The sequence below is a fragment of the Dama dama genome, chromosome 7 (genome assembly GCF_033118175.1).
Source record: "Dama dama isolate Ldn47 chromosome 7, ASM3311817v1, whole genome shotgun sequence".
In the NCBI taxonomy this organism is placed as follows: domain Eukaryota; kingdom Metazoa; phylum Chordata; class Mammalia; order Artiodactyla; family Cervidae; genus Dama; species Dama dama.
In genome coordinates, this window is record NC_083687.1 from 48255721 (window position 1) to 48399899 (window position 144179).

Genomic DNA, 144179 nt, shown 5'->3' on the forward strand with positions numbered 1-144179 from the left:
CTCAGATATATGCTTAAAATGAACATTGATCATGCGGACTACTGATTTGGAACTGGTTAGTCACAGAGTAAAATCCACAGAGGGTGAAATGTAGAATTTTAAACTGTTTCTGAGTGCAGGATACCAATATGGCCAAGTGACAGTTTAAAAATCCCACTAAAAACTGTATTTACATTGTATGTGTTCAAAGCAGAACTTTCATTTGGTTTGGTTGGTTTATTTTGGTTTTGTTAAATTCTGTTAGCAAAATTGACTAGTAAGTCGGCATAGTTTTACATAAACAGATGCCCATTCCTACCCACTAACTCTAGGGTTTCTGCCCTTAGGAACCAAAATGCAGAAGTCTTGATCTTTGTACCTCTGAAGAGTGGCACCTTCTCTGCCCCTGGCTTAATGTTGCTCCTTAGGCCAGTGTGGTTGTTACGGTGGGGGAGAGAGGAATCAGCCAGCCTGGCTCCTGACCAGGCTCTCTATGCTGGACACATCTTTCAGAGATGAGCTCAGATTATACCCTCCCCTGCCATCGACATAAAATTAGAACCTACCAAATATTGCTAAATGTACAGGCTTCCCTGGGGGCTCAGTGGTAAAGAATCCACCTGCCAAAGCAAGAGACGCGGGTTTGATATCAAGGTCAGGAAGATCCCCTGGAGAAGGGAATGGCAACGCACTCCAGTCTTCTTGCCTGGAGAATCCCACAAGCAGAGGAAGCTGACAGGCTATAAGTCCATGGGACCACGAAGAGCTGGACTCAACTTACCGGTCAGACAGTAAACAACCAAATTACAATTTAAGGGATTTCCAGAAAGCCTTTACGCTTCTAAATGCCTCTCCCACATTGCCTGAGATCCACGGCTTCATCCACTTTCTGAAATCCTTCATGGATTAGTTACCAGACATGCAAGCGATGTAGTCTGAACTGTGGAAAGGAGAGGCAGCCTAAGAAGCCCAAATCCTGGTACTAGGAAAGAAGAAGAAAAGTCTGATAAACAAAGTTCTGCCTCTGGGCTTCAGAGCAGATGGACAGCTGAGGGATCTAACTGAGTTCCTAGGTTGAGAGAAGTAGGGAAGAAAAAGTAATTTTTCTCTAACCCTTCTGAGTTCTTAGCTGGGACCATTGTAAAAAGACAGATTAACAACAGGAAAACCAACAGGAGCTTATTAATATGAGTACCTCATTTATACCTGGAAAATTATACTCATTTCAACCCAGGGAAAAATGAGTAACTCCCTGAGGTGGTTTAGAATTCAGGCTTAAATGCCAACTTAATTCGGGATGTCATCCTCTTGGTAGAGAGGGAATGATTTTAGGAAAGGTGAATGGGCTCTTAGGAGAGTAGGTGGGAGGGTGACCATTTGTGACAAAGTGTCTGAGTGTGGTGTGGATGTCTAGTCTTCTCTCCTGTGACAGAAGTCATTCTTCCCTGGTTGATGAAATTCCTGCGGGAGGGATCTACAACAGCTGAAAGTTTTTGCAGGACGCTTTCTCTTTTGCCAGAGAAGAGGAGTTCAGAGAAAGCCTCTCCCTGCATCTGCTGGTTTTTCAAGTGCCTACAGCTCAAAATATACCATAGCAGTATATTTTGGGGTGTCATACACTATTGTCCCATAAGGGAGGACCTGCGGATTCCTTTTTGTAGATATATTGATTTGTTTTCTTTTCTTAATTTTGATTTATATTTTGGTTAATTGGAATACATATTCAGATTATACTTTCTGATAAAAGACTTCCTTATATTTGTACGGTGTTGGTGAAGGTTCCCTTATATTTGTACAGTGTTGGTGATGTATGAATGAGGTTTACAGAGACAATGCATAAATAGATGCAACAGTTATTATACAGGCCCATCTGCAACAGATCTGAAATTTTAGAGTCCAGAAACCTCTGAAAATTCAAAGTACTCTCTCTTATTATTCATTTGATGGTAAAACTTGACCTAACCTGACATACACTATGTATGTGCCCTTTTTGAATCCCACTGAATATTCATACATTTCGCTGCAGGAATATTAATGTGTGTGGGTTTTAAAAAACACTTATATTCTGGTGGAGAGGGAGGTGGGAGGGGGCATCGGGATGGGGAATACATGTAACTCCATGGCTGATTCATGTCAATGTATGACAAAACCCACTGCAATGTTGTGAAGTAATTAGCCTCCAACTAATAAAAATAAATGAAAAAAAAAAAACACTTATATTGTCAGTTTAGCTTTTAGCTCAGACATAGCAACTATTTCATCATGTAAATATGCACACATATTAAGGAGTTTCTGTATACAACAAAGAGGGCATCTTTTCTGTGACCCCCCAACTTAATGTGTTTTAGTATAGGGTATAACCTCAGGCTCTGAGTCTTAGTAAAATATACACTGTAGCCATCTAGGATCATCCTGCTGAATATTTTCAGAGTCATCCACCTCTGGTCTGCAATAGCGCTAGCTTCCTAGTAGGTCTTCCTGTTTCTCCCGCTATTTCCCAAGCACACGTCTTTTTTCCAGCCAGCGGTCATCTCCTATTTTTTAAAACCAAACAAAGCTCTTCACTTTCCTACTCTCAACTCGACACTATCAAGGCGTCTAAAGGTCTGTGGACCACAGGCCCCGGGTGAGCTGCGCTGGTCTCCCCTCTCTCTCCTCTCTTTGCAGCTCTGCGGGTCATGGTCCAGTGGTCTCACTGCCTTTCCCGCCGCTTCTCACACCATCCCAGACGGATCCACTCCTCAGGACATCTTCACTCGCTGTGCCTTGGCACGGGAAGTTCTTCCCCTGGATATTTAGGTGGCTTTCTCACTCTCTGTTTGGATCACTGCTGAAATTTCCTTTCTTTAGTGAGTCTTCCGCAGTCCACCTGAACTAGCCCAGCCTACCTCCCCTTGGAGGCTCCGTCCCCTGCACACTGCCTTCTTTATCATTTGTCACCACCCGCCATCATATACCTGCTTTTGTTTTAGGGTTTCACTTCTTTAAATAGGACATTAACTTCATGAGGGCAGAAGTGTCTCTGTTCAACTCTGTACTCTTAGAGCCTATAGTTGTGCCTGGAAAACAGTTCAGTTCAGTCGCTCAGCCGTATCCTGTCCTTTGCCACCCCACGGACTGCAGCCCGCCAGGCCTCCCTGTCCATCACCAACTCCCGGAGCTTGCTCACACTCATATCCATTGAGTCAGTGATGCCATCCAACCATCTCATCCTCTGTCGTCCCCTTCTCCTCCTGCCTTCAGTCTTTCCCAGCATCAGGGTCTTTTCAAATGAGTCAGTTCTTTGCATCAGGTGGCCAAAGTATTGGAGTTTCAGCTTCAGCACCAGTCCTTCCAATGAATATTCAGGACTGATTTCCTTTAGGATGGAATGGTTGGATTTCCTTGCACTCCAAGGGACTCTCAAGAGTTTTCTCCAACACCACAGTTCAAAAACTTCAATTCTTTGGCACTCAGCTTCCTTTATGGTCCAACTCAAATAGTAGGTATTACATAAATGAATGAATGAAACTAATTTGTACTATTTTGTTTTACTTTATTTATTTCTATGTGTTTAATATTCATTATTTTATTTATCAACACTGGTTATTGACTTATTTGAACAGTACAGAGTTTTTCCTAAGTCAAAATTATTTGCCTCCTCAAACTCTATAATCAACCCTGTCGCATTATCAAAACTATCACAAAATTTAGGGAAATCAAAGTTATGCAATGCTATATTGTATTATTTTATTTCATTAATTGTAACATTGTATTGGAAAGGATCTAGGAGACAAAGCAAGAACAGAAGCTCTTATTCAAAGATATTTTCTGCAAACAGGGTTACCAGTGTTAGCTTTGTTCTTTGAGATTATTGTATTAAATTTTGTATTAATACTCCTAAAACATTATGCAGTCACTGTACCTTAATTATTTTTAGCAAGCTATCTTCTACCATGAATTTTGTTGTTGTAATTTAGTCGCTAAGCTGTCTGACTCTTTGCTACACCATGACCTGCAGCACTCCAGGTGTTCCTGTCCTTCACTATCTCCCGGAGCTTAAACTCATGTCCATTGAGTCGGCGATGCCATTCAACCACCTCATCCTCTATCTCCCACTTCTCCTCTTGCCCTCAATCTTTCCCAGCATCAGGGTCTTTTCTAATGAGTCGGTTCTTGACATCTGGTGGCCAAAATATTGGAGCTTCAGCTTCAATCGTGAATCTACAAATCTGTAATAAATTTTTGTCTTCCTTATAAGTGGCCTTTGCCAATAGCTCTCAATTGACCTTAACACTGATGAACAAACAGCCTAAAATCTCCAATTTAGATGCATCCAGTTTTGAAAAGACCCTGATGCTGGGAAAGATTGAGGGCAGGAGGAGAAGGGGACGACAGAGGATGAGGTGGTTGGATGGCATCACCGACTCAACGGACATGGGTTTGGGTGGACTCCGGGAGTTGGTGATGGACAGGGAGGCCTGGCATGCTGCAGTCCATGGGGTCGCAGAGAGTTGGACACGACTGAGCGACTGAACTGAACTGAATCTCACAGAAGTTTCTGTCTTACACCTCAGGATAAAATTCCAGGCAAACAAAAAACAACAAAGCAATAACAGGTGCTGTGTGCTTAAGAAAAAGGATAAACACTTTGTAATAGATAAAACTTCTAGCTATGCCACTTAAGACATTTTGCTTTTTTGTTTTTTCCATTATATACTAAGCCAGATGGGGAAGCAAGGCTGGAGAAACAAGTTATATATGTGTGACACTTGCAGACACAGGTGGCTCACCTTTATCACAATTGAGTATAAACTCATTGCAAGTCAAGGTTTGGCTTGTGTGTGCACGTCAATAAAAACATCAAGTGCCGTTTCTCTGCTCCTTTGTTCTGAGACGCTCAGAGCTCTTTGCCAAAAAGAGGGAGGGGAGTTTTCGTGATTCCCTTTAAGAATACATAAAACTGGAAGTAAAGCACAGATGACATGACTTGGCTAGGAGTCTACACAGATGAGAGAAGAGATAAAATTAAACTGCTACTTTGCTTGTGAAATTAATCACTGTCAAAATTCTATAGGGATAGTTCAAAATATTATTCTTTGCATTAATTCTCCATTGAGTTTCCTAGCGTGGGTAAAAACTCTTGTCTCATCCTAAATTCCAAATTGGGTCCGAAAGCAGTTGAACACTGCAGGTGTGTGTGTGTCTGCGTGCTCAGTCGTGTCTGACTCTTTTCGACCCCACAGACTGTAGCCTATCAGACTCCTTTCCATGGTATTCTCCAGGCAAGAGTACTGGAGTGGGTTGCCATTTCCTCCTCTGGGGGATCTTCCTGACCCAGGGATCAAACCTGTGGCTCTTGCATCTCCTGCATTAGCAGGAGAATTCTTTACCACTTAGCCACCTGGGAAGCCCCACGCTGGCGTATAAAGGAAGGCAGTTAATGGTAGAGAAAGTCTTGGGATTAAGCCTTGAGTTATAAGACAAAACAAAATACAGCAAAGCAAACCTACAAATAAACCAGAGCGATTCCCCAAACAGTTCAAATGCAGAAATCACTTCTTTGCTTCAGTGTTATAACGAGTGTATGGGGCATGTTGTGAAAATGTTAGAATTAGATCTATTAAGATTAAAGGGAGTGTGTAAAAGGAAGAAAGAAGAATCTGGGGAAAAGCTTAAAAGGACTTACCATGGGGTCATTCACCTGCCCTAAGAGCTTTGCAGATACGTCTTCTGTCCTAGCAGCTACATCTGGGATATTTTATCATCATTTGGTTCACAGGGGACCAGAAAAGAGGGTATCAGCAACAAAGATGTCACAAAAGTCCATCAGGATTTCTTCTGTATCTCAGAGAGCATGTTTGGATTGCCTTAAAAGAATCAAAAGAAAGCATGCCATACAGTTTCAGGAGGAGGAAACTACAATGCTTTATTTTTGCCCTTGCCTAAATTCTGAATCTCCTAGCAAAATATAATTTTCATAGTTGAATGAAGTTTTAACCCAGTGATATCTAAATACAAACAATAAAAGTACAATTAAAATATAACATGGCAAAACAGGGTGATATTCAACAATCTCTATTATTCACCACTCACAGAAATTATGATTAATTTGTTGTTTCTACAAGGTAGAATGGAGAGATAATTAAGTACATGGGGCATCAGATAGTGTTCTCTATGCATTTTCCCTTTAGTATTAGAACCGAATCTGTCCTGGACTAAAGGTTGCCCTGGACCACACTAAAATATCTTAACAAAAAAAAAAAATCTCAGAAAAATCCAACTGATTCCAAGTAATTTAACTATTTGAAAGAACAAATTTCAACAATATTTTTAAAAAATGCAACAAAATCAAGCTTGAAACCATGTAGTATTCATAACGTCTGACATCTATCAAAAGCTCACCAACATTCAAAGGAGCAGGAAAGTATGATTCCATAGCAGGAGAAAAAGCAATTATATAGAAATATACTTAGAAATGGCAGATTTTGGAATGAGAAAAGACAATAACACAATTATAAATATGTTCCATAAAGTCAACACGGTCTGACATGAAGAGTATATAGAAGAGTAATGAAGAGTACATAGAAGATATTTTTTAAAATCCTACATGAAAGTTCAAGATATTGAAAGATACTATCTGAAATAAAAGATACTCTATAGAGACTAACAGCAGATTATACACTGCAGAAGAAAACATCAATGTAGTTAAATATACTGTAATAGAAAAACTATCAAAAATTATGAGAATTCCATGATGGTCCAGTGATTAGGACTCCTCACTTCCATTTTGGAGTCTGATACCTGGTCAGAGAACTCAGATCCTATGAGTTGCATGGTGTGGCAAAAAATATAAATAAATTTAAAAAATAAAATTGTGTCACTGAAGTCCTATTAGGAAGAAATGGAAAAGGAAGGGGACAAAAAATAACTAAAAAAATTGAATAAAATTTTCCAAATTTTATAAAACTTTTAAACCAATATATTAAAGAAGCTGAAAGAACTCCAAAAGGAAGGACCTTTAAAAAGCCATTTGAAACAATATTATAACCAAATTCTGAAAACAAATGATAAAGAGAAAGAGGCCCATTATATACAGGAATACAGATTAGAATGATATCAGATTTCTCATCAGATATTTTGCAAAGATACAATATTAGAATGACATCTTTAAAACACCAAAAGTGGAGAAAATGCAAATGGGTAACCTAAAACACCTACCTGTCTGCCCAGAAGTTTATACCTAGAGAAAATGACAGTCAAAAATAAAGGTGAAAAAAAGAATTATTGACACACACAAAACTGAGAAAATTAATCAGGAGTACACCCATACTGTGATAAATGCAGAAGAAATTTCTTCCAAGAGAAAGAAAATGATCTAGTGGAAATTTTGATCTAAAAAAGAAAGAAAGAATGCAGAAAATGATAAATATGTGAATAAATATAAATTATGTATTTCTCAATGTTTACTTTCTAGGATAACTTACCATTTAAAGACTGATTAAAGTATATAACATGTGGATTTCATTTTGATAAGCACAAAGGACAAAAGGCAGGAGGAGTGGAGTATACTATTGTCCGTTCTTGCACTGTGTAAAGTGGTGTAATGTTATTTGAAGATGGGTTGTGATAAGTTGAAGATGCATATTGAAATATTCAAAGCAAGCACACAGTCATAAGAAGCAGTGATATTTATTCAGTATTGGAGATGAATCATAAAACAATACTCAATTATTTGAAAATAAAACAGTAAAAACCTAAAGGAGGAATGAAGGACAGGTAGAACAACTCCAAAACAAAATATCAAATGTTAGATTTAAACCCAATCATACTGATGATTGAATTAAACATAAATGGCTTAAACATCCTTTTCAAAAGGCAAAGATTGTCAGAACTAATAAAAATGCCTATCCCAACTCTTACAAAGCTACTTAACTAAAGGCAACACACTTACATAAAGACAGATTGATTTAAAATGAAAGTATCGGAAAAATGTGTATACTAAAAAACACTAGCCAAAAGAAACCACATGGCTGTATTCAGATCCAACAGAGTAGTTTTAATCTGACTTTTTAAAAGCTAGCCAAGAAAAACTTTTTAGAATGAAACCTTTCCACCAATCAGAAAATATTTTCTCATGTGTTTTAGAGAAATCTGCCAGGACATTTCCCTTCCATAGTAGAAACATTCCATTTGAGATTCCATACATTTGGATTGATGCTTTCCATGGCTTCCATCAGATCTCTTGATCTGTAATTTAAGCATTTAGACTCTAATAAGGGTACCTTTCACTCAGCATGTTAGGGCACCACTGTTGGTTGGTTGCCCTAAACTAGTGATCTGAAATTGAGACTTATGACCAGGAAGTGATGAAGTCACTGGGGGTAATCTAGCTCTAGTTTCTATTAACACAACACTTGGTCACAGAAATACACATACACACATGCGTTAATATTTATATAGTAAAAGACTGTTGCTTCAAGGTCATTATCGAAGATAATCATGTGGAGATACACACAGTTTTTAAAAATAATGTCTAAGAGATTCTGAAGTTGTTCAAACAAAGCCCTTTGGGGGAAACAAAAAGGCAAGGTTTAAAACCTCCTTTTAACTTCAAAAAAACTGAAGCAAAATGAAAAGGAAAAGGGGAATTAGAAGCCCCGTCCTGCAGAGAGACAGATGCAGAAATGAGGTTATTATCTCAAGTACTGGGCGGTTCTTAGCCAAGAACAGAAGCATTAGTACGGGATCTTACTGAACAGGCACACATGTCATCACCGTTAAGTAAAGTAATTACAGATTTGGCACCAGCAAAGGCTTTTTATTTGCCAAAATGTGGTGGTTCAAGTAGCAAATGATTACTACCACTTTGAGCAGGTCTGATCATCCATCAGTTATTAATTCCCTTGGCACACCATTGCATAACATGGCTGTTTCTGGGCAAATGAGCCAGCATGGCTCCAGTTAAATGAAACTCACTTCTGCAATCTGATCTTTCCTCAAAATTGCAATTTGACTGTGAGATACAATGATTTATATGATCATTTTCATGACTGTCATACTCAAATATGTTTCTGGGGAGAGCATTTCTGACTACCTTCAGCAACTGAAAGGGTTGGAATTATTTTCAGAAGTCATGATATAGATAAAAGGAAAATAATTTCCCACGCCATTATAATTTCTTCTTTATTGGTGCTTGCTCTGTGATGATTTCAATGTTCAGACATATAGAATTCCTTAGCTTATTCAAAACTTTCATGTTAAATGTATTATACTAAATTCTTAAAATACTTAATCACTAAGATTTTGTCTTAGATGATGTTCTTTAGGCACTTCTTTGACTAAAATCAAACCTATAAAACATTCATCATTGCATAAATTGTATGTTACATTAATTTGTTTCTTTGCATGTTTTTATTTGCTCTTTTATTTCTTTGTCTTCTCTTCTGGATTGTAAACTCCATAAGGATAGGGGCTTTATCTGTTTGTTCATTAGTGTATTACCAGTCCTGAGAATAGTGTATAGATTATAGTAACATTCAATAAATATATATCTAATGAATGAAGTTTTCCAGATGTTTCCAGAAAACATGTAACAGTTGATGATTTTATTATTTTTTTCTGAAGATAAAGAATAGCAGTTTATGAAGCTACTGACTTTTTTTAAAAAGTTCCTTTCCTCATTTATGATGATGCACAAATAAATCTATCAATTAAAAAGTATACTGTTTATTTTTCAAAATTGCTTTGCTGACTCCATAACTAATCCAGGCAGGTACTAACAAGTCTATAATGATTTAAACTCTCAGGACTCGTTTGCAAAATTAAAGCAAATTTTTACATATTTATTTAATGATATATATTCTTTAATGAGATCACATCTTATTACTATGATGTAAATAAATTGGAAGCCATCAATTACCTTTTAAGTCTATGGTTATATACAACTCAAATATTACTTAGTGAAATGTCTCCATGTCAGAGAAAATAATGAATTCAAAATATTTTTCCTTGTTTCCTTACAGGGAAGTGTCAGTGTCAAAAAAAAACACCTAATTCTCAGTAAGTTGTAGAAATGGACAGAAGCAGCAATCTGTCTATTATTTTAGAGTAAATGTCTCAGGCTGACATCACAGTCTAGGTATGTTTGTTGTCGTTATGCACAATATTCTACACATGCTTAATCTTGGCTCTCAGTGAGAGTATGGCCGACAGCTAAGCAACGGGAGCAACATGCTCTTCCAGCACAAGCTTGTCAGTTTGGATGCAAATAATTTGAGAGTGCAAAAATCTAATCTCCTAATAGATTGTTTATGACATAATCAGTTTTCAAACTAGCCTAAACAAATCTGTTTTCACCCAAGGGTTTTCCCTAAAATTTCACTTAAAATTTTATAAGGTCTTAGGGTTTGGGCAAAGAAAATAGAAGGAAAATTGATTCATTGCTCATATTTTTAAAGGATAGATTCAAGGGTCCTATATGGAATAGATGCCAAAATCTGTAGTGCTTTTTTTCACTCTTTTTCCTCTTTTAAAATTTACTCTCTGCCTTCACTATCTCTTCCTACTCTTATAAAACATCAATTTAGGGAAGTTCATGTCAAAGTTGAATTATGTGCAAAAGAATTATATGCAAAAGAAGAAGGACTTGTTAATCTCACTTCAGTCATGAGTGGCAACAATAATTACCATCAGAAAACAATCTAGACACACAGAATTTTCTCGATAAAAAGCATATGTATTAGAATATCTATGGTGCAGAAGGCTACAAAGAACTAGTAAAAGTTTAAATTTGAAATCAACCAGGTAATGGCACTCTGTAGGAAAACTTTTACAGCCTCCAGGTGGAATTAACTTTTCTTGTAGAAAACAGTGTGAGAGCAGGTCATTAGGATCCATTAGGAATTGAGCTGAGCTGAGACAGGCTTTATGGATCTTTGAGGGCTGGCCCATTTGTGGTTTGCCTTTACTCTTAAAGGGGAGTCCTTCAGTATTCCCAACTAAAAATGTAAGGTGGTCACTAAGTTTTTCCCTGGTAAACCCTGAATTTCATTTCTTAATCTCTCAGTAGCTGCTTTATTCATGGAATTTGAGATACAAGGAATTAGGAATCACCTAATGCCTTGAGGACACTTGGCAGAGAATTCGGGGCTCATTTAATCACATTTTCGTTTGCTCTAAGGCTTGACCTCTAGATTCTGTCTGCCTTCTTCACTTTTGGTTGCCTGAAAACTGCCAGCTTTTAAGTTGTTTTCTGTGGGATATTTGATCTAATACAAGCTACTCCATTGAGGCCAGAGGATAGTCTCCATTTGTTTTCTCATTAGGTCTTGTTAGAACAGTATTATTTTGGTGCCATTTTTTATTACATATAACCATTTTGTATAGGGTGATAATACTTTATGTCACTGACTTTACCATTATTTTTTTCTTAACTTATCTAGCTTTGATTGATGACTCTACCTGTATCTTTTCACTACTTCGTTCCTCAAAAATAATCTTTCTTTGACATTCTCTTCCCTTTCATTGCCTCTCTATTCTTTTAAGGAAACTCTCTATCCCTAAAAATCTTGTTCAGGAAAAATTACTGCCAAGAGTAGTTTGAGGTAGAATAAAACAAGGGCAGAAGTTATTAGATTTTTAAATTGCTTACAGGTATAAATGCTTAGACATAAATGGAAATGCACTGTAAGTGAAAAAGACCAGTTCTCACCAATATGGAGGTCAAATTATATTAGATGTTTCTCTCAAGCATCGTTACATGAGATAATACTTAGATGTAAGTTATAGTTGGAAGATTTGGGCCATAATGTTGATCATAAAGAAACTATATTGTTATAGAAAACTCAGTTAAAACAAGCTGATTATGTACATGAGACATTAATTTCTCACTTCTTATTTATAGGTGAGATCAACTCTTATATATTTTCAGTTTATATTCAAGCTTTGCCTTTCAGATGTTTACTCATTGAAAGTCCTATATCCTATGTTTCTCCTCCTTAGAAAGTTATTTTCTTACTCCTACTTCCCTGAAAGTAACATAAATCACCAACTTGTTTGAATAATAAACAAATAAAATGGTATATAATTTTTCATTCCCTTCCTGCAAACTTGAATCTTATTACTCCGAATGCAGAGATATAATCTAATATTATCAAAACATACTGAGCAACCTCAGTTTTTTCAATCTGTTTGCATTTGTAATGTAATATTTCTTCAGAATTATTCCTTGAAACAGTCAAACTTCTCTCTGTCTGCATACAGTGATGTGTAGCTCTCTATTTTAAAGATAATGAAATGTTGGATGAGTCTCTGCTAACATTCCTCAGCTCAGTAATGCATTTATTTCTTCTACCTCTTTAAAAGACTATGGCATGTAGCAAACTAGTTTCTGTATTATTGTATTGCTGTAAGTGATAGGAATTAAGTAAAGATAACATTTGAAAAATACCAGATGACCACCAAGCATAAACATTTTCAATCAACACGTTTCTACAAACCAAGATCAAAAAAGGAATTCTTAATAACATAAAAAAGATGATGCAATGTATCCTAGTTTGAATATAATAATAATAGAATTACAGTCAACTATTTCCACTTCTTCTGTTATTTCACTTAGTATTATGATTACTATGATTAGCTTATAAATGAGGTTTCAGAATCCTTAAGTTCAAATGTTCTGAATTCATGTGTGAGAAAAGGTGGTTATATAATATTATACAGCTATATTATTATTATGATTGCAGCTATATCATACAGATATAATATTATATCTAATATTATATATATATATATATACAATATATATATTGGAAAAATTGGCTTTTTGAAAGGAAAGGTGTGTTCCTGGCAGCTGACAGAGTGGAAAACCTAGGGCAAAAGAGAGCTCACTTGGATTTAGCAGATTCTTTAACAGGTCAGGGTCATATTCAAAAATCCGTCACCAAGATCAATGTCGAAAATATTTTTTCCTATGTTTTCTTTTAAGAGTTTTATAATTTAAAGTATTATATTGTCTTTACTAGAGAAGGAAACAGCAACCCACTCTAGAATTCTTGTCTGGAAAATTCCATGGACAGAGGAGCCTGTCAGACTACAATTCATGGGGTTGCAAAGCATTGCAAAGACTGAGCATGCATGTCATGCCACATTAAATCTTTACTCTTTTCCAATTTATTTTTTGTATGTGTGCATGTTGTAAGATAAGTGTCCAATGTAGTTCTTTTGCATATGGATGTCCTGTTTTCTACCACCGTTTATTAAAGAGACTGTTCTTTTCCCATTGCTTATTCTTGGTGACCTTATCAAGAATAGGGTGACTGAATACACATGAGTTTATTTCTGGGTTCTCTGTTCTGTCCCATTGGTCTATATGTCTGTTTTTATGCCAGTGCCCTATTATTTTGATTACTATAGCTTTGTATATAGTTTGAAATCAGAAGGTGTGATGCCTTCAGATTTGTTCTTTCTCGAGATTACCTTGGTTATCTGGGACCTATCTAAAGGTTCAGTACTAATTTTGGTTTTTGTTTTTTTTCTTCTGTTGTGAAAAGTATAAATGAAACTATTATTAGAATTGTACTTTGTGTCGTATGGACATTTTAATATTAATTTTTTCAACCCATATACATGGGACATCTTTCTATTTATTTGTGTCTTCTTTAATACCCTCGGTTAGTATCTTATAGTTTTGACTAGTATCTTATAGTTTTCAGTGTACAGATCTGAAAGGACTTTCGAATTATTTGATTTTTATGTTTTAGTTATATCCTTTCATTCAATATGGTTTTTAATAAATATCTTTATTCTCTTTTTGTTAAGTTTTATTAACTAATTGCATTTATATATTGATTTTAAATGCTTATCTTTCTGACCTAACTTTCAATTGTGGTAAGGAAAAAAAAGATAAAGGCACACCTATGAATATTGTTTATTTCTTTTGTAAAGGATACAGAAGTGTTTCATCTCTGCCATTTATGATGTCTATTTCAGGTCTACCCACACCAATGTCAGCTACAGAATTGTGATGTTAGTGATGAACCAAAAGTTTGTTCCTGTTTGCGGCTGCCATGAAATGAGGCAGAAATCTTTTAACAACTGAGGCTTTTCTGTTCCAAAAACCCTAACCCCTTTAGAAAATAACTTGAGATGAAAAATTCCTGGCTTTCTCGCCAAAAGTTCCTAATGTAGACCAAGCTGTGCTAACAAATGAAAGAAATAGGACAGAGGCACCATTGAGAGAAGAGTCCTTTGTGTGATCACATAGATGTAGGTTTAGTAAGCAGAGAAACATTTCTGAATTTTGTACTACAACAATTTTTTAGAAAAAAGGTCCAAGAGTTTTTTTAATTTTTTTTTTTTTTTTTATCTTTATGTATTAGCTCATTTCTTGTCTGTGAAAACTGTGTCACAAACCCAGAGAAGGGATCTCTTGTACTGCCCCACCTCTGAAAACTCGGTGGAATTAGTATTGTAGTCAGGCATATTAGGTTAAGGTGTATATTTTTGCTGGCTTCTCTGTAAATATAAAACAAAAAAGCTCATTTTAATCAGCAAGAGTTTGACTTAGATTTCCTCAGGAAACGACAGACTCTTACTCTTCATGACAGTGATGTTGTTGTTGATATTTCGTTGCTAGACTGTGTCTGACTCTTTGCCACCCCATGGACTGCAGCACACCAGGCTTCCCTGTCCTACTCTATCTCTTGGAATTTACTCAAACTCGTTTCCATTGAATTAATGATGCCACCTAACTATCTCATCCTCTGCCACTCTCTTTTGCCTTCAATCTTTCCCAGCCGCAAGGCCTTTTCCAATGAGTTGGCTCTTCACATCAGGTGGCCAGAGTATTGGAGTTTCAGCTTCAATCTTTCGAATGAATTTTAAGGGTTGGTTTCTTTAGGATTGACTGGTTTGATCTCCTTGTAGTCCAAGGGCCTCTCAAGAGTCTTCTCCAGCACCATGATTTGAATGCATCAAAAACAAGAGCTTTGACTATACAATGATACCTACTGTCAATTTCGTGGTATGTGGCTATCATCTGCAGGTGCTGCAGTCCATGGGGTTGCAAAGAGTCGGACACGACTGAGCAACTGAACTGAACTGACTTCCCATAGAATCCCTCTGCCACTCACACATGGCTGAGATGACAAAACAAGCTTGAGATGTTGAGTGGACGGCTGATGACTGTCTACTAAACCACATTGCCACTCCTCAGCTAGACGTTTCAGATAAGGTTTGTTGTTGTGCTGTTATATTTTATCATTATTTTATTGGCATAAAGCTCAGGAGACCTAATTCACGTTCTAGATTTTAAAGGGCTTCCCTGGTAGCTCAGGTGGTAAAGAATCCACCTGCAATGCAGGAGACCCTGGTTCGATCCCTGGGTCGGGAAGATCCCCTGGAGAAGGGAGAGGCTACCCACGCCAGTGAAATAAACCACCATTTTTTTGTTGTCTGTGACATATGGGTCATAAAGCAGATAATGCAACAATGAAACAAAGGAAGAAGTAGATTTAAAATATCCCTTTCAGCTCTAAGCTTCTGTTATGGATGATGTGTTCACATCCCTTTCATCAACGAATAGCAAACATGTTGGGTGTCTCTTATGAGCAAGAAAATATCTGATATGCAAAGAGGCCCCTGCCCTTTGAAGACTCACAGACAATTCTGGAAAACAAAACATTTCATAGGCAAGGCTGAACCTTTTCATATCAGTGTATGTTTTGAACATTGGTTAAAAAAAGAAAAAATCTCTGGCTTGAGATATGAAATATAAATGACCAGTCATTTTGCAGAAGCAAGCAAATGACAAGTTTTGGTTAACTCAAAATTGCACATCAATTGCAGCTGGAAAGTGGAGGGTCTTTCAAGCCTTCTTCCCATTTCTGTTGGTGCTTCCTAGAGTAATACGATGACTGGGTCTCAGAATGTGGGTTTGCTGCAGGCAGCATCATGCATCAGACGTTTTATGGTCCACCTATTTCCTGATCAAAGGAGAAGTTCCAAACCCATTTTCATCAACATTTGCAGATGCTCTCCCCCTCCAAATGTCTTTTTAAGTATCCAGACACAGCAGTCTGGCTCTTCCTCCTCTGGGTTAGCAAGCTCCTCTTCTGGCTACACAAATAGTGATGGGCTCCAATAGACAAGATCTTCCAAAAACTTTCCATTCTGAAATCAAAACATCATTGTCTCTTTGGAGATACGCGGCTTCGAAACAAAGATGGTCATTAATGAGAGGTGCGATGAAGCATCTTCCCCACCCCGCCACCCCCGCCAGTTTTGTTCACAGAGACCAAACGATGGAAGGGAGGGAGCCTTGGATGAGGTTTCTGGGATGGTTTCAGGAGAGGAGGGCCATTGACAACTGGAGGAAATATCTCTGTCTCAGTCATTATGCCGCCAGGAGCACTTGAAACTCAGCTGCACACAGTGGGAGATCGGCGCTCTCAGAAGAGGCAGATGGAACAGCACGAGGTAGCGGGGAAGCAGAAGCTTCGAGTTGACTGAAGGGTCCTCTCCCTCCTTTGTCACACGGCCCATGAGACTCCAAGCCTGCCTTTTCTTTCCTGCCATTGAAAGGATAGAGTGATTGCCAAGAGAGGAGCCCCAAACCTTCCCCCAGGCCCCCCCTCATCTCTCAAGCTCCACAAGAGCAGACTCAGGGGCAAGTGGCAGCATAGTTTTTGAACTCAGCGTCCAGCCAGCTTGCTGAGGGACCTTCAACTTTGTTAAAAAAACAAACAAAAATGTCTTCTTTCTCCTGTGTATTTTCTGCTGGTTTAGAATCACACACGCACATTCACACACCATTGCCAAGAATGGGGGGTGGGGGGGGTATATTTCCCACCATTTCTAATCTTCTTGAGTGGAACCAATTTATTTTGTGTTGAATGGGGGTGCTCATAAGCCAAAAGGTAGCCCTGGGACTGGATTGAGATATGAAGGGAAATTGAAGCACAATAAAGCTCCATGCACAATGGTTCGCACCAGATCCATAATCACCACATAAGATGTTCCTGTGTAGACAGGTGCAGGTAATTAAGCAACACATTGACAATTTTTCAGCCCCTTAGTCATTTCCAGGGGAGCTGGGATAATGCCGGGCTCACCAGACAAACCTTCTGAGATAGGATCAGGAATGAAGAACTTCTCCACTGTCCAGCCTCACAAGAAACAATCTAAATTTCATTTTTTTCCTTCTAGCTGAGAGCCAAATGAATCTATTGAATCTAATAAAGCTGGTTACCTTCTGAAATATTATTCACTGTAACAGGTAATGTATCAAATTAAAATTAGAGTTATATAAATCACTAGGTATTCAAATTTTGAAACTCTTTGGGACATGGGATTTGCTAATGAAAGTCTGGTACACTAATAAATTAACAAAATTAGATGTGAAAAGGATACTGGAAATAATGTGCACCTTAATTTTACTTAAGCCATCTAGCAATTGTGGATGTAGACACCGTCTCTGTTCAATAGATGAGGAAGTTTAGAGAGACTGAGGAATTTCCTAATGCCCCAAAGCTAGAAGGGGTAATATTTGGGCCTAAGCATATATCAACGTTAGATCTTCCTTGGTGGTTCAAGAGTAAAAAACTCACATGTCAGTAGAAGATGCTGGTTTGATCCCTGGGTTGGGAAGGTCCCCAGGAAAAGAAAATAGCAACCCACTTCAGTATTTTTGCCTGGAGAATCCCATGGACAAAGGGCCTGGCAGGCTACAGTCTATGGGGTTGCAAAGAGTCAGACACAATTTAGTGACTAAACAACAACAAGAACAACAAATATCTCAAGACTAGTTTTGGTTCTTAGGAAGAGCGAAATTGCACATCAGTTGGGAAGCTTTTGTCTTTAGAAAACAGTTGGGAAGTCACAGTGAATTAATGATTGGATCTGAAGCTACAGTGCAATTTTTCCAATTTTTCATTAGTAGTATTAGTCTGATCTTGAAGTTATAAAAGGATACTGTTACAAGCATAATGATTAACTAAGGCCCTCATAATGTTTCTTCAGTAAGAATAATAATATGTTATCTTAGAATCTTGGTTCCTTCTGCAGACTTCCTGTAGGAATTGCCTGAAGGGTATTGGTTGTGGGCTGATTTGTATCCTCAGAATTATGCCGAAGTCTTAACCTCCACCCCCTTGGAATAGGATGGTGTCTGGAGATATGGTATTTAAAGAGGTTATTAACTTAAAATAAGGCCATTGAGGTGGACTACAATCTCATCTGACTGTGTACTTAGAAGAGAAGAGTAGGTCAGAAACAGACGCAAAGGAAAGATCTTGTGAGCGAGCAATCTGCAAACCAGAGAGAATGAGCCAACTGCTGTCAACACCTTGACCTTGAACTTCTAGCCTCCAGAACTGTGAGAGAATCAATTTCTGTGCTTTAAGCTGCCCACTCTCTGGTTCTTTGCTATAGCAGCCCTTTCAAGCTCATTCACTATTTTATGTCCTTATTTACAAAATTCAAAAACATGAATTCTTACTGACAAGCTGGCAGGGATATAATGCAATTTAGAGATGATAAATAAAACAGATTCTTTTTTTTAAAGGATTTTAAATGTAAAAATGACTGTAATTAATACATCATCAAGTATTTATTACCCACTTATGAGCATGAGAGCAAGTTCAGCTTTTGCCAGTTCCAATATAGATGGAACAACCAAGGACAATAGATAATTGTTTTGGACACATGTGGTGGTGAGGTCTTCGTTCATTATTCTATCTTGTTCGGGTCTCCAACACTGCGTAGTATAAAATAATAGCACACAAAACAGGAACTTAATTGGAAAACCAAGCTTATTCCTCTGCCAGTATCTTGTTAAATGTCATCTCAGAGATCCAGTTTACCTCTTTGGGCCTCGTTTCTTAAGAAAAATATAATATACCTTATTCTAGTCTCATTCTAGAGAAAAATAAATGAAATTGCTAAAATAAATGAAATTACTCTTCAAAAATGAAGAGTAAAAATGGGTTTTAATAAGGAAAACAAAATCATACAGAGAAGGAAGAAAATAAGTTTGAAAATCTTTAAATACTGAAATAGACAACAAAGCAACACAAAATGACTTTCTTCCTTGGATATCTTTTAAAGTAAGTAATTAATTTGTCATTTTACTAACACATCAAGTACTTACTCTATGTCAGGCAGTGTGTTAGCTGCTAGATATACATTCGTGAGCAAAAATAGAAACAAACGCCTGCCATGGTGGTTCTATAAAAGAGAAAATGGTAATCAAATTAACATAAATGCAAAGAAAGATTACTTGAAGAAAATGTATCTGGGGCTCTGAGAGCTTGGGATAGGAAGTCTGGGAAGGCTTACCTGAGGAAGTGGCCTTTAATCTATTTGAGCTGTTACCCGAAAGAAGCACAAAGACACCATTAGTCTCATTACTCCGTATAAGCTTCACTTTTTTCTTTTCAAAAGAATCCTGATATTTTTTTCCTTTTACTGGCCACCAGTGTGCTCAGCTGAATAACTAACTTCTAGCCTCTGTTGCACTAGGGGTACCTGTGTGGCACAACTTCTTATACATGAGAAACAATCAGAATGCTGCTGATTTCTCTGAAAACTTTACGTTTGTAATATAAGCGCTGCACTTTTATCTTTGTCACATTTTTTTCCTTCTACCTGGAAGACAGATGCAATATTGGGAGGTCCAACAGCCATCTTGTGACCATGAAGAGCAAAGTCAGAGACAGACTGTCTAATAGGTCAGGTCTGCAAAGACACTTAGCCGCTTCCACTGGCCGATTCACTGAAACTACCCACACCTTCTGCAATATTTACAGCTGGGCGTTTTCAGCTGGATCTCTCTACAGTACAGATGTACATGTCTGCTCCCACAGGTGTGGTTATTCATTGATCAAGTGTCATTTGTGTTTTCTGTTAAGCCAGTTGTCAGATGTACTTGGTTTTGTAGTCATTTAATTGTGTACTACATAAAGCAATAAAACAAGAGTGTCAAAAGAAGTTTTAGTTTCTCTTGTATGAAAAGTAAATGTTTTTAAAATATGTGATTGAAAGTTGCTAAAAATATCTCACAATGTGTTTGGGCAGAGCATTATTGTAAAATTAGGAAAAAACATCAGAAATTCCAAGAATGGCTTTGCGCTCAAATTGCTATACAAATGCTATACAAGTATCTTCATGCTCTCCATTGCTCCAATTAGGACAAAAACTGGGATTTATGAAGGATACAACATAAGATGGTTTTTGGTCAAAAAGCCACTGGAAAAGATGAGAAAATTTAATTAGCTGACTGATAGAGAACGGTCCTAATTAAAGATGAGTGAAAACAAAATGTGTATTTATATGCTTTATATTTAGCCATGAAGGTTAACTATGAAGGTTAATGTATGTATGTTTTCACTTTCCATGATTTCTTCCTTAAGTGACTTTTAAAATTTCATTTATTTCACTTTATTTCATTCCACAATACTAATTGCAAATCTAATACCACTGTTGGTTTACACATACGTGCATATATGTGTGTGCATACATGCATGGTGTGTTTAAATCACTTGAACATATATATTCATTTATTGATAAATTACTCTATGCTAGCTAGACATTGCATTAAGTGCTATTCTATATGGCATCCACTTTAATCATTACAAACATATGAGAAAATTATAGCTCACAATAGCTAAATATTTGGCAAATATTGGATTTTGAACTTAGATCAAATTTTAAGACTAAGGTTTAATATCCATGCTATACTAAATAGCTGATCACACAAAATTTGCTTTATAAATAAATATTCCTAAAAAAGAAAATATTCACTCACAAGAAATAATGGTCATGTCTATGGAGGGGTAAGAAGAAGGAAGTTGCATTTAAATTATCTTTAGTAATGCTGTGATTGAGAAACTTCACAACACTGAATAAGAGAGGAGGTTTGGCCAGTTTTATCTCTAATGTCAACATAGGAGATCGTGTTTCCCAGAAACTCTGATGATGACAATTCAGGCTAGGTGGGAAATTTTCATGAGGGTTCTAAGTTTTCTTTTTCCATCTGACTCTCAAAATCTCAGAGCTTAAGGGTTGTTTGGGAGTTTCTCAGCATCTCAGTAAAGAAATTATTTATAAAAGGCAGAGAATACATAAGAATTTTCTGCAAAATATTTTCTACTCTAGAAAATAAGATACACATGAAGGTGTATAAATCAGGTTGTGTGTGTGTGTGTGTGTGTGTGAGTCACTCAGTTGTGTCCAGCTCTTTCATGACCTCATACACTGTAGCCCTCCATGCTCCTTTGTCCATGGGATTTCCCACGCAAGAATGCTGGAGTGGGTTGCCATGTCCTTCTCCAGAGGATTTTCAAATAAACAGACAATAGCAGAGCAGGAAGAATTGGTCATCCTTAATACGATGGCAATGTGGAGACATAGGTACCCCAATCCTTTGTGACTCTTAAACTACCTTTACTCTCTTTTTAAAATGTATTTATTTATTTTAAATTGGAGAATGAGGACGTCTGGCATGCTGCAGTTCATGGGGTCCCAAGAAGTCAGACACAACCCAGTTACTGAACAACAACAGTTGCTTTATAATATTTTGTTGGTTTCTGTCATATAGCAACATGAACCAGCCATAAGAACTTCTTAAACAGAATGCATTTTGTTCAGAAGCACCCATCAAGGGGAAATGCCAGGTTAGAAAGCCCCCATCTTGGGATGAAGCTGTGGAATGGCTCCCCACAGTGAGTGGATTTACGGGCCATAGTGACAGACATTGACACTAGATTATACACTCTTCCCACCACCACATACATCATGTCTACAGAGAATTACAAGTTCCTTGTAACAAAAGAAAGAGCTCATACTCTTTTAATCACATTAATATTGGGCCTTTATTCATGTTAGCCTATGCCTCCCAGGAGAAGCTTTTGTATCTATCAGATTTTAAATTACCACCAGATGAGGAAAGAAGATTGAAAGTCAGAATCAGTGGATCCCATTAAGAATATCAGTAAATATCCAAAGCAAATGAGTGCAAATTAGGCAGAAGGACTAATTCCAAGGGTTCATGTGCACCAAAGTCCCAAGAAAATATTGCCTCTCAAATTTTGGGAAGAATGTTTTAACAGATCACTGTATTTCTGACTCTGGGTTCATATGTATGATCATTATTGTTTTCTTTAAGCTGAACTCTTAATCCAAAAATGTGCATTCATCAGGGCAAAAATCAAATGTCTTCAAAATTACTTTAACTTATGAGCAGGCTCTTATGGGAAATTTTAAATTTTAACTAATTTAACCAAAATTAGTTTTCCTCCTACTAAAGATACAGCTCTCTTTTTAGATCCTTGGGCTGTTGTGTGGCCCATTAGAAGAATGTGTTGATACATAAAAAGTTTTTAGGGGACAATGCTATAATTAGAAGAGTGTACATTCACATGGAAATTATTTCCTGGATTAAAATTTTTAAAAGCTGGAAGACTGGCAAATCAAAATTTTATGTCTTGGTTTCTTACAAAAGCTCCTTTATTTTCAAATCCACAGCCAACACTAGTAAAATAAATCTATTTATTGCCTGGATGGCACATCAAAATAACAATGTACTCTTTTTTTCCCAGTTGCAAGTGGAAAAACAATTGATATTGTGTAAAAAATTAAAATAATGAAAACAAGCTTTAAATAGAGAAAATATGTGTTAAACTTAAGAAAGGATCCATGCCTAAAATGAGATTGATGGCAATTCTGAGTTAGTGCATTTTATCCTGAAGTTGTATTGAATTCATAATAGACTTTTATTTAAATCCTTTGAATTCTTACAGGTCATTATCTTTAATTGTGTAACATTAACACATCTAAACCATAATAATGGCATTGATTTTTAATTGTATTAGAAACAAACACATTAGTCCGTTCGTTCTCCTCAAGTGTCCTTTGATATACACAGGTTATAATAAAATTTTCAAATTAAGGAAACAGAACCAGAAATGAAAAAGAATTTCCCAATGAAGCAAATATAAAGTGTCATAGCTAGATGGGAACTGAGGTATCCTGACGCTGAAGTCCAGTGTCCTTCTCATTAAACCATATTGCAAAACTATTAATATCTAATATTGCCTATTCAGTATCCTAAATGAAACTGTTATCCCATACTAAAAGCCCATTATCAGTTACTGGTTATTGTCTTTATCAGTAGCTATTATAGGTTATCAATTATCTGCTTTAGTTAACAGTTGTCCAGTTATCTAATAAGAAAACATGAGAATAGAGTTACTGAGAAAATGCATTAAGTATAAAAATACTCAGTTGTTTCAATATATTCAATCAAAATTAGCCTGTTAATTTAAAAAGTCTTCCAAAGGCAGCGTACGAAGAACTATTTGGAAGGTAGTAACAATGCAAATTTACCCTTTATTCTTCAACTCAGATTATTCTCTGATAAAGTAAAATATAACTCAGTGACCAAAAGGGGATGAGCAGTAAGACAGCACCAGAGCACGAGTTCAGAATTACACATGGATTTAATCCTCAGACTTGAAGAATGAAGATCTGAAAATGCATAAGAATGTCTGTAATTTGCAACTGCCGTTCACTTCAGTGGGCTTCCCTCGTGGGCTCAGTAGTAAAGAATCTGCCTGCAATGCAGGAGGCCTGGGTTCCATCACTGGGTCAGGAAGATCCTCTGGAGGCGGGCATGGCAACTCACTCTAGCACTCTTGCCTAGAGAATCCCATGGACAGAGGACACTGGCAGGCTGCAGCCCACAGGGTCGCACAGAGTTGGACACGATATGGCAAATAGGTGGGGAAACAGTGGAAACAGTGACAGACTTTATCTTCTTGGACTCTAAGTTCACTGCAGATGGTGACTGCAGCCATGAAATTAAAAGACACTTGCTCCTTGAAAGAAAAGCTATGACAAACCTAGACAGCGTATTAAAAAGCAGAGACATTACCTTACCAACAAAGGTCTGTATAGTCGAAGCTATGGTTTTTCCAGTAGTCATCTATGGACATGAGAGTTGGACTATAAAGAAAGCCGGGCACTGACGAACTGATGCTTCTGAACTGTGGTGCTGGAGAAGACTCTTGAGAGTCCCTTGGACTGCAAGGAGATCCAACCAGCCCATCCTAAAGGAAATCAGTCCTAAATATTCATAAGAAGGCCTGATGCTGAAGCTGAAGCTCCAATACTTTGGCTATCTGATGTGATGAGCTGACTCATTAGAAAAGACCCTGATTCTGGGAAAGATTGAAGGCAGGAGATGAAGGGGACGACAAAAGATGAGATAGTTGGATGGCATCACCGACTCGATGGACATGAGCTTGAGCAAGCTCCGAGAGTTGGTGATGGACAGGGAAGCCTGGCGTGCTGCAGTCCATGGGGTTGCAAAGAGTCGGAGACGACTGAGCAACTGAACTGAACTGATTCACTTAATTCTGTCAAGAAGAAATTCTCATTAACACAATCTCTTTATTATAGAGCATTTGAAGTAACTTCATAAGACTAAGACTGCGTAAGTAGATGGAAGAAAGGATATGCATAATTAGAGGTTGGTATGAAAGATAGCTTATAGAAAATGATGGAATCCAAAGAAAATAAACAAGCATCAAAAACAAGAATCCACCACCTCCCACCTGATAAAACACCATTGTTTTGAGTGTAGCATCATGCCAAGTTTTTGTATCATATTTAATATTCCCATAGAAACTCAGCACATTGAAGAATAAAAGACCTTTGAACAAAGAGATAAACAAGATTCTAAAATACTCACAGTGGCCAGAATAAAGTCATATCCTGATGGCTTACAAGTCCGACTCAGTACTATGTATTGAAGTGATATGGCATTCTTAAACTAGTTTAGTTGATAGGCTGTTTGGAGAATTACTTATTTCTATTTTCTCAAATATCTCCTCAACTTCTCATAAAATTTTCAGAATTTTCATAGCTTCACAATTGACAATAAGTTGAAAACATTTAATTTTGTTTTTGCTTATGACAGTTCCACTCCCACTCAGGAGAAGATTATCACTTAGAATTCTAAACCCTTTGAAAATATCTTGCAAAAAAAAAAAAAGTCTATACTTCTTTGGACAAACCAAACCGAAAGAGTTAATTATCATCAGTCCTATAATACAAGAAAGATTAAAATATGTTGTTTAGATAGAAGAAAAGTAATATTAAATACAAAGTTGGATCTGAAAAAAGGAATGGAGATATCTAGAAATTGTAAAATTATGGCTAAATATAAAAGTAGTTTTTAAAAAAATATTATTGTCTAAAAAGTATAGTAGCAAAGTACAGTAGTATAGTAGCAAAGTACAAATATATCAAAGTAAAGTATATAATCATAACAAATATGATACTAGAGGAAAATGGGAGGACACTTGTAAGGTTTTTAAACTATAAAAGCTTTTGTTCTTATTATTATTTAATGGTAGCTTCTGATAAGTTAAACACCAGAGTAATTGTGAGAAAATAAAGCAAAATAAAGAACTAAAGCAAGTAGACTACAGTGGAGGTAAAAGTAGAACCATAAAGATATTCTAATATTCCAAAAGACGAAAAGAAGGAAACAGTACCAAAAAAAAAAGGTAAGATGGTAAAATTAAACCATGCATATCAAAATTATGTTAAATATATATGATCTAGGCATTCTAATGAAAAGTAAAAAGTGTCAGATTGTACTAAAGCAAGAGTCAACCATAACATGTTATTTTAAACACATATTCTAAATTCATAGATATGATTTTTTAAAAGATTGTAAAGTAGAATTTATTAAGGATTTTCATAGGTCTTCTCATTTATCCACTGGCAAAATTAAAATGGTTCTATTATTCATGTTTTTCAGTTAGTACTCTGTGATGCTTTTGAAATGATTGAGTAAGTGAACAAGATTTAAGATTTAATCAAGTTATAGTTTTAAAAATCAAGTAAGATTTGTCAAACATCTGTTACTTATATCAGCAATAGAAATATTCTTTCTCTTCATACTTTTAAGTACGAGAACCCAAATAAGATTTAATTAGTTTACACACATTCATAAATAAAATGAGTCCTTGAAATCCCAAAGACTTTGGAATGTAAAAAGGTCGACTGCACCCTAAGATAATATGCACACGCGCACAGAGGTCTTCATGCTACTTGTATAGTCGCTAAGTCGTGGCCGACTGTTTGCAACCCCGTGGACTGTAGCCCACCAGGCTCCTCTGTCCATGGAATTCTCCAGGCAAGAATTCTGGAGTATGTAGCTATTCCCTTCTCTAGGGACTCGTCCCGACCCAGGAGACCAAAACCAGGTCTCCTGCCTTGCAGGCGAATTCTTTATACCACTGAGCCACCACGGAAGCCCTTTCATACTATAAGAAGCCATTATTTTCCTAATGTACAGAAAAATAGCAAGAACAGTCATGGAGAGTACCTTATGTTTATCTGTATCTGATATTATCCTGCTGTTTAGTGTCTTTCATCAGGGCTATTGATGCATCATTAATTAAGCTAAGCATTTAAGCTTCACATAGGGAATCCTTGGGAGTATTCTTGGCAAGAATCTCTGGGTTGTATGCCTAGCCATGACCTGAAGGATTGTTGCGTAAGTGTCACAGTAGTTTAAAACTGCTAAGAAGGATGACGTATAAACAAAGCCCAAGTCCCACTCATTGTTATTGATTATAGCTGTCATCATATCAGACTCCATGTGAGCAAAACCTAACTCATTTTTCCTAGAACCCCTTCCTCTTCTATGCTAATGACAGCACTCTTTACCCTGCTGCCCACACTAGCAAACAACCCAGTTCCTTTTCTTTCGGGTCCCTCATCTAACCTCTCATCAGGTTCTATGGACCTGATTTTGTATTTATGATGTCATTGGTATCATCCTCTCTGTGGCTACTACTCTTTACCTCAGTTACTTGTCACCAAAGTTATTGCAACATTTCTCTAATAGGTTCTTTTTGTTGCTGATGTTGACTCTGCCCTCTCCACAGCTGCTTGAATAGATGGCATTCGATCACTCTTTTGCCTCAAGTCTTTCACAGGTTCCCCACGATCTATAGGAGAAAGCTAACCAGTTACCTTGGTCCATGAGGCCCCACGTAATGTAGCCCCTGTCTTTCTCTTCAGCCTCATCTCCAGCCACTCCCTGCCCCAAACATGTTTCAGAAACAGACACTGTTTGTGTGCACCCACACACAGTCACTTTACTGTTTTTTGCCTTTGTAACTTTGCATTCCAGCTCTGCTCCCTGAAATAAACAATCCATCAACACTCATTGTTTAAAACTCAGCTCAAAGTTACTGCTTCCAGGATGTAGGAGCCAAGCCATCTTCTCTCCCTGTCCCCTCCCCGCGCCATCGCAGTGCAGGTATTACTCATTGTAATTATCATCTTATATCTTTCTTTCTTATTAGAAGGCAAGCACTTTCAGGGTTAAAACTGTATCTTCATCTGTTTTACCCACAGCACTTATCTTGGGGCCTGAGACATAGTAAACACTCAATAACTGTTTGCTAAATATTTGAATTTACAGGAAATAAGATTTTCGTTACTTAGGCAAATGCAAGAGATAGCAGCCACGTTGTTTTCATTATGTCGGTTTAAAAACACATCTGCAAATTCTTTGAAATTCCTTACAGAGAAACGTGGTCTCTGTTTCCTCTTCTTGACATTGGGCAGCGTTTTGTCACTGTTTCAACCAACAGGATACAGCCAAAGTGATGCTCTGAGGCTTGCAATGCTGAGGAACCAAGGCACAACTTCCTCCGTGCTTCCTGGCATGCTGGCTCTTAGAGTGTTTATTGGCCAAGTGAGCAGGTTGACAGCCCCAAGGCTACCATGCTATTGGGAAGCCAAATATAGCCCATGTGGAGACCATATGGGTGGGTTCTGAGACTATGTAAAGAGACAGAAAGATGCTCAGAGAGTCCCCAGCCATCTCAATCCCACCTCCATCACCTCTGTTCCAGATTCAGCTGCCTTCTCTCTGATCAAAGTACAGACCTGGAGCCACAGCTGCCGGGCTGGTCCCCAGTCCCTTCTGAAACTTCTCACCTATAGAGAACCTGAGAGTGAAGAGAGATTGCTACTCTTTTAGGCCCGTCACTACATTTTTAGATGATTGGCTATACAGCAATAGAAAACTGGAACATTCTTTTTAAAGAGTAATTAAAAATAAGGCATTATAAAATTTAGAATTAATTATTCTTTTTAAATGAAATATTTAATAATTAAAGTAAAATACAGGCATAGCTTGGAGATATTGTCAGTTTGATTCCAGACAGCTGCAATAAAGTGAAGATCACAATAAAGTGAGTCACAAATTTTTTTGATTTCTCAGTGAATATAAGAGATATATTTATACTATACTGTAGTCCATCAGGTTTGCAACACCATTATCTCTTAAAAAACAATGTTATTGTTCAGCCACTAAGTTGTGTCTTACTCTGAGACCCCATGGACTGCAGCACATCAGGCTTCCCTGTTCTTCACTGTCTCCTGGAATTTGCTCAAACTCATGTTCATTGAGTCAGTGATGCCAGCCAACCATCTCATCCTCTGTCGCCCCCTCAATTAAGGAATACTTGATTGCTAAAAATGCTAACCATTTTATGAGCCTTCAGAGAATCATAGCAGTAACATTAAAGATCACTGATCACAGATACCAAAATAAGTATTAACATAATTAAAAAGTTTGAAATATTGCACAAATTACCAAAATGTGGCCCAGAGACACAAGATGAGCAAATGCTGTTGGAAAACTGATGCCGATAGACTGGCTCAGGGCAGGGTTGCCACAAACCTTCAGTCTGAAAAACACAATACCTGCAAAGCTCAATAAAGCAAAGAGCCATAAAGCTAGGTCTGCCTGTTATTCCACAAACTTTAGAAAGAATTGGAAAAACTATTTGGAAAAATTGTTGAGCCCAATGAAGATCAGACATTGAGTGTTTAACAAGGTTAAAAAAAAGAATATATGTGTGTATATATATATATAGTAGACATATATATACATATATATAGTATACATATATATAGTAGAATTTACAGACATCTGGGGAAGTTAGGATTTAGTTTGAAAAAAGGTTATTAACAAAACATGAGCAGTTATCAACACTAGTTTCGAAGGAATAAAGAAACTGAATTTTCGTCCATGTTTTTCTCATTATAGGTCACTAGAATAGTCTACTTTTTAAGTCACTGGCCTCACAGTCTTGTGACTTAATTTATTATTCTGTCAAGTAGAGTTCTGTGATTCTCAAAAGCACCATAGAAATCACTTGAGGTTTTAAAATTCATAAAAATAAATACATTAAGGACTCAGGATTAGATGAAGTTCCTTTTGTACTTGGTTTTCTATGTGATGATACCACCAGAAAAGCTATACAATTAAATAATTATTTGCATCTGTGTGGCCTCTGTGCTGCACAAAGTCCTTTTATGTAGCTTCGCTTTGTGTTTCTTGTCTAGCTTGCAAAAGTGGGAATTGTAGAGCAAATGAGATAACTAAAGCTAAATGAGTAATTACCCCACGCCTCTTCCCCCTACTTGTAGTTGAATTTAATGTGCTTTAAATCAGCAAATATTGTTATATTTATTACATATAAAACAGTGAATGGAGAACTGAAGTATAGGTAAAGATGAATAAAACCCACTTCCTGGTTTCATGGAATTTGTACTCTAAATGGGTGAAATGAATTGGCAAAAAAACAAAAACTGTATTATCACAGACTCTCAGGATTTTAGAGTTAAGAAAAGTCTCATTTGTTTGAAAAACTCCTAAAAATCTCTATTTAAATTAGTCTTTAAAATAGACTATATTAATTCCCTTAATAATAATAAAACAGAAAAGTAGGAAGGATAATACAATGTGCTTGTCCAAGTATAAAATTTTGTCTCCTGAGGAGACTCAAGGAAGCGAACAAGTATGTTAGTAATTTGGGGGTCAGAGACAAACACTGGCTGTGTGAACGTCCTTGACTCCGACTCTTGGTTTTTGTTCCAAGGAGCAGCAAAAGGGACAAGTCAGGCAGGCAGAGAACCAGGAAGGTGTCTGGTTGCAGCTGGAAATCTTGCTGTTTATTAGCCTGTCATCTTGTCATTATCTCCCCCAGTTTGGTCAGTTGTACATATGCCTTGGGAACCAGTGCAAATATCCTAGGTTCTAGTCCAAATTGGTTCAACAACACACGGACAGATCTCTGGTAACATTCAGGAATATTTGATCTTTTACCAGCAACATGATTCCTGCATTAGGTAGATGCCTAAAGAAAATGTATCACACACCCACACTTAAACATAGAATCCTAAAGTTTAATTGATAATCTTTCTTTTGACTTTTAGTCTTCTTTGAAATATTGTGTTTTTCAGCTTCAGAAGACAAAGAAACTCTCAAACTTGACCTGCCTGCTATATCTTCAGCTCCTGAAAATTGATCAATATGGAATCCAGGTGAGTTTCTTCCTTTGAATAAGTCACTCTCTTTCCCATATTTTATGACCACAACTGTCAGTGATCTCCAGTCCAGCTAGCTAGAAATGAGGCTTTCAAAGCCAAAGCCACAGGTTCGCTCCTGTCCAGGGCCACTTACCTCTATCCTGCCTCGTCCCTGTGGTCCGAACACACAATTGTTCCGGTCATTCCCCAGCCTCAGAGGGGAACTCAACACAACAGTGTGAATGGACACGTCCATTACACCTGTGGACAGGTGATGCTAAGCTAGCAGGCGTACCCACGTGACTCGGTAATGATGCCTCAATCCCAGATGCAGGGTAACAGAGCAGGGTCTGAGGCTCACAATTAATTGATTATGTAACCTTGGATGAATCTGTTAAACTCCCTGGAACTTCAGAAGTAAGGCATGTTAACTGATTTCTGATCATCTGCACAGACACCTCAATCTCACATTTACAAAACCACAGTTATTTCCTTCCCAGAACCTCCAATCTAATCCCACTCTCACACTTCCTAAATCAGTGTCCAGGACCTCTCTCGATCCTGTTACCCAAATCAGGAATCTAAGAGTTTTCCTAGTTTCTTCCCCTTGTCTTTTTATTTAATGAATAAAAAGATGGTCTCCTACAAATAGTCAATGTATCCTCCCAGCTCCTTTCTATTCCCTCTTCCTTAGTTCCATCCTATTTCTGACTTGAATCCCTTGAATAAACCCCTCATTGTGCCCCTTCCTCATCAGCCTCATCACCCCTCTTTCTAACCCTGCCCACAAGGTCCACGCATAGGCCCAGCAGAGCGATGCCTCTGAGATGCATGTGATCACGTCCCCTTCAGACTCAGTATTTGCCATTGCCTTGCCAGCAGCCTCACATTCCACATGAAAGGTGCCTCCTGGTGTTCTTGCCCCAGTCTTCACACTCGTTCGTTCTTGGCCATTGTGTCTGCTCTTGCCTCTCTGTGGAAAGCCCTCCTCCCTCTGGTCCACCTGCTGTTCATCCCAAGTCCCACTTTACACATTTCCCCATGGGCAAGGCTTTCTACAGATCACTGGGTGAACTAGGGGGGTTTGGCTTGCTTGTTTTCCCCAAGAAAACAAACCTCAAGAAAATTATCTATCACTCTGTAGTTGTTTCTTCTACTTCTTCCCATCACACTCTAAAATCATTACAAAGACAGAAGATACCTCTTGATTACCACCAGTTTCAGTTCAGTTCAGTTGCTCAGTTGTGTCTGAATCTTTGCGACCCCATGAATCACAACACGCCAGGCCTCCCTGTCCATCACCAACTCCTGGAGTCCACCCAAACCCATGTCCATTGAGTCGGTGATGCCTTCCAACCATCTCATCCTCTGTCGTCCCCTGCTCCTCCTGCCCTGAATCTTTCCCAGCATCACGGTCTTTTCAAATGAATCAGCTCTTCCCATCAGGTGACCAAAATACTGGAGTTTCAGCTTCAGCATCAGTCCTTCCATCACCCAGGACTGATCTCCTTTAGGATGGACTGGTTGGATCTCCTTGCAGTCCAAAGGACTCTCAAGAGTCTTCTCCAACACAACAGTTCAAAAGCATCAATTCTTCGGCGCTCAGCGTTCTGTATAGTCCAACTCTCACATCGATACATGACCACTGGAAAAACCATAGCCTTGACTAGATAGATCTTTGTTGGCAAAGTGTCTCTGCTTTTTAATATGCTGTCTAAGTTGGTCATAACTTTCCTTCCAAGGAGTAAGCGTCTTTTAATTTCATGGCTGCAATCACCATCTGCAGTGATTTTGGAGCCCAGAAAAATAAAGTCAGCCACTGTTTCCACTGTTTCCCCATCTATTTGCTGTGAAGTGATGGGATTGGATGCCATGATCTTAGTTTTCTGAATGTTGAGCTTTAAGCTAACTTTTTCCCTCTCCTCTTTCACTTTCATCAAGAGGCTCTTTAGTTCTTCAGTTTTTGCCATAAGGGTGGTGTCATCTGCATATCTGAGGTTATTGATATTTCTCCTGGCAATCTTGATTCCAGCTTGTGCTTCATCCAGCCCAGCGTTTCTTCTGATGTACTCTGCATATAAGTTAAATAAGCAGGGTGACAATATCCAGCCTTGATGGGCTCCCCTTCCTATCTGGAACCAGTCTGTTGGTCTATGTCCAGTTCTAACTGTTGCTTCCTGACCTGCATACAGGTTTCTCAAGAGGCAGGTCAGGTGGTCTGGTATGCCCATCTCTTTCAGAATTTTCCACAGTTTATTGTGATCCACACAGTCAAAGGCTTTGGCATAGTCAATAAAGCAGAAAAAGATGTTTTTCTGGAACTCTCTTGATTAATTACTATATCCCACCATATTTAGAATTGTGTCTGGCTCAGAATGGCCACGTGGTGTATCTAACCAACATGTGAAAGTATGGATGCTAAAAGGTAAGACCTTTAGTCTAATGGGTGCCTGATGGTTTGGCTGTACCTTTGGGTTACAAGAACCGTAGAGGTAGACGTTCGGCAAGGACCATCTGAAGCGAAGAGAAATGGAAAGTGGAGATAAGCTAGAAAGTCATGGGGCACCGCGTGCTGAGAGGGAGAAGGGCCAAATGGGAGCTCCCAGAGTCAGGAGGGGGGGAGACTCAGAAGAAACGCCCTGAGGTTGTTTCCTATGAAGTTCTGTTCCATATGATCATCTGCTACTAGTCCCCCCAAAACAGGAATGGGTGGGCACTGGGGTGTGTGTGTATGTGTGTGTGTGTTTGTATGTACGAGAGAAAGAAAGGAGACAGGGAAATATAGAGATAGTGAGAGTGAGAAAGTTTGTTTTCCCTTTGAACATAAGCAGGGCTTGGTTTCATGTTGTGCAGATGAGCTACAGCATCCAGACCATCATTTCACACTTACATATCCAAGCAGCAGAGGAAACCGAGTGAATTGCTTAAGAAGCCTTGGACATAGGCTTTAGAGTTAAGAGTTTGGATTATGGATCAGACGGTAAAGAATCCACCTACAATGCAGGAGACCCAGGTTAGATCACTGGGTTGGGAAGATCCCCTGGACAAGGAAATGGCAACCCACTCCAGTATTCTTGGCTGGAGAACCCCATGGACAGAGGAGCCTGGTGGGCTACAGTCCATGGGGTCACAAAGAGTCAGACATGACTGAGTGACCAGCAACTTAGTGTGGAAGAGTAAGGCTGCTTCTCATTTAATCTCAGTGACAGGAAGGATGGAAACGTCACACTTAACATCAATTTTGTGTTCTAATAAGCACAACCTCCAACCTTGCTTCAACTTTTAACCTCCAAAGTCTGAACCACTCCTGAGTTATAAGTTAGAGAGGTTCATCCACCCTCTCTGTTTCCGGGCAGCTGAACAATGTTCTGTGGATCTGAATATCTGAACGTTTCTACCTGAACCAATGAGGCAATCATAAATAGCATATCCCTTGATGGATTAAGCCACTTCCTGGTATATTCATGCAGTGTAAGTACTTCAGTAGTCTTGTCTCTCCTTGACTCTCCAACTCAGTCCTGTGTCCTTACATCCTTGGGAATCACTGGCTCGGAGAACACGCATCACAGAGTGTAACTCCCCATCATCTTAGAGACCTGCATTCGAGAACTCTTTTCATGAAGTCGCCGGATTTTCATTAGCTCGCATGACCTGTTGCACTGTATTTGTACCAAGACTCTTGGGGAGCTTTATTATCCATTATATTGCTTCACTGCATGGGCCAGGTACCTCTGTCATTAGGCTGAAAGAAACAATAAGCTTGCCTGCCTGGGCACAGCTTGGGCAATGCCATCAGATCAGAAAGGTGTTGCAATCTGGGAGACGGCTTAACGGCCTGCGAAGTGCAGTGGCTCTGCAACCTTCACTGAGTCTCAGCTCTCCCTCCCCTTTAGAGAGCCAAGAAAACAAAAAGTGCAAGCCTGCATCATTTAGACATTCATTTCAGATGGGTTTGCTCTAATTATCTATTCCCCGACCTCTGTGTTCATTCATACCTCCCCAGCTAGGAAAGGAATAAGGTGTTTCAGTTGCTTTGATATTTTTAAAGAAATTTTATAAACATTATTGCAAAATCATTTTGTTCTGTTCTCCCTTAACTTTTCAAAACTTCACAAGCTCGATTTACTGCTTTCTAGTGACATTACCTCTTGATTCTGCCCTGCCTTTCTCCCTCCATTCAAAGGCAGTAACTCACCAGATACATTATATAGTTAGTGCGTGGTTATAAATCAGGTTTTCTTTCGCTAATAAGAGCTAAACTTTCTGGTGGTTGTATTCCTTGGTTTGTGGCTGCATCACTCCCATCTCTGCCTCCTAGTTCACAGGGTCAAGAAGTAAAATACCCCTCCTTCTCCTTAGAAGAATGCTTGTGATAACTTTTAGGATCCACAGGGATAGCATAGGATACTTTTCCCATCTCAAGATCATCAGTCTAATCACAGGTGTAAAGAGCACTTTTTAATGTAAGGCAATGTTGACAGGCTCTAGGGATTAGAATGTGGCTATCTTTGAAGTGGGCGTCACTGGTCACTCCTGCCTGCAATGCAAGAGACCTAGGTTTGATCCTTGGGTCGGGAAGATCCCCTGGAGAAGGAAGTGGCAACCCACTCTAGTATGCTTGCCTGGAGAATTCCATGGACTGAGGAGCCTGGAGTGCCACAGTTCATGGAATTGCAAAGAGGAGGACATGACTGACTGACTAACACATTAGATGTTTGAAGTAGGACATTTTTTGTCCTACCACAGGCTCACTCACACACCGCCAGTGGAAATGCAGATGCGGAGGAACTCAGGAAAATAAGCTGGGACAGATTGTGATGTGTCCGAAATGACCACACTCTCTAGTTTCAATACAAATATAATAAAAATTCATTGATGGAAAATTAAGCTTCTTACAAATGTATTAAAACTTATTTTTTAAAATGGACAGTCTTTAACAGTGGGTCAAAGTATCTGTAAATAAATAAGGTTTAAAATTGTGATGTGAAAAAATATAATCATGCACAATTCATGACAAAACATTAAAGAAAAAACAGCTAAATATATATTTCCGTCTCAATAAATGTATTGTATACAGTTACGGCTATATTTATTTTAACATTATTAATATGCTTATGTACATGAAAATAGGGATTGTCCTAAAAGTCTTAAAGCTTTTTTGCCCTAAAAGTTTTAAGCTTGCATAACTTCAGAAGTAGGAGTGCTGCAAGTTTTTAAAATTTCAATAAGTAGTTATTAAAATTAATAGTCTTTTCACTTTGTATTTTTTCAGAAATTTGCCCATTGCACCTAAATTGGGATTTTTTATAAAGTTTTCATAGTAACCTAATATTTTTTGACAAATGTTTAATTTTAGAATATTTTTAGATACACAGAAAAGTTATAAAGATAGTGCAGAGAATTACCATATATTCTAGACTCAGATATGATGGAAACTCATAGTTCCCTCTGTGGGAATTGGTTCCAGCTGAACCTAGAATAACGATGATGACTTCTTGACATACAAGTTTTAAAGATACTGTCTGAGTATGAGATAGAAAATATTTTAAAAGAGAACTTGAACAATATTTCTTCTTATCCTCCCCAGATTAGGAAAAAGGCTCTTGTGGAGGGGTGAAGGCAATCGAATCTTTTTAAAAAGGAAACAGGAAAGTCTAAAGAAAATATGGGCTTTTTAGAGACTGTTTCTTGCAAACTGAGTCCAAGAAGACACCCGATGAATGCCTACTCTGTGCTAGGCTCTGTAGTTGTCACGTGAGAGCAAAAGTAAACCCACCCTTTATCCACAGTTTCAAAAAAGTTTCCATTAGAAATGGAAACACTGTGGGCACATGCAGAAGTGGAGGAAGGAACATCTTCCAAAACACAAGGGGTGAGAGTAAGACCAGGAACCCACAGGGACCCTTCTATTCAGAGACAGAAAGGGATTGGAAGAAACTATTTAGAACTTATGGAGAAGGCATGTAATCGTGGTTTCTGTCTCAAGGCTTTTGTCTTCTCAGTGATACAGGAGGAGATGGTGTCTGGAAAGAATAAAGAAGGAGCTTTAGTAACCAGAGTGTACTTTATAGAGCTACCCAAGGAAATATTCAAGAGGAGCAAATATATGTGTCTAACAGGATAGCAAAAAAAAAAAAAAAAAAAAAAGCCTGGTGGTGCACCTAAACTCAGGGAGCTTGGAACAGTGGGCAAACCAATGTGCTGGGTAATGGGTTTTCTTTTTCATTGGATATTGGTCTGAACCTAATACTTTAACCACCCACCTTCTACCACTCCAAAGGCCAGCAACCAAAAAAATATGATTCTGGTAGCTTCTGCCTGGCCCCAGCCTCAACTGTGAATCCATCCATCTCATCCCTCTTTGTACCCAACTTCCACATTGGTCCTCAACATTTTAATCTCCTTCTAAAGTTCTCAGCTGCTGTTGATAGCTGGCATTTTCCCTTTCTGGGCAAATTTAAAGGGAGCAAGGAGAAAGAGTGAATGCTGAGATAATTATAGTTAATAGGGAATATAAATTATCCAGATTAAGTGGGGGAAAATAGTTATTTTGAAAGAGGACCTACATATGATGGCAACAGAGTAATGGGGAGAGTTGTAAGAATGACTGAGAAACACGTCAGCAAGTGTGAGGAGGTGAAAAATGAAGTCAGATTAAGTTTGTGGTCACAGATGAGAATTTCAGACTTGAAGAGAGTGAAAATACATTCACACTATGACAAAATCACCGATGTGATGGACATGAGTTTGAGCAAGCTCTGAGAGCAAGTGATGGACAGGGAAGCCTGGCATGCTACAGTCCATGGGGTCACAAAGAGTCGGACACAACTGAGTGACTGAACTGATGACAAAATCCAAGGCATGGTCATTAGTTGGAGTCAAGTGTAGGTCAAGCCTGTTAAAATTTTGTTTTCGAAGGACTTTAAAACTGGAGTAATGGATAATCAATGATTCATATAATTTTGTTAGTATTCCAGCACTATCAAATCATTTTCATAGACACTTTGTAATAGAAATTTTTTGAAAACCAAACTCATTTCATATATATCCTACAGACAAGAGAGGGTAGGGAGGATGGGGAGAGACAGACAAAAAGAAGAGACACAGAGAGAAGGAGAATGAATTAATATGGTGCAAAGAGCAATCCGTATCACACTTTTGGTAAATTTATTACTTCACTGTATCCGTCATTCCTTCCAACTCTCCTGATGACTCCATTAGCAACATTTGGAGGTCCTCCTCTGTCTATCGTCATAGTATTTTCCATACGCCACAGTTTATGTAAAAATTTTCCAGAAATCTTTGGAAAACTGTAAATTTATGTGATCCATTCATCTAGTGAGGAAAATAACCATAAAATGACAAACTAACAACTCCAGGGAAGACCAGTGAAAGGGTTTGCTTGTTTGTTCAAAACAGGTGAAACATTTATAAATGTAATAGATTTTTTAGAGGCAATCCTAGACTTAATGTGTGCTCAGTTGCTCAGTCATGCCTGACTCTTTGCGGCCTCATGGACTGTATGTAGCCCGCCAGGTTCCTCTGTCCGAGGAATTTTGCAGGCAAGAATACTGGAGCGGGTTGCCATGTCCTACTTCTGAGAATCTTATCAACCCAGGGACCAGACCTGCATCTCTTACTTCTCCGTCTTGGCCAGCAGGTTCTTTACCACTAGCGTCACCTAGGAAGCCTCCCTAGACTTGATAGATGATAAATATTTTAGCTCTTCTTCTCAGAGCAAAAAAGGCACAGAAAAGTAAATGACTTTTCTCAACTGAGAATGGGAACCCAAGAATCTCTCTCATCTTCCATCAGGAGAATAGATTCCATCTTTGGAATTCTGGAACTAGTCTTTATTACAGTTTTATAGTGAAAACCTATTCCTCTCTCTCCCCACCCCTTTCTGATTCCCACAATCACCAAGACTGAGGCCAAATGCTGGAAACATCTATTGTCAAAAAGGGTGGAATTGTAGGAGGTGATGATGTTGTGATGATGTTTCTTCTCACTTCCTTCCATCTTTTTTCTTCCTTTTAAATCACTTTTTCGTTAGTGGTTGGCATCTCTAAATTTTCTGCCTGTAAACAGTTGGATCCCGGTACTTGTGCAGCATAAATGTATGACTGTGTTTAAAGAGGGACCATTTGTTAGTTTATTTGCTACCTATACAACTGGAGGAAGGACTCTGAACAATCTCATGGGTGTACACAGAAACTCCATTGTTTCATTTACGAATGCCTGAAACATGCCCAAGCGAGCTAGATTGTGGAACTGGAACCTCCAAGGATCTCCCAGGTACCATAGCAACAAATCACAAGGGTTTCTGAACTATATATATATATATATATCATGTCAGTGAGGCTATGACTGCGAGGCTCCTTTATGTGTAGGTGGTTGATAAGATCAACTCCAGCTATCCTGACCATTTGAGTATTAAGGAGTCTCATGTCAACACAGCTGCCTTATCAACTTTAATGCTTTTATGACTCTGATGTGGTTAAAATGCAATTACTTTGATAGTTATGACTTGCAGTACTTAGAAACATGTGGATTAAGCAAGACTGAAAGTACACCTGAATCCAACTTTTGAAACACTAAGTCTTTGTTGCAATTCCTTCTCTCTCCCTTGAAGTAACACTGATTATTAATAGCTGATTATTAAACTAATTAAAAACTTTTAGAGAAATGGAAAAAATCAAATAGCCCAAAGAGAAAATTAAAATTCACCCTTAATTTTACCATAAAAATATAATCATAAAATAGAGCCAATCTTAAGCAGTTCATCTTATACATTTTTTTTATTTAACATTTTATGCTGAGCACTTACTACTATCCTATTTAACATATAATGTTCCATGTTCTACTGTTCAGCCATTAAGACTAAGTATTTCTTATTTCTATATATTATAATTAAGGTATTACTGGAGAGTTTTTCTGTGCTTTAACATGTATTCAACAAAAGTAGTCTAGACCTGAAACTACTGGATCAAATAGTGTACATTCTTCTAAACTTTTGATATAAATTTCTTCCATTAAAATAAGCGTAAAATAATTTGAATTTACTTTCACTTCCACAGCACTAGGTGCCACTATAGTTTACAAGCCTTTATGGCTATCTTAATTACACTAATCTACAACTATATATTATACTACTAGTGTTTACTTTTCAGATTTATTGTCAATTTGCTCATTTTATTGATGAATTGTGTGTGTTTTTACTCACTGGATTAGATTTAAAGTAATCATTATTTTGCACAAATACTTTGCTTTTCTTCTGACTTGAAAACACTTTCTTCACTTTTTGGTTTGCTTCACAATTTTATTTATGTATCATTGCATTTGGAAGTCTGTTACTTACTCATAACCAAATACATTGAAAATTTTATTTGGAATTCTCCACTTACTGTTATGATCCCTATGCCAGATTAGATAAATATTTCCAAATTTTTCTTCTAGATGCTTTATTATTTATAATTTCTTATTTAATTGTACTACCTATCTGGAAAATACCCTAATGCTTTTTATTATTATATATTATTCACATAGCCTCAGTGGGAATGGATTTGTACCTTGTACAGTGAGACAAATGTAAGTATAATACATTTTCTCAACAGTAAAAAAATAATTTTTAAATATTCTAATTCAACTATTGACAAAAATATGCTTCAAAAGTACTAAAGACATACTTGAAGAAAGGTAGTAGAAGAATTAATTAAAAGTACAATAAGATAATGCTGTTAATTGAAAACATTTACATTGGAGTAATATCTACATCTTTTTTCCTTTAATAATAATAGTATCTGGGTGTTGTCTGTAACTTATCAGTCTCTCATTGTCTAGTTTTTATTGCTATTTCAGGGTACAAGTCCATTCACATTAAGAATATGTGCTTCCCACATAAGGAAAATGGGACAACCTGTCTTTCATCTATTTCCCAATTTACTGTGAGAAAGTTACATTTTCTGGGCCTACTGACTTTGAAACCCCTTCCAAAGGGAATGTTGAGTGTACGCTTCAGGTCTGGAGCTTTAGTCTATGTGTTTTCTCAAACTTCCTGTGGTGAAAAAACTGAAAGCAATTATAAAATATTGTTTAGGTCTAGAAAAATAGTGAGCAAGACTGAGTCCTGTTTGGCTGAGATTTAAATGAATGATTGGGTGAACCAGCTTATATAATGGTCAAGCTCTGTAGCGTGTTAGTCACTTAGTCGTGTCTGACTCTTTGTGACCTCACCAGGTTCCTCTGTCCATGGAATTATCCAGGCAAGAATATTGGAGTGGATAGCCATTCTCTTCTCCAGAAGACCTTCCTGACCCAGGGATCAAACCCCAGTCTTCTGCACTGCAGGCAGACTCTTTGCCATCTGAGCCCCATACCAAACTTAGCAGTGGTGGGTACATACTCAGTGGTCCACAGCAGGAAGTCCTCTTGCGTTGTTTCACCCAGTATAACAGCCATGAAGTATACACAACACCACTGCAAAAACAATAAACATAAATGAAGAGGATTATCCATTTCTATACTCTCCACAGAGCTTAGCATATTGTGTTTTGAAAGTAGAACATTTTCTGTGTGATTTGGGGAGGATAAATAACTAGTCACTGAACTGTGACTGCATTACTATATTGCATTAGGAAAAAAACAATAATTTGTTTTAGCTATATAAGACAGATTTTGTATATTATTTTCTTGCTTAACATGTTATTATGAGTATTTTCCCTGCTGGGGTTTCCCAGGTGGCTCAGTGGTAAAGAATCTGCCTGCCAATGTAGGAAACAGGGGTTCGATCCCTGGGTCAGGAAGATCCCTGGGGAAGGAAATGGCAACCCACTCCAGTATTCTTGCCTGGAAAATTCTATGGACAGAGAAGCCTGGTGGACTACAGTCCATGGGATTCCAAAAAAGTCAGACATGACTTAGCAACTAAATGACAACATTTTCCCTAATACCTCATTTAGTAAACTATATCTTATTTAATCATCTTGTATTACGGAGCATTTAGTTTGTTCTAAATTCTGTATATTATAAATAGAAGTATATTTATTTTTCCTTATCCAAAAATGCACTATAAACTTTGTAGGGAAAGACTAGAAATATGCAATTCTTGTTTTCCATTTTTAATACCTCTGATATCTACAAAGAAATGTTTCTCAAATTGAATATGTTATCATCTAAAATAGCTGTGGAGGATACATGATGTATGTTCTTTTCTTACATTTACTTGAATAATTCAGAGTCACATGTTAGATTTACATAAATCATAGTATTTCTTTATCAGTTTACTATATTATGTGAAAAAGTGAAAGTGTTAGTCACTTAGTTGTGTCCAACTCTTTGTGACCCCATGGACTGTAGCCCTCCAGGCTCCTCTGTCCATGGGATTTCCCAGGCAAGAATACTGCAGTGGGTTGTCATTTCCTTCTCCAAGGGATCTTCCCAACCCAAGGATCTGAACTTGAGTCTCCTACATTGCAGGAAGATTCTTTAAAAATCTGAGCCACCAATATATCATTTAAAATCAGTTTTGAAGAATGAGCTTTAACGATTTTCCATATTATGCCAATTTTTACTTTATTTTTGGAAGTTTCAAGTGCTTTCAAATTTTGAAATATTCATGCACATCAATATTTTGGCTTTGTTTAATTTGAATTTGCTAGTGGATTTTATCCAAGGTCAACAATCATCTAGACATAGAGATAAAAAAAAAGCAATCGCTATTAAGAAATTTTAAGCACCACAATTTACTTGCTTTTGTTGTAAATTGGGTTCAATTATTGTCAAGCTACGTGCTTCAGATTAATCAATATTAATTATTTCTTCAAGGGAAGATGTAAATCAATATTAGGACTTTCTAGGATATTTCACAGACCTCAATCAAGAAGCTATGTGCACATGTGTGCATTGTAGCAAGAATAAGATGGGAAGTAATGCATCATTTGCTTGGAAGTGTGAGCAAACAATATCCCTTCAAGAACATCTGTAGAATATTGTTTTTGCAGACAAAGCAAAGCGCCAAGAAGCCTCTTGTCAAAATATTGGAAAATGTTAGAAAAAGGCAGTAAAAGCATGTATAACCAATTTTCCGTGCAGAAATGAATTCTCAACTTTGCAGCATATTCCAGAAATATCTTAACTCCTTTTTGACATATTTATCTTCCATTAATTATTTTTGCATATAAGCTCTAAACCCCACCTAGAATAAGAAGGGGCTAAAAGCTGGGAGAGCCCTGGAGCTGGACCAGATGTTTCTCCCACTTTCCCTCATTACCTCAACCTTTCCCTCTCATCTTTCTGTAGTTGGTCTGTTTGACTGGGCCCCTCATTTGGTCAGGGCATTGTGGAACTTTTCCTGTCTCTGTCCCATTTGCCTGGTATGGCGTCTAGTCACAGTACATTCTCCACAGTTCCTTGTATGTCAGTGGGATAAACAAAAGGAAGGAAGGATAGGTGGAAAGAAGGAAGGAAAGACAATGCTGAAAAAAACCTCTTAATTTCCTGCACCTACTTCATTAAAAGTAAACGTTCTCTTCATCACACAAGGAGCAAGAGACAGAATGAAGAAACTAGCATATTCACCAGTTCTCAAATTCAGTCTTCAGACTGTGGGTCTATTATTTGATTTAGAACATGGGTTTCCCCAGTGATTCAGTGATAAAGAATCCATCTGCCAATGCAGGAGATGTGGTTTCGATCCTTGGGTCAGGAAGATCTGCTGGAGTAGGAAATGGCAACTCACTCCAAGATTCTTACCTGGGAAATTCCACGTTCCTGGGGATCAGACAGAATGATATTCAAATGAAAGATTTCAAACTGCATTGCAGGGCATTTCAAGAATTCATGTTTCATCCATAACCCTGTAAAAGCAAAAATGATGCAATTTTACAATAGAATTTGTACTAGCTCATCAATTATAGAGTATGTTCTTTGTTAGTTATTAATACTCTGACCAAAAACATTAAATAGATATCTAAACCACAACTCTGAAATAAGACATTGTTCGATGCCAAGGGAATGATCCTGTGCCTATAAGCATTTGATACCTATGGAGAAGGCAATGGCACCCCACTCCAGGACTCTTGCCTGGAAAATCCCATGGACGGAGGAGCCTGGTAGGCTGCAGTCCATGGGGTTGCTCAGAGTCGGACACGACTGAGTGACTTCACTTTCACTTTTCACTGTCATGCATTGGAGAAGGAAATGGCAACCCACTCCAGTGTTCTTGCCTGGAGAATCCCAGGGACGGGGGAGCCTGGTGGGCTGCCGTCTATGGGGTCGAACAGAGTCAGACACGACTGAAGGGATTTAGCAGCAGCAGCAGCAGCAGCAGCATGAGGTCATCTGTAAATTGAGAAGCTTTTGCCACATATGAGAAAACTGACCTGAAAGAACCTGAGCCATCAAATGTGTTAGACTGAGACTGGCTAGAAATACATTTCACTTCAGAAAATGTAACTAGTGCACATGGGGCAATAAGAGGTTCACATTTTAGAAGAAATATCTCTTAAGTTCTTTCCCCTCTCCCCCGCCTCCAATTCCTTTCAACAACAACTCTTCAGAAAAAGATAATCTCTTTATGTTTATGTCCAACTAGATCAAATTGTTAAAAGAAGTAATATAGATAGATATAGATAAATAATTTGACTTCCAAGAAAAAGATGAACATACTCATCAAAGCACTAAGACCAAAAATAAAAAAAAAATAGTACAGGCTTTGAAATTTGACACCACATGCCAATTCAGAGAAATTAATGGTCTTCCTGTGTGGAGCCAGTGGTAAAGAATCTGCCTGCCAATACAGGAGACACAAGAGACAAGGCTTCACTCCCTGGATTGGGAAGATCACCTGGAGAAGGAAAAGCAACCCACTCCAGTATTCTTGCCTGGACAGAGGAGCCTGGCGGGCTACAGTCCACGGGATTGCAAAGAGTTGGACATGACTGAGCATGCATGCGCAACTAATGATCAATAAATAGGCAAGTTAGACTCTCTTTTCACTCATAACCAGTTGGAAAAATTTCCAGGGAAGAACATTTATTTTTAGCATATGGGTTTTCAGACAACAATAAGCACAAACTAGACCATTAATGCCCTCGGGAGAGGCAGTCTTCACCCCCAGGGGATATTGTCTAGACATTTTTAATTGTTGCCCGGTGTGAGGGGATGCTACTGGCATCCCGGGGATAGAGGGCAGGCATCCTGGTAACGTCCTGCAGTTCACAGAAAAGTCTTGCACACCAAAGAGTGTTCTGGCCCCAAATGTCAATGGGTCAAGACTGAGATATCTGGCACCAAATAAAGCACTTGGAATCAGAAGCACTTAAAGGGGAGGGCAGTAAACAGAAAGACTCAGAAGCTGCGTGATCGCTAAGACATTAAGGGCCTGAGAGTGACAACAGTTGGCGACAGACACGGAAAGGCCAAGGATACAGCTACACGTGTGCGTCGTCCCGGCCTGACACCAGCTCCCCAGGAAGCTCACGTCGTGAAATGCTGCACTTGCTGGACACGGCGGCCAAATGGCCTTCCTCGCCTCCCACTCATTCTGCACCGTGGACATGGCGTACTCTTTAGGTTTCACTCTTATCACACGGCTGACAACCAGAAGCTAATAGAGAATATACACCAGCTCGAAAGTCCCTCTGCCAGCAGAGCCCTGGGACTTCCTCAGTGGCTCGGTGGTAAAGAATCTGCCTGCAATGCAGGAAACACAGGAAACACGGGTTCGATCCCTGGGTTGGGAAGATCCCCTGGAGAAGAGAATGGCAATGCACTGCAGTGCTCTTGCCTGGGAAATCCAAAGGACAGAGGAGCCTGGTAGGGGCTGCAGTCCATGTGGTTGCAAAGAGTCGGACATGACTGAGTGGCTGAGCAGAGTGGAGCCCTAATCTTAGGAATGCTCATTCCCACTTTCTAGGCTTTCTTTTCTTGTCTTTCATACTCCTTCCTAACAGAGCATCCTCTCTTCTCTCCCTTAATCTTCACTAAAGGAATCACTTCCATATCTGATATCTGACTCTTTGCGATCCCATGGACTGTAGCCCACCAGGCTCCTCAGTTCATGGGATTCTCCAGGCAAGAATACTGGAGTGGGTTGCCATTCCCTTTTCCCAGGAGATCTTCCCCACCAGGGATCAAACCTGGGTCTCCCACATTGCAGGCAGATTCTTTACCATCTGAGCCAGCAAGCAAGCCCTTGCTGAACTCACTTAAGTACAGAAAGAAAGCATTTGTACTTGATGTTCTTTGTGATTTACTCTTTTTGACCCAACCAATAACTCCTTTTAATGTGCTCATGAACTTAAGAGAAAGCAGGACAATTAATTATTACATTGGTCTCGATTATCCAATATTAGCATATTAAAAAGCAGAGACATTATTTTGTCAACAAAGGTCCATATAGTCAAAGCTATAGTTTTTCCAGTAGTCATATGTGTATGTAAGAGTTGGACCATACAGAAGACCGAGCGCCGAAGAACTGATGCTTTTGAACTGTGGTGTTGGAAAGACTCTTGAGAGTCCCTTGGACTGCAAGGAGATCAAACCAGTCAATCCGAAAGGAAATCAATCCTGAATATTCATTGAAAGGACTGATGCTGAAGCTGAAACTCCAGTACTTTGGCCACCTCATGCAAAGAGTTGATTCGTTGGAAAAGACCCTGATGCGTGGAAAGATTGAAGGCAGGAGTAGAAGGGGATGGCAGAGGACAAGATGGTTGGATGGCATCACCAACTCAATGGGTATGAGTTTGAGCAAGGTCAGGAGATGGTGGACAGGGAAGCCTAGTATGCTGTAGTCCATGGGGTCTCAAAGAGTCGGATACGACTGAGCGGCTGAACAACAACCATTATCCAATTTTAGGACACTTACTGTTTTACCCAATGGCAATCATCATCTACATTCTACTACTCACATTTTTTCCAGGTGTTCTGGCTTACCTGGATTTAGTCATTTTGCACTGTTGGACACACACACCAGTTCAGTTCTGTTCTCTTTGAACTTGCCTTCTCCATGCCTTAATCCAATGAACACTTGCCAAACTCTGTTTTAACAGCCTTCAAAGCCGTCAAAAGGGTTCTGCAAACCCAGAGGTTACCTAGAACTGCTCAGGTGTATAATTCTTCAGGAAGTCTACAATTTCTTTGGTTTCCGATTTAGAAAAACAGCCATTTGTCATGTTTCCCATTTCTAAATCAATAGGCTTAATCCATGTGGTTTGTGTCTGAGCTACCCTGTAAAAAGGAAGTAAAATGTCAAGTTGTTTATTTCTACCTGATTTTCTTATCTCATAGTAACACCAAGCTCACTTCATCAGACCTGTGTTCAATAACATCAGTGGAATTTATTTGCCAGACACCACTCTTGTTCCACAAATGACAAGTTCTGGGAGAGGAAGAGTTAAACATTTTGACAATGGTGTCAAAGCAAAATAAAAGGCAAATTTAACTGGAACAGCCACTCTCTATTCATGGGAAAGAAAGACTCTATTCTGATTTCATCTCACATGCCATCTTCTTTTAAATGCTGTTTCATTATAGATGAAAAGTGAGATAGGAACCTCCAAAAAAGACACCCAGAAAAAAAAAAATCCTCCTTCCTGATCAGAAGTTTCCATTTAGTGACAAGAAGGAGCCCTGTCTGCTGATGTCAGCAGAGCAGCATTGGCCTCTGTGCACTTCCTGATGTGAGTCTGTAGAAAAGTAAGTGGAACAGCTAAATGATTGTGTTTTGCTTTACCTTACACACCTTCAGCTTGATTTCAAAGTCTGCAAGTTGTATTTCCCAGATCTTTGGAAACTGGTGTGTCTGTGTGTGTTTAAATTGCCTATCAGAGTGTATTACTTTGCCAACAAAAGTCCGTCAAGTCAAAGCTATGGTTTCTTCAGTAGTCATGCATGGATGTGAGAGCTGGACCGTAAAGAAAGCTGAGTGCTGAAGAATTGTACCTTTGAACTGTCGTGCTGGGGAAGACTCTTGAGAGTCCCTCAGATAGCAAGGAGATCAAACCAGTCCATCCTAAAAGAAATCAAACCTGAAGATTCATTGAAAGGACTGATGCGAAAGGTGAAGCTCCACTATTTTGGCCGCCTGATACAAAAAGCCAACTCATTGGAAAAGACCCTGATGCTGAGAAAGACTGAAGGCAGGAGGAGAAGGGGACAACAGAGGATGAGATGGTTGGATGGGAGCAGGCTCCGGGAGTTGGTGAAGGACAGGGAAGCCTGGCGTGCTGCAGTCCATGGGGTCCTTAAGAGCCGGATGTGACTAAGCAACTGAACAACAACAGCAATCAGAATGCATCCACGTGTGCTAAGTCAGTTCAGTCGTGTCTGACTCCGTGAGGCCTTGGACTACAGCCCACCAGCCTCCTCTGTCCATGAGATTCTCTAAGCAAGAATACTGGAGTGGGTTGCCATGCCCTCCTCCAGAAGACCTTCCCTACCCAGGAATTGAACCCATGTCTCTTATGTCTCCTACATTGGCAGGTGGGTTCTTTACCAATAGTGCCAACTGGGAAGCCTATCAGAAGAAAGCAAAATATATCATCAATGTTTATTAGGTGTCCAAAAAACACTCATTGCAGCCACTCATTTTGCTCTTGTGCACAGATGACATAGCATAGCCCACGTGATTTCTCTGCTTTAAAAAGTGTCTTGGACACATGTTTATAACATCCACTTGGCAATTCATCATCTACTCCCTTAGGACATCTTTGCAATGGCTACCTTAGACCATTATTTAAATTTTCTCTTCTTTGCTATCATCTTCAAGCTTCAAGATTTGTAACTTGATTCTTGAAATAAAGTGCAACATCGTTTATGCATTTTTTTTACACGTTTATTTTACAACCCATGGACTAAGAGCCCTATGAGGGAGTCGAGCTTTGTTGACACTCCCAGGGTGCCTAGAAGAGGGTCTGATGGGTAGTAGATGCATAATATTCAGTATATATTTGTTGAATACCTTACAAATCCTCTCACTGTCCCTCAATCAGAGCCTAACCCATAATGCAAAGTCCATGTGAAAGATAAGTCACTGTTGATTCCACATGTTGACTCCAAAATATAGTTTCACGCATTGTTACTTGAGATTTGCTCTAAAACAAACCTACAGAAGAAAGCTTATTCCCCAACTTTTCAGGTGAGGAAATCTGATACAGAGCAGTGCAAGTACAGAGCCTGAATTCAAACACCAGTCAGCCTCATCCCAGAGCTCAGGGAAGCCCCACAAATTCTGCATTTTAAATAATGCTACACTGATGAGTATTGCAGTATCTTTTTATGAGTTAAACTTTTCTTAATATTAAAGTATTTAATTCTCAGTTACAGCCGTTCGCATTGTCAAAATGCTTTAAAAATCAAAACTAGTTATATTCTTGCATTATCCCTACCATGTAAGTATTCTGATTTTCATTTAGTGGAAAATGATACCAAAACAAAAAGAGAGCAAACACTTTCTTCAAAGACAATAGAGAGTAATTTTGAAATTACTATTCCTTATTCTCACAGTGGCTGACAGATGTCTCATAATGCATTAAAATTATTAAAATTCACAATGTCACTAGTCTGCAGTAAAGTCAGGGATCCCATGCTGGAATTCTGACAATAACAAAACATCAAGTAACAAAAATAGTTATAATTGTCCTTTGGGTGTTTGCAAGGTGGCAAGTAGCATCTCACCTGTTTCACACAAGACTTTATTTAATCTTTGTGCTAACTACATGAGACAGACTTTTAAAATATCATAAATGAAGATCTGAGTTAGAAAAGTAAAGGTCACAGAACTTGTTTTTGATAGAGACTGGTCTGATTTTTGAATATGGGTGTGATTACCAAGCGTGCGACCCCTCCTTCCTAGAGAGCTCACTTTGCACTACAAATCTCAAGCCACGATGCAGCTACTTAAATGTAGAAGGGAGCAGAGTGGGCTAGCACATCACCTTTAATCTTAGTGTTTATTAAGCAGAACAAGGATATACAATCCTGTATGAAAGAATACTGGCTGATCAATCTACCAATGAATATAAAGGAATAAACAGATATGTTGTTCCAGGCCATATGCATGAAAAGATTTCAGGAAAAGTAAGGGCCTCTGTGACCCAGAATAATCAGAGACAACATCACAGACCAAGTGGCCTTTGGATTCACCGTAAAGAAGCCTGAGCGCTGAAGAATTGATGCTCTCGAACTGTGGTGCTGGAGAAGACTCTTGAGAATCCCTTGGACTGCAAGGAGATCAAAACAGTCAATCCTAAAGGAAATCAACCCTAAATATTCATTGGATGGACTGATACTGAAGCTCTAATACTTTGGCCACCTGATGCGAAGAGCCAGTCGATTCATTGGAAAAGAACTTAATGCTGGGAAAGACTGAAGGCAAAAGGAGAATGCAGGTGGCAGAAGATGAGGTGATTAGATAGCACCATTGACTCAATGGACACAATTGAGCAAACTCTGGGAGAGAGTAAAGGACAGAGGAGCCTGGCATGCAGCTGTCCAAGGGGTGCAAAGACTCAGACACAACTGAACAACAACAGGCTCTAAAGTTACTGAGTCCCTACCACATTCCAGGCTCTACTGCAACCAGGAATACAAGAGCAGATAAATCAGAGTGGGCACTTAAAAGAGGGGTCAGATATGGCCAGCAGAGAGGGAAGAGAACCCCAGATGTGGGGAAAAGGAGATGAGTCATTGAGTTAAGAAGGGCATGCCATATTCTGGGATTGAGAGGAACTGGGCTCTTATTGGGAAGGAGTAGAGAATCAGATTGGATAAATAAGACTAGATTACCATCTTGAAAATCAGGCAGAGGAGTTTGACAGGATTAGCAACTAATGGCTCTTAAGACGAATTTTTTAGGAGGAATTTCCAAGTGACATTAAACAACACGGACACCAGGAACAGAGCTCCGTTAGTTATGAAGTATAACCTAATGTGAGGTGATGCGTCAGGGACAGGAGCAACTGAAAGGAAGGGAGAGATGCCAGAGATGTTAAATAGGAAAAAATAAGATGTCAAGTTGTGTTTAAGACCAAAGGGAAAATCTACCTAGGTACCTGAAATAATGAAGCAGCCCAAGTGTCTAATTTATTCTGGAAATGAGGACAGGATCAGCAATATTTCTAAGCCAACAACAGGCTGACCTTAAAGTCTGCTGTAGAGCAGAGTAACAAGCCCATATCAGGAAAGAACACTGGCCTCGACCCAGCAGCAAAAGAGTCTAACCTAAGACAGAACCACAAAGAGATACCGATATTGGCTATGGTGATCTTATTTTCAGACTTAAAAAACGATTTTGTCTCCTTGTTTTTAATGCACTTACACAAAGACTTATAAAAAGGTGAAAACTTAAATCATATTCAGTGAAATGTTTCTCAAGGGTTTGTGTTACTCTTATTACATTTTAATTTGGTTTGTTGTAAAAATTACATGATATCTGAAAAAATGTGTCTTTTATGTCTTTCTAAGCTTTTAGACAAATCTTTTGTTCCCTACTTTTGAAAACTATACCACTCCTTCAAAAACATTGGTACTTGTCACATATTTATATGTCATTACATGATTTCAAAGAGGCAACTCAAAATATTGATGTCTGCTTTAACAACAGTGATGATTATTTATAGCTATTGGAGCTAATTCTATTTTTTCCCCTTTCTTCATTTTTAAACAATTTTTTAATTAGTGGAAAATTGATTTACATTTTTTTGTGTTTGTTTCTGCCATACAACAATGTGAATCAGTCATAACTGAAGCAGATTCTTAATTGCATGTATTTCAAAAGTCAAGAGAGATAATTTTAAAAGGATGGTGTGTAAAGATTTTGTTGCAAATATAAGATTGATTGCTAAAGTTTAAAACAGAATGGTGACTTTAAAAAGTGCACTGTATACACAAAAATCAACTAAAATGGATTAAACTCTTAAAAATAGACCTGCAACTGTAAAACTCTTGGAAGAAAACATAAGGGAAAAGCTTCATGACACTGGCTTTGACAATGATTTTTTAAAATATGACATCGAAAACAAGACAATAAAAGCAACTATAAACAAGTAAGATTACATCAAACCAGAAACTGCACAGTAAACAAAATAATCAATGGAGTGAAAAGGAAAAAATATTTGCTATTTGCAACAAATATCTCTAGAGTTATTGTCCAAAATAAAGAAGGAACTTCTAAAATTCAATAGCAAAAAAGAAAACAAAGTTGCATAATTAAACATGCACAAAGGGTTTGAACAGAAATTTCTCCAAAGGAGATATAAAAATGGCCAACAGATATATGAAAAAGTACATAAAAAGATGCTCACAATCATTAATCATGAGAAAAAAAACAAAATCATAATGACATATCACTTCACATCTATTAGGATGGTCATTATAAAAATAACAAGAAGTAAGCAAACAAACAAAAAAATGTTGGTGAGGTTGTGGAAAAACTGAAATCCTTGCACACTGTTGGTGGAAATGTAAAATGGCGCAGCCGCTATGGAGAACAGTACAGAAGTTTCTCAAAAAATGAAAAAATTGAGCTACTCTATGATCTAACAATTCCACTTCAGGGTTTTTATCCCAAAGAACTGAAATCAGGATTTTAAACACATATTTCCACTCTCACGTTCATTGCATCATTATTTACAATAGCCAAGAAGTAGAAAAAACCTAAACATCTATCAACAGATTAATGGGTGAAGAAAATCTGGTGTACATATATTGAGTTGGCCATAAAGTTCTACTGGGTTTTTCTGTAACACCTTATGGAAAAACCTGAATAAACATTTTGGCCAACACAAGACAATATTAGCCTTATAAAGGAAATCCTGCAATATGTGACAATATGAATGAACCTTGAAGACACTATGCTAAGTGAAAGAAGCCAGTCACAGAAGAACAAATATTGCACAATTCCACTTGTTTGAGTTATCTTAAATAGTCAGATTCACAGAAGCAGAAGGTAGAATGATGGTTGTCGGGGCTGGGGCCAAGATGAGTGTGAAGTTGCTGTTCAAAGGGTATAAAGTTTCAGTTAAGCAAGAGGAAGCGTTCTAGAGAGCTGCTCAACGGCATGTCCCTACAAATACTGCGCTGTACACTAGACACTTTGTTAAGAGGGAACATCTTATATGTCCTTACCACAATAATTTAAAAATGCATTGAGGAGTGTTATATTTTAGACTAGCATTTCATTGTTTTCTATAATTTCCTCAAGCAGTATTTAAAGCATCAAAAGTATTCATCATAAACCAAAAAAATAAAAAGCAATTACTGGTGAGGTTTTCATCACCACCTTATCACTGTTATTGCATATTATTGAATTATGTTGCCAATGCTACAGGAGCCTGCAATGCTCTCACTACACTTGGCCGCTAAATGAATCCTGTCCAGCTTAATACACACGATGGGCAGCATCTGGACTGGCCTATATGCATTGACTGGTCATCACAGCTTCACTTGCCTCCTGAAGCTGCACAATCACGGATATAATGAGGGGTGGACTTCCCAGGTGGCTCAGTGGTAAAGGATCCACCTGCCAATGCAGGAGACACAAGAGATGTGGGTTCGATCCCTGGGTCAGGAAGATCCCTTGGAGAAAGGAATGGCAACCCACGCCAGCACTCTTGCCTGGAAATTCCAGGGACAGAGGAGCCAATGGGCTACAGCCCATGGGGTCGCCAAGAATAGGACACAGCTTAGGGACCAAACAACAGTCAGGTGTGAGGGGTGGTAAGCAAGCGGGATCTGCCTTTAGACCCAGTTTTTTTCTGAAGCCTCTCCTGGATCCTTACTCAAGCAAATGTTTAGCACTGTATTTACACAAACAATTGTATTCACCACCACTTACCACCACTAAATAAAACAGTTATTTTCACATTTTACCCAAGTGGCAACTGAAGACCGGACAATTGAGAAGTCCAACTGAGTCAGAATTATTACTAGATCCAGTACTGAGGCATAAGTCTCATTGGTTATTAGGTCAATTAATCCAATTATTCTTCATGGAAATCAAAATGGCAATGATATTAAACATTTCAAATGTTTGAATTTAAAATAAAAATTGTACTTCGAGCCTGGTGAAACCTTTACAGATTAGTTGTGCTGTTACAGATCAGATATTTTATTAGAGACTATCACTTACAAGATCACTTTTATTTTCTTCCTGGAAATCTTTATCTTCAAAATATGAAAAGTCTGTGCTGTGCTCAAAATGGAAATTAGCTAGTTACTAGTGCATTGTGACCATAAACCAAACGCACTTTTAAAAAATCATCAGCTTTTTGGAACACATAAAGGAAGTTGCAGTCCAAATTAGGAGTAAAAAAAAAAAAAAAAAAAAAAAGTGCACCTTACCCTAGGGCAGTGGAAAACCTGAATAGGAACATTGACTCAATGCCCAAGTATATCTCACTGATGGATTTAGATGATTGTTCCCTGTCATTTTTGAATTTATTTAAGAGATGTATTTAAGAATACTAACTAAAAGCACTTAAAGCAGCATCAATATTCTAGATTTAACCACGAGTACTCTTTTTATGTTTACCTTAAATGATATCTAAAATTGAGAATTTCAGTGAATTTTAAGTGAAAGATAACCTTTTACTTAAACATACCTACTGTGAGACTATTTATCTTTGATTATTGAATTTGTGAATTCTGAGATTGGGGTTTGGCTCTGCATTTCGGCAAGGTACTTAACATCTGCGGCTCTCAGCTTTCATATCTAAACGATGAGGAGTAAAAGCAATAGTACACACTTACCTTTTAGAGTTGTTGTAAGGGATTCAGTGAGGTTATGCTCACAAAGTGCCTAGCAATGCACGTCTTGTCTATTTTTGAATTAGATGCATGTTAGAACTATGAACTACCTCTGTCTGGCGTGATTTGGAAACCTAGGTTGGGGGATGGCTCAGTTGTGAAGAATCTGCCTGCGATGAGGGAGACCCTGGTTCAATCCCTGGATCGGGAAGATCCCTGAAGAAGGAAATGGCTGACCACTCCAGTATTCTTGCCTAGAAAATCCAGTGGATGTAGGAGCCTGGCAGGCTACAGTCCATGGGGTTGTAAAGAGTCGGATACGACTAAGCAAATAACACTTTCTGTTATCTTTTATTTTGTTTATTGTGTTCCTAAAGTTTATAATACCATGTGGTGTGGGTTTTACACAATGATCTGCTTCCATTGTGGCTCAGATGGTAAAGCGTCTGCCTGCAATGTGGGGGACCCAGGTTCAATCCCTGGGTCAGGAAGATCCCCTGGAGAAGGAAATGGCAACCCACTCCAGTATTCTTGCCTGAAAAATTCCATGGGCAGAGGAGCCTGGTGGGCTACAGTTCATGGGGGTCACAAAGAGTCGGACACGACTGAGCGACTTCACACTCACCCACACTGCATACACGGTAGATCATATTTTAATTTCTAAATGCTTCGTCTGAATTTAGAAAGCAAAAGTCACTGTCTTCCAGCTTTAGTGTTCACTATTCCCTGGGGGCTCAGATGGTAAAGAATCTGCCTGCGATGCGGGAGACCTGGGTTCCATCCCTGGGTTGAGAAGATCCCCTGGAGGAGGGCATGGCCGCCCACCCCAGTATTCTTGCCTGGAGAGTCCCCAAGGACAGAGGAGCCTGGCGGGCTACAGTCCACGGGGTCACCAAGAGTCAGACACGACTGAGCGACCAAGGACATCCACTCATACGAGCAAGAAACTCTGTAGGGAGAACGTAAACCTACTGTGCAAGAGTTTAGCAGATACTCTAAACCAGATAATGCAAACAGGCTGGGTTTTTAACACCCGTCCACATCAATCTGAGGTAATTGTTTTAAACGCTGTAAATATTCATTTGATACCTCTACCATAGGATAAACAATTTCTCATCTACTTCGGAGATTTCCAGAATACCATAAGGATTTATTTACTTCCTGTAAAACAACAGGGGTCCTTAATCCTGTCAACAGATTATGGAGCCGTTTTCTCTTCGGGAGGGAAGAGCGGAAGGGCCCCAGGCTGGCGCGGGCGTTGTTTGGGGAATGCTGCCATCTATGGGACCGCAGCGGGCATTGCACGGGCCCGGCGCAGCCCACGCCGCGGGGCCGACCGCTCCGCGACGCGGCCAGCTCGGGAAGTGAAGCAGTTCGCGGTCAATACGCAGGAATACAAATTATAGCCCTGGCTAGAAAATAAATTTTAGAAACTCAAGCTGGCAGTGCTCGCTACCACAGCTAATCCTTGGAGAGAAAAAAATATGAGTTCTTCTGCAGTCACTCTGCTGTAGCTGGGATCTAAATCTGTTTCTCCATTTTTCATTCCCCAAACACACCTGTACTTTCATCTAAAGGGTTGCAATGTTTTCAGAACAATACCACCTCCCATACACTTGGAAACAGCTCTGCTAATGCGTTAATGAAACGTTTTTAAAAGCTGCCCCTTCAGAATAATGACATAAGCCAAGTTTGCCACCTACTTCTATTAAAGAATCTGCCTGCAATGCAGGAGACAGGGGTTCGATCCCTGGGTTGGGAAGATCCCCCGAGAAGGGAATGGCAACTCACTCCGGTATTCTTGCCTGGGAAATCCCATGGACAGAGGAGCCTGGTGGGTTACAGTCCATGGGGTCACAAAGAGTCAGACACAACTGAGGGCCTAACATAAGTACTTCCTGACTTTCTTGGATATAATTTTTTTCTCTTTAGACTTTTCATTATTTTTTGTTCAGTTTTGAAATCACACATGCTCAAAGAAAAAAATTCAGAGTACAACTAAGTGTTAAGAAGGAAAAAGAAGTCAGGAGAAATCCCTTTCTCCAGAATTAACTCAGCTAGGCCTATGAGACAATGCCACATATGTCTGTTCAGAGCACTGCAAAGAAATATTGATTTGACAGTTTTTCCCCCTCCTCATTCATCTGAAGTCCATACAATAATACCATAAAGACCCTTTTACTGTTTGAAAGACTCTTGTGTGTTTGTTTAAAACATTTGGTCAAGCTCTTTCAACAATAATGTCATTTCATGCCCACTTCAACTGCAGGAAGTAGATGCTGTTATTGTTGTCTCTATTTCCTAGAAGAATAAATAGAATAAAAGTTTGAGTCACACTGCTGAGATTTTAAAGGTAAGTAAGCAGTGGATGCAGGATTCAAACACAGTTCCTTTCATCACTGTAGGCATCCACTCCCTTGTGCCTTCCTTATGGTCAAGAAATAGGGACTTAATCCTTGTTCTTCTTTGTGATTTGTTTTCTTTTATGTAGCCTTGGGGCCCACTCCAGTACTCTTGCCTGGAAAATCCCGTGGACGGAGGAGCCTGGTAGGCTGCAGTCCATGGGGTTGAGAAGAGTCGGACACAACTGAGCGACTTCACTTTCACTTTTCACTTTCATGCATTGGAGAAGGAAACGGCAACCCACTCCAGTGTTCTTGCCTGGAGAATCCCAGGGACGGGGGAGCCTGGTGGGCTGCCGTCTACAGGGTCGCACAGAGTCGGACACGACTGAAGTGACTTAGCAGCAGCAGCATGTAGCCTTGGGGAAATCATTTAACTTTCTTTTGTCCATTTTCTCATTTTTTTTTTTAGCAATAAATTTAGATTTTGTATTTCTATGTTATTTTCTAGCTGTAAATCATAATTCACCTTCCTTGCTAATGACAATAAAATTAGAGTCACAGATTGCCATTTGGATAGAATTCTGAAAGTTCAGCTCTCTCATTTTAAACATGAAGGAGCTAAACTTGTGGGAAAAAATCCAATAGCTCTGAGGCACTGTCCTAGGAAGAATTACATTCCATGTCCCAGCACCTTACAGAGATTTTATTTTAGTCTCCTCTAAGCCCTCTGGCTCTTACCTGGCCAGCAGAGTGAGGAAGTAAAGAGCAAAGAGGAAGCCTGGAGTGTCTTCAACAGGCAAAATAGTAATATGGTAGTGCTTACTCATCTGATATAGTCTAGGAAGCAACCAAGTATCTCTAGACTTAGAAGCCATTCTTAGGAATAAGTAAAAGTGAAAGTGAAGTCGCTCAGTCATGTCTGACTCTTTGCGACCCCATGTACTGTAGCCTACCAGGCTCCTCCGTCCATGGGATTTTCTAGGCAAGAACACCGGAATGGGTTGCCATTTCCTTCTCCAGGAAATCTTCCTGACCCAGGAATCGAACCCTGGTCTCCCGCATTGCGGGCAGACGCTTTACCGTCTGAGCCACCAAGGAAGCCCTGGACCTCAGATGGGATAACTGGTTTGCCAATGGAATAAGCAAGCTGGTGTTCCTCCAAACTACACTTGCTAGTGAGAAGAATATTACTTTTCTACCATGATTTTATACATCTTTGGGTACCCACAACGAGGCTTAGTATAATGACTTTGTTGTTAGTAGAGCTTGAAAAATATTGGTCAGATGAGTGATTTAGATACTACTCCATTTGTGTCTAGGAATGGAAAGCTGCAAAGAACATTACTTCAAACCTACTACGGAGAAAAAGCTAGATTATTTACAATATCATAACTTTTCTTGAATTCATTAAAGAGCAGATTCTTAAGGCAACCAAGTAAACCAAACTCAAATAGAGTGGGTGCCAGTTCCTCCTCCAGGGAATCTTACAGACCCAGAGATCAAACCCGAGTCTCTTGCGTCTCCTGCATTACAGGCGGACTCTTTACCATTGAGCCACAGGGGTTTCCCCAAAGATGCATTAAGCCCAGTCATAGAGAGACAGGACACAAACTGTCTCACTTCATTTGGAACACAAGAGAAAGAGGCAACTTTTATAGGAGTTGAGTGCAGAAAGAATAAGCGAAAATATTTAAAGAATCCTTAAAGGCCAAGAGTGGGCTAGTGTGTTAGTTTGGAATAGCTAAGGGTCCTAGGCACATGGTAAGTTTGCACTTACTTGCAAGATTTCATTCCAAGGTCTTTGGCCAGATGCTCAGGAGAAAGATGAGGACCAGGCAGTGAAGAAAGTGATTGGCATCGGTGAGGACACAGACACAAATCCCACCCACTTCTCTGGATAGTTCATATAAAGCAGATGCTGTAGGCCATTGACGGAGGAGGAGAAGGGAAAGCGGTCAAACTCTGGGGACGTGGAAGGGAACTCAGACAAAGGCAGGAGCCCATTGCCTCCTAGGAAACGGCTGGAGGAGAGACACAAAACAGACACTTTGGTTGAAAGATAAAACCTGAAAATCCACCAATATGAGATTAAAAAATATAATTGGATCCTTAATGGATGATCTTTTTTTATTTTGAAAATATACTGGCCTACACCTGAAATGAATATAATGTTATATGTCAATGATACCTAATAAAAAGTTAAAAATACTAGTCAATAAGCAGTCATGTTTTAAATGTTTATTATTTAATGTAAAATGAATAGGCTTGATAAAAATCTATGCATTATCAGTTCAGTATTTAGAAATATGCATAAAGAGAAACAGACTTAAAGGAGTTAAACTTAATTAGTAATGGCTTTTAGGTTTTCCAACAAATCTCTACTCACGTTTCTCAGAACTTGAACATGAATAAATTTTTCTTCTTTTTTCTAATATTTTTGTCATGTGCCTATTAGTTTTACAATAAAAAAAATAGAATTAAAAGTAATTTTTAAAACTGTGGAAAAACATATTTTGATACAAGCATTTCAGATATTTGTCTTTATTTGATGACTAGGGCACCACGGCTGCCTATTTTTTCCCCCCCTTCTACCTCTCTGATCCATCCTTATCATAATCCTTGCTTGGTAAATTCTATCATTACAATTGCTTATTGTCAGAGAATCTCGGCTCAATTTCAGATCTCTTGTTTCTGTCCACATTTACCTCCTTTCTTATGGCTTAAAATATTTATGTAATAACGAGTACAAACTTTATGCATTCACCTAAGACCTCTCACCTCACTCCAGGCCTTTATGGTCAACTGTATACTTTTCATGTCTACTTGAATCTTTAAAAGACACCTTGAACTTAATACGTCTAAATTGAAATGTTGATCTTTTCTATTCCACCCTCTAAGGTCTGCCTCTTTTGCAGTTGTCGTCATTCTTCTTTTTTCTCAAGCAACATATGTATATACATCTTGGGTTTTCATATTAACATTCAACTTGAATGTGAATGTGTGAATGCGAAAGTAGCTCAGTCGTGTCCGACTCTTCACGACCCCATGGACTGTCCATGGAATTCTCCAGGCCAGAATACTGGATTGAGTAGCCTTTCCCTTCTCCAGGGGATCTTCCCAACCCAGGGATCACACCCAGGTCTCCCGCATTGCAGGTGGATTCTTTACCTGCTGAGCCACAAGGGAAGCCCAACACTCAACTTAGTGTTTGAAAAACAAACTAACTTAAAAATTCAGTAATTTCTGAAAAATAAGTGTGTAATCATGAAAGTATTAAATTCTCTAATGTGACATAATAAACAAGATAATAGAATTCTAACTCATATTGTAGAGATGTCTAGAGAAAAGATAAAAATGCTTTTCAGAAAAAGGTATTTATTATTTTGAATACTCAGTACCAAGGCTTTTCAGAGCCTTCCTTGGAGTGGGGCTGCAAAGTGAAAAGGGGCTTTGGAGGCAACCAAAGTCCCCTTTAAAGGACACCCCTTCCTTGTGCTATTTATTTTCTCTCATTTATTGATTTAACAACTATTACTTGAGCACCTAACTCTGTAAAGTATATTTTTCCTAACACTGGGGAGACAGGAATGGACAAAACCTACAAAGTTCTTGCCATCATAGAGCTTATGCTCTTGTGAGAAAGACAGGCAGTAATCAGATAAGGAAAATAAAATCATAATGAAAAGGCAGTAAAAATGTAAAGAGGGTACTATTTAGATGTTACCAGGGAGGGACGCTTTTAATGGGTATCTGGTGGTTCAGCAGTAAAGAACCTGCCTGCCAATGCAGGAGATGTAGTAGACATGGGTTCGATCCCTGGGTCGGGAAGTTCTCATGAAGAAGGGACCACTCCAGCATTCTTGGGCTTTCCTGGTGTCTCAGATGATAAAGAATCCTCCTGCACTGTGGGAGACCTGGGTTCGATCCCTGTATTGGAAAGATCCCCTGGAGGAGGGCATGACAACCCACTCCAGTATTCTTGTCTAGGGAATCCTCATGGACAGAGGAGCCTGGTGGGCTAGAGTCCATGGGGTCCCAGAGTAGGCAGGACACGACTGAGCGACTAAGCATAGTACTCTATCCATGGTAAGCTGTTATAGACAATTGACATGCATCACTGAATAAAACAAACCTTTCTCTCGGGAAGCTTACATTAGAGCAGGAAGAAATCATAATCAACTGATGTAATAAACAGATACATTGTTTAGCATATTAGATGAGAACTGTAATGGAAAAAGGAAAAGTTGAACAAGAAAATGAACTTAGAAATCCCAGTGTAAATTTTCAAACAGGATGGAAAGGTTCTTGAAGGATGTCTGAATGTGAGCTACGCAGATAAAAACATTTAATATTCTGTGATTTTATGTGTTATGGATATGCATTTATATATAAAATATATTTATATTCCAGATTGACATACACATAATACATGTATTATGTTTACCATTTCTATTGGAAAAAAATGTTCTCTTTAAGCACCTTAATGTTTTCTTTAATCTATTTTACATTTTTAGTAAATAAAATATTCCTGATCTTCACTTGAAAACACTCAATATTAATTTCTCATAGATAAGTGGAATAAAGTGTACGTAAATAAATACATGTGCAAATTCTTCCCACACAAGGCTTTTGTTGACTAGTTTTAAAGGATAAGTTCATTTTTCTACACGCAAATGGGAAGGGGCTCGAGGTGGATGATGTGTACTTACCTGCCTTTGGAATTCAGATGTTACAAACCTGCCTTTGGAAACAGTGGTCAATGTGCTGCCTGCCAAGAGAAGAAGAGACATGGAAGCATTTTTAAAGCCATTATATTGGACTCTAGTTTCCTTCACTGCCTCTGTCTATAATATCAATGTGCATGCATGTGTACAAAATCACTTCGGTTGTGTCTGACTCTACAGAGAGTGTGTGACTGTCTGTGTGTGTTCAGTTACTCAGTCGTGTCTGACTCTGCAACCGCAAGGACTGTAGCCCACCAGGCTCCTCCGTCCATGGGGTTTCCCAGACAAGAATACTGAAGTGGGTTGCCATTTCCTTCTCCAGGGGATCTTCCTAACCCAGGATTCAAACCTACGTCTCCTGCATTGGCAGGTGGATTCTTTACCACTGAGCTTCCAAAGAATCATGTCTTAATCACTCAAAGTCCAGGGATTACTTCACAGTGCCAATTTACTGTTGTACATTCTGTAAGTTTGGACAAATGTATAATAACATATCTTCATCATTATGGTATCATACAGAGTATTTTCAGTGCCCTAAAAATCCTGCGTTCCACCTATTCATCCCACCCCCCGCTCCAACCCCTGGCAACATCAATTCGGCTACTCTCTCCATAGTTTTGCCTTTTACAGAATGTCATACAATTGAACATACAGTATGTACTATTTCAAATTGGCTTCTTTATCTTAGTAATACACATTTAAGTTTCTTCCATGTCTCTTCATCACTTGATAGCTCATTTATTTGTGTGTGTGTGTATGTGTACCTTTGTGTGTGTGCTCAGTCATGTCCAACTCTTTGTGACCCCCATGGATTATAGCCTGTCAGGCTCCTCTCCACGGAATTTTCCAGGCAAGAATGCTAGAGCAGTTTGCCATTTCTTACTCTAGAGGATCTTCCCATCCTAGAGATCAAACCTGCGTCTTCTGCATTGGTAAGCAGATTCTTTACCACTGAGTCACCTGGGAAGCTCATTTATTTTTAGCACTGAATATTATTCCATTATTTGGATGTACCACAATTTATTTATCCATCCTACCACTGAAGAGTACCTTGGTTGCTCCCAGGTTTTAGAATTATGAATTAAGCTTCTATAAACATCTGTGTGCAGCTTTTTGTGTGAATATATTTTCAGGTCCTTTGAGCAAATACCAAGGAGTCTGGTTGCTGAATTGTGCACGGTAATAGTATGTTTAGCTTTGTAAGAGAGTGCCAAGCTGTCTGCCAAAGTGGCTGCACCATTTTGCATTCCCACCAGCAATGAATGAGAACTCCCGTAGCTCTATATCCTTGTCAGCATTTGGCGTCTTCAGTGCTTTGGACTTCAGCCATTCTAGTAGGTGTGTAGTGGTCAGGATACAATCTTAAAGAACATTGTAGATATCTATTATCAGATTATGTTAGTACCAGAAAAAAATATTATGAGTTTCATAATTAACCTTAAAGAATCTGATTTTTAATTTTAGAATAAATCAGAAAAGCATGTGGAAAAGAATGCAATCACATATGGATCCATTTGACAGTAGTGAGTTTGATACCATTTGGTTAAACAGAAAATAAATCACAATTAAAATCTAATTAAGTTGAATCTTCAGCAGATAGTATTATAAAAATATTAATTTTTAAAAAATTCTACCAGAAGAGGAAGGGAAATAAAAAAACTTGCTTTAAAAAGTTCTCAGGGTGAGGCATAAGCAACTAACTGTTCGCTACAACAAGCTGAAATGTATTATCTTGATAGACTCCACCCACAAGCTATACTGCTTCAGGGTTTTGTTTGTTTGTTTGTTTCTGCTTTATTTTATTTACAGGAATTCTCACATTGGTAGTTAAGGCAGAGATTTTAAAAGTCAGCATTTTCATGCCAAACAGTAAAATTGTTAAATGTTTAGCACAGTTTTAAAATATACACTATTCTCAAACCATTTCCAAGATAGAAGACATTTTTGCAGGGAGAAAGTGATTATTTAATTTGGCAAAGCATAGAAATTTCCAGCTGAGGCACATTAAAACATTTTTACAATTGCCTCAAAGGCAGAAAATTTTCACCGTTCCTTTAACTATAAAAATCTGTCTCTACTGAACAGAAATGACCAGTTTTTCCTGAAAAATGTTAGAGTACATACAGTTTTTATCCATCCAAAGACTTAATATCTTTTACCCACTTCTACAATTTAAGTCTAATGTTGATTTTCTTTATAATTATTATTTAATTTTTAAGTTTTACTTATGAATTAATAATTAAAACACAATCTCTATACTATTTTAAAAAAAGAAATGAGTTACAAACAGTATGCACTCAATAAACTTAATTATCCTTTTTGACAATGCACTTAGTTTCAGGTAACTTTAACATGAAGCCAAATATATGAGAATGCCAAGATAGGAAATTTTGCATGGAGCTGAAACTTATATAACAAGAGAGTCAAATGGGAATGAATGAAATAAAAATAAAATGCTAAAAATGAAGACTCTCTTATAGTTTTGTCAACTGAATGGACAGAGCAAAGGAAAGATTCAGTGAATGTACAAATAAGTCAATAGAAAAGATCCAAACTGCTACAAAAGAAAAAGAAAAAAATGAAACAAAAATATAAAGATGCAAGTGAAATAAAAGTACATTCATAAAAGTGAAATGAAAATATAGTTTCCCCAAGTGCTGTGAGACAATAACGAACAATCTAACATACAAATAATTGAAGTTTCAGAGTTGGAGGAATAAAAATGCGTGACTGGTATTTCTCATTTCAGTTCTAACATATAAAGCTTGGTAATTATTATTCCTGGCCTTACAACAACAAAAGGCTGGAAAGTGAAAAGTGTTCGTCACTCAGTCATGTTCGACTCTTTGCGAGTCCGTGGGGTCGCAAAGCCCGCCAGGCTCCTCTGTCCCTGGGATCTCCAGGCAAGAAGACTGGAGTGGGTTGCCATGCCCTCCTCCAGTTGATCTTCCTGGCCCAGGAGTCAAGCCTGCGTCTCCCGCATTGCAGGCAGACTCTGCCATTGGAGCCAGCAGAGAAAGCCCATAGACAAGGCTGGAATAACCGAAAATTACCAACTTTTCTTAGATCTCTCAGAGAACTAAAGAAACTGGGAAAACTGCGACCCCCAAATCAAGAAAGACAGATGAAGCTAGGGCATCACAGCCAAGATAAGCTGACCCAGAAGAGAAGTTGCTGGGGTTATGAAAGGTGGAAACAGTTTTATAATAATGTTTTTATGAATTGTTGGGGACTGAGTTTGGATTCGAGAGTGAGAAATTCCTGGGGGCTGCAATTTTAGAGGGATGCTAAACTCTCTTGTGGTTTTGACCTGGAGGAACCCCTCCAGATTCGCACATTTTTAAAAAGCCAAGAATAAATGTTCTCACTGCTTTGCCCGGGGGAAACGCAAACTTAGTGAACTGTGCCAAGGGTGTTCTCCGTAACAACGATCTACTTGCCAAGGGATGCATCCTTACCTGAGCCGTATTCCACACGGAGAATAGGCGTTTCTGGGACTCCAGCTTCCTCCCTCCGTCCTGTCTCACCTCAAGGAACAAGAGCCAGGGGAGGACTGGGTGATGGTCACAGCTCCGGGGCACAGGCCCCCGAAAAGGTTAGAGAAGGCTTCCCTCCCCAGCAGCTCACTTCCATAGGCACAGGTCTTCAGTATAGTAACAGGCACTGCAGTGGGAAGAGCTGCAACATGCAGACTCTGGGTCAGGGTACACCAAGCTTTTTCAAGGCGACAGGGATGACGACAGGGTCCTGGAAGACTCTGAAGCCATCATTCAACACAGCCCGATCCCTAGCCAGATAACTTAAAACCTCACGCTAAAGCCCTATTTCCCTCAGTTCCTATTACTTGATGAGTTATTTCTGACTTTAGGTGAAGATTGTTGTAGGTAAGAAAGAACATAAGCTGAAGAGACAAGACAGAAATGAAATAAAGGCCTACACTACGGAGCCCAGAGACATAAAAGAAGAATAAAGCAATAATATGAACAACTCATCTCACTATTTGATAACTTAGATGAAATGGGCCGATACTTTGAAAGATCAAAACTACCAATTCACAAAATGAAATAGATTATCTGAATAGGAGTACATACCTTAAAGTAATTGAATCAATAATTAGTAATTCTCCAAAGAAGAAAACCCAGACCCTAATGGTTTCAATGGAGAATTATATTAAACACTTGAAGAAGACATGGCAGCAATTCTCCATAATCTCTTTGGTAATATACAAGCAGAGGGAACATTTCCTAACACAGTCTATGAGGCCAGGAACATCATAACAGCAAAAATATAAAAATATATCACAAGAAAGGAAAACCACAAGTCAGTTTCTTCCATGATCACAGATGCAAAAATGTCAACAAAATATTAGCAAATTAAATCCAGCAGCATTAAAAAAATGACAATACACCTTGACCACGTAAGATTTATCCCAGGAATGCAAAGTTGAATTAACATCAATAATTAATTAATGTAATACACCATAGTAATAAAACAAACGACAAATCCACATGGTGATCAGACTGATTCAGCAAAATAATGTGATAGAAAATGTAAGCTTTTCATGATAAAAACATGCAATAAACTGGAATTAGTTAAAATCATCTTTAATCAGATGAAGGGCATCTATGCAAACTCACAGCTAACATCATACTAAATAGTGAAAGACTGACTTTTTTTCACTTATAATCAGAAACAACAATAAATGTGATAAATCACACTGATAGAACAAAAGATAAAAATCACATGATCAACAGATGCAGAAAAAGTGTTTGACAAATTCAGCATCCATTCATGATAAAAACGCAACAAACTAGGTAGAGAGAGAACATATTTCAACATAATAAATTTCACATATGAGAAACACACACATCAAATTCAATGGTGATAGTTTCAAAGCTTTCTGTTAAAATCAAGTACTAGAAAAGGGTGCCCATTTCCCCTACTCTTATTCAACACAGTACTGGAAATCTTACGCAGATGAGTCAGGTAAGTTAAATATGAATTTCCACAAGACTCAGAAATTTTTCTTCTGGGTACTTATCCAAGAGAAGGAAAGCATATGTCTCCAAAAAAACTAGTATGAGAATTGTCAAAGCATCATCATTTGTAGCAGATAGAATTTGGAAACAGTCCAAACAATCATCAATTGGGAAATATATAAACAAATTGGGGTATATCCATAACACGAAATATTATTCAAAAATAAAAAGTAATGCTACATTTATATGTGTAAAAACATGATTAAATTTCACAAACATGATGCTATGTGAAAGAAAGTGAAAATCACTCAATCATGTCCGACTCTTTGCCACCCCATGGACTATACTGTCCATGGAATTCTCCAGGCCAGAATACTGGAGTGGGTAGCCTTTCCTTCTCCAGGGGATCTTCCCAACCCAGGGAATGAACCCAGGTCTCCCGCCATTGCAGGCGGATTCTTTACCAGCTGAGCCACAGTCAAATATAAAAGATCACATACTATATAATTGCATTGATATGGAATTCTAGAAAAGGCAAAACTAGATAGTGAGAAAGAAGATAAGTCCTCACCTGGGATCAAGAGTGGAAAAAAGGACCAGGAGCAAAGGGGCAGAGGGAACTAACTGTAGGGTGAGGGGACTATTCCATCCCTGATGTGGATGTAGTTAAGTTGTTGTACAAATTATCAAAATTCATCAAAATGTACACTTAATAATGTTTAACTTTAATATATCTGTAAATAATGCATTCATTTAAAAATGAATAAATGAAATATAAAATATATAACCTTTCATGAAAAAATCTCCGCAGTCAACTGCACTTGCCTTCAGTGTGATATGGTGACAGATGGTCTAATGGATGAGAGCCATCTCTGTCATTGTGTTGTAAAGCTCAGAGCACCATGAATTATCTTAATGTTTAGATCTGATGTCAAAAAAGAAAGCAAACTCTATCAATTATTTCTATTCATCCTACTTACTTAACTCATAGTCTCAAATTAAGAAGGCCAAGGCCAAGATGTTCATAGTTGTAAACAGCAGTAGCCAATATAATTGATGCATTAGCAAGATAATGTGGCAGTCTTTGTAAGGAATACAAATATTTACCAATCGATTACGTATCTAAAACCTACTACTGGCAAACAGATGTGTGTGTGTCACTACATATACATTGTAGTACGTGATATGTATGCTAGAGTGCTCAAGATATGGACTAATTTACTACTTTGGGGAATATTGATGATGTTTGAATTTTAATTGCGCCTGGACATGTTGGTGGGATTTAACCTAGACAAGGAAGATCATTCGAGACAGAGGAAACATTGTGAGACAATCCCAAAGGTTTATTTCACAGTATTTGCCTAGGAAATGATGCTTTCCTTGATGTGGGTGAAGCAGAAAAGGGGAAAATGAGTACGTATGAGAAGCGAGCCTAAATCCTGAAGATAAGCAGAATTGATTGCTGTGGTAAGAACATTAGAACTTCTGATGTAGGCAATGAGACCATGAAGCTTCCAGAGAAGGGTAGGCATACTCAACATGGTCAAATCCATATTCTCAGAAAAGATGAAGGCTAAATTGCAGCAAAAAACAAAAATGAAATTAGACAGGAGAGTTAGGAGACTTGAATATGAAGGGCTACCATGGAAATGGGCAGTTTGGCAACTATGCTGATTAAATGAAATGTTGCAGGCCAGGAGGAAGTTAATGGATAGCTCAAAGATTTCTAATCTAGGCAAGAAGGAATGGTGACACAATTGTCCAAACTAGAAGACAAAGAGAAAAGGTTTAGTACTGAGTTCAATTACAGCTAGGGTGAATTTGGCATTTGTTTGGAAGCACAGTAGGATTTTAAAATAGTTTTCCTAGATCTCTAAGTAGAGTCAGGATGGAAATATGCCTTCATAAACCATGTACATGTCAGTGGCACTTGAATCTGTCAGTGAATCACATAATCACTGTTTGCCAAATGAGGAGAGAAAAAAGAAAACTGATGGATTGTAAAGAGATATCTGTTCAAGAGAATGTGTTAGTCACTTAGTCGTTTCTGCCTCTTTGCAACCCCATGGACTGTAGCCCACCAGGCTCCTCTGTCCAGGGATTCTCCAGGCAAGAATACTGGAGTGGGTAGCCATTCCTTTCTCCATGGTATTTTCCCAACCCAGAGACTGAACCCAAGTTTCTTGTATTGCAGGCAGATTCTTTACAGTCAGAGCCACAAGGGAAGCCCAGATCTGGTCAAAGAAAGAACCAAAGAAAGAGCCTTAGAAGGTCAGAGCTAAGGGGAGTTCCCATTGCAAATAGTTTCGGAAGCAGGAGAAAAGTTTCAGGAAAGAAGCCCTGGTTAATAGTCTTGTATGCTACAGAAAGTAGAAAGTGACTGGAAAAAAGACAATTAATTTATCAATTAGGACATCTTTGGTCTGATTAAAGAGATAAAGTATACACACATGAAAAATTAAATATCAAAGCAAGAAATGAATTTTTTAATTACATCTCATTTGATCCTATAGAGTTGTAGCTCCTAGCTTTAGACCTAGCTCTGACCTCACAAGTTCCTATTAAAATAACAGTGTAGTGCGTACTTTACAGAGTGGTAATTTTAGTCATTATCTTATTCTAGTAACAACACCAAGATTAATAAAATCATGAACTTAACAAAATTGAGGTACAGTACTTTTAGTTACTTTGCCAATTGATTAGACGTTCACTGTGATTAAAGATTTGTGATTAAAGATTTTCCTTCAGCAAAAATTAGACATCTGTAGTTACATACAAATCCAGAAGTTTTCTGTGTATTTTCTGTGTACACTTTCAAAGTTAGGTTTTCCCCTTTAGGTGAGAAGGATGCTGACAACATCCCCAAATTTTCCTAAAGGCTTGAATCCTATGTATTTTCAAGACATACATACTATGTGCTGCAAAAAAGGTATCTCGTAGAAAGGAAAAAGGATGAGGAAACAGAGAAATAATTAATATGGATGTGGTCCCACAAGTTCCAATGGCTCCCTCTCACTTTGCTCTCTATATCTGCAAGGCAATTACATTTATTCTTTTGAGTCTGTAAACAAACCCGTCATGTTAGATCCTGTAATTGTACTACACACTGATCAAATTTAGTCTTATTTATTTATTTCTATTTATTTCTGTGTTAAAATTTCAAAAACACTTGTGCACTGCTATACCGCTTCATTTATGTGCACACTGTTAGTCTGTAAAGATTAACGTTTTTAGTGATTATATTGCATTATGCTTTGTGTTTTCTAAAATAATCATAGACTAATTTTATACATAAATGTAAAAACACTATTAAAATTGAATATTTATAATATATATTTAAGTTCTTAATTAAAACAGTTTTACAACCTTCTTAATGAAACATTATATTTCATTGACGCTATATTCAACATTTTATTGACAGAAGAAAATGTTGAAAAGGAATAAATACATTACTAAACATCCCCAAATAGTAAGACTCAAAATGGCCAATTGAGAATGACATTTGCCTCTCCTTGTCACAAGAAAATAAGAAAAGGAGAAGGGGGAAGGAAGGAAGGGGAGCGAGAGAGAAGGAAAGAGAAAGAAAAAGAGAAATTATACAGTTAACATAGACAGAAAAGAGACTGAGGGAGAGAAGGAAGAAGGAAAAGGAAAGGCAGTAGGAAGAAAGAAAAAATAACTTTGAAATAATAGTTTAGGAAATAAAAACTGCATAAATAAAAAACAGAAAAATCAACCAGGATGGTGACTGTGAACATAAAAGAAATTGCATCAAATTTCTTGGAGATGAATAATGTGAATGAAATAGAAGAAGATGCAAATAGAGAAGGGTGCATCAAAAGATAAGATGGCAAGAATCCTAGGACTCGGCAGTATCCTCAGTCTTGATAGAAAGAACAAATGAGCAAGCATGAGAAATGAGGATGGAAACAAGATGTTAATTCAAGGTCTACTTAGGAGAAACTTCCCTTGTGGTTCAGCTGGTAAAGAATTCGCCTGCAATACAGGGGACCTCGGTTCAATCCCTGGGTTGGGAAAGGTACCATGGAGAAGGGAAAGGCTACCCCCTCCAGTATTCTGGCCTGGAGAATTCCATCCAGTTCATGGGATCGCAAACAGCAGGACACCACTGAGCGACTTCCACTTTCTCTACTTCAGAGAATCTGGCCCTCCCTGTCTAACAACAGCCCCCACCCTTTCACCTGCCCTGGTGTACCCAATGCAAGAAGGAAATTTACCCTCAGGCAAAAATTGAAGACGCTTTTTGGAAGTTGATGAACAAACTAAACAGAACTGTACCAGCTAGTTTGGGGGGTGGACACAGTTACTACCAATTTCCCATCTGCTCACTAAATAAAAGCCAACCACTGGCCAAATGCTGCCTATGTTCACAGAGATCCCAGTCAGCTGTTTTACTGCTTGAATTTAAAACATGAATGGAAAATCGAGGAAGTTGTCCTAGCAAGAAAGAGAAGGACCAAGGTAAATAGAAAAGCTAACAAAAATTAAACAAGATAACTGAGAAAAATAAAGTTTTAGATACACTAATTAGTATCAGGGAGAGTCAAGAGGCTCTTTCATTCATAAATAAAAATAGGATACTATTAAAAAAAGAAATAATCAAAAGATAAGATTTAAAATAATAATGATCAAAATTTAAAACTTGAATTCAAGGATTACAAAATAAAATTGAGAAAATCCATAGAATGTAATGCAAAAGACTAAGAAAAGACATTTAGAGAGAAAAATCATGGCAAAGGTGAATGTCTGCATTAAAAACCCAGAAATAGAGAATTTTTTAATGGAGAAAAAAATTGTCTAAGAAATAATAGCAAAAAAAAAATTTCAGAACAAATACTTCAGTTCAGTCACTCAGTCGTGCTCTTTGAGACCCCAGGGACTGCAGCAAACTAGGCCTCCCTGTCCATCACCAACTCCCAGAGCTTGCTCAAACTCATGTCCATCGAGTTGGTAATGACATCCAACCATTTCATCCTCTGCCTTCCCCTTCTCCTCCTGCCTTCAATCTTTCCCAGCTTCAGGGTCTTTTCCAATGAGTCAGTTCTTTGCATCAGGTGGCCAAAGTATTGGAGCATCAGCATCAGTTCTTCCAATGAATATTCAGGACTGATTTCCTTTAGGATGGACTGGCTTGATCTCCTTGCAGTCCAAGGGACTTTCAAGAGTCTTCTCCAACACCACAGTTCAAAAGCATCTATTCTTCAGTGCTCAGCTTTCTTCATAGCTCAACTGTCACATCCATAATGACTACTGGAAAAACCATAGCTATGACTAGACAGGTACTTGTTGGCATCTCTCCCTTTTAGTATGCTGTCTAGGTTGGTCATAACTTTTCTTCTAAGGAACAGGTGTCTTTTAATTTCATGTCTGCAGTTACTATCTGCAGTGATTTTGGAGCCCAAGAAAATAAAGTCTCTCACTGTTTCCATTGTTTCCCCATTTATTTGCCATGAAGTGATGGGACCAGATGTCATGATCTTAGTTTTTTGAATGTTGAGCTTTAAGCCAGCTTTTTAACTCTCCTCTTTCACTTTCATCAAGAGGCTCTTTAGTTCCTCTTCGCTTTCTGCCATAAGGGTGGTGTCATTTGAATATCTAAGGTTATTAATATTTTTCCCAACAATCTTAATTCCAGTTTGAGCTTCATCCAACCCAGCATTTCACATGATGTACTCTGCATATAAGTTAAATAAGCAGGGTGAAAATATACAACCTTGATGTACTCCTTTCCAATTTGGAATCAGTTTGTTGTTCTATATCCATTGTTCCATGTCTGGTTCTAACTGTTGCTTCTTGACCTGCATACAGATTTCTCAGGAGGCAAGTGAGATGGTCTGGTATTCCCATCTCTTTAAGAATTCCCTACAGTTTGTTGTGATCCACACAGTCAAAGTCCTTGGCATAGTCAATAAAGCAGTAGATGCCTTTCTGGAACTCTCTTGCTTTTCCTATGATCCAGAGAATGTTGCCAATTTGATCTTTGGTTCCTCTGCCTTTTCTAAATTCAGCTTGAACATCTGGAAGTTCATGGTTCATGTACTGTTGAAGTCTGGCTTGGAGAATTTTGAGCATTATTTTGCTAGCATGTGAGATGAGTGCAATTGTGTGGTAGCTTGAACATTCTTTGGCATTGCCTTTCTTTGGGATTGGAATGAAAACTGACCTTTTCCAGTCCTGTGGCCACTGCTGAGTTTTCCAAATTTGCTGGCATATTGAGTGTAACTTTCACAGCATCATCTTTTAGGATTTGAAATAGCTCAACTGGCTCCACTAGCTCCATTACCTCCACTAGCTTCGTTTGTGGTAATGCTTCCTAAGGCCCACTTGACTTCACATTCCAGGATGTCTGGCTCTAGGTGAGTGTTCACACCATCATGGTTATCTGGGTCATGGAGATCTTTTTTATATAATTCTGTGTATTCTTGCCACCTCTTCTTAATATCTTCTGCTTCTGTTAGGGCCATACAGTTTCTGTCCTGTATTGTGCCCATCTTTGCATGAAATATTCCCTTGGTATCTCTAATCTTCTTGAAGAGATCTGACAAAACATGGTCCACTGGAGAAGGGAATGGCAAACCACTTCAGTATTCTTGCCTTGAGAACCCGATGAACAGTATGAAAAGAACAAATAGTAAGTAATATCTTTTGACATTCACTGTCATTCTCTTCTTTTCTTTTCTTTTCTTTTCTTTACATACAGGCATGCAGAAGTTGGGCTTCCCAGGTGGCGTGGTAGTAAAGAATCTGCCTGCAAATGCAAGAGATTCAGTTTCCATCCTTGGTTCAGGAAGATCCTGAGGAGAAGGAAATGGCAACCCACTCCAGTATTCTTGACTGGGAAATTCCATAAACAGATAAGCCTGGTGAGCTACAAGCCATGGGGTTGCAAGGAGTCAGACCAAACTGAGCCACTGAGCATGCACACACACACACACAGGGGACTTAGACCCTACTGAATAAAATAAATAAATGAAGAAATATTTTTTAAAAAATTGAACCCATAGAGATAGCACTCCCCTTATTCCTCCAGCTCACAGAGACACACCTTTTATTTTTTGTCTTTTGTTTGTTTCTAAGCCCATTGCAAATATAAATCAAGAAAGCAAGGGATAACAAGGAATAGCCCATTGGTATTATGACTGATAACTCTGGAAAGTCACCTAGTGCCATCCCTTTCATTAGCTCTTATGTTAAGCGTGTTATCTCTCATGGAGAATGTAGAAACCTATTTGACTTGAGATCCTAGAGCCAGTAACAATTCCAAAACATTGGTTTGTTTAATCCAATTATTTTTTCCCATGTAATAGGATTATACATTCTCACTTATTGTTGTATGACTTACCAATTCATTCTGTGATTAATAAAAATACATATACCTATCTCTTTGAGAATAGCATGTTACATGCTTTACTCAATTTTGCTGGAGTTGTTTGCTAACTGATACCTAGACAACCAACTTCAAATAGAACATGTATTTCATCTTCTTATTTAACAGACTCTAAAGGGGACCTCATAATCCCACCTCTTGATGCCCATTCCTTTGTGTAATCCCCCAACTCCTTGAATGTGGGCAAGACTTGTGATATCGAAAGATAAAATACAGCAAAGGTGATAGGATGTCTGTCCTATGACTGCCTTATTAAGACTCCATCTTATTAGCAGATTGGCTCTGGAGACTGTTTCTCTTGCTGGATCTGAAGAAGTTACTGGCCAGTGTTAGGATGCTCTTGTGGCAAGAAGCCATTGCTTGATACTGGCGACTAACGGAAGCTTCAAGTTTCTAGGTAGAAAGAGGTGAGGACCCTCAGACTGACAGTCACAAGGGAATGAATTCCTTCAACAACAACCTCAGTGAAATTAGAAGCAGACTGTTCACCAGGCGAGCTTTGACCAGCCCTGGCCAACACTTTGCTTGCAGCCTTGCAGGCACATTCTTCTAAACTATGCCTGGGCTTCAGAAGATAGTGAATGACAGGGAAGCCTGGCGTGCTGCAGTTCATTGGGTCGCGAAGAGACGCGATTTAGTGACTAAACAACAAGACTCCTAAGGTGATAAATGGGTCCATTGTTTTAAGTTTCTAAGTTTGTGGTAATGTGTTATAGTAATAGAAAAATCATACAGCAGAATCAAATCTAAAATATTATGTATGTGTGTGTGTGGATGTGTGTGTGGAAGTATGGAATATAGTACAGTGAACAGGATTTTTCAAAATTCTGTGAAACATACCTCTATCTATTATCTATCTTCCTAGAAACACAGAGAGAGAGAGAAAGAGAGATTAAATTTATAATCATTAGTCATTAAGCTCAATGACTTCCCACTTACGGTTGTAGAATTTTGCAGTGAGTGGATCATGGGAAACAGCAATGACAAGAGGCAAGGTTCTTGCCGTCCCCATACTGTCTTTTCTGATTGAATTAGTGACAACAAAATCAAAATATGTATTTAACAGCTATTATTTAGTATTGTTGACAGAAAATATTTCATAATTATAATTTCAAATTATAAATGATGCATAAGTCTCATTTAGAGATTTTTGCATATCTTGCATAAAACCTGCATTTTATAACTTGAGATGGTCATAAAGATTTTATAAAGACCACTTACTTATAAGTGAAAGCTACTAAGACTAATCTTACATTTTATCTTATAAATTAATACGACCGTGAAAAGAGCCCTTAATAATTATAGAACAACATCCGTTTATTTGGACAGCATGTAACCATCCTGGTATTTTCACTGTTTAGTCATTGTTTACTGATAACAAAAGTAATACATCAGGAAAGTATCTCTGAAAGTCATTACTAGGGCATTTTAACAACATACCACATTAAATGCACTTGATTTTCCATGAGTTGATATTTCTGCACTTTAGAATGTTGCAGACAATAGTCTTTGATGATTTTAATCACAGAAAATCAGAGATATTTAAAGGACCATTGCTAAAGAAGAAAGGACAGATCTGCATGAGTCATTAGTTCAGCCTCTAAAATAGATCAAAGAGGCTTCCGAAAATGAACTGCTATTTACTGCTCTGAAGGCGGTCCTGGTATTCAGCTGACCACATGTAAACTTTCCTCCAGCTGTGTAAAATGAGTGTTATAGTCACAAGTACTTACTGAGTTCTAGACAGGAAAGAAAATGCAGTGCAACCTCAGTGGCACCTATTGTTATCTTTCCAAAAATAATTCTTAAGAGTGTAACAGAATTTCATAAATCAATCATTTTTTAAATAAATTCATTTAAATTTCCTTAGCTCTGTCCTTTATAAGTGAATTTTTGACATTTCCCCAAGTCCCCCAAAATAACAGCAGCAACAAAAACATCCCAAGGAGTGTTCTGTGTTGGCACTGTTGCGTCTAATCCCATTGGTGTCCAAAACCAGTGATGTAATAAACCAATTTCTACTTATTACTGTCTTAATGCCATTGACTTTTATAGACTGAGCTTACATCTAGCCATCTTGATGAACTCATATACATTCCATACTTATCGTTGATTTTATGGAGCTGGTTCCCTGTGTAGAAATATATCTCAAAAAATGACTATTTTTTGTTTTCCTTGCCAATCTTTATACTTTCATTTATTTTTCTTTCTTAGTTTCACTGGCTAGGATATCCAGTAGTATGATCAATGATAGGAGGGATTCATATTGTGTTGCCTTTAATACAGATATTTCTCAAATTCTGCCGTTAAGAACGGTGACACCTATTGATGTTTACTAAATACAGTTTGCTCAGATTATGAAAGGTCTCTCTCTGTATCACTTTATTAGGAGACTATTTTTATGATTATATGTGTTGTATTTTATGTATTTTATTCTTCTACATCTACTAAAACTATTACTGTTGGCTTGCTGTCTTTTTAACCACTATTTGGTTATAAGGTGAACTGTTTTAATTGTATAATTTCTATTAGGTTACATTTTATTCTGGAAATTATCTCTAGAATTTCCACTGATCTTGTAAAATTAAGCATGTAGATTTATTTATTTAGTCTATATTCTCAAATAGTCTGACTTAGGGATTATGTATGGCTTGAAAACTTTGCAAAATTCCTCTGTAAAATCACCTGGTCACTTTTAGGGGTTTTGGGTAGGTCCGTTTCATTCCTTAAATATATACTTGGATATTCAGTTTTTCTTCTTTTATCATTTTGAGAAGTTCTATTTTTCTAGGAAATTGTCATTTCATTTTTGCTTTTAAATGTCCTGGCATTAAGGTCTCCATAGCATTGTGCATATGCATTTCACTCTCTTTGTAATTATAGTTAATTTTATTTTCATCTTAATATATTTATTTCAATTGTTTTTTGATCAGTATTTCCAATATGACTATTTTCAGTTCATTCAAAGATATATTTTTTGTGCTCCTGATAAGTTTTAGTATACATTTTATGTTTCTTTAACTATTATTTTAAGTTAATATTATTTCAACTTATTCAAATGAATTATTTGTGTTCTTTTTTACAGTTTTTTGATATATATGCTAGCATAATAATTTTCAGTATTTGTTTTCTTAATTAAATGCATTGAAGATACAGATTTTCATATAAGTGCTTGTTTTCCACAAGTCTTGAATTACATACTTTTGCTATCATTTAAGCTGAAAACAATTCCATAATTTCTTCAATTTCTTCTTTATTCTTAACTGTATAAATTATTTAGAATGGTGATTTTAATTTTTAAATATAAGGTTATATTTCAACTCCCTTTTAAAAGTTGGTTTCTCAGTGAATTGTATTATGACAAGAAATGTGATCTACATAATATAATCTGACTGAAACTTCCTTTGTGGCCAATTACATGACAATTTTTGTAAATGACTCCGTGTGTAGTTGAAAAGAATGACTTTCTTTTGGATATGAGTCTACATAGGCCTATTAGAGTAGGTTTTTTTAGCAAGATAATTGATTTTTTAAAGTATATCTCATTTAAGTTGCTTAACTTTCTGAAAGATAAGCACTGAAATCACATTTTTATTATGACCTTTTCAATTTTCTGTATTTTTGTTAACTTTTTTTTTTTTACTTTATATATCTTTGAGGCTCTGTTGTTTGACTGATGTTGATTCCTGTGTTGATATAGTTTGGGGCTACATTTTCCTTTTTATGAGAAAAAAGGTTTTTATTAGTTTCTGTATTGTTTTCCTATAGCTACTCTAACAAGTTACCACACAGTTGGTGGCTTAAAACAACAATGTAGTCTCTCCCAGTTCTGGAGTTCAGAAGCGCAAAATCAGGCGTTGCTGTCTAGTTGCTCTTTACAACTCCACGGGCTGTAGCCCACCAGGCCCCTCTGTCCATGGAACTTCCCAGACAGGAATACTGGAGTGGGTTGCCATTCCCTTCTTCAAGGGATCTTCCCCACCCAAGGATCAAACTTGTGTCTCCTGCATTGGCAGGCGGATTCCTTACGGCTGAGCCACCAGCAAAGCCTCCAAAATCAGTGCTTCTGGGTCAAAATCAAGGTGTTGGCAAGGCCACACTCCCTCGCTTAGGGGTTCTAGGAGAGAATATGTTCCTTGCAGCTTCTTGTGGCTGCAAGCCAGTAAACCTTGGCTTGTGGCTGTATCACTCCAATCTCAACTTCTGTTCCCATTTGCCTCCTTCTTTTCTGTCTCTGTGTTAAATTCCCTCTACCTTATTTGCTATAAGGATGTCCACGATGGCATTTACAGCTCACCTGGCTTGTTGTCATTCAGTAGCAACTGACTCTTTCCTGCTCAATGGGGTACAGCATGATAGGCTTCCTTGTCCTTCACTATCTCCTGGATTTTGCTTAAATTCATATCCATTGAGCTGGTGACACTGTGCAACCATCTCATCCCCTGTCTCCCTCTTCTCCTCCTGCCCTCAATCTTTCCCAACATCAGGGTCTTTTCCAATGAGTTGGCTCTTTGCACCAGGTGGCCAAAGTATTAGAGCTTCAGCTTCGGCATCAGTCCTTCCAATGAATATTCAGGATTGATTTCCTTTAGGATGGACTGGTTTGATCTCCTTGCAGTCCAAGGGACTCTCAAGAGTCTCCTCCAGCACCACAATTCGAAAGTATCAATTTTTCAGCTCCCAGCCTTCTTTATGGTACAACTCTCACACCTGTACATGACTACTGGAAAAAATCATAGCGGTGACCTTACAGACCTTTGTCAGCAAAATGATGTCTCGGCTTTTAAATACACTGTCTAGGTCTGTCATAGCTTTTCTTACAAGGAGCAAATGTCTTTTCATTTCATGGCCACAGTCACCATCCACAGTGATTTTGGATCCCAAAAAAACTAAATCCACCAGCGTTTCCACTTTTTCCCCATCTATTTGCGATGAAGAGATGGGACCGGATGCCATGATCTTAGTTTTTTTAATGTTGAGTTTCAAGCAAGCTTTTTCACTCTCCTTTTTCACCCTCATATAGAGGCTATTTATTTAGTTATTAGCCTCACTGAATAGTTGCAGTCATAATTTCTCTTGCCTCTGAGATTCTGCATATACTGGAAAAACCTCTGTCCACTGTTACATTTACTTGGATAACCCTTCAATGTCTTTCAAATCTTTGCTTAGATCTTACCATACTGCTCCAGGCGATATTTTTTCATTTTTCTGTACCAAATTAAGAAGTCCTTATTTGTTACCATGATAATCTAAGCTTATTCCTCCTGTAGTCCTTAGCATACTTCATTAAACATTCCTCTGTAGTTGTCACTCTTGAATTCAGTGAAAGTGCCTTAAATAGCATTGCACTACTAATAGCAATAATCTAAGTTCAATAAATAGGAATTAATTGGATGGATGGAAGAACTGCTAGCCTAATTTTATTTTAAATCCCAATTTTGACAGCTAATTATCTATCCCTGAGAACATCGGATATGGTGAAGGCTTATTATTGTTGTTTAGTAGCTCAGTCATGTTCAGCTATTTTTTTGACCCCATGGACTGTAGCCCAGCAGGCTTCTCTGTCCAAGGGAGTTCCCAGGAAAGAATACAGGGGTGGATTGCCCCTTCCTTCTGCAATGATGAAGTTTAAAAGCTCAGACATGTACAAAGTCAATGAGAGGAAGGGGTGAGTGTTGGAGGGGTCAGTGGGTGCTATGTGGATGGGAAGGTCCGCTACTTTAGTTTACATCTCATCTATATTGAGGATCCTATTACTTTTCTTTTGTCAAAGCTCCCAGGTCCGCCCTTACCTTACATACAGTGATAGCAAGTCAGGGGAAAAGTCTGAAACTGGAAACCAAGACACCAAGAAACTAAGATAAAGTGCTTTGGGTTCTAAAACCCTGGAAGATACATTTTCCTGGACTAGTTTGCTGCTTCAAGAAATGAGTTTGTGGCTCCGAGCTACAGGTAAACGGCTAGGCTTCATGAATTACAGGTGTACATACTGTTCCTTAGGGCCCAGAATTTAAATTCATACCACTGAACAGTTTTTAAAGGCTTTTACACATTATTTTGTTTGTATGCAAATGAGGACTGCTAATTTCAAATGAGTCTTAACCATTTATTTAAGCAGTCCCAAAGGATCTCTACTTGAAAACAATTTGCTAACAGTTATTTCAAGTACTAGAAGCACTCAGAAAATAATAAACTGTAAGTTTTAAATTAATTTAGTAACTTGGGTTTCCCATTCCAGCAAATTTCTATAATTAAAATGAATAGAAGAGTCTACTGCCCTTGCAGACTTTTTTTTTTTTAGCCTGAATTTAAGATTTTGAGTGGAAAGTGTCTTAGACACAAATGTGCAAGGTATGATGAATAAGCAGCCTTTACATACCCTGCCCCATTTGAGCCTGGCAGCTAGTATATGACAATACGAGTGAGGTGAATATTATTAATACAATTATTTAAAAAATGTTTAAGCAACTTGCCCCTTGGGGAGAACTGCAGCTTGAACCTGTGACTTAGGATTTAACCATAGTGACTCTAAATAAACTATTTGCAGGATTGCCACATTGCATAATGCCAAGTGGCTCTCCTTCACATCATGAGACCATTCAGTGTTCCTAATTTGCTGACCATGCTTAAAACAATTGAAGCATTTACTGTCTTCCTGTAAATAATTTGTAGCAGCAAACCCTCAGGATTACTATTCTGGACTTGACCAAGGTCATTTGTACCATTCTCAGGATCCCACTATAACAGAATAGTTTTGTTTTCCTTTCTAGAGGGAGGTGGAAACACTGAACCATTGAATGCAATATCACTGATTCTCCCTGGATTCTCGATTTAGGATGTTTGCATCAGAATTATAGGTCTACGAGTGGGAGAGATTTTATTTTATTTTTTTATTTTTATTTTTTTTTATTAGTTGGAGGCTAATTACTTCACAACATTTCAGTGGGTCTTGTCATACATTGATATGAATCAGCCATGGATTTACATGTATTCCCCATCCCGATCCCCCCTCCCACCTCCCTCTCCACCCGATTCCTCTGGGTCTTCCCAGTGCACCAGGCCCGAGCACTTGTCTCATGCATCCCACCTGGGCTGGTGATCTGTTTCACCATAGATAATATACATGCTGTTCTTTCTAAACATCCCGTTCAATTAGCACAGTCCCTAAGTCTGCATTTAAGGATGTTCAGAGGTACCTTCTAAAATGACTTGTTAAAATTTGCCCCAGTATGTTGTGGCAGAACCAGAACACATATACATATACACAGATTGGTCTGTTTGCTTACTCAAGATTTTCCCATAACACCTGGAAGTATCGTATGAGTATTTGTATTTTTTCAAGTTATTACTGGGACAAAGGCTTCTTCAGAGCCTTCAAAGCCTACTTAACTTCAATAAAATAAATGTGGCTTATAGTTAGATGTGGAAAGAGATATATTCTGGATAGTGCCGAGCAAAATAGCAAGTGTCAATAAATTTTTATTGGTGACTTGAAAAAGTAAAAATAATGAGTGGTATAGAAACATCCAAAATTATACATAAATGGCTTTATTACTACTAAATATTTCATGAAGTAAAAGTGTAAAGGAAAATTGATATCTATAAAGAAAAAATAGTCTTATGTTGAAAATTCATTGATAAAATCTTTCATGAGGATGCCAACTCTATATTACATAATGTATGTGGGTTTACCATCTATGTAGAACAAAGCAGTGATTCAGCTAAATCACTTAACTTAGACATCAGCCTCCTCATTTTTAAAATGCAGACATTAAAAATCTTATCTCCAAGGATTGCATGGTCTTTTACATCTAGCCAATCAGCAACTGAAAATAGACACCACATAGAAGATCTCAGGGACGTTTTTTGGGTCAGACCTAGAAATGGCATAAGTCAGTTCTTCCCACATTCCACTGGTGAGGAGTTTCCATATCTAACAGGGTGCTGAAACTAACAAAGTGCACATTTTGTGCAAAAGGTTTCTTTACTGTATATTAGTGAGGGCACATAATGTTAACTTCCAGAAGAGCCAGCCCAGAACATTCAGCATTTTAGCAAAATTGAGTTATCTCTTGCTTGAGTCTCTACTCAAGGTGGGAAGGACTGTTTTCTTACTTGCACATTCATTCAGGGACCTCGGTCCTTCCACCTACTGACTCCCTTCAAGACCTAAGTTGCTTAAACTCTAAAGTGCATCACGATCACCCACAGGGCTGGCTAAAGCATATCCTTGGTCCAACTGCCTGGGTTTCTGATTCAGTAGATTTGGGATGGGGTCCACTGGTTTTCATTTCTAACAGGTTCCCAGATAATACTGGTGCTATAATATTGTAAGTTTAGAGATTGGAGATCCTGTGTTTATCCTTGCGAAGCACACCCTGCTCCTTCATACGCTTCTACAACCATCCACCAAATAGAGAGAGACCAGGGCAACATGGGAGATCTTAAGGATGCTTATGGGCCCAGGTCTAGAGGCCATATATCACTTCTCACATTCCATAGCTTAGAAGTCATCATATGGTCACCACCTACCTAGATGCAAAGGAGACTAAACCTAGCAGGAAGTCAAGGAGGGTGGAAAGCACACACATGTCAGCATTAGCAGTCCTAGCTCCACCTGGTGGGTGCACGTCATTAAATTGTTTATAGTAGCAGCAATTTATTAAAATTCCTTTTAGTATTTCTATTATTATTTATATAATTTATGATAAATATATTTAGTGTATATAGTATATGATAAATCCATTAATATATAATAAACTAATGTAATTAGAAAATAAATTAAATTATAGAGCTATTTCATTGTCATTGAAATTCATTCATCATCTGTTAGGCAAGGGAATCAGATTAGAATTGTCACTGATTCCATGAAGGAGCACACAATAGCACTGTAAACTGTGAAGCTACTGTTTGTCAACTTAAAAATATTCTTTGACAAAAAAAAAAAAATTTTTTTTTAAAGAAAAGTAAAGAAATTGAACTTTTTATAGGTTTCAATAAGAAAATAATAATAAGTACAAGAAGAAAATTGTACTTTTTGTAAGTTTCAGTAAGAAAAGAAACTACTCAAGTTCAGTAATTCCCCCAAGTGACTTCCATGACAGAGAAATCCATGTGTGAAATTAAACAGCATGTGTCATTCTGCTGAGGTTTTTCCATGGGTTGTATTTTCCTAAGTGTAATCTGAGCGGTTTCAAGTCAGTTTTCACTGCTCCCTGTATAACTTTTCCTATATTTATTTACTCGGAAATATATTATCCTTCATGTCATAGTGCCAAGAAATCTGGTTAGTAAAAATGCCAGATTCTTTTATTTGATTTTATTTGATTTCATTAGGGACCATCAGCCTAGCTGCTTAAGTGCCCGACTACCGTTCGCAGTTAAACATTCATTAAGGAATCCCCAGTGGGTTCATTTGTTTCACTGAGGTCCAATTACAGTGCCACAAAAGCGGTTTTTGTAGCAATTAGCTGATTTTTCCTGTTTATGTTCTGTCTCTTTAGGAAGAGGACTAGCTTGTGGAGGTCAGATTTTTAATTAGGCACGATTTAAGGCCAATAGGAAAACTGATAATTTACTAAATGGCTGTGGTGGCCTTAACAGCTCAAAGCAGAGGTAAATAATGCCACGGGGACCCCAGGACTCAGTCTTCCTGGCGTGCAGCGCTCAGAGCCCTGCAGTGTGAGGATAGATTACATGTTAAGTGGTTGTCATCGAAGCTAATGTGCCATACAGAGCACCGGCGTCTTAACCTCAGGTGCCATCGGGGTTAGTCGTCCACACTGCGTCTGCTTCTGGCAGCACCGCAGGAAAGAGAGGAATTCACGTGTATTTTATTTCCCCAAAGTTGGTCTGAGAGAGAAACGTTTGATAAAATAGTGCAAGGACATATAATTATCAGAAGGTTAGGGTGTAATCTACCAAATAACCCCGAATTGACACTAATTGCAAGGTTAACATTCACAGTATTCTGTGCACACTCTTATGGGCTAAATTATATCCTCTCAAGTTCGTGAGTTGAAGTCCTGACCTCCAGTACCTCAGAATGTGACTATATTTGGTGACAGGATCTTTAAAGAAGTCATTAAGGTTAAATGAGGCAATTCGCAGAAGGCCCTAGTCCAACATGACTAGTGTCCTTTTAAAAAAAAAACAATTAGGACACAGATGCCTATAGAGGAAAGACCACGTGTGGACACAGTGAAAGAGAGCCATTTGCAAGCCATGGAGAGAAGTATTAAGAGCCCAATGCTTCCCACACCTTGATTTTGACAGTCTTGTCGCCAGGACTGGAAGGAAATAAAATTTCTGTTGCTTCATCCACCAGGTCTGTAGTACTTTGTTGCAGCAGCCCTATAAAACTAATACAGAGACCTAACAGATAAATATGTTATCATATTTTGATAATAAGCATGTATGATTCCACATATTCTCATTAATATTCCAAATCTATGGCATCACAGCAGCAGCAACGGTCTAGTCACTCAGTTGTGTCTGACTCTTTGTGACCCCAGGATAGCTTCAAAGAAGATAAAATGATTTGTATCCAGTTTTTGCAGTCCAGTTGTATAAGCAAGAGCAGAGTGCTCTCTCAAATGACAAGTCAACTTAAAATTATTTCTGTGATCTTAAGCAAACCAACAATGGTGCTTTACATAATCAAAGAAGTCCTGCAGATTCCAGTTTCTTCCACTCCAAACTATGGAAAAGAAACACATTTTTTGGAAATTTAAGGAGGCAAAAAGAAATTTAAAAATTCAGTTGGAAGATTTAGACAGGCATGAGCCTGTGAGAAGCTGTATATGTTATTAAATATATAAATTTGTTAAATTTCTCATATTATTTTGGTTATTCCTTCCTTTCATATGTGAACTTCATTTTTTGCCAAGTGGTCCGTCTCTTTAAGAATTTTGTCCTATATCCTCAGAACAAAGTTATATCATGAGCTCCCCTACTTTTCATGGTGGAACCACACTGCTAACTGAAGCCTCATCATCTTCTCTCAGAAGGAGTTAGAGAACTGATAATGATCCAACTGATACAGATGTATCTAGAGTTATTTACCTATTTGTTCAGTTATTCTAATTATGAATTTTAACACATGTCTGGATGATCTGTTACATCTTTTTAAATATATGTAGAAAATATAGAAAAGTCTTAGGAAGAAGGGAATGGGTATTTGACACTTTTTAGAAGTTTTCCCAAGTATTGCAAACCACAGATTTAAATGAAATCTCTTTTAACAAGTGGCATTGAAATTATGACAATAAGTCCAAGGATACTTGAAAACTTGCAGTACTTAGACCAATGTTCAAAACTCAGTAAATACTTATGGGTTGATTTAAAACTGTTTTAATAGAAAAGAAAACTCATCCAGATCACAATATTTTGATATAAAACTCGGTAACAGAGTGACTGCTTTGGGATGGTGCAACCCAAATGGACACTCTATGTGATATTTTTAAGGATTGCTAAATTTTCATTTATGAAATGACCCATAGCTTCTAAATTTTTTCTTTCTTTTAACACTTATTTTGGGGGTAATTTTTCTCTTCACATTTCCCTGGTAGGTTGTCAACTGTTACTTCTTATTAAGGAATTCACCCTGTTCTATAGATTTGCAGTTCACAATCACCAGGTCCTGGGCATCATCTAAAGTAACTAAAACTGTATTCAAAGTTTATCTGAAATAAGAGAAATCCTATTTTAAATAAAGATTCAAAACATTCTCTTATAATATGCTATTTAAATCTTGGTTATTTTGTCTTTTTGTTTACCATTTTGGGGTGTTCACAACACTTTTTAAGTTGGCTCAGTTCTCAATCATTTTGTACTTTCCTCAGAACAATTCTAGTTTTTCCTCATTGACCTGACATTATTATGAACAACACCAAGTTTAATGTAGGCCTTCCCTGGTGGCTGAGTGGTCAAGAATCCACCTGCAATGCAGGAGACCTGGGTTTGATCCCTGGGTCAGGAAGAGCCCCTGGAGAAGGGAATAGCAACCCACTCCAGTATCCTTGCCTGGAAAATCTCATGGACAGAGGAACCTGGTGGGCTACAGTCCATGGGGTCACAAAGAGTTGGACACATCTGAGCAGGCACACACATATAATAAATCATCAGTCAATAGATATATATCCAAGTTTCTAGGTAAATGTCCCTTAGGTCAGTAAAATATTTCAACCCAGTGAGGGTTTCATGGGAAAGTCGAACATGGTTGCTTAAGTCTTGCCTGGAACAAACACAGGCCATTATCAGGATCTTCCTATTCCAGGGGGAGGGCCTGAGACGTACGTTAATTTCAAAACTCAAGTTCTGTCTGACTTGAAATTCTTTCCGGAGGGTAATTAATAAAAATCAGTCACCAAAGTCACTTTGTACAAACAATGAGTGGCACTAAATCCCCCATAGGCCAAAAATAAACATATGGCTTTCAGAGAACTCAGCTGACAAGGAAAAGGAAAGGGGTTCCTCCAAAGTTGCATGTAGAATTTGAGACCATAATCCTGTCTGCCTTTGTTTCGTCCAGGGCTTTCACTAGAGTTGCTTCTGTTATCACAAATACAGTCATTTTAGTTAGTTGGTCTGTTGGGCACAACTTTTATATCATTTATAAACAAAAGATGTCTTAGATGATAGCAGTTTTAGCAATCCTGGTTTTAAAAGAGCATACCTTCGAGCTTTCCAGCAATCCTTGTTGGAAGTGTAAATATAAACACATTTAGAAAGATTTTGCTGGTTTATCTAGGATACTAACAAGACTTCTTTGAATCCTGGATCAATCTGGCTTGCTTGATTCCTGTAAGAGTCTGTCTAGTAAGTTAAATTTTCCAGTAGCAGTCATTCTTAATGGAAATCTCAATAAACTTTCCTTCAATGAGTGTTAAAGTATACCTGAAGTAAAATCTGGCCAGCTCTGATGTCAGAACATGGGCTAAGGCTATTTAATATTAACCAGTAGTGAAACCCACATTTAAATTTCTCATAGTTTATAATCAAGTCGTATATTTTGAATGTATACGATTTTGACAAACTTGTATATTTGCTGTTAGGAAAAATTGGACATACACTTAGGGCTCTTTATATAGATATTATTAAACTGGCAAATTAAACACTAACAGGATATTTATCAAGTCACAATTATTTCAAGTTATCCTAAAGCTTTTCAACTACCTGAACTCTAATGATGCAATGCAGATTTTTATAGAAAATGGCCCTAATCCTTAAGAAAATATTGAAGCCATATATCAGGTTGAACTCAAGAAAAGCAAACAGCCTGATGATTTTGTGTTGGTTTAACTTTTTCAGTGTTATTTCAGGCCAGATTTTCTTTTGCTTTTTTGTTATGGAAGGAGGAATCCAAGACAACAAATTACTAATTCTGTTATTTGCTTTATACATCAAGCCAAATTGAACATGTGTTTGTTTTTCTTTTTTTCTTTCTTGTAAATTTCAAATGGCCTAAATCATGTTCAAGGATGATAACCATGAATTTCATTTAAAACAAATAAAATGTTGCATTAAAAAAATTGGAATAGAAAAATATTACCCATAAGCCAAGGTATCATATTCAGGATGTCGACACACCAACAACTAGCCCAAGCTGGCTTCTGAATTTGGGCCAGAGGGAGGGCTGGAGCTGCTCGGGATTCACTGCAGTCTGGCACCACCAGCCCCTTAATCTAGGACCCCTCACTCTCTGCCTGGGCTACTGAATCTGCCTTAAGGGTCTCCTGGCATCCATTCAGCCTCCTCCACTTCGGATACATTTTCTAATTGTTTCCAGAGCGAACTTTAAAATATGCTAATTCGCTGAATGCTTTATTATGTTAATGCTTCCCATGTTCCAAGCAGAAAGACCAAAATCTGGACCCAGCCTATGAGGCGCGAACTGGTGGATCTGTTTCTGCTGCCATCTTGGCCTCATACCTGGTTTTCGTCCACACTGACCAGTTTCAGCTCCTCCACTGAGTCAGACTTCCCTCTGCTCCCAGACCGCGGCTCTTCCCTCTGACTGGGTGTGTGAGTAAAGGGTCACAGTTTGGGCAAACATTGGGAGCTTTCTGCTGCCGAAGGCTAGCTGCTACCGAACTCCGGCATGAAAGGATGTGAGTCAAGGACCGCTTCTCTCAGACTCCCCGGAGCAGCAGCTCAGCTCTTCCAGTTCCCGTCTCCCTATCCTTGGGATGGTTACCTCGCCTCTCTAAACCTCAAGTTCAACACTCTTGAAATGGTGGTAACTAAAGTACCCAAAGGGCTTCCCTGGTAGCTCAGTTGTTAAAGAATCTGCCTGCAATGCAGGATTCCTGGGTCCAGAAGATCCCCTGGAGAAGGGATAGGCTACCCACTCCAGCATTCTTGGGCTTCCCTGTGGCTCAGATGGTAAGGAATGTACCTGCAAAGTGGGAGACCTGGGTTCGATCCCTGGGTTGGGAAGATCCCCTGTAGAAGGGAAAGGCTACCCACTCCAGCATTCTGGTCTGGAGAATTCCATGGACAGAGCAGCCTGGCCGGCTACTGTCTATGGTGTTGCAAAGAGTCGGACATGACTAAGCGACATTCACTCACTAAGTCTCTCAAAGTACCCAAACCAAAGATTGGAGTCAGAATCAAGAGAGCTGATGCATGTAAAGCCCTCAGGTCATACCTGCTACGGAGTAACAATTCCATGCATATTGCTGTTGCTATTACAGTTATTATTACCCAAGTTCCAGCCAAACACACATCCCTAAAATCTCATAGACTGCAAGGACTTTATGTAAGATCCCATGTATAAATCAGTTCTGATCCTAAATTACATGCTGACACAGAAAAGGAACAATTTGGAATGCAAAGAAGAGGATAAGCAACATTTAATTCAAAAATAAAATTAATACTGGATGAGAAATGGTAATTCTCTTGATCACACCTATCTCAGGGTTCCTTGTTTCACTGTGTGCCTACGTGCCAAGTTGCTTCAGCTGTGTCCGACTCTTTGCTGCCCTGTGGATTTAGCCTGCCAGGTTCCTCTGTCTATGGGTTTCCCCAGGCAAGAATACTGGAGTGGGTTGCCATTTCCTCCTCCAGGAAATCTTTCCAGGGATCGAACCCACATCTCTTATGTCTCCTGCATAGGCAGGTGAGTTTTTTACCACTAGCACCACCTGGAAAGTCCACTTGTTTCATTAGTGAGGCAGAGTTAATATCAGACTCGAGATTCATACCACATACAGCTTTGATATCATCATAAACATCCTTCTTCTGAGAGCTCTTCAAAAGTATCCACACCAAGCAGGCACTCTCTTATCACAGCCCAGCCTGGGTAACCTTTTATTTCTGTCTGGGTGTGGCTTGCATTGATGCGCCCATATTTTGAATTTCCTCAAATAAATATAATGAGCCAGAACTGATTCTAAATGCTCCTTGCTCTTTTGGATTGTATTCCAGGAAAATGATCGTAATACTTAAAATGGATTTTTCTCCCAAGAACTCAAGTTCTTTTCTGGACTGCAGATCTGGCCTCGGTTTGAGCAGTGCCCGTAGTCTGAACATACTAGATTGCATGCCAGCCTTGCTGCCTTCCATGACAGAGCAAACCATTTGGCTAGTCCATGCCAGCATGGAGTTGGAACCTTTTTTTTAGCCTTGTGAATCTAAGAAAATAGCTCTTAGCTGCATCTTTATTTCATTTATTTTTTTAAAAATGCCCTCACAAGCCCTCTTCTCTTCCAATTACCTTCTTATGAAGTATGGATTGAGTTCTCAGACTGTTGTCGGTGCAGCTGCCAAAATGACTGAAGGAAGGCAAATAAACCAGAATTGGAAGATACGCCAGTGCTCATAATGCCTAGGCTATGGACCACTGTGGCTCCACTGGAATGCCTCTTGTTTTCATCTCTTATGGGCCAGAGGTTTTAACTCCTAAGCTTTGTTCAGGCGTATGATTGCTGGTCTTCTGAATACATTGTGCATTTTAAGTACATGCAACACAATTTTTAAAAAATGTGTATAGACTATACATGTAATCTATACAAGTGATATATACTTTAGGCTTCCCTGGTGGCTCAGCAGTAAAGAATTCACCTGCCAATGCAGAAGACGTGGGTTACATCCCTGAGTCAGGAAGATCCCCTGGAGAAGGAAATGGCCCGTATTCTTCCCTAGAGAATCCCATGGACAGAGGAACCTGGTGGGCCATGGGGTCGCACAAGGCTCAGACATGACTTAACAAGTAAACAACAACAACAAATATATACTTTTGAGGAAATTTATTAATATTCATTTTAACATAAAGAAAGTCCCTAAAAGTGGTTATGTAGGGCTATGCCTTTTCTATGTGTTTTAATTCCTCAAATTCTATGGACATTCCTTTCAGAACTCACCATGCAAGATGATGGTCATTCTTGAAGAAGAAATGTAATTTTTTAAAACACTCATACATGAGGCAAACACATAACTAATTTCGGGTACTGATGTTATTGATATATGCAAATTATATGCATATGTAAATTTTATAATACATATAATTTAACAGGTATGACTGCTGAAATAATAAAGCTTTAATTACTTCTGACTCAAATTGCAAATAAAGATAATTCCAAAATTGGAATAGCAAGCAATGATATGGACAGTGGCAAGACAGGCCCTTCAAGGGAACTGTTCTATTCAATTTAACAAATAAGTCCGCTTCTGAGTTATGTGTTGTAATGCGAAGATAATGAACACACACCCAGTTTAGCTGAATGGACATTACTCATTTGAAAGTACTGATTCCAGCATATTTGTTTCGGATCAGTGTTATACGTATTTGGCAACATAAAACCAGGAGCAGCATTGTGTCATAGTTAAGAACATGGACTCCAGACTCAGACAGATGTGAAGCTGTGCCTTTGGGGAATCATCTACCTTCTTTATACGTCACTTTCTTCACAAATAAAATATGAATGTTTGCTGTGTAGATGTAGTGAGCTAATGTAAAAGACAGCTTAATAAGGTGTGTGGCACAATAGTAAATTTCCATTAAGTATGTTACTAGTAATTATAAAAAAGGCTTATCTCAGTTGATATTTATTTCCCATCATCAACAAGAAAATCATTTCAACACATCTAAGAAAATGGAACAAACTTGTCAGTATAGAAAAATATAATAGCATTCTACAAAAAATATTTAATTTGCTATAGACTGGGTCAGTTATTAATATATGTCATTAGCAAGTGGCCTACCCATGCCAGATATAAACTCTGTCATAATTTTAGTCTTTTATATTTTTAATTTGCTTTTCTTATTTTGTTGAATGTTGATTATTTGGGTCAGTTGGGATGGGAGAGGGGAGATAAGTGTTTTTTGTTAAAAAAAAAAAAAAAAAGTGAGCTTAAGAAAGGCTTTACAGGTTTACAACATAGTGATTCACAATTTTTAAAGTTTATACTCCATTTAGTGTGAGATCGCTTATATGTGGAATCTAAAAAATAAAGCAAACTGGGGGAAAAAAAGCCTTTGAAGATATTCCAAAATAGCCACCATGGGAAGGGTTACAAGTACTATATTCCAGAATGTTTATTTTTCTTTCTCGCTGGTTTCAAATGGGTCAGCATTATCACTGAAACAAGAAGTAAACGAAGACCTATCTCAGATTACATCAGCTCCTGGGGCCATCAACAAAGTAAACATCAGTCACCCCATGAAAAATACAACGATTACCTGTTATTGGACACCTGCAGGCCTGGCCTAGCCACCAAGTGGCACAGTTAATGAATCCACTTATTTCTAATACAAATAAACCAGAGAGAGGAAGTGGTCAGCCAAAGCTGAATCTGAAGGCAAGATGGTTAATAAAAACGCTCAAGGCTGACATTTCCTTTTTATTTGAAACATGCTTTTCTTGAGAATGACATGATCTTATTGATACAGTTTAGTAAGCCTCAGCTGATGTCAGGTTTTAAGTTCCTTTTAGATGCTTGTTCTATTTTCTAAGTGAAAAAAAAAAAGAATCCAAAGGAAAAAATCTAAAGTCTATCATGGTTCCATAGCACAGAGACTAAATAGGGGAAAACACAATTTCTTTCGTCTTTAGTCACTAGTTAAAAATGATGATGTTTACAAGATATATCTTTTATGCAGAACAATTTGTCAAGATTTGCGAAAAGCCTTCATACCCTCTGCTTAAGTAATTCTACTTGTGGAAGTGTAGGTTAAGGAAATAATCAGAAATGTGTTTAAAATATATGGAAATGATGTCAGGAACATTTAATTTAATAAGTACAAATAGAATAATCTAAAGGCTTAAGAATAAATTGATTAAATAAATCATGACATGTTTTTATAATAGAATGTTATGATAGCTTCAAAGGCATTAGATAAAGACAGAAAATTCTTTTAATGTTAAATGAAAAAGGTAATATATGCAACAATAGAAATGATTTATATTCTTTTTATTTTGTTTTTGTCATCTTTTCAGAAATTTTTATTAGTTTTTATTAAAACACACAAATATATAAAGTTGACAAAATATTTGAAGAAATAATACATATATGATGTTAACATCAATTATTAATATCTTAGAAGGATGATATTAAAGGTGATTTTTTGACTTATGATTTTTCTATGCTTTCACGCTTTGTGTAATGAACATATGTTTCATAAAGTTTCATAGGAAAACATGGTGTATGCCATACATCTTGGGGCTTCCCTGGTGGCTCAGTGATAAAGAATCTGCCTGCAATGCAGGAGAAGCAGTTTCGATCCCTGGGTTGGAAAGATCCCCTTGAGGAGGGCACGGGCAACCCTCTCCAGTGTTCTTGCTGGAGAATCCCAATGGACAGAGGAGCCTGGCAGACTACAGTTCATGGGTTCACAGAAGAGTTGAATGCAACCGAGTGACTGAATGCATGTGCATGCATACATCTTGGCCAGGAAATTATATACCCAAATAAGAATATAATTTTCCAGTCCCAAGACAGTGTCCCTTAGTTTCTGATTTTTATACATGGATATTTTCCTGGTGTCTAATCTAAATTCACCATGATAGAGTTTTACGTGTTTTCTCATCTCCTTCGCTGACATAAATAGCAACTAATCACCATCCGATGTTTAAAACCCCACATATTTGAAGACTTTCAGCTTTCTCTCTCTTCCTTAGGCTGTGTAATGGCAATCCTTTTAAACTTTTCCTATTGATCTTCTTTTCTCGTCTTTTCATCATTTTTGCATGACTACCAAAAACAATTCTTTAACTACAAAATTTGAGAAAAATCATGGAAAAAGTATTTGCAATCCTATAATGCCTAGCTAAGCCATAAAAGACCCACATTTCCCCTGCATTCTTAGCCTTCCTTCCTTTGAAATAATTAAAAAGGATTCAAGGCATTTATAATTTCCTATTTCTCTTTTAAATAAATAACATCCCAAATTACTTTTCATAAACAGGCAATTGGAAACTGCTTTGGGATAAATTAGGATGTATATATTCTATAATGCCAATTCACAAATGTCACAATATAATAAATATTATCACATAGAGTTTCAAAATATATGAATACTTGTGTTATAATAAATATAAATTTTTAAAATTAATTCATCATGTATATTGAATTCATTGATTCAAACATTAAATAAGAACATCCATAATTGGCATTCGTATTGTGTTAAATAATTATGACTCATAAATATTAATGGCATAAGTATTCCTTCTTTTCATCTGTTTTTTTTCTATTTATTTGCTTTTCAGTATTTTGCTGTTAACTATTTCATGTTTACTATATTCCAGGATGTCTTTATGCCTCTTATATAACTTGATGTTTTTACAAAATCAAGCATTAGCCAGTAGTACAAGATATAAAACATTATTGTGACTGAAGAAGAAGTGAAGAGAAGTTGCTCAGTTGTGTCCAACTCTTTCTGACCCCATGGACTGTAGCCCACCAGGCTCCTGGGTCCATGGGATTTTCCAGGCATGAATACTGGAGTGGGTTGCCATTTCCTCCTCCAGGGGATCTTCCCAACCCAGGGATCAAACCCAGGTCTCCCACATTGTAGGCAGACGCTTTACCGTCCAAGCTACCAGGGAAGCCCGATTATGACTGAGTTTACATTTAAATACTTTATATATGTATACATATATAAATGTATATGTATATACACACACCGTATATTATACATTTTAACATAGACCTTTTCTTTCCACCAACTTACTTTGGTGAACGTGCTTTGGCAAGTGTTAATTGCTCACTTGTGCCTGATTCTTGTGACCGCATGGACTTAGCCCACCAGGCTCTTCTGTTCATGGAGTTCTCCAAGCAAGAATACTGGAGGGAGTTGCCATTTCCTTCTAGAGGGGATCTTCCTGACCCAGGGTTTGAACTCAGGTCTCCTGCATTGCAGGCAGATTCTTTACCATCTGAGCCACCAAGTAAATTATATACATCTAATATATATCATATTTCATAGCGTATGATACACATGCAATTGTCTTTATGTGTATATAAATATATCACACACATATGTGATATATATGTGATACATATATATAATTATACATGTATGTAATAAAATATATTCAGTTTATATATAGCAATATATCATAGTATTTATTTAGATATAAATAAACACTTTTCAATCACTTTAGAAAGATATATGAAGGAAATTCTAAGTTTTAAAATAAAATAAAATAATGTTCTTTTCATTCCCCCCTGTATACTCTCACGCTTCACAGATATAAATTTCTAGTATGGTATAGTCTAATCTACTGAGTTGATTGCATTTTAAATATCTATAAAAAAGTTCTTGAATTAGCATATTTTCAGTTTTCCATTATTGCTTTTCCTTTTCCAGAAAGTAATGGGCACATGTCAATTACTTCTGCAAATCTAGTTTTTTTGCAACCATCTGTATGGATATTGAGCTCATTAATAATTACTGTTTTGTCTATCTATAATTCTGCTTTTATTATAGCTCGTCTGAGTCTCACAGGCAGCTCCCATATCTCTTCAACCTCATACAGACTGGCTTAAACACTTTAGATTCAGTAAAACGGGATTTCTTATGGTTGTGCTTGCGTTTTTCTCCCCGGCTGTCATTCTACTTGGATATAATTTCTTAACATAACCTGTTGAAGGAAAGTCCTTGTGCCCCAGATCCCACTTCATCTTCAGGGCAGTTTGGGGCTTAACTTGAGCTGCCAAAGGTGCAAAGGTTAATCTAATTTAGGGAAGTGGTTCTTTGTTTCTCCCTAACTAAAATTCCAGTTGTGCAATGTAATAAAAGGAGTCATAGCAGCAAGAAATGGCCACGCCATGCCTGTAGTAGCAGTGTCCAAACAGGCACATTCTAATAAATTATCAATTTACCCAAAGGACAAAACAAGAAAAAGAAAAATTCTCTTCAGAAATGCTTTCTTAATTTGAACATGCCAAGTATAAAACTGTTACTCACATATTGAAAAATCCAAACCTACACTCTAAAAACTCAGGATAATATTTTGAGTTCTGTGTCTCCTCTTACCAAAGATTACAGAACTATTACCTTAAAGTGAAAATTAAAGTTAACGTGTTTCCCATAATTTTACATCAACATCATTTCATCTTAACTCTCCAACAACTGACTGCCTGGGCTTTGAGGTCAGATCATGTTCTCAGTCCGTCCTGCCTCACGAACATTGAGCAAAGTTGTCTGATTCTCTGACTCTTATTTTCTCTGCAGGAAAATTGGCGGTGGTGGTGTCGGGAGGGGGCGGCGGGTGGGCAGGGGGGTGGGAACACACAACCCATAGGATTGGATGTGAGTTTTACCAAGGAGTATATGTAAAGCGCCTAGCAAAATCATCGCTTTAAAACAAAACTGAGTTCTCTTCTTCCGTTGTTTTGCTTTCTTTGCCTTCTGTTTGGGGCATATGTTTTCTTCTTTATTGTCAGTTACTTTCCTCAATTAATAATCAGCACATTAACTTTAAAAAAAGGAATAAATTCCTTGAAACATTAGAATGGAAACACTTGGGAAAGATCACTCATTCTCTCTGAAGAGATTCATTTTCAGAATAATTGGAATACAGCCTCATTAACTATTTATATATTGTGATGCAATTATTAGGAAGGAAACTTTTGTTTCCTTTTTAGCTACAGAGTTAGGTGACGTGGAATTTTTTAAAAAGTCAAATTTCTCAAATGTAATTTTTTTGTGGAATAAAAAAACACACAAAGAAATGTCCACTGTATTACACAGTGTGTATCAATATAGCACATAGAAATAAAAACTGGGAAAGTTAAGAAAAGTTGTTGGTAGGGGCAGGAACCATGCAAATTAAAAGTTTATTTTAGGAGTTTCATGTTTTTAACATTTTCATAAATTATTTCTGCTTGTAATCACAGTTTCTTGGTCTCTCTACCACATGATGCGTTCTCTATAAAATTGACCTCTTAGTAGAAACTGAAGTTGAATACACTGTTGGGAAGGTTATTCTATGATGTCAGTCTTCTGTGGAATTTGACCCCTCAAATACATTCTTCCAAGTTTTGTTCCAATTTTTATATGTGTAACCTTAAAAATCTCATTCACGTTGCTCAAGTGGGAATAACCCATTTTTTTCAATCACTATCCGTTGTTACACAGGTCATAACAAAAAAAGCTTCCATCTCTATAAGTATGGGATATAAAGTAAAACAAACTTGATGAGTAGCTGAGCTACTATGCTGTTGCTTTGAGTTCCTATCTGATAGTACCAAGAGATACTTTCCTATGGACCCTCAAACCCATCACAAGCTATCATTTAAGATTGGAGAGAAGAAGGCATATTCCAATATATGAAAGAATACAACTTGTAGTACCCTGAAGTAATTGGCCAGCTCATTAGAAAGGACCGTGATGCTGGGAAAGATTGAAGGCAGGAGAAGAGGACAACAGAGGATGAAGTGGTTGGATGGCTTCACTGACTCAATGGACTTAAGTTTGAGCAAGCTCCAGGAAATGGTAAAAACAGGGAAGCCTGGCGTGCTGGCGTCCAGGGGATCGCAAAGAGTCAGACACGACCGAGCAACTGAACAACAACCCTGAAATAAGGAGCTCTCTATACTCAAAGTAGGGATAGTCACAATTCTGATAAGGAAACTGAGAGAGTACAATTCTTTCCCTCTGGACACCAGTTTCTATTTTGATCCCAATAAAAGAACAGGAAAAAGAAAAAAAAAACTTATAATTTAGACACTTCTCATTTAATTCTTGGCATATTTAGCTTTCTTTAATCACATTATCTAGGTACATACAACCCAAATTCTTTCTGAAATCTCATTATCTTCTGGGCAAGGTATTTATTTCTTTTGTTCTTTTGCCTTCTTGATTTCTTGGTTCTTTTCCTGAAATCTGATGATTGCCAATGTGAGTTTCAAAAAAAGGAAACTGACTATATTCAGTTTCAGAGACTCACCGGGATCCCTTTTTTCCTCCAAAATTTAAATCCATTTGACAAGTTTTTGCACTGATTCTTTGAATACCCTTTTAAGGTAAGTATTACTAACTCTTTTCTAGATACAATTAAAAAGGCAGAAGAAGAATTATATTCTTTCAGTTATAATGGTTGAACAGTAAACAGAATGATGTTCCCGTCTCCTGAAATTTTAAATTAGTCTATTTCCTTGCTAGTCTAGCAATTTTGCCTTTTCCATTTCCTATATAAATATTACCTTCTCTTTTAAAAAGCAACATAAAATATACATAAGATAGTAGAGGTCACAGGTCAATTAGTTGCCCATTTTACAAGAACTAAACCATCAGATCATAGGAAGGAAAACCATTCTTGTTTTTGCCCAAAATTGTTAAACACCATGCATTTGAAATCTTTGGCCTGTAACTGAAAGAATATAGTTTTAATTTGCATTTAAATAAAGCAAATTTCCCACTGTAAAGAATTTTCTTTTATTAGTTCCCATAAGCAAGATGGCATTAAAATGCATAGCCTGCTTAAGTTGGATGGGAAGATAAATTAGAGGATAAGCAAGGCAATATCAGGAAGAAAAGGACAGCTACTCTAGGTACATTTAAATAGCTAACATTCTGAATTCTGGCTATCAATTAAAGAAATCTTAAGCCTTAAGAGATTTCTATATACAAAAACTATACTTTGAGAAGATGCAATATTATCCTAATTAATACCTCATTTATTATTACCTAGTATCTATGCTATTTTACCTTATTTACCTACTAATTATAAGCTAACTGTCTACAGTGGGCTTTCCTGGTAGGTCAATGTTAAAGAACCCAACTGCCAATGCAGGAGGCTTGAGTTCAATCCTTGGGTCAGGAATATCTCCTTGAGAAAGAAATGGCAGCTCACTCCAGTATTCTTGCCTGGGAAATCCCAAGGACAGAGGAGCCTGGTGGGCTGCTGGACATCTGGTGGCCCATGGTGTCACAAAAGAGTCAGACACGACTTAGCAACTAATCACCAACACAAACTATCTACAGTAAGCCCCCTACACGTGAATGAGTTCCATTCCAAGAGTGTGTTAGCAAGTCCAATTTAAGTCCAACACAGTTAGCCTAGGTCCCCAAATAACACAATAGGCTATATAGTACTGTATTTTATTAGGTTTATAATACTTTTCACAGAAATAATACATAAAAAACAAACACAAAAAAATAAAGAAAACAATTTTAATTCACCTATCTTGAAAAGTAACAGTAGTCTAGTACAACAACTAACATACAGGGAATGACTCACCTGTCCATGGGATTCTCTAAGCAAGAAAGCTGGAATAGGTAGCCATCTCCTTCTGCACAGGATTTTCCTGGCCCAGGAATCCAACCTGGGTCTTCTGCATTGCAGGCAGATTCTTTACTGTCTAAGTCCCCAGGGAAGACTATGCAACCCTAAAAAAAAAAAAAAAAAAAAACAGTCAGGTAAACATGGCAGATGCTACTGACATCATGTTACTCATGAGGCAAGTGAGTATCTATGTTTTGCCCGAGTTCGTGGAGCAAGGAAAACGCAAACCACTAGCCCATGTGCAAGGCCATTCCCAGCAAGACAAGGGCCACCACTTCCCAACTAGAGTCAACACAGTTAAATTGCCTGTGCTTTCACTCAACACTTATTTTTTGAGCATCTTTAATTTTTAGGAATGTTTATCTCTTACAGATGATCCTCCTTCTCCTCAGGCTTTCTAGATTGCTGAGAGCGAAGCCACGAGAATATTTTGTCCTCCATGTAGTAGTACAGACAAACTTGCCCCAGGTACCAACAAGTAGGAAGTTGACCTGCTCAGTGATCACTATTCATTTTAAAGCAAAAAATTCCATGACTTTTGCCCTTGAATTTTCTACATATTCACAGTAATCAAAGTTTTAAGACAGGTTCCCGGGACCAAAGACTTCTGAAAGGAAAAAATCATTAAAGAATATCCAGAACATATTTTTATATCAAATAAACATCTGAAAAAAATAAAGCTTCCAAATGACGTAGTTTGCTTTCAAATAATAAAGTATGACATTTGTTTTTCTAAATTCAGGGGCTTAGAAATTTTGTAATTGATTGGACCACAGACATGATTTGTTGCATGTAATTATCATAAACTTTGTCTCTGTTTCTCTCTCCCCACTCTCCATCTCTCTATCTCTTTCTCTCTTTTCTTCCTGTGGGATTTCTTTTAAGGTTTCTCAAATTATCAACATAAAGACTTATGAAGTAAGAAAAATGAATGCATTATTTAAAATTGTTATTTGTTTGCTCCAAATGCATTCAACAAAAATATTCAACATATATCTATGAGTAGTGGTGATTAAAAAGATAGCTCATGTTCTTCTTGAACTTCAGGGATTTGTTTAACCTTCTTAGGACTCAAATAATAAACCTACCTATCCCAAAGGATTATTGTGAGGATATTTGAGAAGATTTAATATTGTGAGACTTAATGCAATGTAGCACATTGTAGTATGGTTTTTAGCACATGCTGTCCTGTGCTTCGTCACTCAGTCATGTCCGACTCTTTGCTTCCCCGTGGACTGTAGCCTGCCAGGCTCTTCTGTCCATGGGGATTCTCCAGCCAAGAATATTGGAGTGGGTTGCCAGGCCCACCTCCAGGGGATCTTCCCAGTCTAGGGATCTAACTCAGGCCTCCTGCATTGCAGGCAGATTCTGTACCATCTGAGCCACCAGGGAAGCCCTTTTAACATATAGTAAAGCTCTTAATAAATTCTACTACTTTTATTCACTCTCTACAGCAATGAGGAAATAGGGACGACTAAGAAGCAGCAAAAACATCTTGGTAGAGAAATAAAGTGTTAAATAAAAAAAAATTTTAGCTTGAATTATGCAGATCATTTTCCCCTTTCTGTCATATGCTTTAAAATATAAATCAAAATATCTTAAAATTGAGCAAATCTATATGTATTTTTAAAAGTTAATAACGTTATCTGCATGATTAACTGAAACAAAAGTTTCATTTATCTAGGTATTTGGAATATTGTAAATGTTCACTAAATCTTGTTTTTATAGTTGTAATATTATAAATACCTTTCAAACAAAAGGAAGTATTTGGCAAGATCCATTAACATCAAAGCCATAACCAAGTTTCCATGTTAACCATAGGCTATAATTATCTGGCCTATTTGCCTGCACTCTGCTAATGAGGATATCTTAGGTCCAGTTAGTGTCACTCACCAGTTTGCTTTTCTATGTTCCTTGTTGATTGGCAGTAGCGCAAATCACAACCAGAATGCAAGTGAAAATGAGGCCAGAGACCTGTCCCCTGAGTAAGTTGGATAAGTAATGAGTATTTTACTGTTACACCCAAATGGAAGTCATTCCAGTTCAACACTGCTCACATCTCTTGAGAGCTTACTGAGCCAAACACTATGATCCATGCTAAGGATTCAAACATGAATGAGCTATTTTCCCTTGAGGTATTTATGGTCAGTTAGGAGATACACATATGAACAGATAACCACAGACAGCGTGTGCTAAACTTTATGATGAAGTTCCACACAATACGCTGTGTATTTCGTATCACCAGGGGTGTGTGGTAGAGACATGTGTGGGTAGGGGGCAGGAGGTAGGCTAGCAGAGAAGACCTCCTGGAGAAGATAAAACTTTTCTTTCTGGAGGAAATGAGACAACATCACTCATACGTGCATAGAGGTCAAACATTAATTGTTCTTCTCCAGCACACTTTCCCAGTATTTGAATTTTCCATGTGTAAACACCTATCAATTTATAGAATTTCATGGGTACCACAAGGGGCACCACCCAGACTCAGAAGAGAGATTCCATATTCTAGATTAGTAGTTGCACAAACACATAGTGGTATAATACTTTGTGCTTATGGTAGAATGTCTACTGGGTAAGCCCACACAAAGGCAAATATATTTGATTTTCTTGCTCAGAGAACCCATCAACTTGGGAGCGCTAACGTGTTTAAACAAACATGTGTACCTAGACTAGAAAATAAAAACAAAAAAACTGGCGTATCAGTGTCTATCCTTAACAAAAAAGAGACTTCATTGTAAAAAGTACCATCAAATTTGTTATAACGAACTCATTTCATCATCTTGGTTTGGCAAGCTTTTCTTTTCGGCACTGTATGTACTGCATACAGATGATTAAGAGATGAATCAGCTGTGTCCTCTTCTCTCAAGGAGGTCACTGTCGGTCAGGCATATCACTGAATAAACACTCACACACAAAAAAGCACAAAGGTTTTGGTATGAGAGGAATTCAGGAACCACCTCATCCACGCCCTTTGTATCTCTAGGAGGGCACTGAGGAGTTACTGCTTGTGGTATCTGCATCTTCCATTCCTCCACCTGAGCTTGCTGGCGTCTGCTTCAAGCCTGTGGTCAGATTAGTGCTCGATTATGGCTGGCTTGGATCTGCAGGAGTCCAATGGTTCTCTATTAAGACATCTTTCACTACTAGGAAAAAACAAATCTACACGGGGCGAAAGCAGGTCATTACGGTACTACAGGTCATGGACAAGGACTGCATGTGGCCATTTCCAGCTTTCAGCACAGCCTGTTGATGGCAGACAATTATCACAAGTTGTCTTCAGAATACAGACTATACAGCTGAAAGAACTGCTTGTACTAGTATCTCTAAGTTGTTAGACCTCTGTGTCTGAATATTAGGTTGTTTGTCAAAGCATCTTATTTACCGTACATGAATAGCTCCTGCAAGTTCTAAAAACAGATTTTGCCTCTTAAATACGCAGGTGTCCGTGTAATTCTTAAAGCACTTGCTGAGATTTAAAACCCATTTTATCCATGTTTGGCTCAGATTAACAGAAAGGGAGTTTAGGCTGAACTAGATGAGCATGTAGTCTTTAAATGCTCCTCAAATCTCTTTGATATGATAAACAGATATATGATACTAGCTTCACTGATTATGGCTAGACGATATCAAAACAATTTCCTTCCAAGAACTGATTTGGCACTCATTGATGTGGCCCATTTTGTCTTGAGGGGAAAAAAAAAAAAAAAAAAAAAAAATATATATATATATATATATATATACACACACATATACATATATATATGTTTTAACCGACCAAAGTTCCTAAAAGTCTGTGGGGGCAGAAAGCCTAGTGCTTGGAATCTCAGGATATCCAAGTGGTGAATATTTCCCTCAACTCTGCTTTTCTCTCTGTAGCAGTTGTCAAAAATAATCGACTCCTCTCAAGTCACACAGACAAAGAATGCCCTCAGAAAAAAAGGGAACAAAGGAGGATGGTAACCATTCAGGTGACCCGAGTAAGTACATGTGATGAAATGGCTAAGTAGAGCAGCCAGGGAACAAGAGAAAAGGTGTCTATTTCCTGACCTGGCTGACCCTGACGTCAGGAGACCATCAAAGCAGCTTCTTCCACCAGAGTTCGTTTAATACCAGCTATCCTACTGGTTTTTACTCTCTTCTTTCCTTTTTACTCAGGGTTAAGTGAGTTTTCTATAAAAATACAAAGAATGAATAACCTTCACATGTTTACAATCTTTAATAACATATTTCTATGGCTCCTTTCTACAGTTGGATACAGGAAGGTTTTAGTTTAAGAATCAAGGCTTTTTTGCACGATTAATTTAGCCTTATATTTTTCTTCTCTATTTACTTATTAATATTTACCACCTTCCGTCACTAAACTGAAAGCTGTGTGAGAAGAGAAACCCTGTCTGTCTTCTTCCTTGATAAAATTCCAGATGGAATCTTGCTCAGAGGAAAGCCGTCAATAAATATTTGCTGAGTGGGTGTAAATGAATGAATAAATTCATTTACCTTAATTTTGAAGTGTGTCTTTCCTGATTTTAGTAATATATCCTACCTTTCTCCCCACAGAATATAGAAGGTGCTAAAGTACTAATACCAAATTTTCTTGCTGGTATATGTTGTAAATGTTCCGTGTGCCATTCTTAATGGAGTATTACAGTTTAAAAGATACTGCAAAGAGTTATGACCATAAACAAGCCTTTGGAGGTCAAAGTAGAGATGTATTTTGCATTTTCTTATGCATCTCAAGTACAAATTCCTTTGCATTTGCAGAGAAATTAAAACAAAATCATTTAAGAGCTTGATTAATTTTTAAAAAGATTGCCCAGGTAATTGAAGTATTAAACTAATTGTGCAAATAAAACTGTTGAAAATGGAAGATTTAGCTATTTATCCTAGAGGTAAGCAAAGGCTGCTTGTTAGGTTAATCTTCTCTATTCCCTGAGCTCACCTTATTTTTAAAATTTATTTATTTTTAATTGGAGGGTAATTGCCTTATAGTATTGTGTTGGTTTCTGCCATGTATCAACACGAATCAGCCATAGGGATACATGTATCCCCCCATTTTGAACCTCCCTCCCTCCCCCCGCCTCATCCCACTCCTCTAGGTTGTCACAGAGCACTGGGGTTGAGGTCCCTACTTCCCACTAGCTATCTATTTTACATATGGTAATGTATATGTTTCAATGCTACTCTCAACACGTGCCATCCTCACTGGAAAAGACCCTGATGCTGGGAAAGACTGAAGGCAAGAGGAGGAGGGAATGACAGAGGATGAGATGGTTGGATGGCATCACCGACCTGATGGACATGAGTTCGAGTAAAGTCCGGGAGTTTTGGTGATGGACAGGGAGGCCTGGCTGGCTGCAGCCTGTGGGGTCGCAAAGAGTCGGACACGACTGAGCGACTGAACTTCTCCTTCCCCCGCTGTGTCCACGAGTCTGTTCTCTACGTCTGTGTCCCCTTTGCTGCCCTGCAAATACGTTCACCAGTACCATGCTTCTAGATTCCATGCGTATGTGTTAATATGTGATATTTGTTTTTCTCTTTCTGACTTACTTCACTCTGTATATTAAGCTGAGCTCACCTCTTATCCCACTTTGATTTGAGTTGATAGTTGTTCTTAGGGCAGAATTTTTCTCTTTTCCTGAATATGGCCTGAGTTTTCATATCCAAGACTCATTCCAAATGTCAGTTCAGAAACCAGAAAACAGATACAAGAAAAGTCTAAAGAATATTTTATAGAAGAGGGTGGGATCTATAATAAGCCAAATACCCGGAGGCCATGATTCTGCACCCGGTTCTGGGGTTAAATACCAACCAACTGTGAATGAAACCCAAACATCACAATCACCTTCTTCCACTTGTCCTGCCTTGGGATCTGGGGTGACAGGAAAGGCTTCCTAGCCAGCAATTCACTATGTGGTGACATTTGACAATGATGCAAACTCAGGCAAATGCCTTGGGTGATTCCAAGATGCTAAGGGAACCCTCTTTGAAGCGATGGAGGCTACGATAAAGACGGGCATTCTCCCACATGTGTCTCAGGAAGAGCCAAAGAGGAGGACCTAAGACAGACAGAGACAGTTCTGAGCGATAGTTCTGTCGAGTCTGCCGAAAATTCCCACTTTCAAGGCCAGGAGGATACTGATTAGAAGGTGCTTCTGCTGTTCATAGATCCTAGCTGTCATTTGCATAAAACTGACATGCCCGGAGGGCCCAGAGTCAGCATAATATCATCTTCTCTTATTCTCCGCTCCTTGGAAAGGGTCCTATGTGGGTTATGCAAGTTTCCCATACCTGACACAACAACTTTCCATGAAGATCCCTGCATGTTATCATGAAAGGGGGAAATTTTTCTTTTTTTTTTTTTTAGAAATACAACTTCCTGAACCCCATTCAGATGTTTGCCTTGGAGGTTGTTAACCAGATTTCACTTCAGAATTCCTGGGGGATGTTACGCACACAGACACCCCTGAAGCTTCTGGCTCAGTGAATCTGAGGGAGGAACCAATGGAGGTGCCACATGGCTGAGAAATACTGTTTCAAACCACACACATACCAGGGAACATAGAGTCATCTCACAGAAATATGACCAATATTTCAAGATGAGACCTGGTGAGATAAATAGCACGATAGTGAACTAGAAGACAGTTTCATTTATATAATGAGTTTATAATAAATTAGTTTTTTTCATAGTAATCCTTAGTGTGGATTGAGCACCCACTACGTGTCAAAAATCACGGCTAGTCATGAACATGTAATCTCATTTTAATACTATTTAAAATGAGAGGAAAGAGTATTACCTCTATTTCATATAAGAAGAGACTAAATGATTTGGCTCGGGTGAAAAGCCTATTACGTGCTGGGGATTCATTCAAGGGGAAGTTTGCCTATGCCCGAACCACAACCTCTTTGCCATCGTACACTTGAGCTCCAGGGTCTTTCTTCAAGAGGAAGGAGGTCAGCAGAGAACAGGCTCATCCCCAGGACATAGCCACACCTCTGGTTGAGAGATGAGTGATATATTAATTAGTAGGTTTATGTATAGTGGCCATATTAAACAAAATGAGGCCCCTTTTACTGAAAATGGGGCAGCATATTTTAAATCACACAACTTTGCACATTACAATGCACCTGGTAAACATGTATAAGCACATGATAAATAGCATACAGAAGGAAGAGAGGTCTGCAGATAAAAAGAACATTCTAAGCGGATGGTTAATCAAGGTTACGGGAGAGAAGGCAGGCTGACTGAATTGAACTATCTTAGCATCTTACTTAAGCCCCTGGTGGCTCAGAGGGGTAAAGCATCTGTCTGCAGTGAGGGAGACCTGGGTTCGATCCCTGGGTTGGGAAGATTCCCTGGAGAAGGAAATGGCACCCCACTCCAGTACCCTTGCCTGGAAAATCCCATGGACGGAGGAGCCTGATAGGCTACAGTCCATGGGGTTGCAAAGAGTTGGACACGACTGAGCGACTTTACTTACTTTTACTTAACGTTTTACTATCTCCCAGTATTCTCTAAGAGGTTTAAAAACATAGAACAGAATGCAATATTTTTCTTAGAAATCATTGAAATTTTTCATATAAAATTCTCTGATAACACTAATTTTAAATTTTTTTATTTATTTATTTTCAGTTGTGCCAAGTCGTCATTGCTGTGCCGTTTCCTCCGGGGCTTCTCATTGCATAGGCTTCTCTTGCTGAAGAGCATGGTCTTTAGCGCATCCGGGCTTCAGTAGTTGTGGCACGTGGGCTCAGGAGTTGTGGTTCCTGGGCTCTAGAGCTCAGGCTCAATAATTGTGGCACATGGTCTGAGTTGCTCTGTGGCATGTGGGATCCTTCTGGGTTAGGATGCCTCCTATATTGGCAGGTGTCTTCACCACTGAGCCACCAGGGAAGCCCCTCTGAAAACATTTAAAGGGACAAAATGTAACTCAGATGTCCTGAGTTTATAGGGTGTGGATTCTAGATAAGGCAAGGTATGCTATGCTGAAATTATATTGCTTTAAAATGAAATGCATTTTATACAAAACAAAGCTTTGTTCAGAAACAATGTAAGAATGCAGTTTTCTACTAAGCTGTCTGAGGTATGAAGTGATATAGAAAATAGATATCATATAACCTTATTCTGTTTATCAATATATAATTATGAAGTAATTTATAATAATGCAGTTATTGATTTAACTTCACCCATGTGCCTTCAAAGGATATTTATACTTTGAAAACGAAATTTAACTAAATTATTGGGTGAAAATTGCCACTAAGCAGTCCTAATTAGAAAACAGATGCTGTTGTGAAGATCATGTTTTATCTTGGGACTCTTCTGATCCCAGTATAGTTGCCTTTTTAATAGATTGATGTTGCTGTAGCATAGCAATTGGGAATCACTTATATCAATTCTATTGAAGTGAGCCTCATGCATCAACATATGGTAAATAGAAAAACATTCCATACTTACCCCCGAAATACTATGATACCTCACAAGACCCAAGAGGAGCAGAGTTAAAAGATGGGCTGCAAAGTTAGGAGTTGTCAAGATATGTGTGTGGGCTTGCCTCAGTGTGGACTCACTCAAAGCTCTATACTTGTGAAAGAGAAAATTAGAAAGAAGGAAGGAAAGAGTGATGGACTAGAGGAAAGGAAGTGAAAGGGAAAGGAGCAAGGAAAAGAAAACCTATTGGGAAAAACACAATGTCCACCATACACAATCATATCTCACTTTGAATGATTATAATAAAATAGAGATAATAGCATAGTATTTATTGGGTTATTACCACTTACAAGGACCTTCCTGTCATGTAGTAATTTATTTACTCTTTGAGCAAAGTATCGCTGTCCCTTTTTTGCAGATGAGATGAACAAGACTTTGAGGAATTAGTAACATAAAGCCAGGGTTAGAACCCAGGCACTGTGGCTGCAGAGTCTGTATCTTTAATTAGTAAGCATTGGTACCTCAGTATACTTTCAAATTCAGTTAATGTTGAAAACAGAATTATAAACACAAATAAAATTGGAGGGACAGAGTGGAAATTACTCCTAAAGTTTGAGGAGGATAGTTGAAGACAGAACTTGAAATTTCAGCCCAACTATTTCTTGCTCCTTATGTCTTCAATCTGCAATTATGTCACCAGGTACCCAGCACAGTCATAATGTGCTAATAATTAAAGGCATAATCATTAAAGTAGGCATAATGATTGATCTGGGCTTCCCAAGTGGCTCAGTGGTAAAGAATCTGCCTGCCAATGCAGGAGACACAGGTTCAATCCCTGGGTTCAGAAGATGCCCTAGAGAGGAAAATGGCAACCCACTCCAGTATTCTTGCCTAGGAAAATCCGTGGACAGAAGAGGCCTGTGGGCTACGGTCCATGGGGTTGCAAAGAGTCGGACACGACTGAGCATCTAAACAATAAATGATTGACCTAGGGTGTAGAGAATATACCCACTGTTGAAACAACTGTTTCTTTACAAATTGAAAACAATCAGGCATTAGGACTTTAACTCTACAATACATTTAACAGATCCCAGGAAGCAAAGCTAAGATTTTGGCTAATAAATATAATAGCTTAAAATAGAAACAATAACATAACTTTCTCCCTAGAAAGTGCCAAACTAAATGTTACCTCTATGAATACCAAGACCAAAGTGAAAGAGCTCAGCCAAGTATCCTTCTGAATGTGATTTTGTTACTTTCCTAAAATTGTTCTATTTTTGTTATCTGTGAAAATTTTATTTCATATGGTTATATCAGAACTGTAGGAAACAAGAGTTTTCCTTTGCTTCTCGTCATTAAAAATATAAGCAGAAAGGAAGTGGAATAACCATTATTATAATTACCAAATGCATAGGCTTTGAAATCAGATAACTCAGCAGTTCCATTTGCCAAAGATACCCTTTAAGATACTATTATGGGGTGGTGTAGGTGCTTGCCCAGCTCAGGGGAAGACATGAAGTTGCTTCATTTTAGTTTTATTCAAAGTGGGGAGCTGCAGAGAGACTTTCATTTCTAAGCCTACCAGGTGGTCTAGAACTCCATCCTGTATTTTATATAATTATGTGTTTCTTAAGACATAGAAATGAGGATAGTTTTATGAGATAATTTAAGATAATAGTTTTCAAACCTGTTTTATGCAATACATAAGCTCTTTATTTACTAACTTATTCAACAAACTATGAGTAGCCTGGGTAGAGATGGGTCTTAGGAAACAAGGATTATTTTACCATTTTAACTACCTTCCCACAATATGAACAAACAATGGAGATTATTTTGCATAAAATATCACCTAGACAAGAAAGAATAAATATTGGTAGAATGTATAGAAAAGGGAACCCGCATGCACAGTTGGTGTGAATGTAAACTAGTGCAGCTACTAGGGAAAACAGTGTAATCATTCCTCAAAAAACTGAAAATAGAACTACCAGCATCTAGCGATCCCAATTCTGGGTATTTATCCAAAGAAAACAAAAACACCAATTCAAGATATAGATGTATCCTTATATTCATTGCAGCATTGTTTTCAACAGCCAAGATTTGGAAGCAACCTAAATGTCCATTGAAAGAAGACTGGATAAAGAAGACATGATACATATACACAGTGGAATATTATTCACTCATAACAAAGAATGAAATCTTGGCATTTGTGACAACATGCATGGACCTACAGGGCTTTATGCAAAGTTAAACAAGTCAGAGAGAGAGAGAAAAATGCCATATGATTTCACTTATATGTGGAATCTGAGAAACAAAACAGAAACAGACTCAGATGCAGAGAAGAAATTGGCCAGAAGGGAGGAAAGTGGTGGGGGGTGGGCGGGGGGATCTGGCGAGGGAAATAGATGAAGGAAGTTAAGAGGTACAAACTTCTAGCTATAAAGTAAATTAAAAATAAAGCTCATTCAAGTTCATGGGCAAAAATATCACTAGATGCTTATCTCTAGGACTCCAGTTGTGAAGTAAACTAGAGGACTTCATGATGACAAAGATTCTTCTGACCAATACACCTAGCTCATTCTCATCCTCAGATCTCTGCTAAATGGTAGTGTCCTGGAAGTTTCCCATTTAAATCCAGGCTCCCATTCTCCACTCCTCACTAGCAGTCAGATATTTTCTATCACTCCTCTTTGCTGGTTTTCATCATTTATACTTACTAAAGTTTTCATTTGCTTATTCACTTCTTTGTCACTGCTTTCTTACATTACTTTTTAAACCCCTTGAGAATAAGGACCATGTTTATTTTATTCACCAAATATGTATAATTGTTCACATTACCTGATGCAGAGTGTCACTCAACAACATGTGCTTATTGTTTAATTTAAGGATTGAATGAACTTTCAATGGTGCCATGTGCAGAGAACATATATGTCTCTCACCTCCAGGCTCAAACAAATTATGTCTCTCAGTTTAGCGTTCAAAGAAATTATTAATGTCCCACTTATGCTAAGACACTGATATAGTCCTTTCCTATGCCTTCAATTTGTCTAAGGAATTTCTTTTTTTTTTAATTCACCAGTTACTGTTGCCTAAAAAACAATGAAGATCAAAATATCTTCTCACACATATTTACGAAAACAAAACTTGGCTATAAATGACAGCTCAAAAAATATTAATAATTCCAGGTATTCTTTCCTTTGAATATGTCAAGAATCAAATATATAATAAAATGAAGCTAAGTTTACTTACTGATTAAGACTCATCCATTCAGCCAACAGATGTTGTGGTGCAGAGAAGTTAATATAATAAAATATAATACAGCTTGATATAAAGGTTAGAGTGGTTGATATATGATTGTGACAAGACACCATTATTGAAAATTGAGTTTCTTAAGATTAAAACAAAAAGGTTTGGGATATTAGTAATATGTGTAGTCAATAGTAAGCAGATAAAAGTTTCATAATGACATATTAGTCAAGAATTTTCTTTTTCCAAATGACCAATGCATCGTGTAGTAAAGAAGAATTTTTTTATGATTAACTGTTGCAGAAGCATTTTATCTGAAATCATTTGCTATTATTTAATATAGAAACCCCTCTGATACTATCAGGGAAAGCTGACAATGGCGGATGGTTTTGAAAGATTATTTTTAATATTTGGCATAATAGTCTGTAATGGTTCCTATGGCTCTGATCACTCAAAAATTAAATAAAAAAGCAAAGGTGAGGTTGAATCCTCTCATAGTGCCTTAATAACAATAAACATTTATGTAGTGCTTTATACCTGTGATTTCATTTGTCTCTTAGTGTATCTCTTGAAATGTTCCCAATTGTTTTTCAGATCACAGAAGCACCACAGTTGTTATTTTGGATGCACACATCCTAACTTGTGTTAAAGAAAGACTCCTGAGATAATGAAAATACATTTAGCTTTAGCATCAACCAAGAAATGATGTTGTGGAAGAACATGAGGAGTGTGTGCAACTGTGGTTGGTATGAAACCAGGAACAAGGCTCAAAGGCAGAACCAGTGTGTTCTTTGGGTGGATATTAAGAAAATAGGAGTAAATGAATCAAGGACAGCAGTAGGGAATGAAGTAGGAGAAAGGCTTAAAAAGATCACTTATAACTGATATTCCAGTAATACACATCTCTACCAACATGTTAAGGGGTTCCCAGGTGGCGCTAGTGGTGAAGAATCCACCTGCCAATGCAGGAGACATAAGAGATGTGGGTTCAACCCCTGGGTTGGGAAGATTCCCTAGGGAAGGGAATGGTACCCCACTCCAGTATTCCTGCCTGGGAAATCTCATGGACAGAGGAGCCCTCGGACTATAATTCACGAGGCTGCAAAGAGTCAAACAGGGCTGAGTGATTGAGCACACACTATGTTAGTGTCTTTTTCAATTACAGTTTCCTCAGGACATTTGCCCAGTAGTGGGATTGCTGGGTCACATGGTAGTTTTATTCCTAGTTTTTGTTTTGTTTTTTAAGAAATCTCCATACTGTTCTCTATAGTGGCTATATCAATTTGCATTCCCACTAACAGTTCAAGAGGATTCCCTTATTCCATACCCTCTCCAGTCACATAATAGCCAGTGGAATTTGCTGTGTGACACCAGGAACCTGAAGCTGGTGCTCTGTGACAACCTAGAAGGGTGGGATGGGGCAGGAGGTGGGAGGGAGGTTTAAGAGAGAGGGAAAGATTGTATTCTTATGGCTGATCCATGTTGATACAGGGCAGAAACCATCACAATATTGTAATTGTCTTCCAATTAAAAATAAAATTACAAAAAAAAAAAAAAAAAAAAGGTAAAGCCTGCTATTTCTGGCCAAAGGATTGGAAAAGGGGCACTCCAGTAGAGACCTAACAGGGAGCTTCACTGCTGCCCAACACCATTGTCAGGAGGCCTCTCTGGAAACTCACGTACTCTCTTCCCAGGGGCCCCTCGGCATAGGGGAGGTCAGCCCCACACCCTGGGCAATCGCAGGCCTGATAGCCACTGTCAGCATCGCTAGAGCTCCTGCTCCACCCGGGGCAGTTCTGACACCACCCACCACAAGCCCAGTATTTCCTGACCTCCCACCCCGTGGCATTGCGTAGGGCAGGTGTACTTCCAAGGATCAGCCAGAAACCCCAGGAACGCCACAGGAATAAATGATCAGAATAACATCTGCAAAAGCCTCTAAGACACTCAGTTGTCATCAGAACTACAGTTCCTAAAACAATCCGGGACTTACATGCTAAAGTTACTCAGAGTTACTGACAACTTAAATTAAAAAAAAAAGATTTTAATAGGATAAAGAGTATCCTAATATCATATTTAATGCATCAAAGATACATATAGAAAAGTCATTTGTTAAACCAAGAAGCATAAAAAAAATTGAAGGAAAATACACAAGACAACCAGCCAACACTGAGATGAATCACTTGTTAGAATTATCTGACAGTATTTTAAAGCAACTATCATTCTTTTGTCATTGTTCAGTGCTAAGTTGTGTCCAACTCTTTGTGACCCCATGGACTGCAGTACATCATGCTCCTCTGCCCTCCACTGTCTCCCAAGGTTTGCTCCAATTCATGTCAGTTGAGTCAGTGATGCTATCCAACCATCTCATCCTCTGCCACCCTCTTCTTTTTCCTTCAGTCTTGCCCAGCATCAGGATATTTTCCATCCAGATACTTCAATCAGTTCAGTTCAGTTCAATTGCTCAGTCGTGTCCAACTCTGCAACCCCATGAATCGCAGCACTCCAGGCTCCCCTGTCCATCACCAACTCCCGGAGTTTACTCAAACTCATGCCCATCGAGTCGGTGACTCCATCCAGCCGTCTCATCCTCTGTCATCCCCTTCTCCTCCTGCCCCCAATCCCTCCCAGCATCATGGTCTTTTCCAATGAGTCAACTCTTCGCATGAGGTGGCCAAAGTACTGGAGTTTCAGCTTCAGCATTAGTCCTTCCGATGAACACCCAGGACTGATCTCCTTTAGGACGGACAAGAAGCAATCACAAATCCTCTTGAAAAAAATGAAGAAAGAAAGGGAAAACCTTAGCAAAATAGTAGTAGTTATAAAAATGAACCAAACAGAAATTATGTAACTGGAAAATAGAATATTTTCAATAAGAACTTCCTGGATGGGTTGAGTAGTAGAGTAGAGAAGACGCAGGACAGAAATAGTGGCAGTGAGGACAAATCAATGGTTTGTTCAACCTAAACAACAGGAGGAAAATAGAAAAGAACGACACCACCAAAGACAGGAACAGAGACTTGAGGAATCGTGGAACAGTTACAAAAGATCTGATGTCTGTGACCTCTGAGTCCTCAAGTGAGAGTAGAAAGATTGTGGGGCTGAAAATGTATTTAAAGAAACAGTGGCTGAAATTTCCCAACTTTAGTGAAAAGCATAATCCTAGAGACTCAAGCTGAACATACCCCAAATAAGATAAAATTTTTAAAAAAATCATACCAAGGCAAAACATAAGTAAAAATTAACTTAATTAATTAATAAGTAAATTAATAATTAAGCTGAAAATTAAAAAGAAAATAAAACATAAAAACAGCCAGAGAGAAATGGCATGTTAACTTACAGGGAAATATTTGTTCGGGTAATGGTGATTTTCTCATCTGAAACAACAGAAGTCAGAAAGAAGCATCAGAATATCGTTCAAGTGCTGAAAGAAAAGAACTGTCAACCCAGCATGTGAAATCCAGTGAAATTATTCTTCAGAAATGCAGGCGAGCTGAAGACATTCCCAGAAGAAAGAAAAATAATGCAATTTGTCACCAGCAGATCAACCCCAAAAGAATAACTAAAGGAAGCACAACCCATAAAAGGAAAAATAGGCAAATTTACAGGCGTTTGCTCTGCAAAATGTCCTGCTAAGATATTAAAAAGACAAATTAGAACTATCAGTATATACCCATTGTGAAGTCTCTCAGTCGTGTCCGACTCTTTGCAACCCTGTGGACTGTAGCCTACCAGGTTCCTCTGTCCATGGGATTCTCCAGGCAAGAATACTGGAGTGGGTTGCCACTTCCTTCTACAATATACCTATTAGAATGTTTCAAATAAAAACTTGTGATAACAACAAATGCCAGTAAGTATGCAGAAAAACTAGATTTTGATCTGAGTGTACATAACTGGTGAGTATACATAAGTATGCATAACAAGTATACATAACTAAATATGCATGATGAGTACTTCTGTGTGTGAGTATACACAATGAGTATTATGAGTATAACTATAAACTATCAGTGTACATAACTGATGGTATGGCATGGTACAGTCCCTGGTAGAATGCTAGTCACTCTGAAAAACAGTTGGGCAGTTTGTAAGAAACTGTAAAAGGTCTTAGCCTATAACTGGCAATTACACTCATGGGCATTTATCCCAGAGAAATTAAAAGAAAAAACAAGCTTATTTTCATACAGAAACTTGTACATGGATGTTTATAGCAGCTTTATTTGTCACAATCCCAAATTAGAAACTACCCAGATGAGTCAAAGCTTAAACCTCAGAATGATACTTAGTTTATTTGACTTAATTTTCATACTAATATTTTAAGTCACTTATTTGAAGATTTTACCAATTTTTTTTAAAACATTCTACTTGAAACCAATTGTGCTAATCCTCCTCCCTCCCTTCTTACATGCTTCTTTGAACATTATAAATCCAATAAATTGTATTCCTTTGTTGCCTAATTTAATATCTGACCAGTAAGGCTTACCCAACATTGCTCTGAGACAGAGTTACAAAGCTGAATTTAAAAGCTACAAAGATGAATACTGTCACATGACTGCAAAACTCAGGCATGAGGATCATAGTGTGATAAATTAACTTAGAAATTATAAGTTGCTATTAAAACATATACACACATATTTTAATATTGATTTCAAGATCACTCTGCCTATATCTGAATTATTTGATCCAATCAAACATAAAATTTGGTACAGTGAATTGTGCAGATAAGTATCAAGAATGTATTGGTTTTTTATTTCAATATCCACACTTAACATTCATTTTTTTACAAGTGGAGAGAAACATCAGCACCCTTATTACCATCTTGACATGATCAAAGCAGAACTGTTCATAAATAATGGGCATGATTCAAGAGACTCCAGTCAGTTCAGTTGCTCAGTCATGTCTAGCTCTTTGCAACCCCATGGACTGCAGCACGCCAGGCCTCCCTGTCCATCACCAATTGCCAGAGCTTGCTCAAACTCATGTCCACTGAGTTGGTGATGCCATCCAACCATCTCATCCTCTGTTGTCCCCTTCTCCTCCTGCCTTCAATCTTTCCCAGCATCAGGGTGTTTTCTAAGGAGTCCGTTCTTTGCATCAGATGGTCAAAGTATTAGAGCTTCAGCATAAGTCCTTCCAGTGAATATTCAGGACTGATTTCCAAGAGACCCCAGGGCTCTCCAAATCCCTCTCTCACCCACAACATCATAGTCTGCCTGAAATTCTCATTTCTCCCTCTTCCTCTGGGTTAAGTCACAGAGGGTGCTGTGTTAAAGTGTACACACACTATTTGGAAGGGTCCGAATGGTAGAATAAAAGTATTACTCAACCCAATAGCTCTAGCCGTACTTCTGCCACAATTGAGTTACAGGAACAGGGAAAAAAATGCTACTTCATTGTATTCCCTTTGTGACAATGATATGAACCAAGTTAGTGGTTTGCAAGCTGTTTTGCTGGCCAAGGAACATTTTTTTCTACTAAATTCTTGCAAGAAAAGCCAGAATGTGAGAGTTAGTTAGAGCCTGTGCAGGAAGCGGAGTCAGAGGCCCGGAGCTCAGCTTTTCCTCTCCCCGCGCTGGCCCCTGTAACAGTCTTTATGGCTCCGCAGAGCCCCGATTACAGGGGTCTTTAAGATAGTCTTTAGGAATTCGTAACCATTTCAGACTGCACAGATGTCTGTTTAGAAAAGAGAGGGATTCTGAAGGGGCCTCACTGCCAGAGGAGATGAGACGGAGGAGAAGATGGGGAACAGGCCAGCTCCCTGTGGTCTGGACGAGTCCTTGACTGGGCGGGGGTGACCTCACACGTGCAGAGTGACCTGTGTCCAGCACAGCCTGGGAGGGCACTTGGAGGAGGAGCAGCAGGTCTGGCAGGAGGAAAGCCACGAATAGATGGTGGTTGAGACCAGCAGTTGTCCTGGATGGACTTCCTCCATGCATACACTCCCTGGAAAATCCTTCCAAGAGGGGGAGCAGAGTGCAAATAGGAAAGGCACTCAAGGGGGAAGGGCTAAAAAAAAAAAAAAAAAAAGGCTGCTGCAGCCATTACCTAAATATTGCCAGATGTGCTGGGGCAGAGAGCAGAGGGCAAGCCTGCTCTTGATCGACTTCCCCACTGCGAGGGTTCTGGCCGTGAGAAGACTCTCCTGCATCCTTCAAAACCAGAAGGCTTTGTTGTTCTTCAGTTGCTCAGTCGTGTCTGACTTTGTGACCCCATAGGCTGCGGCACGCCAAACCTCCCTGTCCTTCACTGTCTCCTGGAGTTTGCGCTAATTCATGTCCATTGAGTCAATGATGCCATCCCACCATCTCGTCCTCTGTCGCCAGCCCTGTCTAGGGAGGACAGTGACAACCAGCCAGTGCTTAAAGCTGAAGATGATCTTGGCAATTTCTTTTAACTCTAACTCAAACTGAAGTTAAGATTTATAATCTAGCAGATACAACGATGGTGTCAGAAACTAGCTAGTTTGGCTTTGACAATAAGACAATTAGACAGTGGAGGACGGCAGTGACACCAGAATTATTCAATTCATCTGAGAGAATATTTTTATTAAATGCAGAGTTCCTTATCAAGAAAGATGAAAAACAGGATTTCAGCGCAAATTCTCATCATTTAGGAGAGGAAGTACTAAAGATCCACAAGGATCACATATTCATGGCAACAATGGCCATGCTTTTAAACTTTATTAGCAAAAATAAATACACATTTGATGGTATAATTATTTCATATTCAAAAATAGCCCTCTATATTAGATTTTAAAAGATGACAATTTTCAAAATGTGTTTGAAGAAACATTTATAAGTCCAAAAGCTTCTGATGGTGCTTATCAGACTGTGGAAACTTTGTTCTCACAACTGGTATTACGTAACCAAGAAATTTTGCAAAAGAAAAAAAAAATTCCTAGTAAAATGGGTAGAGTGAAAATTAAAGCAAACAGTATAAGATACATGTTACTTACACAGATGAATCACAGAAATGATCTCTGACCAGGAAACTTTTTAGAGAAGAATGCTGTTTCCTTATCATAAAAATAAGATCTACTTTATGAAAGATGATTTTGTTGCTTCTCCAAATCACGACCTTGTGAAACCTTCTTTTGTGGTTGCTCTTCTGTCAAAGTAGTTTTTCTTTCAAATCTCTGATAAGAAGTGACAGAACAACAATGGAGCTGTGTGTCACTTACAGTTAGGCTTGGTTACATCAAATGAAAATCAAACAAAATCAGTATCTGAAGCAAGAAAGAAGTTTGTTTCTCACGGAAAAGAATTCTGCGGTAGACAGCATAGGCCTAACATGATAGCACTGAGCTCCGCAAAAACGCAGTCTTTTATTTTATGTCTCGGAGGTTCTGAGGTTGAGGATTCCACTTCAGGGCCCAAGATGTTTACTTGGACTCTGGGCATCATATCTTTCTAACCAAGCCCTCAGGAAGAGTGAGGAGAGTTCCAAAGATGTGCCTTCTGACCTTTAAAGATATTTTCTAAAGTTGCACACAATATATCTCTTTATATGTCATTGGCTAAAATGTGATAACGTGAGCACACCTGGTGAAATGTCACACTTCTCCTGGGTGACTATGTACTAACAACAACAAAAAGATTAAAGATCTTACTGGGGTAGATCAGAGCACAGATATCAACGTAGAAACTAGTAGCTTTAGTCAAAAGGTAGTTGGAAATGGCAACCCACTCCACTATTCTTGCCTGGAAAATCCCATGGACAGAGGAGCCTGGCAGGCTATATTCCATGGGGTTGCAAGAATCAGTCACGACTGAGCAACTAAACCACCACCAATTGAAACATAGGCTTTATTTTAAAATTTATTTCAGAAGTACTAGTAATTGAATCTTAGAGTGTCTCTCTTTCTCTCTATGTATACAGAATCCATTTTCCAGGTCTTCAGCAATTCTAGATTTTACCCTTGAAATTAACATTTAAATCAATACTTTAAAATATGTTTTAACTTTATACATCACATTATAGAAGTCAGTTCCTCCAGGATAGTTGATTTGTTTAACTGTCATCTTCTGATCATGGATGATAGAATCTCAAAAAATATACAAACAGATTTAAAGGAATGCAAATTAGTATCCAACATTTTAACCAGCTCTGAGTATATCACCCTATCTAAAACATTTTGAAGTAGCCAGTATAATGATTAAACTCTCATTTTATGCTATTAATAACCAGAATCCTGTTAGTATGATTTTTACTTCTTTCCAAATTATTGACAGAATCCCTTCATAGTCCTAGAAAAAAAATGCATTCAGTATAATTTGATGTGGAAAACAATAGGTAATTTTTTTTCTGTTATATTTTCATTAATTTTATTTGCTTAGCTCATATTTCTCTAGTGGTTTGGAAGTTATAATTACATTTTTTATAATAGTGGTTATATTTTTGTTATTTAAAACCATTTTGAGATTTTTTTATCTCTATCAAGGTCAATATTATATTATAACTATGTATTAATTATCATCTTTGGAAAATGAGAAATCTTGTAAGTTTTTATTGTCCTTACTGTCTCTTCCCACTTTACAACTTTGGTTGATGTAATATGGGGTTTGAATCTAAATATTATTATTTTACATCATTAAGTTTTCTTTGGACACTTACTTTTTGAATTTATTTTTTGTTTTGTAGCCATGTTAACTGCAGCTCTCAAGACTTTATTTTAGGTTTAGCTCATTACTATATTGATTCCTAGCATCTCTTTTTCCACTGACATCCTTATTCTTGAGTTCTTTGTACTAATATATCTCTAGGTTGGCTGGATTGTATCCCTAAAGACTGAGTGCAGTACTTTCTTTTGTTGCTTGGTTCTTAGGCCGTCTGACTCTTTGCAGCCCCAGGGAATGGGGCCCTCCAGGCTTCTCTGTTTCCCAGGCAAAGAATACTGGAGTGGGTTGCCATTTCCTCCTCCAGAGGATCTTCCCCACCCAGGGATCGAACATGCATTTCTTCATTGGCAGGCAGACTCTTTTACCACTAAGCCACCAGGGAAGCCTGCAGTACTGTCTGAACACTGGCTTTTAGGAGAACACTAGTCTTTCCTACAAATGACCTCCTGACTAAGTACATCATTCTCCCCCCCGCCCCCCACCCCCTGTCCCGTGACAGCCAGTCTTCCTCTGCCACTGCTGTTAGGCTCTCCGAAGGAGCAGTCTGTGGCAGTTTATGTTTTTTCTTTTTTTTGAGAAGTGGTTCTCAACCCTGGCTGCACATTCAAATCACTGAAGGAGTTTTCTGTTTGTTTTTTTTTTTTAATGGAATGCATAGATCCATCCTAGAATAATTGAATCAGGATCTCTAAGGATGGATCCCAAACCCTAATATTTTTAAAAGGGCCACCCAATAATTTTGTATAGCCCGGGACGCTAGTGGTGAAGAACCCACCTACCATTGCAGGTTAGACATGTGAGACACGGGTTTGATCCCGGGGTCGGGAAGACACCTGGAGGAGGAGGCCACAGCAACCCACTCCAGTGTTCCTGCCTGGAGAACCCCACGGACAGAGGAGCCTGGTGGGCTGCCGTCCATACGGCCGCACAGAGTCGGACATGACTGAAGTGACTTAGCACGCACACACCAGAGGTAAGAACCACTGCTTGAGAAATAAGTTCTTTTTCTTGACTAGGTGTTTTTAGAAGGTTTTTTTGCTCTTTAAATCTTTCCTTTTTTATTGAAGTATAAGTGACATAGCATTATATTAGCTTCAGATGTGCAGCATAATGATTTGATATTTATGTATATTGTATAACATCTCCAATCACTGCAAGTCATCCAGTTAACATCCATCACCACATAGCGGCAAATTTTTTTCCTTGTGATGAGAACTTTTAAGATCTATTTTCTTAATACCTTTCAAGTATGTGATGCGGAATTATTAATCGTAACCTCCAGGCTGCACTTCTCATTATTTTAATTTTATTTCTTTTGTAACTGGAAGCTTGTATCTTTTGACCCTTTCACCCCATTTGCCCATCCCCAGCCCCTGCCTCTGCAACCACCAATCTGATCTAATACATGTGAGAGCATATGGCATTTGCCAACTTATTTCACTTTGCATAATGCCCTCAAGATCCATCCATGTTGTTGTTGTTTCAAATCGCAAGATTTCCTCCTTTTATGGCTGAATAATATTCCATTATGTTTCATTCTTTTGCATGTGACTGTCCCGTTTTCCCATCATCATTAATTGAAGAAGCTGTCCTTTCCCACTACAGTTCTTAGTTCACTTGTCATAAAATAATTGATCATATATGCATGGATTTATTTCTTGGCTCTCTCTTTTATTCCATTTATCTATGTGCCTGCTTTTATGCCAATACTATACCATTATTTTTTTATTTTTTATTTTTTTTTTACTATACCATTTTGATGTTTGCTTTTGAATAATCATTAGTCATTTATTTTGTAAATGTAATTGTAATTTTTTAAATGTAATTTTGTAAAATTAAATGAACACATTTTACTTGTCTTTGCTTTAGTGGTACTAATTTAGATAATAAATTTGAGAAACACATGTTAGTTTTAGAGTTTATTTGGTAACTTATTAAAGCTAGCAAAAGCATATAGATTGTGGTATTAATACAAACTGGTATTAGTTTTTAAACTGTACAATATTTACATTTTCATTTTAGGAAAATAAGGTAGGCAAAAATCTTGTGTTCATAAGTTTTTATATTTTTCTATAAATTGGTAGCAGATTGATAATAAAAAGGAATTTTCTGAATATGAGTTAAACATCAGTGCATTGTTCAAATTCCTTACAACTACCACATACAATGAAATATTACCTTACTGAATGGTATTACAGATTCTGTATTCTCACAGTTCAATCTGAACAGTGTAAGTATTTCTATTACCTTTCTTTTGAAATTTAATGTATCAAAGACCACTGAAATATCTTCTTTCCTTATAGTTGGACTGTGTATATTTTCTAAGTTAAATATCTTCTTTACTTTTAGTGCAAAAGAAATCAAAAATCCAAATCAAAAACAAATGTATGGTACAGTGATTGTCATAGAACTTTTAAATCAAAATATATAAATGACTCAAACAGGAAGAAATTCCATCTTGCATAGATTCTTTCCTTAGGAAGCGTCTATTCATTCTGTTCTTTGGTAAACTTGTACTTCTGTGGTTTGCTATTTTGTTTGCCTTTTTGTAAAACAGGAAAATGGGAATACTTCCCATATTCTCATGGTATAAACTGAACCAATAGTATAGATATTTGCTATAAGAAGTCAATCTAATAATCCAATAAATAACATGAAAAATTACTATGACATTTTCATAATATTTAAGGTGACTTTTATACCAAAATAATAGACAGTGTAGTTTTTTAAATATAGAAACACAAGAAAGTATAAAGAAAATAAAAATCCCCTATCCTGTTTTCTGGGCTTCCCAGATGTCTCAGTGGTAACACATTCTCCTGCCAATGCAGGAGATGCGGGTTCAATCCTTGGGTCAGGAAGATCCCCTGGAGGAGGAAATGACAACCTGCTCCAGTATGCTTGCTGGGAAATCCTATGGACAGAGGAACCTGATGGGCTGTGGCCCATGGGGTCACAAATAATCCGAAAGGACTGAGCAAGCAAGCAAGTAATTCTGTTATCTATATATTATACAGGCAATAAATGTGAACTCATTATTCTTACTGGTGACCCTGCTTTTAGATTAGTAATGCTTGCTAATTTTCTGTACGTTGCCCACGTATTTGGATTTTGCAACATACTCTTAAAAATTTTAGTAATAGTTTGATAGCCTCTGGAAAACCTTGTTTTAATCACCGCTTTATCGCCGCAGTTCTGTCGGTGCCTCTCTGCGCGTGCGCGGCAGGCTGGCCCGGCAGGAGTCCGCACCGTCCGATGCGGCCTCCACTAAGAAGTCGGTATGTAACTTCACCAGCCCTCAGGTGAGGTGACTCTCAGGCGTGTGTTTCACACCAGTTTCCAGAGCTCCCTCTCCAAATAGCCCCCTGGTGTCCCACCAGGCCCTTCGCTGAGCCTGCTCTATTGCTGGGTCCCGCGCTGCTGACCCCTACTGAGGCTTCCTGCAGTTCTCACTTGACCACTTGCACTCAGGCTTGGCCCAGAGTCTGTTTCATGGGGAATTCTAAGAGAGACAAAATTTCTAAAACCAAAATACAATGGATAACCATATCATAATCCAAACAAGCTTCAGATTTGAAAGTGAAAGTGTTAGTCGCTGAGTCGCGTCCTACCCTTTGCAACCCCATGGACTGTAGCCTGCCAGGCACCTCTATCCATGGGATTCTCCAGGCAAGATTACTGGAGTGGGTCGCCATTCCCTTCTCCAGGGGAATCTTCCTGACCCAGGGATCGAACCCCGGTCTCCTGCATGGCAGGTAGATTCTTTACTATCTGAACCACCAGGAAAGCCCTTAGACCTGGTAACTTCACATTAATATATTTGTGAAAATTACAAACTTAGGACTATTTTGTAATATCACTTTATATGAAATTTCAATCAAGAACTTAGATTTAAGAAAAAAAAAAAAGAACTTAGGTTTAACAAAGCCATGCCACAAATTGTTTGATAAAATGCCAACGTAGACACCCCCAGGTTTGAGGGAGGCAGGGCAACCAGCAATGGCTGAGGATAAACAGTAGCTTTGGTGGGTCCACTTACTGGGCCTGTGTGGAGAGGCAAGCATGCTCTCATGCATTGTAACCTTCTGGAAAGACATGGAATTACAGCCTATGCAAGGCAGCTGTTATAAAAAAGAATTTGCAATTCTATATAGTTTTATGACAGCTTTCCCCAAAATGCATTCCCAAAGGTTATGAAAAAGACCAAGACAGATGGTTCAGAAGATTATTCACTTCTTCTGAGATGTGTGTTCTCTCAGCATTTGTCACTAAGCACTATTGTATTTTGTTATTAAGTCTATCTGGATTTCGCTCTGAGATTAATTTTTTTCTTCCCTTTAAAAACCCTTTCCTCCCCCAGCCCCAATGTGCTAAGAAACCATCATTTTCTAAGTTGTACTTGAGCTTTTTTCAAAAACTCTGAAGATTTATCCTTAGCTTAATTTTAGCAAGTTTAAGAAAACATTTGTTTCAATAAGCTATAATAAAAAGGTAGAATTTTAGGTGATTTTCCTATTTGGACAAAATAGTTTTTAGGTGTCACTTGTTTTCATTTTTTCTAAAATCTTAGTTCTATCAGATCAACATCATAAGTAACTTGTTTTATACTTGGGTTTTCTTTTTTTTTTTTAATCAGAAAACAGAATTCATATTATGTAAAAAAAAAATCTTGAAATTTGAAAAATAAGGTTTTGTTTTTCATTTGGTCATGGAGTGGGGACCTCAGAGAGGATGAAGAGGATAACAATTGCTGGCTGTCTTTCACAAAAGCTACCCCACTAATGCTAACATCTGGATTAGAGGCTGCGTATGCTGGGTTACTTTCCCCTGCCTCCTTCCCCTTGATCAGTTTTGTATTAGACCTTTATGTTTTCATTATAACCTGGCAGCAAGAGCTCCCTTAAATAGAAAGAGTGAATGAAGGCAATTTTTTCCATTAACAATATATTTCCCTTTGGGGTCTCTGGCGCATTATTGTTCTTCTTTTTTAGAAAGAGCAAAAACCCCAAGAAAACTGTCTTCAGTTGTGAAGCATTATTATAGATCCTATCTGAAAGCCTTGGGTTTTGTTTCCCTCTAATGAAAACATCCTAAAATACTCCCGTAAATGAATACAATTCAGAGCAAACATTCTATACATATTTGAGCAAGTGTTGTGCTAAAAACACATTTTTTTAAGGAGCATATTTTCCCAAGTAGTCAATATGGAAAATCTGGAATAACTGAAGTTTCAAAGTAAGGTAGAATATCACTTAAACACATTTTTGGAAAAAAAATGCACTGTTTTCTTGGAAACCACAAAATATAATATAAAATAGCCCAGGTGTATCTATTTTATTGCCTTTGTTTGATAGTGCTCTGTAACTCCTAAAGATATATATACACACCCACATACATACACACATGTATATAATATAAATATATGTGTATAAAATAGACCAATAGTCCTAAGACTGTATATATCATGATATATACATGATAATGTGTGGTATATTACTATTAGCATATACTAATATAATATTATTTATCATATAACATAGTATAAATAATAGTCTTAAAACATAATCTATTTTGCCACTCAGTAACTTATATTTTAATACTCTTACTCGTGTAAAAGTGAAACTTAGTATTTCAATCAATTTATTTCCTTATGGATACTGACTTCTTAATTCCAGTTACCATTGGGAAGAGATGGTGAAGCTACAGGTGAAGGAGGGAAACCGCTTTTAACGGTGCACTTGATATCTACAAGGTTATTCTCCATGGATTCTGACTCTTTGCGACCCCATGGACCCTCCAGGCTCCTCTGTCCATGGGATTTCCCAGGCAAGACTACTGAAGTGGGTTGCCATTTCCTCCTCCAGGGGATCTTCCCTACCCAGGGATCAAACCTGCATCTCCTGCATTGCAGGCAGATTCTTTACAGCTGAGTCACCAGGGAAACCCACATGGATTCTTTATTTAGCCATTTAAATAATCCTGACTGGCAGATGGAATTTTTCCCATATCAGTTGTGATGGTATTGGCTACAAGTACCCACCCCAGTATTCTTGCCTGAAAATTCCCGTAGTCAGAGGGGTCTGGCAGACTACAATCCAAAGGGTCTGAAAGAGTTGGACAGGACTGAGCACACACAGAGAAGTAATATAAACCTACCTGAAATGATGGGTAAACAATATTTAATTTTATTTGGCTCATGGAACTAAAACTAAAACAGGGAGAGCTTCCCTGGTGGCTCAGACGGTAAAGCGTCTGCCTACAATGCATGAGACCCAGGTTCAATCCCTGGGTTGGGAAGATCTCCTGGAGAAGGAAATGGCAACCCACTCCAGTATTCTTGCCTGGAAAATCCCTTGGATGGAGGAACCTGGTGGGCTACGGGAGAGTTGGACACAACTGAGAAACTTCACTTCACTTTCATGGAACTAAAAGTTGTGGGTGGGGTTCAGGGGGAACTTTATCAAGCCTCCTGCTCCTTTTCTCTATGATCCACTCAGGTCTGATCTTTATTAATTTCAGCTTTGTCTTCTGGTTGCCTTCCTTCAAAGGTCACTGGATGGCTAGGGTAACTCCTGGGGCAATATGACTCATATACAAACGAGAAGAGAGCCTGGCACCTTTCTCTTAAGCATTGGAACTGTCTTAGAAACCTACAGAAAATGTTTTATTCCATCTCACTGATGAGAAATTCGGTCACATATCCATTACCCCAAAATGACCAGCCAAGAAGAGATAACTCTCTTGGAATCAGATTTCTACCCTCACCTTACACGTCCCGAACTGTGTAAATATTAATCAGTGGGCCAGGATACAATGGATTCTGGGTTGTCATCCACAATGTCCATAGCAAACCCGACCCTGCAGAAGAAAAGCTGTGATTCTGAATTTTGATGTGATTTACCCACAGTCACAGAGTAAGAAATCACTGGAGATTGAGTTTGTACCAACAGGTCTTCCCTCAAATCCATTATTCTTCCTGGTATATCATGTGAAAGTATGCTACCACATTTTGTGTTTTTTTTTTTAATCCATTAGATGCAGTCACAGGTATGACATCGAAATGTGAAACACGAAAAACAGAAGCATTATTGCATATTGCCACAGTTTCTGTTAGAAAGTAAAATGTGAGTAGAAAAATAACCTCTCAGAGCACATCAAGTTCAAAGGGTCCCCTTCACAACATGGCAAGTATGAACCCTTTATGGGCAATCCCACTTAAAATCAACAGCAGATAAACATTTAAGAAATGCCTGTTTGCATTCAGAAGACCTAGTGGGTAACAGCAGTGTAGATGGATAATGTTATGTGGATAACCTGTTACTGTAAAGAAAAGGCTGATTCCTTTCCCCCCTATTTTATTTTACATTTTAAATTCTCTTGACAGGTCAGAAACCTATTATTTACTGTGATGAAGGGATAGAGAAAAGGGAAAGAAAGGGGCATATCTAAGAGAAGCTCTCGATATCACACTTCTTTAAAGGAACGCCATTGAGCCATTGGGCCGTTGGGCTTGTACTTAGCTTATTGGTAATTCTGAGCAAGAGAAATACAAAACAAAAACTATAAATGCATAAATAAAAGGACTCTGTGTCTCACAAGGGATTTCAAGAGAAAGATATCCCCACTTAGTTTTTCCTGACCCTGTCACTTCCTGCTCGGCCAGGGTCTGTCCGCTTATCCCAGGACAGCCTGCAGACACAGAGGTAGTAATAAATGCTCAGAAATAAACACATTCCAGTAAAGGTTACTTAATGGCTTTCCATAGATTTCAAAATCACTTTCCAATGATGTCGGGACAAAAAAAAAAAAAATTCTGATAATTTATGTTACCCAGATGTTAAGAAATCCAACAGCTTTCACTACTCATAAATTTAACAGCATTAAACACCTGCTGGCGCCAAGCAACAACTCCTGCCAAGAAGGAAGGAAGGAGCTTTGCGATCCACTAATAGGCTCCTTCCCTTGCCATCCAAGCTGAGTTCAGGCCCCGATCCTGTAGCTTCACAGCCTCCCTGGCCTCCCACAGAGAGACGCCCAGGCTTCACACACCAAGAGCATCAGCAACCTACTTTGCCAGTTGCATCCTGGACGCAGGAAGTGGGAATCAGAGTGGAGATACGGCTATTTCTAAATCTCAAGGAGCTCTAGCTGTTGTCAAAATTTATAAGCAAGAGAGGCATCAGAGTGAGTTTAGAATAACAAAAACAAAGCTTGAAAAGTAGCATGCTGCTGCTAAGTCGCTTCAGTCATGTCCGACTCTGAGCAACCCTGTAGACGGCTGCCCATCAGGCTCCTCCGTCCCTGGGATTCTCCAGGCAAGAATACTGGAGTGGGTTGCCATTTCCTTCTCCAGTGCATGCATGCATGCTAAGTCACTTCAGTCATGTCTGACTCTATTCAACCCTAAGTCAGCAGCCCACCAGGCTCCTCTGTCCCCAGGATTCTCTAGGCAAGAATACTGGAGTGGGTTGCCATTTTCTTCTCCAGTAAAATCACATAGTAAAGGTTAATTTTGATCTCTTATTGTGAGAGCCTTTACACACATGACGTCTTCTTAAGCTATTTAATCGAGAGTTTTACCTTTCTCCTCTGCCAAAACCATTATGAGATGTTAAAATTGTTGGATCTAGATTGCACTTCTTTTTATTTTCCTTTTTTTTTTGAAGGAGAGCATCAGAATGGCAGTAGCATGAGCATCTGAAATGGATTAGATCTGAAACGTAGTGAAAACAAAGCATCTGGAATGGATTGGATCTGAAACACAGTGAAAACATCAGATAGTGATAGCTGATTCTTGTGGGTCTCAAAATGGACCACACCCACAAGGAAGCTGTAGATCTATAATCACTCAGCTTGTCTGTAGGCCTTGCATCAGTATACTGCCCGACCTAAGCCTGCCTTTCTGTTACTCTAGCAAGTCCAGCCTAAGACTCCAGTCGATCTACTTCATGGGCTTATACTTCTGTGGCAGCCCAGGTCTTAGCCATAGGGTTGGAAGGAAACTATTAGTGGCCGGCCGGAGTGTGCCTGCTCCGTTTCAGAAAGCACCAATTGGATGGATCCATTTCCCTAGTGACAGTGTACTTATTTTGTGAAGAAGGCGCACCATCTGATACAGTAGCTTCCAGGACTGATTACTCTAAAGGCAAGAGCTTCAGTTTCTGATTTAAAGCTCTTCACAGTGCACACCATTCCCTGACCTCTTTCCCCTTAGTCAACACCTGTCTTAGGTTCAGAGAAATTAATATCTTTGAGCATACCGTATACATGCTAAGAGTGGTCACACCCTTGACACGCTCAACCTCATGTACCCAGTCTGCATGAGCACCATTCCTTATGGTTTCCTGACTCATGATTAGAGACTGCTTATTCTTGAAGTGTTTCTTTCTTATGCACACGTATCCTCCTTTTCCTCATAGATAGGTATGACAGAATTTGCCTCCCAAACGTTCAAATGGATGTGTAACCCGCAAACATATTTTTCTTAGGGATCAAACTGTATTTGACTTTTCCCTTAGGGATCAAACTGTATCCCCACGGTGCTATCCTGCTATCATTTGTTCATCGGTGGGTACAATATGCAGTGTTCCTACTCTGTGTGTGTGTGTGTGTGTGTGTGTGAGACAGAGAGAGAGAGAGAGTCATGTCTGACTGCAGCGCTGTGGACTGTAGTGTGCCAGGCTCCTCTGTCCATGGAATCCCCCAGGCAAGAGTACTGAAGTGAGTTTCCATGCCCTTCTCCAGGGGACCTTCCTAACCCAGGATTCAAACCCAGGTCTCCCACACTGCAGGCAGGCTCTTTACCATTTGAGCTACTCAGGCAATGTTCCTACTAGTCATGCTGAAGGGTAAAGGTGACTATCTCTGACCACTCAGTTCTAAATGTATAGCTAGAAATGGAGAAGAAAAGATAACTTTATACACATAAATTGAGTGTAGTAAGACCTCTTCTAGAGGTAAAAACAAAATGCAATGTGGTGACAAGAAATAAAAAGGATGAAATCACTTTTGGGATTAAAGAGATGCAATAATTTTCCTCTGAGAGATTGCCATTTGATTTGTTGATCATAAAAATGAATATTTTTGAATGCTTACAGTGTGCTGAGCCTATACTAAATACTTCATATGCACTATATTTTTAAAATCCTTGTGCCAACACTGAGAAACTAGGGTCTTAAAAGTTAAATAGATTGCCCAAGAGCATATAGCTAAATTGTGATCTGAACCCAGTCCACTGGCTCTAGAAGGAAAATTTATAATGATTACTTGACACTGCTGCTGGGAATAGGGATAAAATAGTCAGCACCCATACCTATTAATATACTTTCTTTCAACTATTTTATTTCTTCAGCAATTCAGCTTGGAAGATTTGCAACTACTTAAAGTAGCAGCATTTATTCTAAGCATTGCTCGCCACTGCAATGAGATATGGGATTGTGCAGGCAAAGTTGTTATTTAAGGTGATTTTTAGTAGAATATTCTATGTGAATTGTCATCATTAATCATTCATGGAAAAATAAGCACTGAGTGGGTGAAGTGTTTTGAGGAAACTTTATATTTAGGTTTTTAAAATGTAAGTAGATTTGTGTGCACAGAAATTACAGGTGTGGGGGAGGGAGGTGTACACTTAAGCAGCAAATGAATTCCAAGTTAAATGAGTACTTCTAGTAAACCCTGGAAAAGTGCTGAATATTTAATTTTAAATAACTCTAGCAGACTATGAATTTTAAAGATTAACTAAGAAAGAAGTTTAACAAAAGTGGTAGGAGACCATGGGCACAATTAATAATAATAAAAAACAGTTCATTCCAGACACATTCACTATCTCATCTAACTCACTATGATACATTAAGATAGACCATTACATCTATAAAGTCCCCAATGCTTCAGTCAGTTCAGACGCTCAGTCATGTCTGACTCTTTGCGACCCCGTGGACTGCAGCATGCCAGGCCTCCCTGTCCATCACCAACTCCCAGTTTACTCAGACTCATGTCCATTGAGTTGGTGATGCTATCCAATCTACTGTAGTAAGAAAGAAATAATCAGAAGGAAAGTTAGGCATAATTCTTATAAGTTTAGAAATGTCTATGCAAAAAGTCAATAGAAGATGAGGATATATGCAGGACATGAAATAATTAAAAAATAATTCTGCAAAAAATGTGAGAGAAATACACATAAATTTATCAATCAAGAAGTTCAAGATTCCTATAAAATATGAGTTACCGGAAGAGAGTGAATAGACATTGAGATGATAGAAATAATCAAAGAAATAATAGAAGAAAATTCCCCAGATCTGAAGATAGCTATAAATCAGTCCTAAGAGAAAAAAGTTCTCTGAGTGTCCAGCAGGATAAACCAAAACAGGTCTGTGCCTTGAACCACTCAAGTGAAATATTCAAACACCAGGAGTATATGAAAAATTCTTAAAACATCTAAAAAGTAAATATAGTTTACCTACAGAGGACTAAGTTTCACATTGTCATTAGATTTTTCAACAGTGACACTAATTACTAGAAAGCAATGCCTTCAAATTTTTAGGAAAATAAAATGAATTTGTGTTCATAATTTTGTAGCCAGGAGAATTAGCAATCAAATGCAATGTTAAAATAAAGAGTTTCTCAAAAATCTTGGGGGAGACCAGCTGCGCCACCGGTGGCAAAAGGGACAAATGGGACCAAGCCCTGAAGATCAGCTGGCGAGGAGAGCCCGCCTGTGCTGACGCAACCCACCGCTGCCAGCGGTGAGCAGTGGCGTTACAAACAACAGGTCAACCATGTGACATCTTACTCCTAGAACTTCACACTCATCTGTGCAATAAACCTTCTAGAGCACTCTTCCTGTGACACAGCCTCCACTGCACGTGCATTAAAGCAGAGAGTGTGGCAGATGGTAGATTTATTAATCTTGGGGCCTTCCCAACCCTCTCCTCCTCCTATGACCCCCCCTTAGAGGATGACTGATTTCTTTTGGTGTTCAGAGTCAATATAATTTTCTAGCACCATCTGAAATCAGTTATAATGATTGGGGAAGAGCACCGCACTGCTGACTAAGGAGAGAAAATGTGTTGGCGACCTTAGGGGTCAAGACTAAGAAAACGGAAATATCAAGGTGGTTTTTCTTTTTTAAGTTTCATTGCCGAGAATTAACGTGTGTTTTAATGCTAATAAATTCTAATAATGCTAATAAATGCTAAAAAAAAAAAAAATAAAGAGTTTCTCCAAAATATAAGAGCTAGAAACGTTATTCTCGTTTTTAAAATAAATTAATTGAGGAAGGTTGTCCAGGAAAATGAGCATGAATTTTTAATTATTTGATGTTTTTTGCGTGCATTCCTTCTATAATAATCAAAAATGAGTAGTGAGAAAAGAGAGAAATTAGATAAATCATGGTCATGAAACTAGGACGTACAGGATCCAAATGTAAACCTAGTGTGCCAGTCTGGGTCCTTTAGGAAACAGATGTCAATATAAAGCAAAAGTGCAAGAGATTTATTTGGGGCGATGCTTATGAAAGGTAAAGAGGGAGGAAGCAGGAGTAGGTGGAGAGAGTCTTCTACCATTTTAATACCTGTGAAGGGAAAGCAGGGATGAAAAAAGAATTGAATAGGAAGAATCTCAAACTATGACGTAATTCAGGGAAGGTCACAGTGAGGCCACCAGAGGCTCCAGACAAAGGTAGCTTATGGAATTGGCCAGGTTCCAGTATAGTGCCATGCTTAGTTGTTGGCTAAGAGGGGCCCAGGAAAAGCATAGCTTGAGCTTAAATGGGCTGCAGATCCCAAAAGCACCGTAGCAGGGATCTGCCAGCTAACTGCACACCTCGCAGGAGCTTCTGTGGGAGGGAGTCTGGGCAGCGGACCTCCAAAGCCACCCACCAGTGCTCACCTGCTCTAGAGCCCAGATTTTCCACCACTTATATTTTCTGCTTAAGCCTGTGGGTAATCATTGAAGATGGTGTAATTAGAAAGTCAGTATGTGGTGAATGAAGATTAAATGTATTTTCTATACTGATGATGGAATTTTTAAGATTTCTCATTAGAGATGAGGTAATACAGTATCTTCACCTAGAAAAGATTAGCAGTAGCCTACAATGTGTACCATACAAACCCATAAATGTATAGAGATGGGAAGAGAAGGGGTAAAAGAGAAGTAGAAATGAAGAAAGCAAAACAGTGATTATAACGTGCTACAAGTCATGTGGAAAAGGGGCATCATAACTACCTCTGTATAACCCAATTCCTATCAGCATTTGCCTGAAGAGAAGGAAGTTGTGAGCTGGGACCTGTGGGGAAAGAGATATTTCCAACATACATTAGCTCAATTCCAGACCGAGAAAGTGCCATTGTGTTATATATTTTGACAACTTTTTGATAAATGATTGGCTACCACTTCTGTCTCTTAGCCAATGGCATTGTGTTCAGAATCACCATGAAAGCTATTGGGAAGGAGATTTCACTTCTTACTAATTGTTTTTCAGGTCCAGATTGTCCATACTTCAACACACAATTCATCGTTTTTGCCAAATGTGCCTTTTGTATCTGTGGTTTCAGCGTTCTTCCATTCTCCAGGGCTGGAGTTTGTAAATACATTTTTTTTAATCCTTCAGATCCTATGACAACCTGGTGCTGAATTTTGTCCTTTCTCCCTTGTCATCCCCGCAGCTACCTGGGCCCATTTCTGAGGTTAACCCCAGGATCGCTCTCTCTCTCTGCCTCTCACTCACATGTTCTCTGTCTCCAGCTGTCTGTCATTCTCACTATGATAATGTGTGACCTGTGTCATACCTTGCACCTTCTTTCATGTTTCCTTTCTCTAAAGCCGACGTCTGTAAGTGTATGTAGAAAGAATTAGTCTCTACGTGAATCCTATTGTACGTTCATTGCCCTTAGCTTCTCTACTTGCAAGTCGAGACAGGTTAGTATTTCACTTATACCTCATAAACACGTCAGTGCGTAAAAACTCTATTTTTTATCGGAGTATAGTTGATTTACAATGTCCCAGGTTTACAGCAAAGTGATTCAGTTATATATATAAATATATTTTTTTTCTCTTCAAACTTTCTTCCATTATAGGTTATTACCAGATATTGAGCCCTGTGCTAGAAGTAGGTCCTTGTTGTGTATCTATTTTGTATATAGTAGTGCGTATCCGTCAATCCCAAATTCACAATTTATCCCTATCCCCTTTCCTCTTTGGCAACCATAAATTTGTTCTCTACGTCTGTGAGCCTCTTTCTGTTTTGTAAATAAATTAACCTGTATCATATTTTACATTCCACATATAAGTGATATCATATGATATTTGTCATGAAATTCTATTTTTGAAGCTACTTTGTAAGCATGATACGAGAAAGCATAGATTGCCTTGGTTTTATGTTATGGATCAGCCAGGATTCGAAAATTAAGCTAGCACCAAAGAAAGTTTGTTCATATTGAAAAACTGTAACTTAACATCCTGGGGTTTAAATGTCATGGCTAGGTTAATTAAAAAAAAAAAAGTTTATCAAAGCTGCAAAGGGGACTGAACTCAGACAAAGGAAAACATGACCTAATTCTTCATGCTTTATGGATAGTGGGAAACATCATTTTATTGTAGTAGTAATTGTATTAGTTGTAGTGATTGTAAATAGTAATGATTTATTTTATTGTGGTTTTGAGTCTTTCCATTCCCTTCATTATATCACACACACTATTGAAAAATGTGCAGTAAGGCAAAGGATAGTTAGGGAGGTTGGAATGGGAATGTGCACACTGCTATATTTAAAATGGGTAACCAACAAGGACCTGCCGTGTAGCACGTGGAACTCTGCTCAGTGTTATGCGGCAGCCTGGATGGGAGAGGACTTTGGGGGAGAATGGATACATGTGTATGTGTGGCTGAGGCCCTTTTCTCTTCACCTGAAACTATCAAAGCATGCTAATCAACTGTGTGCTATGTGGTGCTTAGTTGCTTGGTCGTGTCGAACTCTTTGAAACCCCATGGACTGCAGCCCGCCAGGCTCCTCTGTCCATGGATTCTCCAGGCAAGAATACTGGTGTGGGTTGCCATGCCCTCCTCCAGGGTATCTTCCCAACCTAAGGATCGAACCCAGGTCTCCCGCATTTCAGGCAGATTCTTTACCAGCTAAACTACCAAGGAAGCCCTGCTAATCAGCTATACTCCAACACAAAATAAAAAGTTGTTTTGTTTTGCTTTGTTTTTAAAAAAAGGAAATGTACCTTAAACCCATGAACTGAATTAGGGGGAAAAAGAAAGAATATTATTGGAATTTCAGGTACTAGAATCAGGAGGCAATTTCAATTATGATAAGGGCTATCTGAAGGAACTCTTAATTCCCTAATAGTCATTCAAATTTTGATTTCCATGCATTAAGCTTCTCAATACACTTGTAGACTTAAATAATAATCCTTGGGAAGGTTGGACTTTTTCTGAGTCCCTTTATACAGAAAGAAAGGAACCCAGAGAATCATCAGGAGTATATTCAGCCCTGATCATATGACCTATCTCATTTAATTGTTCTTTGGATATGACTTTTTTTTTTCCTGTGTTCACTCACCCGCTTTGTTCCCCCAACAATTAATTCATTCTCCCAAACCATCGATATGAGTATCATAAAATAGAACTTATAAGAGTTCATCCTCATATGGGGAAATAGATCAAGCATTTCTTTAAAGAACCTGAGATTTCCCTTGCTGGATTTTTAATTAATAACAAATCTACAGCAGGAGCTTCAGGGCTTTCCGTGTCACAGCTCTGCTCTAGTTTGCCTTCAGATTGGAGCAGAGACATCTGGCAAACGCCTGCTAAGATGGTGTTTTGCTTTCCCTTTTCATGTATGTCTAGAAGTTTAAGATGATTTTTTTTTTTCTCTCATCTGAACTACTTTGTCAGGGCACACATCCAGCTGTGCCTAGACGGTCTCCAAGTATTCCCATTAAAGCAGAGACAATCAGATGCTTGGGACGGTCTAATGAACAGATGCTGTGAGCTCTCAGAGCTTGCGATGCTGAGCATCCGAAAGGAAAGCATGGTGTAGTTTACAGGCAGAGCCCCGCCAGGTGTTAGCTTTGGGATGGAAGACCTTCTGCTCTAGCATGGAACACTCAGCCAGTTAGACCAATAGAACTAGCACTGGAAAGTCAGCCATTCCTTACCCTCTTTCCTCTGCTTCCCAGTTCACAACCCCAGGGATCTCAACTGCTATGAGATGTTTCAAGAATCTCCCAAAACGTTGGAGGCAGCAGGCAACCAGGTTGCTAGAATTATGTACCTTAAGAGCTGGGCTGGCCACTGCTTGGGTCCCTTCAACTACCAGATCTTGGAAATCTGTGTGCTTTTAGGATTTGAGGGTCAAAAATGTGACACAACCATATGGGGATGTCCACTGTGATCCTAAATGTTTCAGCTTTGCTTAGGTACCAAAGATGCTATACCCAAGTCATTTCCAATGATCAGGAAACTTAGTTTCCAAATGGGAAAAACCCACAGATGCACATAATTACATGTACACATAAATACTTGTATACACTACACACACATATATATACATACACACAAGTACACACATGAAGTTTTTTTCACACAGTCCTTCAAAAAAGAAAAAATAAAATATCTAGGGACAATTCTTAGGAGAAAAAAAGAAGAAGATGGACATTTTAATTACAAAATACAACACTATTTCCTGTATAATATTGTAAGACAAAAAGCTAACTTATTTACAAATAAGAACTGGTGAAATTGGCACTTTTTAAAAACTTCTGTTTTCTTTTTCAAAAAATACTATTAGTTTCCTTCCATATTACATAGGGTTTGTGTGAAACACACAAAAAATTATATTTGGATTGTGTTTCTAAATTTGCATTTAGAATCTCTTTCCCTAGTGGTGTTTGCAAGACACGTTAGCATATGTTTTTTAAGACAGAATTACCCATCTTTATATATTTCCACCCCCAAAAGCCAACACAATACAAACAATAAAGCTAATTTGAAACCAATTAGTAAGTCAGTTGAAGGGGGGGAAAAGACATGAGTAATATAAACTCTGGATGTTCAAACTGATAGCAAAGTCAGTTATTGATGGTACAACATGAGTCAGAGACTCCCTGATTTTTTACCAGAATTAGGAGTGAGTGTGTGTGTGTGCGTGTGTGTGTGTACAAGAGAGAGAAGGCGACTGAGAGGTGGGAGGGAAGGAGAGGAAAAGAGAGAGAGAGAGGGAGAAATTACACTGTTTTATTTAGTGTTCTGTCAGAGTTTGGTTTCTTAGACAATATACCTTCCTACACAATTGATGCCGAGTTCTTTAAGCCCAACTCAGCTGAAAGTTCAGATATGCATTTATCATAACACTCGAAATCCAATCTCTATTCCCTTTTCCTTTTTCTTTGTAAAAAGTCATTACCAAACATATTGACTTTGAACCCTAGGGACCGAGAACCAGCAAAATTTGGAACAAGGATAATAGATAACAGGGGTTTTTTTTTGTGCGTTTGCCTCCCTCTTAGTAATAAAGAAAACGAAGAGAATGAGATTAAAAAAGAGAAATAAAAAGTGAGCAAAAGCCCAAGACCAATGACCTTATCATTCCACAAATTAGTCCAGCCTGTTACACGGAAAACGTCTCAGCAGTTCTGGAGTATCTTCTTTTATGTAGGAAATGTTCATCACTCATGGCAAAGGGTAGTTTTTTTTAATGTGTTATGCTTTGTGCTGGACAAATAACAACCTGATCCGTGATGGGAGTTGGCAAATGATGGGCAGTGATTTTTATTTGAGAAATGGGGACTAATATCACTTAACTGATCACTAAAGAGAACCTTGTAGGTTTGGTAGCATTCCTCATTCCGACTGGTGTGCTGGATTGTTTTAGTATTCATGTTGCCAGAAAGTCCAGCACACTTCATGCCCCATTGGTTATTTCTAGCCTCCTTTTTCTAGCCTAGGCTAGAAATAATCAGTCATTTTCAAGAAGTCTTAGGTTTGTGTTTTAGGTAGCATTGGTCTGTACTCTTCCTGAGCGAAGTACAATAGTGGGTGCGAGGGTGGCAAATAGTCCAGAAACTAAAACCAAATAAGGGACTTCAAAGACAGACATCAAAAACTAGCCCCACCCAGTCGTTTAGAGACCCACAAAGCCCCCACCCCATTCACTGTTGATATTTCTGAATTTTTGCATCAGGGGATGTTTTGGCTTCTATTAACAGGTGTCATCTTCAAGGTCACCATGTACCTTTTTGGGGCAACTTAGCTGTTCACATAGGCTGGGAGAAATGTTTATTCTATGGCCTTTGAAGTGCAATCCGAAAGTTTCACAATCAAATATTTTACTCCTAGGAGATACTCAAATTCAATCACTCAGAGATAAATGCTGAGAAAGCCATGTTTAAACATCATTCTTAGCTTGCCAGTAGAATATAATCCTTTTTAAAGGCTCATTGTAACACTGGGAAAAAATTCCCCATCACCCATAAACACAACAGCTGCATATAAATCAGGTAAACCAGTCTATCTAAATGAATTGTATGGCATGACATTGGAAGAAAAAGAGATAAAATTTAAAATAAGGGAAAATAGTTTCTTTGTTTCACTTTAAGCATTGTTATTCTGTATTACTTTTACTCTATATCTTCAAGTTCTTGAACCTTAGGCATGCTTTATCCTTTTATATCAAGTACAACATATATCTGCCATGATGTCAGACATGGCATTCATTAGGTGAAAACGCATGCATCCAATATATATATATTTTTTAAATCTTCAGGGTATTTTGTTATTTTAACACATTTTCTATGAAAATGCCTGAGGATTTTTCCACCACTTGCTTTTTGTTTCCTGCTGCTCTAAATTAAGATACCAAAGAATGTCTTGCTGGCTTAATGAAGGTGGCGTGATTGGTTTTCAAGATGTTCTTCCAACTTCTTGTATTATACTTGAGCATAATCTTTAATTCCCTTGGTGGCCAACTCTACTTCATCTACTACTTGCAATAAAAAATTAAAGTAAAATTTCCTAAAGCCAAAGCAGTAGAAATTATATCGATATAATATACTGATTTATTTCTAAAATTAATGATTCTCTAGGGCTTCCCTAGTGGCTCAGATGATAAAGAATCTGTCTGCAATGCAGGAGACCCAGGTTTGATCCCTGGGTTGGGCAGATCCCCTAGAGAAAGGAATGGGCACCCACACCAATATTCTTGCCTAGAGAATTCCATGGACAGGAGAGCCTGGTGGGCTATAGTTCATGGGATCGCAAAGAGTCAGATATGACTTAGTGACTAAACAGCAGCAATGGAAATCTAACTTCACAGAAAACAGAAAACACGGAATTTAGCACATGCTTTCCTATGACACATGTTTCCATTATTTGTATTTCTGGCTGGTAGCAAAAGACTTCTTTCTTAGAGAAAATATGATTTTAAAAAATTTCACTGAAGTCTTAAGGTCACTTTAACCTCAATTAAACTAAGTCATTACTAATTATCCCAGAATCTAAAATCATAATGCATACTCTTCTTTTGTTTAGTTTATGAATGAGTGGCTTGAGTGACTCAAAGATTTTTTAAGAAGTCTTAATGACCTGTCTACGATAAACAGCTTATGCTTGAAAATAAATAGGGGCTGTTTGCATGTGTAGTACTGTTTTGTCGTAGAAATTTTGCTTTCCATTAAGAAGTGTAAGGGACCACCTGCACCATTTACTGCCTGAAGTAAAAGAACAAAAAGAGGTGTGCTTGTATGTGGTACAAATTAAGATGTCTTCAGCGCATGGAGCTTTTGGTAATACATTAAATTAAGGCTCTGAGATGTGCATTTAATTAAGATATTTAATTTGCAATGTCTGCTTTTCTTTAATTCCAATCAATTATTAAGAATAGATTTTTTTTTAAGTTATTAAAAAGATGAGTAGAGAAAGGTACAAAGCAGGTGACCTCAAAAGTATATTCAGGACATAGCAATTGTCAGACAAATGCAGCATCTCTCCTGCCCGGCCCAGCCTGTTGCTGCCGTTTACACGACAGACTCATGTCAACATGGGTCAGATTGAAAGTGCTCCTTTAACTGACTAATGAACATCCTCCCGCAGATTGTCCTGGTTAGTTATCTATTACTTCTGCTTACATCTGATCCAATCATTTGTAAGGTGGCTGGGGTTGTTTATCAGAACACATTTTCACATCCCAAGCAGGAAATGTTCATTGAGAGCCCCCTATCTGGAAAGGACTCTATTAGCTACACTGAGAATTGAAGAAAATCATTTAAAAGCATTCCATTCTCAAGTAGTTTACAATCTAATTAAAATACACCACACACACACACACACACACACACACACTGCATTCACTAGATAACCACACAAGACATGTTGTAAATGCCAAATAACTTTTGGGAAATTTTGAGGAATTTAGAAGTGTAGGTGATTTGATGAGGTTCAAAGATGTCCTTTCAAAGGAAGAGATTTTTGTTCTAGACTTTGAAAGAAGACCAAGGAACACAATAGAAGCAAGTGATTGTTGATTCTCTCCCATGGAATGCAGCCCTTGAATTGTGTCAAAACAACAGCCTGAGGTCATGTTGTCTCTACACCCATTCTATAGATGCAGAAACTGAGGTCCAGGGTGGTTAAGTCTCTTAGCCACAGTCCCACGGTCAGGCAGTGCAAAGTCAAGGTGAGAACTTCAGAAGCCAGGTTCCAGAGCCCTCCCTTACCCACCTCTCGGGGCTCCCATGTGCTCAGAGAAGCAGAGAGACCGCCATGGGGAAGCATAAAGACGTGTTTTCGGGAGACTTCAGTGGTGGAATAAATGGTCCAGTGCAAACCATGCTCCAGAGAGTTGATTGGAAGGTACAGTTATAAATGTGCGCCAGGGCCAAGGTGAAGACTTCAAAGGGCATGCTAAGGTGACTGAACCTTTGTCCCAAGGTGGTGGAGGGCCACGGAGGATTCTCTAGTTCAGTGCTCACAGGGTGAAAGCAGTAGGATGGAGGCTTGTCTGGCAGGGAAGGATGGCGGTGAGGTCCTGTAGAGAGTGCTGACACCCACAATTCTTGACTTCTGCCACTCCCTTTCCTTGGATATTCCTTTCTACTAGCTATGAAACCAGGGTTTTACTTGTTTTCCAGATTCATTATTTTTCCCTTTATCTTTTGAATCATAGCCTTATTTTGGTTGCTTTTTCTCTGAAACAGAGAGGCAGTTTTGGGTGTTGGAAAATCGTGGTAACTCGAGTTTGATTCTGGATATTGGTATTAACTAAGGATAGGAGTTTGTGTGAATCAGTTAGCCTTTATTACTTTTAATTTGCTTTACTCAAGTATAGTTAATTTACAGTGTTGAGTTTATTTCTGCTCTACAGCAAAGTGATTTAGATACGTGTGCGTGTGTGTTAGTCACTCAGTCATGTCCGACTTTTTGCAACCCCTTGGACTGTAGCCCACCAGGCTCCTCTGTCCATGGGATTCTCCAGGCATGCATACTGGAGTGGGTTGCCATCCCCTTCTCCAGGGGATCTTCCCAACCCAGGGATTGAACCTGGGTCTCCTGCATTGCAGGCAGATTCTTCACCACCTGAGCCACCAGGAAGCACAGATATGCATTCTTTCTCATAGTCTTTCCCACTGTGGTTTATCACAGGATACTGAATAGAATTCCCTGTGCTATACTGTAGGACCTTGTTGTTTACACATTCTTTACATGAGAGTTTCCATCTGCTAATATCAACCTCCCAGTTCAGCAACCGCCCCCCTCACCAACCTCCCCCTGGGCAACCAGTTAACCCATCTTCATTTCAGTTTCCTTCTTCAAAAGTCAGGAAAAAAATTAAAAAGATAGTCTTCATGATGAAGTGAAAAGATGCCAGTGAGGGTTTGAACAGGGTGACGATCTATAAAATAGCAGTTGGCACTGTGCTGAGAACAAGACACCACAGAGAATATCCATCCATCCCTTCCCTAAGGACACACAGATACAGGTGGCAAGGGGTCTAAGAGAGTAAGCAAAGGATGGAGCAGGGCTTTGACTCCACTTTGATATCATTATGAAGTCCGCCCTCTTGTTTACTGTAGCAGAAGTGATGTGAAATGAAGGTCGCTCAGTCGTGTCCAACTTTTTGTGACCCCATGGACTATACAGTCGATGGAATGCTCCAGGCCAGAATATTGGAATGGGTAGCCTTTTCCTTCTTCAAGGGATCTTCCCAACCCAGGGGTCGAACCCATGTCTCCCGCCTTGCAGGAGAATTTTTTTTACCAGCTGAGCCACCAGGGAAGCCCCAAGAATGCTGGAGTGGGTAGCCTATCTCTTCTCCAGGGGATCTTCCCAACCCAGGAATCGAACCAGGGTCTCCTGCATTGCAGGCATATGCTTTACCAGGGAAGCCCCTGTTGTAGCAGACAGCGTCTCCATTGCTTGCTAGTTATTATTATCATTCTTCCAAATACCTAGTCTTTCAGAGCGACTCCCCACATTTTTTACACATATTCCTAACACAACCACCTGTATCTTACCATCTCTTAATGATTTCCCCTCCACCAAGCACTTCCTCTGACTCCAGATGATTCTTCCTAAATGGCAGTGTTGATCATCTCCTTCCACTGCTCAATGTCTTGTGTGTCTTCCACTTTCCCATGACGTATAGAATAACACAAAAATCCCTTCACTTGAAAGTCAAGAACCTCAAACAAACACCAGATAGATTTGTCCACCCTCATAACTGCATCTCTTTAGCCTCCTTCACATCCAGTCAGCTCACCATTCCATTGCTCCAGCATGCCTTGAATTTTCATAACTGTCGTAGACTTGAGGTCTTACAAGTGGTCTCCTGTTTTTAACACTTGGTGAGTGCCCTCTGTCTGTGGAATCCAGTGATGATCTTATACAAGACCAAAGGCACTGAATTCACACTCACACACACACAGACACACACACACACACACACACACACACACGACCTTTATTTCCCTGTACCCCCACTTACCTAATTTCATGCTGAAAATGGAAAGCATGGCTTCTTCCACATTCTTTGTTATCACAGATACTCTTTTAATTCACCCAATTGTAAGTCTGCAACAGCCATCACTCTGAGGGTACCAGGAGTACATAAGTCCCTTTCCTAATTTAATCTTATTTTCAACTTTTAGAGACCCCTGGGATACAAGGCCTTGGAGAAGGGAATGGCAACCCACTCTAGTATTCTTGCCTGGAGAAGCCCCATCGACAGAGGAGTCAGGCAGGCTAGAGTCCATGGGGTCGCAAAGAGTTGGACGCAACTGAACGACTAACATTAGGCGCTAGGTATACAAAGCCAGACCCAACTGCGTGAAGCTGGGAAACGAGTCGAAATCTTGGGAGACTAAGATATGAAGCAATGATTCTTTCTCTTTCTCTTCTTGATGATGAACTGAAGATTGAGAACCTGCCAGGAACACAAGGTCCTTCTAGAGTCCCTTTGATGAAAAGGAAACATCACATTAGCCCTGATATTGACCAGAGGGTGTGGGGGTGTAGTCTGGGGACACAAGCAGTCTTTAATCCAATAAAGAAAAAAAAATAACTTTGAAGGGATGGAGACCATACAAAATGGCTCAAGAATCAGGTCAATCAAGTAGACCCAAGTCAGAGAGTCTGAGCGCAGTAAGCCTCAGCGAGTGTAACTCAGTGCCCCAGGTGGGGCAGATATAAATAGCTGACTGTCCAAAAGGCAGAGGCCACTGAGTGCTTGACAAAGATGCTGATTTTTTTTGTATGACAAAATAATCCATTAAGGACACTGGGAAAGAGAAAGAGAGAAAAAGAGAGCGGGCGGCTCACGGGCAGGCACAAACATAATTACAGCTATTGCATTTTTTTTTTCCCTAAAGTAGTTATTTGCGGTGCCTCCAAACTCTAATGTGTTTTTATGTTGCAGCCCGTCATGATTGGGGCAGGCTGCTTGACATTTGCAAGGTTCTATTGCTATTAAAAAGAATGATGTTATCGAGAGGCAAGCGAGGCAACGAAGCAAAATTAATTAACGCCACCATCTAACAAAGCAAAATAAATTAAACGATGGTTGACTTGCATTGTGTACTTCTGAACGGTGACTGAAGGGAAACCAAAGCTTTTAACCCCCTCTGCTCTGAGCACAGTGCCGTGGCGGAGCGGCCACCAATGCGAAGGAAGGACTCTCTGCCTGGCGCTTGCAGACAAGCGGGCCAGCGGGCGAGTCGTTTGCACCCTTCAATTATGAAACCACTGCCTTTGCAGGCAGCAGATAGAACACAGTAGGGAATATTTTCCCTAAGTCCATATGGCCTCCCAGCACCCTTGAAATATATATTATTAGGTTTGCCACACGTGAAACACAAGTGAGGACAAAGCCGCTGATGAATTTGAAACGAATTGGAGTCCCTCCTGCTCTCAGATTCCTTGGGGTGTGTGATCGCAATGACCTGTCACTCTGCACACACCAGGGAACCAGCCACAGAACAAAAGTTGTGTGAAACTACCCCGGAAAGGTGGCTTTCCAGAAAGACCCCGAAGTGGAAAGTGTGTGAAAGTGTTAGTCGCTCAGTCATGTCCAACTCCTTGCGACTCCACGGACTGTAGCCCGCCAGGCTCCTCTGTCCATGGGATTCTCCAGGCAAGAATACTGGAGTGGATTGCCATTCCCTTCTCCAGGAGATCATCCCCGTCCACTCCCCACCCCAGGGATCAAACCTGGGTCTCCTGTGTTGCAGGCAGGTTCTTTAATATCTGAGCCAACGGGGAAATCCTCTGGTTGGCATAGAAATGAACAGCTCACAAGTCAGTCGTTAAAAGACGCTTTATTGAGAGTGTGCTCTATGACCAGAACCGTACTACCTATGTTGAGGGACATAACAGAAATATAAGCCATGGTGGGGGCTTCCTTCATGGTCCAGTGGCTAAGCCTCCGAGCCCCAAATGGGCCGGGGTCCAATCCCTGGTAAGGGAACTAGGGCTCACAAGCCACAACTGAAAGATTCCACAAGCCTCAACTAAAACCCAGCACAGTGAGAGAAATAAATAAATATTTTTTTAGAAAAGCCACAGTCCATGGAAGCTTTGTAATCTGGTTGGGATGGTGAGATCTGATCAGATGCAACAAACAGAACAAGATAGTCTTATGCATAAATACGCATGCATAGAAAGATATTTAGATATAATTTTATCAATGTACATATAGAGAGATATAAATAGCTGCACTGTTAGATCCAATAAAGCTGATTCCTTCAGCTTGGGAAGGAATTCACCCACTGCTTCATGTTTCTAACATATGTTGCATTTTTTCAAAGCACTTAGTTTGTGATTATCACAACATGACTCTAAAAGTACATGAAGGAATGAGGAGATAGGACAGCCATTAATATCTCCATATTATGGAAGGTTAGTCATAGGCAGGGGAAGGTTAAGCTACCTATGAGACCTAAAGACTAGCAAGTGGTTATAGTAGCACACACGTTGCTGATTTTCCATAAAATTTAAGTATCAGTGAGACGAGGGAGGTTGCTTTGGGCTGAGAAAGTCAGGATGTTTTGCAGAGGCGGGAGTAGGGACAAGGTACTCTAGGGAGCGGACACAGACTAAAGGTAAGACTT

General features: G+C 38.5%; 1 non-coding gene across 1 annotated transcript; it reads left to right on the top strand.

Annotated features, from left to right (window-relative positions):
• The first annotated feature begins 124809 nt into the window (after positions 1–124809).
• Positions 124810–124881, top strand: TRNAC-ACA (transfer RNA cysteine (anticodon ACA)). Its single transcript has one exon. It is a non-coding gene; the product is annotated as a tRNA-Cys (tRNA).
• The last annotated feature ends 19298 nt before the right edge of the window (positions 124882–144179 follow it).